The sequence below is a fragment of the Cherax quadricarinatus genome, chromosome 36 (genome assembly GCF_038502225.1).
Source record: "Cherax quadricarinatus isolate ZL_2023a chromosome 36, ASM3850222v1, whole genome shotgun sequence".
Taxonomy (NCBI): Eukaryota; Metazoa; Arthropoda; class Malacostraca; order Decapoda; family Parastacidae; genus Cherax; species Cherax quadricarinatus.
The window spans coordinates 31,440,345-31,555,344 of record NC_091327.1 but is presented as its reverse complement, the minus strand read 5'-3'; the positions used below and the strand labels follow the sequence as shown (position 1 = coordinate 31,555,344).

Genomic DNA, 115,000 nt, shown 5'->3' with positions numbered 1-115,000 from the left:
TCCACCCCCCGCACCACAGTTACAGTATTAGAACAGAAGTTGAAGGTTTGGTACACAAATGCAGATGGATTAACGAATAAACATGAGGAATGGCAAGAAAGAATCAATGAGAAGTCCCCAGACATCATAGCAGTTACAGAAACAAAACTCATGGAGACAATAACAGATGCAATCTTCCCACCAGGATACCAGATCATGAGGAAAGATAGAAGGGGCAGGGGGGGAGGTGGGGTTGCTCTGCTTGTAAAAAACAGATGGAAATTCGAGAAAATGGAAGGAATAGATGAGACGGGAGAAAGAGACTACATAGCAGGTACACTTCAGTCTGGGGAACACAAAGTGGTCATTGCAGTGATGTATAATCCACCACAGAACTGCAGGAGGCCAAGAGAGGAATATGAAGATAGCAACAGAGCAATGGTGGACACACTTGCTGAGGTGGCAAGAAGAGCTCACTCCAGCAGAGCAAAGTTGCTGGTTATGGGGGATTTCAACCACAGGGAGATTGACTGGGAAAACCTGGAGCCACATGGGGGTCCCGAAACATGGAGAGCCAGGATGTTGGACGTGGTGCTGGAAAACCTCATGCACCAACATGTTAAGGACACTACCAGAGTGAGAGGGGAGGATGAACCAGCAAGATTGGACCTTGTGTTCACCCTGGGCAGCACAGATATTGAGGACATCAAGTATGAGAGTCCCCTAGGAGCTAGCGACCACGTGGTTCTGTGCTTTGAATACATAGTAGAGCTGCAAGTGGAGAGAATAACAGGAGTTGAATGGGAAAAGCCTGACTATAAAAGAGGGGACTACATAGGGTTGAAGAACTTCCTGCGAGAGGTCCAGTGGGACAGAGAACTGGCAGGAAAGCCAGTAAATGAAATGATGGAATATGTAACAACAAAATGCAAGGAGGCAGTGGAAAGGTTTATTCCCAAGGGCAACAGTAACAACGGAAAGACCAGAACGAGCCCCTGGTTTACCCGACGGTGTAAGGAGGCAAAAACAAAATGCAATAGAGAATGGAAGAAGTACAGAAGGCAGAGAACACACGAAAATAGGGAGATCAGTCGCAGAGCCAGGAATGAGTATGCACAGGTAAGGAGGGAGGCCCAGCGACAGTATGAAAATGACATAGCATCGAGAATCAAGACTGACCCGAAACTGTTGTATAGCCACATCAGGAGGAAGACAACAGTCAAAGACCAGGTGATCAGATTAAGGACAGAAGGTGGAGAACTCACAAGAAATGATCAGGAGGTATGTGAGGAGCTGAACAGGAGATTTAAGGAAGTTTTTACAGTAGAGACAGGAAGGGCAGTAGGAAGACAGCACAGAAGGGAACATCAAGAGGGAATATACCAACAAGTGTTGGATGACATACGAACAACTGAGGAGGAGGTGAAGAAGCTCTTAAGTGACCTTGACACCTCAAAGGCGATGGGACCGGACAACATCTCCCCATGGGTCCTTAGAGAAGGAGCAGAGATGCTGTGCGTGCCTCTAACCACAATCTTCAACACATCCCTTGAAACTGGGCAACTACCTGAGAAATGGAAGACAGCTAATGTAGTCCCCATATTTAAGAAAGGAAACAGAAACGAGGCACTAAACTACAGACCTGTCTCTCTGACATGTATTGTGTGCAAAGTCATGGAGAAGATTATCAGGAGGAGAGTGGTCGAACACCTGGAAAGGAACAAGATTATAAATGAAAACCAGCATGGGTTCATGGAAGGCAAATCTTGTATCACAAACCTCCTGGAGTTTTATGACAAGGTAACAGAAGTAAGACACGAGAGAGAGGGGTGGGTAGATTGCGTTTTCCTAGACTGCAGGAAGGCCTTTGACACAGTTCCCCACAAGAGATTAGTGCAGAAGCTGGAGGATCAGGCACACGTAAAAGGGAGGGCACTGCAATGGATAAGGGAATACCTGACAGGGAGGCAGCAACGAGTCATGGTACGTGAAGAGGTATCACAGTGGGCGCCTGTTACGAGCGGGGTACCACAGGGGTCAGTTCTAGGACCAGTGCTATTTTTGATATATGTGAACGACATGATGGAAGGAATAGACTCTGAAGTGTCCCTGTTCGCAGATGACGTGAAGTTGATGATAAGAATTAAATCGGACGAGGATGAGGCAGGACTGCAAAGAGACCTGGACAGGCTGGACATGTGGTCCAGCAACTGGCTTCTCGAATTCAATCCAGCCAAATGCAAAGTCATGAAGATTGGGGAGGGGCAAAGAAGACCGCAGACAGAGTATAGGCTAGGTGGACAAAGACTACAGACCTCACTCAGGGAGAAAGACCTTGGGGTGACCATAACACCGAGCACATCACCGGAGGCACACATCAACCAAATAACCGCTGCAGCATACGGGCGCCTGGCAAACCTGAGAATAGCGTTCCGATACCTTAATAAGGAATCGTTCAAGACACTGTACACTGTGTATGTTAGGCCCATACTGGAGTATGCAGCACCAGTCTGGAACCCACACCTGGTCAAGCACGTCAAGAAGTTAAAGTACAAAGGTTTGCAACAAGGCTAGTCCCAGAGCTCAAGGAAATGTCGTACGAGGAAAGGTTAAGGGAAATCGGACTGACGACACTGGAGGACAGAAGGGTCAGGGGAGACATGATAACGACATACAAGATACTGCGGGGAATAGACAAGGTGGACAGAGATAGGATGTTCCAGAGAGGGGACACAGGAACAAGGGGTCACAACTGGAAGCTGAAGACTCAGACGAGTCACAGGGACGTTAGGAAGTATTTCTTCAGTCATAGAGTTGTCAGCAAGTGGAATAGCCTAGCAAGTGAAGTAGTGGAGGCAGGAACCATACATAGTTTTAAGAAGAGGGTATGACAAAGCTCAGGAAGCAGAGAGAGAGAGGATCCAGTAGCGATCAGCGAAGAGGCGGGGCCAGGAGCTGAGTCTCGACCCCTGCAACCACAATTAGGTGAGTACAATTAGGTGAGTACACACTCAACCACAAATAGGTGAGTACACACACAGACACACACACACACACACACACACACACACACACACACACACACACACACAGTTTAGTTTAATATCTTTATTATGCACCCCATACCCATCCTGTGGGCGGTAGTCAAAAGATTACAAAGGTACATAATGGGTCCAGTGACTGGACCCCAAAGTTATGATAGCTGAACTAGTTACAAAGGTAATGAACTCCAGGTACTTCCCGGTAAAAGTAGGTTTTAGACAGGGATGTGTAATGTCACCATGGTTGTTTAATATATTTATAGATGGGGTGTATTGACACAGTTACTTTTTGCTGATGATACTGTGCTTATGGGAGATTCTAAATAAAAATTGCAAAGGTTAGTGGATGAGTTTGAGAGTGTGTGCAAATGTAGAAAGTTGAAAGTGAACATAGAAAAGAGTAAGGTGATGAGGGTATCAAATAATTTAGATAAAGAAAAATTGGATATCAAACTGGGGAGGAGGAGTATGGAAGAAGTGAATGTTTTCAAATACTTGGGAGTTGATGTATCGGCGGATGGATTTATGAAGGATGAGGTTAATCATAGAATTGATGAGGGAAAAAGGTGAGTGGTGCATAGAGGTATATGTGGAGTCAAAAACCGTTATCTATGGAGGCAAAGAAGGGAATGTATGAAAGTATAGTAGTACCAACACTCTTACATGGGTGTGAAGCTTGGGTTGTGAATGCAGCAGCGAGGAGGCGGTTGGAGGCAGTGGAGATGTTCTGTCTAAGGGCAATGTGTGGTGTGAATATTATGCAGAAAATTCGGAATGTGGAAATTAGGAGAAGGTGTGGAGTTAATAAAATTATTAGTCAGAGGGCTGAAGAGGGGTTGTTGAGGTGGTTTGGTCATTTAGAGAGAATAGATCAAAGTAGAATGACATGGAGAGCATTTAAATCTGTAGGCGAAGGCAGGCGGGGTAGGGGTCATCCTCGAAAAGGTTGGATGGAAGGGGTAAGGGAGGTTTTATGGGCGAGGAGCTTGGAGTTCCAGCAGGCGTGCATGTGTGTGTTCGATAGGAGTGAATGGAGACGAATGGTACTTGGGACCTGACGATCTGTTTGAGTGTGAGCAGGGTAATATTTAGTGAAGGGATTCAGGGAAACCGGTTATTTTTATATAGCCGGACTTGAGTCCTGGAAATGGGAAGTACAATGCCAGCACTCTAAAGGAGGGGTTTTGGGATATTAGAAGTTTGGAGGGATATGTTGTGTATCTTTATACGTATATGCTTCTAAACTGTTGTGTTCTGAGCACCTCTGCAAAAACAGTGATTATGTGTGAGTGAGGTGAAAGTGTTGAATGATGATGAAATTATTTTCTTTTGGGGGATTTTCTTTCTTTTTGAGTCACCCTGCCTCGGTGGGAGACGGCCGACTTGTTGAAGAAAAAAAAAAATATATATATATATATATATATATATATATATATATATATATATATATATATATATATATATATATATATATATATATATATATATATATATATATATATATGGTTCGTCAACAATTCCTTGGCTGGTCTGATTCCTGATGAAATTAGACCTTTCTTTTTTGGTGCAACTTAAAAAGAAGGATGGGAGAATTCGGCCAATTGCAGTAGGCAACACGTTACGCCGCCTCGTACCCGAAGTATTCGTGCACAGGCAGCTAGGATGCTTCAACCAAACCAGCTTGGCTTTGGGGTCTCTCAAGGAAGTGAAGCAGCGGTTCATGCAATAAGGGCGTATATCAACAACCTGCGTGAGGACAATGCAGTGGTAAAATTAGATTTCAAGAATGCATTTAATCTCCTGAAAAGAGACGTGGTATTAGCAGCAATACAAGAACATTTCCCTGGTCTCTTCCCTTTTGTTTCAACTGGGTATAGCAAGGAATCAATGCTTCTCTTTGGAGAGCATGAAATCACATCATCGGAGGGTGTCCAACAAGGAGATCCTCTTGCACCATTTCTCTTCTGTATAGCAGTTAGGGAAATCACAATCAGACTTACCAGTGAGCTAAACATCTGGTTCCTAGATAATGGCACACTAACAGGTACAAAGGAGTCCCTCCTAGATGATCTTACACAGGTAATGACACGGGGACAGGAAATGGGGTCTCATCCTGAATCCATCCAAATGTGAAATCATCTCATTCAGTCAACAAGTGATTAATGCAGTGAGATCAAAACTGCCAGGAGCAGTAGTCATTGCCCCTACAAACAGGGTCTTGCTAGGAGTACCTCTGGGAAGCAATGCCATTGACACAATTCTCAAGAAGAAATTGGAAGAGTTAAGGAGAATGGAACAACGAATAGGCAATCTGGACACCCCACGATGCCTTTTACCTTCTCACAAAGTGCTTGAGTCTGCCCAGGTTGACATATTTCCTAAGATGTGCACCTTCTTATGATAACCCTATACTGCACGAATATGACTGTATCCTAAGGCAGATTTTTACGAAAGTACTTAACCTTACTCTAGAAAACGGGCAGTGGAACCAAGCTACACTTCCAGTCAGACTAGGAGGCATTAGTGTCCGCAAGTCATCACAGATTGCGCTACCTGCTTTTCTGTCCTCATGTATTGCATCCAGAGGGCATTTAGCAGCGATTCTCCCTGAACATCTTAGGGACAAAACTGGAGTCCAAGACCAAAAGTTCATTGACGGAGCCATGATCTGGGATAATCTAATGGGCTCTGAAACCAGACCTGCTCCCCCCAACAACTACAAACAATCGTACTGGGATGGCCCAATAGTGGAAAATATAGCCTCAACAATGCTTCAGAGTGTGTCAGGGAAGGATAGAGCCCACCTCCTGGCAGTTAGAGCCCCTCATGCAGGGGACTTTCTGTTGGCTGTTCCCAACTCCAGCCTTGGCACACGCCTCGACCCACAGACCATCCGCATCGGTGTTGCCCTTCGACTTACCGCCCCTATTCTCGCCGAACACAGGTGTATTTGTGGCAGTGAAGCAGCAGACCGATTCGGGTACCATGGTCTTGTGTGCTGTAAATCCGAGGGAAAGATTGCAAGACATGAGGAGGTTAATAACATTATCAAGAGGAGCCTCACAACAGCCGGATGCCCAGCAGTAAGGGAGCCACTCCAGCTATACAGATCTGATGGCAGCCAGAAGCATCCACATGGTATCACACTTCAAGCCTGGACAGACGGGAAGCAGGTGGTGTGGGACTATACATGTGCATCTACCTTGGCTGATACTTATCTCCAATGCACCAGGGAGGAAGGAGGGGCAGCTGCCAGCTTCAGGGAGTCCCAAAAGTCTAGAAAATATGGAGAACTTGCCCATCATTATATGTTTGTTCCCATAGGCTCAGAGACCCTTGGCTCATGGAAAAAAAAATGCATCTAAATTCCTTAAGAAGCTGAGAAAAGACTCATCAGGGTAACTAGGGATCCCAGGGCAGCTAGTTTTCTGTTTCAGCGGCTCAGCGCGGCTGTTCAAAGGGGTAATGCCTGCTGTATTTTAGGCACACGCCCCAGCTCTGAGGAGCTGGATGAGATTTTCGCCTTATAATCGGTGATACACACGTAACAACATGTACCGTATATGCCACTTTTATATCACCAATGTATCTCTTAAATTTTCTGTACCATATTATGTAATAAAATATTCCTATTGGTAAAAAAAAGAATGAAAAGATGGGGTGGTAGGGGAAGTGGAATATTCAAACTGCTTCAGGAAGAAATCCAAATATTCTTCCTTGAAGCCTTTTTATCCACTTCTCCGAGGCTGTGGGTCCCACAGCTGTATAGCCCTTGTGGCTTAGCGCTTCTTTTTGATTATAATAATAATAATATGGGTCCCACAATTTACACCAGAGGTGGACCCCATCCTTATACACGGCTAATAATAATAATAATAATAATAATAATAATAATAATAATAATAATAATAACAATAATAATAATAATAATAATAATAATAATAATAATAATAATAATAATAATAATAATAATAATAATAATAATAATAATAATAACAATAATAATAATAATAATAATAATAATAATAATGAGTTGCATCACCAGGACCAAGACAACACATCCTCCACAAACAAAGTTATAATACTTTCAATGCTTCGATTTTGTTAAATAATAATTGAATTATATTTATTAAGGTTTGGCAATATTTATGTTATTTATATTTGCTAGATAAAATGTAAGTTAGTTATTGTTTTGGTAAATTACAATACACGTCAACTATCAGGTTGGCCAACTTTACATCATTAGAATTATCACAAATTTAAGACATAAATCATGAATTTAATTTGATATTTTCCTTCTAATAGTTATAATTAATCATAATAGTGCTCATGTTGATGCTTAGATTAATGATAAAATATCAATGATTTATTAGCAAAAAAATATTGTGTTCAGATGGCAGTCCTGTCAGAGCCAAGTGTCACCATGGCTGAAGTCGACGAACTTTTTGAAGTTAAAAACTCTTTTTATATTGGCAACTATCAACATTGTATAAATGAGGCGCAAAAACTGCAGGTAACGTAGTTTATGATTGTCTCAGTAAAGGTAGTGATAAATTGGTAGACCTGTCAATTTGGTTTACAGGTATGCCGAGATAGGCCTTGATTTTACCGAATTATAAGTAATAATACTAATAATCTTTATTTCTACAAGTATTTGATACAACTTATACAGACTGTAGTTGACATCAGTGACATACTAATATAGAGAAAGTCCCTGGTTATGCAGAACTTTTCGGGCAAATCAAATTATTTTTGTACCCAGGATGCGACCCACACCAGTCACCTAACACCCAGGTACTTACTTATTGCTAGGTGAACAGGGGCATCAGGTGTAAGGTGACTTATACCTAGGTACCTACTTACCGCTAGGTGAACAGGGGCAACAAATAAAAGGAAACCTACCCAACATTTCCATCCGGGTTGGGATTGAACATATGTACTTCAGATGTTAGATGTTAGACAGATGTTAGTCATGCCCCCTAATTTACACTTCCATTCACCCAAACGACTGTAAACATAAAATTCCTAATATAGCTATTGCCTAATAGATCTTAAGTTAGCCCTAAGTTTGTCTAAGAAACTCTCCAATATAGGAACTTTAATAGAAAGTGTATCGTGTCAAGGCTTACCATTCTCATCACTAAATTTACTAATTGTAATATTGTTAAACGTTTTAAACTTCCTCATTATTATAAATCCACCTAGTATGCAGATAGATATATTAAAATGTACTGCTCCACAACCTGTGTCAATTAAAAGTAAGAATTAGGATTAGTCTGCCCGAAATGCCTAGGCATGCTAGAGGCCATTCTTGTAATTAACATTTAAAAATATATAAACCACACATTGTAAGCCATGCAAGCAAATAAACATTTATTTATTTATTTACCTCTTCTCTTCACTTCCTTACATTTTCCTAGGTTAAATACTATTAAAATTTTTTATATAAAACCATTGAAAACTTTCAAATTATGTTTGAGGCCTAAACAAAAATATACTTAGGAGTTAGTTGACTATTGTAGGTTGCATATCCAGGACCCCAGTGGAAATAAGTCACTGATTTTTTTTTTGGGTTATCCTAGGTAATTTACATATATGTTAATAATGATGTACTTATGTGTACCTGTTCCTAAACAAACTTACTAATCCAAGGGAAAATAATCAAAGAACATTAATAAACAACACAAACAAAACTAATAGACCATAAAAGTTCTAATAAACATTGCACCTAGGAGTAAACAAAGACATTAAAATAAATAAATAAATAAATAAATATATATATATATATATATATATATATATATATATATATATATATATATATATATATATATATATATATATATATATATATATATATATATATATATATATATATATATATATATATATATATATATATATATATATATATATATATATATTTATATATATTTATTTATTTATTTATTTTTATATATTTATTTAATTTTATTTATTTATTTTTATTTACTTATTTTTATCTATTTATTTATTTTTTTTATTTATTTATTTTTATTTATTTATTTATTTTTATTTATTTATTTATTTATTTTTATTTATTTATTTTTAATTATTTATTTATTTTAATGTCTTTGTTTACTCCTAGGTGCAATGTTTATTAGAACTTTTATGGTCTATTAGTTTTGTTTGTGTTGTTTATTAATGTTCTTTGATCATTATAGAGGAATAAGTTTACTGAGTATACCAGGAAAAGTATATGGTAGGGTTATAATTGAAAGAATTAGAGGTAAGACAGAATGTAGAATTGCGGATGAGCAAGGAGGCTACAGAGTGGGTAGGGGATGTGTAGATCAAGTGTTTACATTGAAGCATATATGTGAACAGTATTTAGATAAAGGTAGGGAAGTTTTTATTTCATTTATGGATTTAGAAAAGGCATATGATAGAGTGGATAGAGGAGCAATGTGGCAGATGTTGCAAGTTTATGGAATAGGTGGTAAGTTACTAAATGCTGTAAAGAGCTTTTATGAGGATAGTGAGGCTCAGGTTAGGGTGTGTAGAAGAGAGGGAGAATACTTCCCGGTAAAAGTAGGTCTTAGACAGGGATGTGTAATGTCACCATGGTTGTTTAATATATTTATAGATGGGGTTGTAAAAGAAGTAAATGCTAGGGTGTTCGGGAGAGGGGTGGGATTAAATTATGGGGAATCAAATTCAAAATGGGAATTGACACAGTTACTTTTTGCAGATGATACTGTGCTTATGGGAGATTCTAAAGAAAAATTGCAAAGGTTAGTGGATGAGTTTGAGAATGTGTGTAAAGGTAGAAAGTTGAAAGTGAACATAGAAAAGAGTAAGGTGATGAGGGTATCAAATGATTTAGATAAAGAAAAATTGGATATCAAATTGGGGAGGAGGAGTATGGAAGAAGTGAATGTTTTCAGATACTTGGGAGTTGACGTGTCGGCGGATGGATTTATGAAGGATGAGGTTAATCATAGAATTGATGAGGGAAAAAAGGTGAGTGGTGCGTTGAGGTATATGTGGAGTCAAAAAACGTTATCTATGGAGGCAAAGAAGGGAATGTATGAAAGTATAGTAGTACCAACACTCTTATATGGATGTGAAGCTTGGGTGCAGCAGCGAGGAGACGGTTGGAGGCAGTGGAGATGTCCTGTTTAAGGGCAATGTGTGGTGTAAATATTATGCAGAAAATTCGGAGTGTGGAAATTAGGAGAAGGTGTGGAGTTAATAAAAGCATTAGTCAGAGGGCAGAAGAGGGGTTGTTGAGGTGGTTTGGTCATTTAGAGAGAATGGATCAAAGTAGAATGACATGGAAAGCATATAAATCTATAGGGGAAGGAAAGAGGGGTAGGGTCGTCCTCGAAAGGGCTGGAAAGAGGGGGTAAAGGAGGTTTTGTGGGCGAGGGGCTTGGACTTCCAGCAAGCGTGCATGAGTGTGTTAGATAGGAGTGAATGGAGACGAATGATACTTGGGACCTGACGATCTGTTGGAGTGTGAGCAGGGTAATGTTTAGTGAAGGGATTCAGGGAAACCGGTTATTTTCATATAGTCGGACTTGAGTCCTGGAAATGGGAAGTACAATGCCTGCACTTTAAAGGAGGGGTTTGGGATATTGGCAGTTTGGAGGGATATGTTGTGTATCTTTATACGTATATGCTTCTAAACTGTTGTATTCTGAGCACCTCTGCAAAAGCAGTGATAATGTGTGAGTGTGGTGAAAGTGTTGAATGATGATGAGAGTATTTTCTTTTTGGGGATTTTCTTTCTTTTTTTGGGTCACCCTGCCTCGGTGGGAGACGACTGACTTGTTGAAAAAAAAAAAAAAAAAAATATATAGATACATATATATATATATATATATATATATATATATATATATATATATATATATATATATATATATATATATATATATATATATATATATATATATATATATACACATACATACATACATACATACATACATACATACATACATACATACATACATACATACATACATACATACATACAATAAGATCACAGTAAACAGTTCCTTGATAATGTGAGTAGTCACGAAAGCGCTTGGAATTTCTCTATTCTTTCAGAGTGGTTGTTTTGCATATATATATATATATATATATATATATATATATATATCTATATATATCTATATAAATATATATATATATTTATATATATATATATATATATATATATATAGAATTGCGGACGAGCAAGGAGGCTTCAGAGTGGGTAGGGGATGTGTAGATCAAGTGTTTACATTGAAGCATATATGTGAACAGTATTTGAATAAAGGTAGGGAAGTTTTTATTGCATTTATGGATTTAGAAAAGGCATATGATAGAGTGGATAGAGGAGCAATGTGGCAGATGTTGCAAGTATATGGAATAGGTGGTAAGGTACTAAATGCTGTAAAGAGCTTTTATGAGGATAGTGAGGCTCAGGTTAGGGTGTGTAGAAGAGAGGGAGAATACTTCCCGGTAAAAGTAGGTCTTAGACAGGGATGTGTAATGTCACCATGGTTGTTTAATATATTTATAGATGGGGTTGTAAAAGAAGTAAATGCTAGGGTGTTCGGGAGAGGGGTGGGATTAAATTATGGGGGATCAAATTCAAAATGGGAATTGACAGTTACTTTTTGCTGATGATACTGTGCTTATGGGAGATTCTAAAGAAAAATTGCAAAGGTTAGTGGATGAGTTTGAGAATGTGTGTAAAGGTAGAAAGTTGAAAGTGAACATAGAAAAGAGTAAGGTGATGAGGGTATCAAATGATTTAGATAAAGAAAAATTGGATATCAAATTGGGGAGGAGGAGTATGGAAGAAGTGAATGTTTTCAGATACTTAGGAGTTGACGTGTCGGCGGATGGATTTATGAAGGATGAGGTTAATCATAGAATTGATGAGGGAAAAAAGGTGAGTTGTGCGTTGAGGTATATGTGGAGTCAAGAAACGTTATCTATGGAGGCAAAGAAGGGAATGTATGAAAGTATAGTAGTACCAACACTCTTATATGGATGTGAAGCTTGGGTGGTAAATGCAGCATCGAGGAGACGGTTGGAGGCAGTGGAGATGTCCTGTCTAAGGGCAATGTGTGGTGTAAATATTATGCAGAAAATTCGGAGTGTGGAAATTAGGAGAAGGTGTGGAGTTAATAAAAGCATTAGTCAGAGGGCAGAAGAGGGGTTGTTGAGGTGGTTTGGTCATTTAGAGAGAATGGATCAAAGTAGAATGACATGGAAAGCATATAAATCTATAGGGGAAGGAAAGAGGGGTAGGGGTCGTCCTCGAAAGGGCTGGAAAGAGGGGGTAAAGGAGGTTTTGTGGGCGAGGGGCTTGGACTTCCAGCAAGCGTGCATGAGCGTGTTAGATAGGAGTGAATGGAGACGAATGATACTTGGGACCTGACGATCTGTTGGAGTGTGAGCAGGGTAATGTTTAGTGAAGGGATTCAGGGAAACCGGTTATTTTCATATACAGTGGACCCCCGCATAACGATGGCATCGCATAGCGATTTTTCCGCATAACGATTACTTTTATCGCAAAATTTTTGCCGCGCATACCGATTAAAAACCCGCTTACCGATTTTCGTCCGAGACGCGTCCAATGTGCCCTCACATGTGCCGGCCGTCCCATTGTTTACCAGCCAGCCTCCGCGGTAACATCCAAGCATACACTCGGAATATTTCGTATTATTACAGTGTTTTCGGTGCTGTTTCTGGAAAATAAGTGACCATGGGCCCCAAGAAAGCTTCTAGTGCCAACCCTGTGGTAAAAAGGGTGAGAATTAGTATGGAAATTAAGAAAGATTTTGAAGGGTTTGGGGCTAACCCTGAGAAGCCTATGCCAGTTGTGGAATCCATTGTGCCTACTTCAAAGATTAAGGAAATGTGTGCAGAGTGGGTTGAACTGCAAACCTTTATAGATGAAAATCACCCTGACACAGCTGTTGCAAGCCGTGCTGGTGACTATTTCAATGACAATGTTATGGCCCATTTTAGGAAAGTCTTGAAGGAACGGGAGGTACAGAGCTCTATGGACAGATTTGTTGTGCGACAGAGATCCAGTGACTCTCAAGCTGGTCCTAGTGGCATTAAAAGAAGAAGGGAAGTAACCCCAGAAAAGGACTTGCTACCTCAAGTCCTAATGGAAGGGGATTCCCCTTCTAAACAGTAAGAAGATAATGCTCTCCCCTCCTCCCATCCCATCAATCATCACCAGATCTTCAATAAAAGTAAGTGTCATGTAATTGTGAATGCCTTTTTCAGTTTGTGTGTATTAAAATTAACATTTCATGTGGTAAAAAAAAATTTTTTTCATACTTTTGGGCGTCTTGCACGGATTAATTTTATTTCCATTATTTCTTATGGGGAAAATTCATTCGCATAACGATTATTTCGCATAACGATGAGCCCTCTTGCACGGATTAAAATCGTTAACCGGGGGTCCACTGTAGTCGGACTTGAGTCCTGGAAATGGGAAGTACAATGCCTGCACTTTAAAGGAGGGGTTTGGGATATTGGCAGTTTTAAGGGATATGTTGTGTATCTTTATACGTATATGCTTCTAAACTGTTGTATTCTGAGCACCTCTGCAAAAGCAGTGATAATGTGTGAGTGTGGTGAAAGTGTTGAATGATGATGAGAGTATTTTCTTTTTGGGGATTTTCTTTCTTTTTTTGGGTCACCCTGCCTCGGTGGGAGACGACTGACTTGTTGAAAAAAAAAAAAAAAAATATATATAGATACATATATATATATATATATATATATATATATATATATATATATATATATATATATATATATATATATATATATATATATATATATATATAGATATATATATGCAATAAGATCACAGTAAACAGTTCCTTGATAATGTGAGTAGTCACGAAAGCGCTTGGAATTTCTCTATTCTTTCAGAGTGGTTGTTTTGCAGATATATATATATATATATATATATATATATATATATATATATATATATATATATATATATATATATAATTGCGGACGAGCAATGAGGCTTCAGAGTGGGTAGGGGATGTGTAGATCAAGTGTTTACATTGAAGCATATATGTGAACAGTATTTGAATAAAGGTAGGGAAGTTTTTATTGCATTTATGGATTTAGAAAAGGCATATGATAGAGTGGATAGAGGAGCAATGTGGCAGATGTTGCAAGTATATGGAATAGGTGGTAAGGTACTAAATGCTGTAAAGAGCTTTTATGAGGATAGTGAGGCTCAGGTTAGGGTGTGTAGAAGAGAGGGAGAATACTTCCCGGTAAAAGTAGGTCTTAGACAGGGATGTGTAATGTCACCATGGTTGTTTAATATATTTATAGATGGGGTTGTAAAAGAAGTAAATGCTAGGGTGTTCGGGAGAGGGGTGGGATTAAATTATGGGGGATCAAATTCAAAATGGGAATTGACACAGTTACTTTTTGCTGATGATACTGTGCTTATGGGAGATTCTAAAGAAAAATTGCAAAGGTTAGTGGATGAGTTTGAGAATGTGTGTAAAGGTAGAAAGTTGAAAGTGAACATAGAAAAGAGTAAGGTGATGAGGGTATCAAATGATTTAGATAAAGAAAAATTGGATATCAAATTGGGGAGGAGGAGTATGGAAGAAGTGAATGTTTTCAGATACTTAGGAGTTGACGTGTCGGCGGATGGATTTATGAAGGATGAGGTTAATCATAGAATTGATGAGGGAAAAAAGGTGAGTTGTGCGTTGAGGTATATGTGGAGTCAAGAAACGTTATCTATGGAGGCAAAGAAGGGAATGTATGAAAGTATAGTAGTACCAACACTCTTATATGGATGTGAAGCTTGGGTGGTAAATGCAGCAGCGAGGAGACGGTTGGAGGCAGTGGAGATGTCCTGTCTAAGGGCAATGTGTGGTGTAAATATTATGCAGAAAATTCGGAGTGTGGAAATTAGGAGAAGGTGTGGAGTTAATAAAAGCATTAGTCAGAGGGCAGAAGAGGGGTTGTTGAGGTGGTTTGGTCATTTAGAGAGAATGGATCAAAGTAGAATGACATGGAAAGCATATAAATCTATAGGGGAAGGAAAGAGGTGTAGGGGTCGTCCTCGAAAGGGTTGGAAAGAGGGGGTAAAGGAGGTTTTGTGGGTGAGGGGCTTGGACTTCCAGCAAGCGTGCATGAGCATGTTAGATAGGAGTGAATGGAGACGAATGATACTTGGGACATGACGATCTGTTGGAGTGTGAGCAGGGTAATATTTAGTGAAGGGATTCAGGGAAACCGGTTATTTTCATATGGTCGGACTTGAGTCCTGGAAATGGGAAGTACAATGCCTGCACTTTAAAGGAGGGGTTTGGGATATTGGCAGTTTGGAGGGATATGTTGTGTATCTCTATACGTATATGCTTCTAAACTGTTGTATTCTGAGCACCTCTGCAAAAGCAGTGATAATGTGTGAGTGTGGTGAAAGTGTTGAATGATGATGAAAGTATTTTCTTTTTGGGGATTTTCTTTTTTTTTTTTTGGGTCACCCTGCCTCGGTGGGAGACGGCCGACTTGTTGAAAAAAAAAAAAAAAAAAAAAAAAAATATATATATATATATATATATATATATATATATATATATATATATATATATATATATATATATATATATATATATATATATGCATATGCATATGCAATAAGATCACAGTAAACAGGTGATGTCAGAATATGCAAAACAACCACTCTGAGAGAATAGAGAAATTCCAAGCGAAAGCATAAGACTTGGCAGGCAGTGCAACATCCCCCCAATGAAAAGCAGGGGTACCATGAGTACACTAAGAGAACACAAGTGTCAGGGGCCCAAGACTGTTCAGCTGCCTCTGAGCATACATAAGGGGGATTACCAGTAGACTCTTTGCTGTCTTCAAGAAGGAGCTGGACAGGCATCTAAAGGTAGTACCTGAGTACTAGCTGGACTGTGGTTCGTATGTCGGTTTGCGTGTGGCCAGCAGTAACAGTCTGGTTGATCAGGCCCTGACCTACTGTGAGGTCTGATCATTGACTGGGCCACGGGGACCTTGACTTTTGGAACTGTATTGTAACTGAACATGACTCTTGGAACTCCCTCAAGGTATACTCCAGGTACTTGCACACACCACACCACTCACACTACGTAAGCACACACCACACCACTCACACTACGTAAGCACACACCACACCACTCACACCATGTAAGCACACACCACTCACTCGTTCTGCCTTTTCAGCCAAGCACACCCGAGCTACGTCAAGAACGAGATGTCTTTCTTTACCGAGCCCTTATAGGTCAGCGCAAGTATGGTGTTGTCCAGAGTGAAATTAAACCATCTGCAGCAGCTCCTCTCCAAGCTCTTAAACTCTTAGCATGTTATATGCAGTCTCCAGAAAACAGGTCAGTCTTTAGTGTGTTAACCTCCAATGATGATCTTACATTGCATATTATAAAGAATAGAGGTATACTAAAATTATATAACAATGTTGCATCATTGTTATTATAACAAGCACAAGGAAAATGATGGACTGGATAACTAGAACATCTGCAAAATCAACAATGATAAGCATAAAACTGACCTAATTTGCCCGAAATACTCAGCATAATGAGCGGCTTTCTATATAGTAGTACAGTACATGTATGTCATTGATATCAGCTAGGCCTGTATACCATGTACATGTACTTGTAGTAAATAAAGATACATGTATTATTATTAAACAATACTCCTATTGAAAGGCAGGATGAAGATAAATTCTTGACAACAAATTAAAATTCAGCACTCAAACATACAGAATGTTTCTAAAATAATATTTCAAAACCATGGTCATTGTCTCAGAAATATGCTGTTATGGACCCCAAGCATCCCTGCTTGCTTTGTACTACTCACTAATCTATCCATGCCTCACTTAGGGTATTTGTACATGGGAATTATTATTATAATCATGGGGGAGTGCTAAACCCATAGGATTATACAGCACATGTGGGGGGGGGGGGATGGAAGGTATTCAGGCTCAATTCAGGGAACCAGAGCACAGAACCATTTCTCTAGATTAAGAGCCCCTCACCAGCATCAAGGAACCTCCCTTGAGGGGTATGCATGGGGATCAGCAACAGCTAATCACCTTAAACTCATTGTTACTTAGCAGAAATCAGCTCTTAAAATTATCTCTCATTCAGATTCCAAGCAACGCACCTTCCTTTCATATTCTAAGGTTTAAATTTCCTTAATGTGCATATTTTTATTTATTAACACATTGGCCGATTCCCACCAAGGCAGGGTGGCCCGAAAAAGAAAAACTATCATCATCATTCATTCCATCACTGTCTTGCCAGAGGGGTGCTTTACACTACAGTTATGAAACTGCAACATTAACACCCCTCCTTCAGAGTGCAGACACTGTACTTCCCATCTGCAGGACTCAAGTCCAGCCTGCTGGTTTTCCTGAATCCCTTCATAAATGTTACTTTTTCACACTCCAACAGCATGTCAAATATTAAAAACCATTTGCCTCCATTCACTCCTATCAAATACGCTCATGCATGCTTGCTGTAAGTCCAAACCCCTCGCACACAAAACCTCCTTTACCCCCTCCCTCCAACCTTTCCTAGGCCGACCCTTACCCCACCTTCCCTCTACAACAGATTTATACACTCTAGAGGTCATTCTGTTTTGTTACCTTCTACATGTCCAAACCACCTCAACAACCCCTCCCCAACCCTCTGGATAATGGTTTTGGTAACCCTGCACCTTCTCCTAATTTCCAAGCTACGAATTCTTTGCATTATATTCACACCACACATTGCCCTCAGACATGACATCTCCACTGTCTCCAACCTTCTCCTTGTTGCAACATTCATCACCTATGCTTCACACCCATATAGGAGTGTTGGTATAACTATACTCACATACATTTCCCTCTGCATCCATGGACAAAGTTCTTTGACCCCACAGACTCCTAAGTGCACCACTCACCCTTTTCCCCTCATCAATTCTGTGATTCACCTCATCCTTCATAGACCCATCTGCTGACAAGTCCACTCCTAAATATCTGAATACATTCACCTCCTCCATACTCTATCCCTCCAATCTGATATCCAATCTTTCATCACCTAATCTTTTTGTTATCCTCATCACCTTACTCTTTCCTATATTCACTTTTAATTTTCTTGTTTTACGTACCCCACCAAATTCATCCACCAACCTCTGCAACTTCTCTTTAGAATTTCCCAAAAGCAGTGTCATCAGCAAAGAGCAACTGTGACAACTCCCACTTCGTGTTCGATTCTTTATCTTTTAACTACACACCTCTTGCCAAGACCCTCGCATTCACTTCTCTTACATCCCCATCTATAAATATATTGAACAGCCACGGTGACACCACACATCCTTGTCTAAGGCCTACTTTTACTGGGAAATAATCTCCCTCTCTCCTACATACTCTAACCTGAGCTTCACTATCTTCATAAAAACTCTTCACTGCTTTCAGTAACCTACCTCCTATACCATACACCTGCAACATCTGCCACATTACCCCCCTATCCATCCTGTCATATGCCTTTTCCAAATCCATAAATGCCACAAAAACCTCTTTAGCCTTTTCTAAATACTGTTCACCTATATGTTTCACTGTAAACACTTGGTCTACACACTCCCTACCTTTCCTAAAGTCTTCTTGTTCATCTACTATCCTACTCTCTGTCTTACTCTTAATTCTTTCAATAATAACTCTACCATACACTTTACCTGGTATACTCAACAGACTTTTTTTTTTTTTTTTTTCAACAAGTCGGCCGTCTCCCACTGAGGCAGGGTGACCCAAAAAAGAAAGAAAATCCCCAAAAAGAAAATACTTTCATCATCATTCAACACTTTCACCACACTCACACATTATCACTGTTTTTGCAGCGGTGCTCAGAATACAACAGTTTAGAAGCATATACATATAAAGATGAACAATAAAATGGTATAAAATACCGACAGGTTGTTTAGGTAAGACACACATGCAACAGTTAGGTATCTTTATTTCGAAACGTTTCGCCTACACAGTAGGCTTCTTCAGTCGAGTACAGCAAAATTGATAGAAGTGTCTTACCTAAACAACACACACATAAAGATACGCAACATATCCCTCCAAACTGCCAATATCCCAAACCCCTCCTTTAAAGTGCAGGCATTGTACTTCCCATTTCCAGGACTCAAGACCGACTATATGAAAATAACCTGTTTCCCTGAATCCCTTCACTAAATATTACCCTGCTCACACTCCAACAGATCGTCAGGTCCCAAGTACCATTCGTCTCCATTCACTCCTATCTAACACGCTCATGCACGCTTGCTGGAAGTCCAAGCCCCTCACCCACAAAACCTCCTTTACCCCCTCTCTCCAACCCTTTTGTGGACGACCCCTACCCCGCCTTCCTTCCCCTATAGATTTATATGCTTTCCATATCATTCTTCTTTAAATGACCAAACCACCTCAACAACCCCTCTTCTGCCCTCTGACTAATACTTTTATTAACTCCACACCTTTTCCTTATTTCCACACTCCGAATTTTCTGCATAATATTTACACCACACATTGCCCTTAGACAGGACATCTCCACTGCCTCCAACCGTCTCCTCACTGCTGCATTTACCATCCAAGCTTCACATCCATATTAGAGTGTTGGTACTACTATTCTTTCATACATTCCCTTCTTTGCTTCCATAGATAACGTTTTTTGACTCCACATATACCTCAACGAACCACTCGCCTTTTTTCCCTCATCAATTCTATGATTAACCTCATCCTTCATAAATCCATCCGCCGACACATCAACTCCCAAGTATCTGAAAACATTCACTTCTTCCATACTACTCCTCCCCAATTTGATATCCAATTTTTCTTTATCTAAATCATTTGATACCCTCATCACCTTACTCTTTTCTATGTTCACTTTCAACTTTCTACCTTTACACACATTCCCAAACTCATCCACTAATCTTCGCAATTTTTCTTTAGAATCTCCCATAAGCACAGTATCATCAGCAAAAAGTAACTGTGTCAATTCCCATTTTGAATTTGATTCCCCATAATTTAATCCCACCCCTCTCCCGAACACCCTAACATTTACTTCTTTTACAACCCCATCTATAAATATATTAAACAACCATGGTGACATTACTCATCCCTGCCTAAAACCTACTTTTACCGGGAAGTAGTCTCCCTCTCTTATACACACCCTAACCTGAGCCTCACTATCCTCATAAAAACTCTTTACAGCATTTAGTAACTTACCACCTATTCCATATACTTGCAACATCTACCACATTGCTCCTCTATCCACTCTATCATATGCCTTTTCTAAATCCATAAATGCAATAAAAACTTCCCTACCTTTATCTAAATACTGTTCTCATATATGCTTCAATGTATGCTACATTCTGTCTTACCTCTAAGTCTTTCAATTATAACCCTACCGTACACTTTTCCTGGTATACTCAGTAAACTTATTCCTCTATAATTTTCACAATCTCTTTTGTCCCCTTTTCTTTTATATAAAAGGGACTATACATGCTCTCCACCAATCCCTAGGTATCTTCCCCTCTTTCATACATGTATTAAACAAAAGTACCAACCACTCCAACACTATATTCCCCCCTGCTTTTAACATTTCTGTCATGATCCCATCAGTTCCAGCTGCTTTACCCCCTTTCATTCTACATAATGCTTCACGTACCTCCCCCACAGTTACATTCTGCTCTTCTTCACTCCTAAAAGATGGTATACCTCCCTGACCAGTGCATGAAATTCCCGCCTCCCTTTCTTCCTTAACATTTAAAAGTTCCTCAAAATATTCTCGCCATCTACCTAATACCTCCATCTCCCCATCTACTAACTCCCCTACTCTGTTTTTAACATACTTATTCCCCTATAATTTTTGCACTCTTTTATCCCCTTTGCCTTTATACAAAGAAACTATGCATGCTCTATGCGAATCCCTAGGTACTTTACCTTCTTCCATACATTTATTAAATAATAGCACCAACCACTCCAAAACTATATCCCCACCTGCTTTCAACATTTCTATCTTTATCTCATCAATCCCAGCTGCTTTGCCCCCTTTCATTTTTCCCACTGCCTCACGAACTTCCCCCACACTCACAACTGGCTCTTCCTCACTCCTACAAGATGTTATTCCTCCTTGCCCTATACACGAAATCACAGCTTCCCTATCTTCATCAACACTTAACAGTTCCTAAAAATATTCCCTTCATTTTCCCGATACCTCTAACTCTCCATTTAATAACTCTCCTCTCCTATTTTTAACTGTCAAATCCATTTGTTCCCTAGGCTTCCTCAACTTATTAAGCTCACTCCAAAACTTTTTCTTATTTTCTACAAAATTTGTTGATAACATCTCACCCACTCTCTCATTTGCTCTCTTTTTTCACTGCTTCACCACTCTCGCAACCTCTGTATCTTTTCATTTACTCTTCCCTCCTTGCATTACTTCTACTTTGTGAAAACCTCTCATATGCTAACTTTTTCTCCCTTACTACTCTCTTTACATCATCATTCCACCTATCGCTCTTCTTCCCTCCCGCACCCACTTTCCTGTAACCACAAACTTCTGCTGAACACTCTAACACAACATTCTTAAACCTACCCCATACATCTTCAACCCCATTCCCTATACTCTCACTAGCCCATCTATCCTCCAATAGTTGTTCATATCTTACCCTAACTGCCTCCTTTTTTAGTTTATACACCTTCACCTCTCTCTTACTTGCTGCTTCTATTTTCCTTGTATCCCATCTACCTTTTACTCTCACGGTAGCTACAACTAAAAAGTGATATGATATATCTGTGGCCCCTCTATAAACATGTACATTCTGAAGTCTACTCAACAGTCTTATCTACCAATACATAGTCCAACAAACATAATATTCATAATTATGTGCATAATATTCACAATTTTACTGGTCATGCTACGTATACAGGACATAGGGTACAGAGCTTAAACTCTTTCTTGAGAGCTGCAACAAGGAGCAGGTACAGGTAGGCTATCACTAATCCGGCAGTCAGTTATCCGGTTCCATCAGTAATCCGGCACTAATTTCGGCTAGCACAATTTCAAATTTCATCATAATACTGACTCAGAAATTGTACAGATAATTGTAAATCTACAGCAGCAAGCCAGTGGAGGAGAAAGTGATGAAAATGAGGAAGATGTATCAGAAAGAGTCTTTATTGATAGGTTAATTAAGTGTATTCTAACCTAACCACTCTGTGATCTGGCAAACTCACTAATCCGGCACACTACATGTCCCAGTGATGCCGGTTTAGTGATGGCCGACCTGTATTGTATATAAATTTATTAAACACTAATACCTTTAACAGGACAACGATTGTGAACGACGTTGAATCACAACTGAGTGGAAATGTTGATCTGACCAACATAGCCTTGCTGGTGGTAGCAGCAACAATCTACTCTCATGAGGAAAACTATGAGGCAGCACTCAGAGTTCTTAACCAGTCTGATGCACTTGAATGGTAAATGTGGCACTTAATAAAATGTTCTATTAAGTCAGTAGCAGTTTATGTTTCTTAAACAAAAGATTTCAAGATAAGAAGCATATAATAACCAGTGAAATTACTTGCGTTTAAAAATTTCTGTTTTATTGTTGTTCTACTCCTCAGTCGAGCCCTGATAGTTCAGACATACTTGAAGATGGAACGTGTGGATGCTGCTCGGAAGGAACTGAAGACTTTACAGGAGAAAGATGATGATGCTACACTGACCCAAATGGCACAAGCCTGGACCCACATAGCCACGGTTAGTGTGAAGTGTGTCTCATAGTTTACAGAAGTGACAAGCCTGGACCCATATAACCACTTGTCTCTCTTTCTGTCTCTCTGTTTGTGTCTCTGTCTCAGAGTCACTCATGAGCCAACAGGTATTACACATGTTGCAGAATAGTCACGTCTGACTCCTGAACAAGTGAAAATGCGTGTTACTTGCCAGTCATGCTTATTATGCCTTATATGTACAAGCACAGTATAGCACTTTGTCTGAATTTTTTGGGTTATTCTAGGTAATTTACATTATGTATAATTGTATTTATGTGTACTTGTGAGATACAGACAGAGATAGACAGAGACAGACAGATGGAGATAGAGACAGCCAAAGTCAATCAGCCAGCCTGCTGAACATGTATTACACATTCCAGAATTGTTTCTCTTTACTTAGGGCATAGGTTATAGGACATTAATTTACCTCTTCAAACAGGTGTAGTGTCTGACGTGGTACTCTATCTAAAGTCTTACTAAAATCCAAATAAACAATATCGAATTCTTTATCATGATCAATGGCCTCAAAAGCCTTACTGAAGAAAGTTAATAAATTAGTTAGGCAGGAACGGCCCCTGGTGAATCCATGTTGAGTATCATTAATCAAATTATGCCTATCGAGATGGCTTCTTATATTATCAGCTATAATTGACTGTAGTAATTTGCCTACAATTGAGGTTAGGCTTTTTTTTTTTTTTTTTTTTTTTTTTTTTTTTTTTTTTTTTTTTTTTTTTAACAAGTCGGCCGTCTCCCACCGAGGCAGGGTGACCCAAAAAGAAAGAAAATCCCCAAAAAGAAAATACTTTCATCATCATTCAACACTTTCACCTCACTCACACATAATCACTGTTTTTGCAGAGGTGCTCAGAACACAACAGTTTAGAAGCATATATGTATAAAGATACACAACATATCCCTCCAAACTGCTAATATCCCGAAATCCCTCCTTTAGAGTGCAGGCATTGTACTTCCCATTTCCAGGACTCAAGTTTGGCTATATAAAAATAACCGGTTTCCCTGAATCCCTTCACTAAATATTACCCTGCTCACACTCCAACAGATCGTCAGGTTCCAAATACCATTCATCTCCATTCACTCCTATCGAACACGCTCATGCACGCCTGCTGGAAGTCAAAGCCCCTTGCCCATAAAACCTCCCTTACACCTTCCATCCAACCTTTTCGAGGATGACCCCTACCCCGTCTTCCTTCTCCTACAGATTTAAATGCTCTCCATGTCATTCTACTTTGATCCATTCTCTCTAAATGACCAAACCACCTCAGCAACCCCTCTTCAGCCCTTTGACTAATACTTTTATTAATTCCACACCTTCTCCTAATTTCCACACTCGAATTTTCTGCATAATATTTACACCACACATTGCCCTTAGACAGGACATCTCCACTGCCTCCAACCGTCTCCTCGCTGCTGCATTCACAACCCAAGCTTCACACCCATATAAGAGTGTTGGTACTACTATACTTTCATACATTCCCTTCTTTGCCTCCATAGATAACGTTTTTTGACTCCACATATACCTCAACGCACCACTCACCTTTTTTTCCTCATCAATTCTATGATTAACCTCATCCTTCATAAATCCATCCGCCGACACTTCAACTCCCAAGTATCTGAAAACATTCACTTCTTCCATACTCCTCCTCCCCAATTTGATATCCAGTTTTTCTTTATCTAAATCATTTGATACCCTCATCACCTTACTCTTTTCTATGTTCACTTTCAACTTTCTGTTTTTACACACACTCCCAAACTCATCCACTAACCTTTGCAATTTTTCTTTAGAATCTCCCATAAGCACAGTATCATCAGCAAAAAGTAACTGTGTCAATTCCCATTTTGTATTTGATTCCCCATAATTTAATCCTACCCCTCTCCCAAACACCCTAGCATTTACTTCTTTTACAACCCCATCTATAAATATATTAAACAACCATGGTGACATTACACATCCCTGTCTAAGACCTACTCTTACTGGGTTAACACTCAATGTGTGCAATATTAAAAAAATCTGGGACCACTTAGTACCTTATGGGAGCATGAGTTCAATTGAGCACCAGCTAGAGCAAACCAGGGATTCAATGATGTCATGTCGCATTAACACTCCCATTTTAAGAAGAAAGTGATGTTGACTCTGAGTTTAGTGACTTTGAGATGGATGTGTCCACAATTGGTCAAGAAAATGTCAAAAACCTTGACAATAACCCATATGCAACATCCTCTAGTAATATGCCTACAATTGAGGTTAGGCTTATTGGGCGGTAATTTGACGGTAATGACATGTCCCCTGCTTTAAAAATAGGAATTACATTAGCCGGGGACAAGTCGTTACCGTCAAATTACCGCCCAAGAAGCCTAACCTCAATTGTAGGTATATTACTAGAGGATGTAGCATATGGGTTATTGTCAAGGTTTTTGACATTTTCTTGACCAATTGTGGACACATCCATCTCAAAGTCACTAAACTCAGAGTCAACATCACTTTCTTCTTAAAATGGGAGTGTTAATGCGACATGACATCATTGAATCCCTGGTTTGCTCTAGCTGGTGCTCAATTGAACTCATGCTCCCATAAGGTACTAAGTGGTCCCAGATTTTTTTAATATTGCACACACTGAGTGTTAACCCTTTGACTGTTTTGGTCGTACATATACGTCTTATGAGCCAGTGTTTTGGATGTGTATATACTCAACAATTTTTGCAAAAAAAAAAAAAAAAAAAAAAAAAAAAAAAAATAATAATAAGTTTTTGCAGCTTTAAATCAAGCAGGAGAAAGCTGGTAGGCCCACATGTGAGAGAATGGGTCTGTGTGGTCATTGTGCACCATATAAAAAAATCCTGCAGCACGCAGTGCATAATGAGAAACAAAAACTGACCGTTTTTTTGGGGATTAAAATGCCGACTTTGAGGTGTATTTTCGTATAGTATTTATTGTTGTATTCTCGTTTTCATGGTCTCATGTGATAGAAAGGAAAATATATTACAGAAATAGAGATGATTTTGATTAGTTTCACGATGAAAACGACCTTGAAATTGAGCTCAAATTAACAGAAATGTTCGATTTTTACCAATGTTCAAGAGTAAGCAAATCACACCACATGTCCAATACACATCAACTGGGGAGTCTAATTTTCTTTCACTAGTGCTTTGATATTATTTATACCATTTTTACAATAATGCAGTAGTTTGCATAACAGTAAATCTTCTATTTTTTGTATGAATAAAAAGTCAAAATAGAAAGCAATAGTAATATAAGAGGGGCCTAGGGACATATGACTAATGAACAGAGGATATGTTATTTTAGTGCCAAGAATGTCTACATTGTTTATTCTGGACCCTATTTTGAAATTGGCATCTTTTTTAATTTGCGTGAAATTGGCCAAATTGCCAATTTCTGACCACTTTATTGGGTAGTTCAAATCGGTAAATTGGCAGTTTCTTGTACTCAATTGATAGAAAAAATGGAGTTCTAAAGAAATAGCTATGAGTTTGGTCAACTGGAACAATGGAATTGGCCAAAAATAAAGCTCAAAGTCGGCGAAATTGCCGATGCATATATGTTGCCGAGACCGCTAACTTCGTAGGAGCGTAATTCCGTGAGTTTTCGATCAGATTTCATACTTTTGGTGTCATTACCATCGGGAAAAGATTCTCTATCATTTCACAAGAAAAATTAATTTGTTTTTTTTTCCCAAAATTTTTCGACATAGAATGACAGTTTCAGAAAGGGGCTTGCGACAGTCAAAGGGTTAAGACCCATTCTATGCTGACCAGGCATCTTAGGCCACATGTCAAATTTGGAGGCAGGAAAAATAAAACGTTGATCTACGTTTGGAGCACTAGTGATAACAACTTAGATCTACAGTTGGACAGTTAAAGGGTTAACCCTTTCTGGGTCAGTCTCATGAAATTATAGTTTTGAAGCCAGGGTTGGTCTCATGAAACTGCCAAAATTCTGGCAGCTTCCAATCTTGCAGGAGAACACTGGTAGGCCTACATATGAGAGAGTGGGTCTGCATGGTGAGTGTGCACAGTATAAAAAGAATCCTGCAGCATGCAGTGAAAAATGAGAATAAAAAAATGGCAACCCTGGTTTTGGTGTAAAGCAGCGACTTTGTGTTGTATTTTCATGTGGTTTTTATGGTTGTATTCTCAGTTTCTTGGTCTCATTTGTTAGAATGGAAGATATATTACAGAAATGGAGATGAAATTGAGCTCAAAGTAGCAGAAATGTTTGATTTTTGCCAATGTTCAAGAAAACATTCAACGTAGAATGACTACAGTAATACATAGCGTTAAAAATCTTCTGTATGAAGAAAGATTGAAGACCCTTAAACTACATTCACTTCTAAGGTGAAGAATGAAGAGAGACATGATCGAAGTGTATAAGTGGAAGATGAGTATTAACCCTTTCAGGGTCCAAGGCCCAAATCTGGAGTCACACACCAGTGTCCAAGAATTTTCAAAAAAAAAATTTGTTATTTTTTCTTATGAAATCGTAGAGAATCTTTTTGTGAAGGTAATAAAACAAAAAGTACGAAATTTGGTGGAAAATTGACGAAATTATGCTCTCGCGAATTTTGATGTGTCAGCGATATTTACGAATCGGCGATTTTGCCGACTTTGACTCCCATTTTAGGCCAATTACATTATTCCAATCAACCAAATTCTTAGCTATTTCACTAGTTTTACTTCTATTCTATCGATTGAGCACAAGAAATCGCCAAGTCAACTGTTTCAACTACAAAATAAAGTGATCGGAAATTGTTAATTTGGCCAATTTAACACAAAGTTCAAAATATTCCAATTTCAAAATAGGGTCCAGAATGAACAATGTAGGCATTCCTGGCACTAAACTAACATTTCCTCTGTTCATTAGTTATGTTTTGAGGCTTTACAAATAAATTCCATTTTGATTTTTTATTCACATAATGAATTTTTATTCACACCAAAAAATAGAAGATTTACTGTTATGCAATACTGTAATAATTGTATAAATATCATCACCATATTTGTGAATGTATATTAGACCCACCAGCTGACGTGTATTAGACGTGTGAGGTCGCTTGTTTACTCTTGAATATCGGCAAAAATTTAACATTTCTGCTACTTTGAGCTCAGTTTCAAGCCATTTCCAATGCTAAAACCAATCAAAATCATCTCTATTTCTGTAATATGTCTTCCATTCTATCGAATGAGACCAAGAAATCGCAAATACAACTATAAAAAACATACGAAAAAACACTGCAAAGTTGCTGTTTTAATCGAAAAATCATGATTTCATTTTTTTTCTCTCATTATACACAGTGTGCTGCAGGATCTGTTTTATGTGGTGCACACATACCACATAGATGTATTCTCTCATATCTAGGCCCAAATGTACCACTCACAGTTTATCAGAGTGAGCTGAGCTCATGGCGTAGATCTACGGTTTGGACCCTGAACATAAAGCCGTAGATCTACGAGACGGACCCTGAAAGGGTTAACAAAGGGGATATAAATAAGGTTTTGAGGATATCCCTCCAAGAGAGAACCCACAATAATGGATTCAAATTAGATAAGTTTAGATTTAGGAAGGATATAGGAAAGTACTGGTTTGGTAATAGGATAGTTAATGAGTGAAATGGTCTGCCTAGTAGGGTTATCGAAGCTAAAAACCTTGGGTAGTTTCAAATTTAGGTTGGATAAGTACATGAGTGAGAGGGGTTGGATCTGAGTGGGACTTGCACATGAGTAAATAGAATTGTCGAAGCTTATTGCTTGGGTAGTGTTTATTCCGTTAGTGGGTTGGATTTGTGAAGGACTTGCCCAGTATGGGCCAACAGGCCTGCTGCAGTGTTCCTGCTTTCTTATGTTTTTAAACAAAGCACATTGATCTTTCACTACATGTCAACTGGCCGGTCTGATATGCACTCATGAATGCGCTGGCATTATTTATACAATTACAGTGAACTCCCAGTTATTGTAATTAATCGGTTCCAGAGAGTGTGACCGAAACCAAATTTGATGATATGCAAATTCATTTTCCCCATTAGAAATAATGTAAATCCAATTAATCTGTTCCAGACACCGAAAAGTATTAACAAAAATTATTTTTTATAGATTAAATATAGATTTACATACAGAAAAAATGAGTCATCAAATATACAACAATAATATCACTCATACCTTTATTGAAGACTCTTGTTGGTGTATGGGAGATGGGAGGAGGGGAGAGGGTTAGGGTGATGTTCCTCCACAAATGTTTGCACCTTACTCCACTTTGCACAAATGTCCTTAATCTCTGAAGAAGGCATTTTCTTCCCTCCCTCTCCCTCCTCCTCTGAAGCAATTTCCTCAGCTGGTGTACATAAGAACATAAGAAAGCAGGAACACTGCAGCAGGCCTGTTGGCCCATACAAGGCAGGTCCTTCACAAACCATCCCACTAATAGAATCGTATTTGCCCAACCCAATTTTCAATGCTTCCCAAACAATAAGCTTTGATAAAAACATAAGAATGGAGGAACACTGCGGAAGGCCTACTGGCCCATACAAAGCAGGTCCTTATCAAAACAGCCCCTACCCAAAGCTACCCAAGAATATCCTCCCATGGAAATAAATGGTATACAATACCGACACAATGGAAATATAAACACACATGCAGTATAATGTGATCCTTTATTGACAACGTTTCGCCCACACAGTGGGCTTTTTCAAGTCACAAACAGATCTACCTGGGTGGAAGGTATGCGAGTATTTATAGTCAGGTTAAGAATGCTGGGTCAGGTGGAGAATGATGCATGTGATGATCTACTGAGTGGGGTTAGAGAGTCTAAAATCTTGGGTAGCTTGGAAGAGAGATTGGATAAGTATATGAGTAGACCTTCTGCAGTGTTCCTCCATTCCTATGTTCTTATGTGGGATAGTGATGAAGAAGTTTCTTGGCAAGTGGTTCAGCTATGTTATAGAAGCCATTGTTCTGGTTGAAGTTGTCGGATATAGAGATAAGCGATGATTCCAGGATTCTTCGGTATTGAGTGTTGTCTTCTCTGGTGATAAGTCTTGAGTTTCTCAAGACTTATCACCTATCGACTATAAATACTCACGTACCTTCCACCCAGGTAGATCTGTTTGTAACTTGAGAAAGCCCACTTGTGTCGGTGAAACGTTGTCAATAAAGGATCACATTATACTGCATATGTGTTTATATTTCCAATATCCTCCCGTACCCAGCGACACCAATCAAACCCAGCCCCTCCCACTCATATATTTGTCCAAACTTTTTAAAGCTGCCCAAGGTCCTAGCCTCGATCACCCTACTTGGAAGATTGTTCCACGCATCCACAACTCTGTTCGAAAACCAGTACTTACCTTTGCCTTTTCAAAATCTAAATTTATCCAACTTAAATCCATTATTTCTGGTTCTTATCTGGTTTGACACTCTCAATACTTTATTAATATCACCTTTGTTAATGCCCATCATTCACTTATACACTTCAGTGATATCTCCCCTCATTCTATGTCTCTCCAGAGAGTGGAGATTCAAGGCTCTAAGTCTATCTTCATATGGGAGATTCCTTACACAGTAAATCATTTTAGTCATTCTTTTCTGTATGTTCTCCAATGAGTCTATATCCATCCTGTAGTAAGGAGACCAAAACTGAGTGGCATAATCTAAATGAGGCCTCACTAGTGATGTACAGAGCTGTAAAATAACTTTTGGACTTGTGTTACTTATACTTCTTGAGATAAATCCTAGTACATAATCTGTTAGCCTTGTTGTGCACACTTAGGCATTGCTGTCTTGGCTTTAGATTTCTGCTTACGAAGAATGAATCATACGGCTTATCTTTGTATCATCAGCAAATCTGATCATGTCACTTGTAATTCCTTCATCAAGGTCATTAACCCTTAAACGGTCCAAACGTATATATACGTCCACGCACGTAGCGCCCCAAACGTGTATATACGTTTTCTTTGTCATTCATTCAACATTACCGTATTAAGCCTGAGTCACCTGGACATGAGAGAATGGGTGTGCGCACTCACTGTGTGCCATATTAAAATAATTGGGGATGCCTGGGTACCATATGCTCTTTTTTCCTTTTAAAAGAAAAGATTGTTTTTTCCTCAAAAAAGTTGGGGCGCTACGCGAGTGAACATATATATACGTTTGGACCGTTTAAGGGTTAATGTAAATTATGAACAACAAGTCCCACTCAAATCAAATCATGTGTGTGGGGAAGTACCCTGTCTGGTGTGTGTGGCAGTACTCTGGCTGGTGTGTTTGTTCTTGAAGTCTATCGTGTTTATTGCCTTCTTTACCAAAGGGCTGGCACTGGAGCTTTCTTTTGGTCCATGGTGGTTTATTTAGTGGTTGCAAGCACTAAAACGAATGGAATATTACGAAATGTATCATATGAATGCGTGAGATTGTACTCACTGGCTGATAAACAATGGCACACTGACTGTAAATGGTGTGTCTGGCCACTCGGAGGCCTTTGGGATAAATGACTATTACCGAGCTAAATGACTATCACCGAGCCAATATTCTGATGAAAAACGTTACGATTACTGAATATTACGAAATCCGACAACTACGATGTCTTTGGGTCCACTGTATTACCATTATGCAGTAGCTCGAATAACGGTAAATCTTCTATTTTTTGTGTGAATAAAAGCTCAAAATGAAAAGCAAGCATAATATAAGAGGGGCCTGGAAACATGACTAATGAACAGAGAAAATGTTGTTTTACAACAATAATATTAAGTTTATTTTAGCCTGATGCATGTTTGTACAATGGAGTGTAACAATTTGGTGAACATACCTAAAGCCCCTTTACATGCAGAGCATTTTGGGCAAGCTTAAAACTAACTTAAGATTAATAAGGCAATAACAGTGCTGTAATTTTATATATGGTCGTTAGGCGAGTTACAGTAAATAGAAGAAAATTAAATATTTAACTAGTTCACGCTTATATGGCTTTAGTAAGTTCGGTAGAGATAATTACAGTTTTGATATAGTACAGTGGACCCCCGGATAACGATATTATTTCAATCCAGAAGTATGTTTGGGTGCCGTTATAGACCGAATTTGTTCCCATAAGAGATATTGTGAATTAGATTAGTCCGTTTCAGACCCCCAAAAATACACCTACAAAAGCACTTACAAAAATACACTTACATAATTGGTCGAGTTGGGAGCTGATCGTTATGCGGGGGTCCACTGTACATAAAAAATACAGTATTACAATGTCTACATTATTTATTCTGAACCCTTTTTTGAAATTGGTCTTTCTTGAATTTTATGTGAAATTGGCCAAATTAGTAATTTCTGATCACTTTATTGGGTAGTTGAAATAGGTAAATGAGCAGTTTCTTGTACTCAGTGAATAGAATAAAAGGAGTTCTAGCTAAGCAGCTGAGTTTGGCCGACTGGAACAATGGAATTGGCCCAAAATAGGGCTCAAAGTGGGTGAAATCGCCGATGTGTAAATATCACCGGACCGCTAACTTTGTGAGTGTATTTCTGTAAGTCTTCCATCAAAGTTTGTGCTTTTGGTTTCATTACCTTTGGAAAAAGATTCTCTACTGTTTCAAAAGAAATTTTTTTTTTCTTTAAATTCTTTGACCCTGGGAGCAAGTTCACAAGCGGGGGTCTCGACCCTCAATGGGTTAAGCCAGTACTTAGCTATTTTGCTAGTATGCCCTCCATTCTATCAATTTGGTACAAGAAACTGCCTATTCAACTACCCTATAATTGGCACAGAAGTTGAAGATTGAGACACTTATGCAACATATGGGAATCTTTATTAAGGAAACATTTTGCCACACAGTGGCTTCATCAGTCCAATTCAAAGTAAAAATGGGTTAGGAGAGGAGGAGTTTGAGTTAATCAGTCCTTTAGCCTGGAATCGATGTGTTCAGTCCATCACCCTTGTAGAAAAAGTCCATCTACAAGAGTGATGGACTGAACACATTGATTCCAAGCTGAGGGACTGATTACCTCAAACTCCTCCTCTCCTAACCCATTTTTACTTTGTATTGGACTGATGAAGCCACTGTGTGGCAAAATGTTTCCTTAATAAAGATTCCCATATGTTGCATAAGTGTCTCAATCTTCAACTTGTCGGTTTTCAAAACCATTTGGCACAGAAGTTGCTAATTTAGCCAGATTTGCACAGAATTAAAAAAAAAGTCCACTTTAAAATCAGAGTCCAAAATTAATACTGTAGGCATTTCATCCTTAGACTAAATCAACCTTTCCTCTGTTCATTAACCCCTTTGCAGTCTGTGCTGTAGTACTATGGGTTTGAGGTCATTGTCTATGTCTTAGTACTACACCATGAGCTCAGCTCACTTAGATAAGCTGTGAGTGGTAAATTTGGGCCTAGAAAGACTGGACACACATGAGTTAGGAATGCTGGGATGGTGGGGGGTGGAGTCGGGGAGTGGTAGGGGATGGTGAGGGGTGGTAGGGGAGGGCTCCCTGGCTGCTCTACAACAAGGTGGCAGCTTGAGCAACAGAATTTTTTTTTTCCTTCCCACAAACTGAACCATGTTAAATTAATTATATAACATGTTACATAAAATTGTGCAGCAATTCTTCAATGGCAGTATACTGTATTATTATAATAACAATAGAGCTCAGTTCCCTAAATTAATAATAACAATAATAATCATAATAAAAATAATAATAATAATATAATACCACTACTAATAAATTATTATTATAATGATAGAGCTTCAGTTCCCTAAATTAATAATAATAATAATAATAGAGCTTCGGTTCCTTAATAATAATAATATTATTATTATTATTATTATTATTATTATAATGATAGAGCTTCAGTTCCCTAAATAATAATAAATTATTATAATGATAGAGCTTCAGTTCTCTAAATTAATAATAATTATTATAATAATGATAGAGCTTCGGTTCTCTAAATTAATAATAATAATAATGCATAATACATACGAAATAATAATTCAGATTGCTTCTGTTAGTTGGTACAGCTGATCAGCAGTAAACATGTTTACATCCCTGTGGGGGGCAGTTCTCTCATGCTTGTTTGCATTTTTTTACAGACATTTGGTCCCCTCATGGAAGGTTCCTTGATGTTGGTGAGGGGCTCTTGATTTAGGGAATTGGAACTGTGCTCCAGTTCCCCGAATTAAGCCTGAATGCCTTCCACATCCCCACCCCCCCGGGCGCTGTATAATCCTACGGGTTTAGCGCTTCCCCTTTGATTATAATAATAATAATACAGACATTTGGCCAAACTTCTTTTTTCTAACCATGGGTCCTAGTGATTTACTGCAGTTAGCCTAGAAAATACTCCGGTTTCTCTTACAGTAAGAACATGGGAAGATACTATGGTCAAATTGTGACAAAAATGGCTGACGCTTCTGCCGCTGCTGCCTCTGCCACCATACTATGGCCTATTTTATTCATTCTACAGTATATATCATGTGTGTGCTATTTATATTGTTTATTATGTCATACTAGATGACTTGTGATAGATAAATAAGCCGTACAATTGATAATAGTGTCATATACAAGTATTTTTTTCTTGTCTCTCCAGAGTACAGGAACGAATTAATGGCTTTCAATTAATTTAAATGAGGAAAATTAATTTGATATACGAGTAAATTGAGTTACGAGCTAGCTCCTGGAACGGATTAAACTCATAAGTCAAGGTTCCACTGTATTTGTTTAATTTCGTTTACTCACCTCTCACCCTACATTAAGACTACAAATATTTTAAGGTAAGTAATGAATGTACTGTACAGTGGACCCTCAATTATCGGCTGTAATCTGTTCCAGAAGGTTGGCCTAAAACCAAAATAATATTTCCCATAAGAATTAATGTAAATCCAATTAATCTGTTTCAGACACTCAAATATATTAACAAAAAATACATTTTTTTAAAGATTAACTATTGCTTTACATACACATAACAATGAGAACTAAATAAAATGACTAATGAAATGGATAAATGAACATTTAAATCACTTTTACCTTTATTGAGGAGTCTTGTTGGCGTATGGAAAGTGGCGAGGAGCAGAGAGGGAGGCAAGTTTATTGTTTGGAAACAGGACAAAATGCTTAAATATGATGCTATTATCAACTCCATGGCTTATTTATCTATCACAATTCATCTAATATGACATAATAAACAATATTAATAACATAGAAACATGATATATACAGTAGGGCCCCACTTTACGGCGTTTTGCCTTATGGCGTTTCGCTAATACAGTGATGTCCAATTATGACCAAAATTTGCTATACGGCAAGCTGTCTTTCAAATATGGCATGCCCCACCCAGTTTGTTTACATTCTCCATGACCACATATATTATGTCAGGAAACTTTCCAAAATTTCAAGTGTTTTAAAGTTACTGCGCATTTTATATGTACTCTGATAATTATACAGTACTTGTGTACTTGTACCTAAATATACTTACACACTGTGCTGGTGTGCAGGTACACATTAAAATCGCTAAGTCTCTCTACTCATGATGTCAGTACTACGTAATAATAATCACTCTTGGGCACACTAAATGTCTTATTTTACATTAATACAGTGGATCCCTGAGTTTCGTGATTAATCTGTTCCAGAGAGCCCGCCGAAGGTCGAAATTCACGAAACTCGAAACAATTTTCCCCATAAGAAATAATGTAAATAAAATTAATCTGTTTCAGACACCCAAAAATATTAAAATAAAATATTTTTTTTTCAAATTAAATAAAGATTTACATAATGAAAACAATCAGAAATCAAGTACATGCAGTTAAAAAAATAATAACAACATTACACTTAGGTAGGTAGGTAGGTAGTAGGTTGGTAGACAGCAACCACCCAGGGAGGTACTACCGTCCTGCCAAGTGAGTGTAAAACGAAAGCCTGTAATTGTTTTACATGATGGTAGGATTGCTGGTGTCTTTTGTCTGTCTCATAAATATGCAAGATTACAGGTATGTCTTGCTACTTCTACTTACACTTAGGTCACACTACACATACATGTACACGTTTATTTATACACACTCATCTGAGTTTTCTTCTATTTTCTTTCTAATTCTTGTTCTTGTTTATTTCCTCTTATCTCCATGGGGAAGTGGAACAGAATTCTTCCTCTGTAAGCCATGCGTGTCGTAAGAGGCGACTAAAATGCCAGGAGCAAGGGGCTAGTAACCCCTTCTCCTGTATATATTACTAAATTTAAAAGGAGAAACTTCAGTTTTTTCTTTTGGGCCACCCCACCTCAGTGGGATACGGCTGGTACTTTGAAAGAAGAAAGAAGATCTGAGTTTTCTTTGATTTTATCTTAATAGTTCTTGGTCTTATTACTTTTCCTTTTATATCCATGGGGAAGTGGAATAAGAATCTTTCCTCAGTAAGCCATGCGTGCTGTAAAAGTCAACTAAAATGCCGGGAACAATGGGCTAGTAACCCCTTTTCCTGTAAAGATTACTAAAAAGAATAAGAAGAAGAAAATTGTCAAAGTGGGAAGTCTGAATGTGCGTGGATGTTGTGCAAATGATAAGAAAGAGATGATTGTGGATGTTATGAATGAGAAGAAGCTGGATGTCCTGGCTTTAAGTGAAACAAAGTTGAAGGGGGTGGGAGAGTTTCAGTGGAGAGGAATAAATGGGATTAGGTCAGGGGTTTCAAATAGAGTTAGAGCTAAAGAAGGAGTAGCAATAATGTAGAAGGATAAGCTATGGCAGGAAAAGAGGGACTATAAATGTATTAATTTTTATTTATTTATTTATTTATTTATTTATTTACAATTTGAGCACACATACAGAGGTACAAAAAAATACAGATAAGAGCAGCATGCCAAAGCCACTTATACTATGCATAGCATTACGGGCTGGCTTAAAATTAACTTAAGATTAACTAAGCAATGATGAAATCAGTGATAAAACATTAATGTAAACAGATTACTATAAAGCACAAGTGAGTATTACAAAGACAGGTCATATGGTTGCATGCATTGTTGTACATTCAGTAGAATGGTGTATTCTGTTAGGTAGTGTATTTAAAAAATAATAAAGTTAGATTGGGTTTTAGGTTTAACATTTATGTGATATAATTGTGAGAAACATTTAAGATATACAATTTATAAGGTTCAGTTATTCAGTATTTATTTGGTTTTGGGTGAGTAAGTGATCTTTGAGAAGAGACTTGAATTTATAAACAGGTAGTGTTTCTTTTATATTTACAGGTAATGAATTCCAGATTTTAGGGCCTTTTATGTGCATTGAGTTTTTGCATAGCGTGAGATGGACACGAGGAACATCAAAGAGTGATCTGTGCCTTGTGTTATGGTCATGTGTTCTGTTGAGGTTGGCAAGGAGATGTTTGAGGGGAGGGTTAATATCAGAGTTAAGTGTTCTATGTATGTAATAGGTGCAGTAATAAGTATGGATGTTTTGTATGGTGAGTAGGTTGAGTGTATTGAATATTGGTGGAGTGTGCTGCCTGTAGTGAGAATTTGTTATCATTCTAACTGCAGCCTTTTGTTGGGTAATTAGTGGTCTGAGATGGTTACTTGTTGTTGAGCCCCATGCACAAATTCCATAGGTGAGATAGGGGTAAATAAGAGAGTGATATAGGGCCAGGAGGGCTGACTGTGGAGCATAGTACAGTATCTTCGATAGTATGCCTACAGTCTTGGAAATTTTCTTAGAAATTTGTTGTATATGTGTATGAAATTTGAGTCTATTATCAAGGTGGATTCCTAAGAATTTTCCCTCTGTTAGCTTTGTGATAGGTGATCCGTTTATCATTATGTTAAGAGGGACATCTGGAGCTCTGTTACCAAACTGAATGAAGTAGGTTTTGTCAATGTTTAGTGTAAGTTTGTTAGTCCTCATCCAGGTAGATATTTTCTGTAATTCGGTATTTACAGTATTGGCTAGCGTGACTGGGCTCGGGTGGGAGAAGACGTATGTAGTGTCATCTGCAAATAGTGTGGGTTTGAGTAATTGCGAAGCATTTGGTAGGTCATTTATGTATAGGAGAAAGAGAAGAGGGCCAAGGGCACTTCCCTGTGGGACACCAACTGTAATTGGTTGTGCAGAAGAGTTTGCCCCATTTGCGTACACATATTGGCTTCTGTTGCTGAGGTATGACTTGAGGTAGTTGAGGGAGTGCCCTCTTATACCATAGTGTGACAATTTTACGTGGAGCAAGTCATGGTCAACTGTATCAAAAGCTTTACGTAAGTCAATGAAGATCCCCAGTGGGACTTCTTTTTTCTCTATTGCAGTGTATATATGTTCTAGCATGTGTATAATAGCATCATTAGTATTTTTATTAGGCCTGAATCCAAATTGGCAGGGGTTGAGTATGTTTTGAGAGATAAGGTAGGAGTAGATTCGTTTATGAATTAATTTTTCGAAGATTTTTGAGAGAGGGTGTAAGTTGGATATTGGCCTATAGTTATTCAACTCTGTTTGGTCTCCTCCTTTGTGGATAATGTGGATAATGTGGAGTAAAATAAAGATTGGATGTGAAAAGTGGGTTATAGTAAGCGTGTATGCACCTGGAGAAGAGAGAAGTGTAGAGGAGAGAGAGAGATTTTGGGAAATGTTGAGTGAATGCGTGGGGAGTTTTGAATCAGGTGTGAGAGTAATGGTGGTTGGGGATTTCAATGCTAAAGTGGGTAAAAATGTTATGGAGGGAGTAGTAGGTAATTTTGGGGTGCCAGGGGTAAATGTAAATGGGGAGCCTTTAATTGAGCTATGTGTAGAAAGAGATTTGGTAATAAGTAATACATATTTTATGAAAAAGAGGATAAATAAATATACAAGGTATGATGTAGCACGTAATGAAAGAAGTTTGTTAGATTATGTATTGGTGGATAAAAGGTTGATGGGTAGGCTCCAGGATGTACATGTTTATAGAGGGGCAACTGATATATCGGATCATTATTTAGTTGTAGATACAGTTAGAGTAAGAGGTAGATGGGAAAAGAGGAAGGTGGCAACAACAAGTAAGAGAGAGGTGAAAGTGTATAAACTAAGGGAGGAGGAAGTTCGGGTGAGATATAAGTGACTATTGGCAGAAAGTTGGGCTAGTGCAAAGATGAGTAGTGGGGGGGTTGAAGAGGGTTGGATGAGTTTTAAAAATGCAGTATTAAAATGTGGGGCAGAAGTTTGTGGTTATAGGAGGGTGGGGGCAGGAGGAAAAAGGAGTGATTGGTGGAATGATGAAATAAAGGGTGTAATAAAAGAGAAAAAGTTAGCTTATGAGAGGTTTTTACAAAGCAGAAGTGTTATAAGAAGAGCAGAGTATATAGAGAGTAAAAGAAAGGTGAAGAGAGTGGTGAGAGAGTGCAAAAGGAGAGCAGACAATAGAGTGGGAGAGGCACTGTCAAGAAATTTTAATGAAAATAAGAAAAAATTTTGGAGTGAGTTAAACAAGTTAAGAAATCCTAGGGAAAGTATGGATTTGTCAGTTAAAAATAGAGTAGGGGAGTTAGTAGATTGGGAGAGGGAGGTATTAGGTAGATGGCGAGAATATTTTGAGGAACTTTTAAATGTTGAGGAAGAAACGGAGGCGGTAATTTCATGCACTGGCCAGGGAGGTATACCATCTTTTAGGAGTGAAGAAGAGCAGAATATAAGTGTGGGGGAGGTACGTGAGGCATTACGTAGAATGAAAGGGGGTAAAGCAGCTGGAACTGATGGGATCATGACAGAAATGTTAAAAGCAGGGGGAGATATAGTGTTGGAGTGGTTGGTACTTTTGTTTAATAAATGTATGAAAGAGGGGAAGGTACCTAGGGATTGGCAGAGAGCATGTATAGTCCCTTTATATAAAGGGAAAGGGGACAAAAGAGATTGTAAAAGTTATAGAGGAATAAGTTTACTGAGTAGACCAGGAAAAGTGTACGGTAGGGTTATAATTGAAAGAATTAGAGGTAAAACAGAATGTAGGATTGCGGATGAGCAAGGAGGTTTCAGAGTGGGTAAGAGATGTGTAGATCAAGTGTTTACATTGAAGCATATATGTGAACAGTATTTAGATAAAGGTAGGGAAGTTTTTATTGCATTTATGGAATTAGAAAAGGCATATGATAGAGTGGATAGAGAAGCAATGTGGCAGATGTTGCAAGTATATGGAGTAGGTGGTAAGTTACTAAATGCTGTGAAGAGTTTTTATGAGGATAGTGAGGCTCAGGTTAGGGTGTGTAGAAGAGAGGGAGACTACTTCCCGGTAAAAGTAGGTCTTAGACAGGGATGTGTAATGTCACCATGGTTGTTTAACCCTTTGAGGGTTTCGTACGTACTAGTATGGCTTACGACCCAGGGTTTTTGACGTACTAGTATGCCTAAATTCTAGCGCCCTCAAATCTAGTGGGAGAAAGCTGGTAGGCCTCCACATGAAAGAATGGGTCTATGTGGTCAGTGTGCACGGTATAAAAAAAATCCTGCAGCACACAGTGCATAATGAGAAAAAAAAAAGTTTGACCGTTTTTTTGAATAAAACAGCCGCTTTGCACTGTATTTTTGTATGGTATTTATTGTTGTATTCTAGTTTTCTTGGTTTCATTTTATAGAATGGAAGGCATATCATAGAAATTGAGATGATTTTGACTGGTTTTACAATGAAAAGTACCTTGAAATCGAGCTCAAAGTAGCAGAAATGTTCGATTTTTACCGAAGTTCAAAAGTAAACAAATCATGCCAAGCGTCCAATAGATGTCAACTGGTGAGTCTAATACAGTGAACCCCCGCATAGCGACCTTAATCCGTGCAAGAGGGCTGGTTGTTATGCGAAATGTTCGGTATGCGAATGAATTTTCCCCATAAGAAATAATGGAAATCAAATTAATCCGTGCAAGACACCCAAAAGTATGAAAAAATAATTTTTTTATCACATGAAATGTTAATTTTAATACACACAAACTGAAAAAGGCATGCACAATTACATGACACTTACTTTTATTGAAGATCTGGTGATGATTGATGGGATGGGAGGAGGGGAGAGAGTTAGTGTTAGTGTTTAGAAGGGGAATCCCCTTCCATTAAGACTTGAGGTGTCGAGTCCTTTTCTGGGGTTACTTCCCTTCTTCTTTTAATGCCACTAGGACCAGCTTCAGAGTCACTGGACTTCTTTCACACAACATATCTGTCCATAGTGGCCTGTACCTCTCGTTCCTTTATGACTTCCCTAAAGTGTTTCACAACATTGTCAGTGTACAGGTTGCCAACACGGCTTGCAATAGCTGTGTGAGGGTGATTTTCATCCATGAAGGTTTGCACTTCAAGCCACTTTGCGGAGATTTCCTTAATCTTTGTAGTAGGCAACTTCTTCAATTTCTCTCTCCCCTCCTCTGAACCAGTTTCCTCAGGTCTGGCCTCTTGCTGTTGAAGTTGATCTATCAGCTCATCAGTGGTTAGTTCTTCATTGTCCTCCTCCACCAACTCTTCCACATCATCCCCACTAACCTCCAACCCCAAGGACTTTCCCAATGCCACAATGGATTCCTCAACTGGCATAGGATTCCCAGGGTTAGCCTCAAACCCTTCAAAATCCCTTTGGTCTACACATTCTGGCCACAGTTTCTTCCAAGCAGAGTTCAAGGTCCTCTTAGTCACTCCCTCCCAAGCCTTACCTATAAGGTTTACACAATTGAGGATATTAAAGTGCTCTCTCCAAAACTCTCTTAGAGTCAGTTGAGTTTCTGAGGTCACTACAAAGCACCTTTCAAACAGAGCTTTTGTGTACAGTTTTTTGAAGTTTGCAATAACCTGCTGGTCCATGGGCTGCAGGAGAGGAGTGGTATTAGGAGGCAAAAACTTCACCTTAATGAATTTCATGTCCCCATAAAGTCGCTCTGCCACGTCTGTAGGATGACCAGGGACATTGTCTAACACCAGGAGGCACTTAAGTTCTAATTTCTTTTCAGTTAGGTAATCTTTCACATTGGGGGCAAATGCATGGTGTAACCAGTCATAGAAAAAGTCCCTAGTGACCCATGCCTTACTGTTTGCCCTCCACAGCACACAAATTCTCCTTCAGGACATTCTTTTGCCTGAACGGTCTGGGAGTTTCAGAGTGATACACTAATAAAGGCTTCACTTTGCAATCACCAGTAGCATTGGAACACATCAACAAAGTAAGCCTGTCTTTCATAGGCTTATGTCCTTTAAGTTCTAATTTCTTTTCAGTTAGGTAATCTTTCACATTGGGGGCAAATGCATGGTGTAACCAGTCATAGAAAAAGTCCCTAGTGACCCATGCCTTACTGTTTGCCCTCCACAGCACACACAAATTCTCCTTCAGGACATTCTTTTGCCTGAACGGTCTGGGAGTTTCAGAGTGATACACTAATAAAGGCTTCACTTTGCAATCACCAGTAGCATTGGAACACATCAACAAAGTAAGCCTGTCTTTCATAGGCTTATGTCCTGGGAGTGCCTTTTCCTCCTGAGTAATGTAGGTCCTGCTTGGCATTTTCTTCCAAAACAGGCCTGTTTTATCACAATTAAACACTTGTTCAGGTTTCAGTCCTTCACTTTCTATGTACTCCTTGAATTCCTGCACATATTTTTCAGCTGCTTTGTCGTCCGAACTGGCAGCCTCACCATGCCTTATCACACTATGTATGCCACTACGCTTCTTAAATCTCTCAAACCAACCTTTGCTGGCCTTAAATTCACTCACATCATCACTAGTTGCAGGCATTTTTTTAATTAAATCCTCATGCAACTTCCTAGCCTTTTCGCTTATGATCGCCTGAGAGACGCTATCTCCTGCTAGCTGTTTTTCATTTATCCACACCAATAAGAGTCTCTCAACATCTTCCATCACTTGCGATCTCTGTTTCGAAAACACAGTTAAACCTTTGGCAAGAACAGCTTCCTTGATTGCCTTTCTGTTGCCCACAATAGTAGAGATGGTTGATTTGGGTTTCTTGTACAACCTGACCAGGTCGGCGACACGCACTCCACTTCATACTTATCAATGATCTCTTTCTTCATCTGTATTGGAATTCTCACCCTTATTGCTGTAGGGTTGGCACTAGAAGCTTTCTTGGGGCCCATGGTCACTTATTTTCCAGATAAAGCACCGAAAACACTGTAATAATACGAAATATTCCGATTGTATGCTTGGATGTTACCGCGGAGGCTGGCTGGTAAACAATGCCACCGGCGGAACATGTGAGGCTGGCTGAGGGCGCACATTGGACGCATCTCGGACGGAGAGCGGTGAGCGGGTTTTTGGGCGGTATGCGAGGCAAAATTTTTGCGATCAAAGCGAGCGGTATGCGGATTGTATGGTATGCGATGCGTACGGTATGCGGGGGTCCACTGTATTCTTTTGCAAGTGCGCCAATATGATTCATACCATTTTTTACACTAATGCAGTAGTCTGCATAACAGTGAATCTTCTATTTTTTGTGAGAATAAAAATTCAAAGTGGAAAGCAAAAGAATGTAAGAGGGGCCTTGAGACGTGACTAATGAACGAAGGAAATGTCATTTTAGTGCCAGGAATGTATTTCTTGTTTGTTCTGGACCCTATTCGGAAATTGGCATCTTTTGAAATTTGTGTGAAATTGGCAAAATTGCTAAATTCTGACCACTGTACTGGATAGTTGAAATTAGTAAATGGGTAGTTTCTTGCACTCATTCAATAGAAAAAATGGAGTTCTAGCGAAATATTCATGTTTTTTGTCGACTAGTACAGTGGAACTGGCCAAAAATGGGGCTCAAAGTGGGCAAAATCGCCAATCCATAAACATCGCGGAGACCGCTAACTTCGTGAGAGCATAATTCCATAAGTTTTCCATCAAATTTCATATTTTTGGTGTCATTATGATCGGGAAAAGATTCTCTATCTTTTCATAAGAATTTTTTTTTTTTTTTTTAATTTGGCCAACCCTGAGAACGAGTCTCGGAGAGGGCCTGTCGACCCTCAAAGGGTTAATATATTTATAGATGGGGTTGTAAAAGAAGTAAATACTAGGGTGTTCGGGAGAGGGGTGGGATTAAATTATGGGGAATCAAATTAAAAATGGGAATTGACACAGTTACTTTTTGCTGATGATACTGTGCTTACGGGAGATTCTAAAGAAAAATTGCAAAGGTTAGTGGATGAGTTTGGGAATGTGTGTAAAGGTAGAAAGTTGAAAGTGAACATAGAAAAGAGTAAGGTGATGAGGGTATCAAATGATTTAGATAAAGAAAAATTGGATATCAAATTGGGGAGGAGGAGTATGGAAGAAGTGAATGTTTTCAGATACTTGGGAGTTGACGTGTCGGCAGATGGATTTATGAAGGGTGAGGTTAATCATAGAATTGATGAGGGAAAAAAGGTGAGTGATGCGTTGAGGTATATGTGGAGTCAAAAAATGTTATCTATGGAGGCAAAGAAGGGAATGTATGAAAGTATAGTAGTACCAACACTCTTATATGGATGTGATGCTTGGGTGGTAAATGCAGCAGCGAGGAGACGGTTAGAGGCAGTGGAGATGTCCTGTCTAAGGGCAGTGTGTGGTGTAAATATTATGCAGAAAATTCGGAGTGTGGAAATTAGGAAAGGGTGTGGAGTTAATAAAAGTATTAGTCAGAGGGCAGCAGAGGGGTTGTTGAGGTGGTTTGGTGATTTAGAGAGAATGGATCAAAGTAGAATGACATAGGGGAAGGAAGGCGGGGTAGGGGTCGTCCTCGAAAGGGTTGGATTGAGGGGGTAAAGGAGGTTTTGTGGGCGAGGGGCTTGGACTTCCAGCAAGTGTGCGTGAGCGTGTTAGATAGGAGTGAATAGAGACGAATGGTACACCTACCATCCGACTTATGACCTGCTCGACATACGTCCACTCGACTTACGACCGTGCATCTGGCAGCTGGGCTGGGCCGGCTGATGCACACCACTGTACAATATTTGACAATACTTGTGGGGGCAATGCGTCATGTAGGCAGCATCAGTTTGAGTAACCCTGCCCTATCAGCAGCATCATACTGTATTAACTGTACTAACTGGACAGTAAATTTCACCATGGCCCCTGAGATGAAGTCTGAATGCATTGGAGATTGTGGGAAGAAAGGCTCTTACTCTCGAACTCTCTATTTGTTTTCACTGTTGCACATAAACCTGTCTGTATCTGTCTGCCTGTATATCTGTCTGTATCTCTGTGTGTGTGTTTGTCTGTCTACTAGTGTGTCTTTCTGTCTACCTGTGTGTCTTTCTGTCTACCTGTGTGTCTGTCTACCTGTGTCTGTGTCTATCTGTGTGTGTGTCTTTCTGTCTGTCTACCTGTGTATCTGTCTTTCTGTCTACCTGTGTGTCTGTCTTTCTGTCTACCTGTGTGTGTGTCTACCTGAGTGTCTGTCTTTCTGTCTGCTTGTCTGTCTCAGAGCCACTCATTAAGAGTGTACTTGGTCTTGAAGATGCCATATTAATAATGATAACAATAATAATCACTGAGGCGCATTAAATGTGTATAAAACGTTAATATAGACATTTTGCTTAATCCATCTATGATTTTTTTTCAAAATTATATAATAAACATGCTACATAACATATAAATTAACAAATATGAGATGTTTTTCTGGTCGGCTTGACAGTGAACAGGAACCGTTCGTGTCCGGGCTGGTAACAACAACAACAACAACAACAACAACGTTTGTTTACATAACTCGTGAACATTCTACATTCTCATTCTCTCTCTCCCCTCAGGAAGATTCCTTGATGTTGGTGAGGGGCTCTTGATTTAGGGAATTGGATCTGTGCTCCATTTCCCCGAATTAAGCCTGAATGCCTTCCAAATCCCTCCCCCAGGCGCTGTATAATCCTACGGGTTTAGCGCTTCCCCTTGATTATAATAATAATAACAATAATAATAATCATTCTCTCTCTCATTTATTCATTTAATCTTGTTTACTCACCTCTCACTCTACATTAAAACTACAGATATTTTAAGGTAAGTAATGAGTGGACACGATTATTATATTATAGCTTAATAATAATAATATTAATATTAGTACATATGTATTATTGTAATAATAATTATTATTAATATTATTATTAATTTAGGACACTGGAGCACAGATCCACTGTATAGCACTTTGTCTGGATTATTTGGGTTATCCTAGGTAATTTATAATATGTATGATGACTTATGTGTACCAGTGTGAGAGAGAGAGAGAGAGAGAGAGAGAGAGAGAGAGAGAGAGAGAGAGAGAGAGAGAGAGAGAGAGAGAGAGAGAGAGAGAGAGAGAGAGATACAGAGAGAGAGAGAGAGAGAGAGAGAGAGAGAGATACAGAGAGAGAGAGAGAGAGAGAGAGAGAGATACAGAGAGAGAGAGAGAGAGAGAGAGAGAGAGATACAGAGAGAGAGAGAGAGATACAGAGAGAGAGAGAGAGATACAGAGAGAGAGAGAGAGATACAGAGAGAGAGAGAGATACAGAGAGAGAGAGAGAGAGAGAGAGATAGATACAGAGAGAGAGAGATACAGAGAGAGAGAGAGATACAGAGAGAGAGATACAGAGAGAGAGAGAGATACAGAGAGAGAGATACAGAGAGAGAGAGAGATACAGAGAGAGAGATACAGAGAGAGAGAGAGAGAGAGAGAGAGATACAGAGAGAGAGATACAGAGAGAGAGATACAGAGAGAGAGAGAGAGAGAGAGAGATACAGAGAGAGAGAGAGAGATACAGAGAGAGAGATACAGAGAGATACAGAGAGAGAGAGAGAGATACAGAGAGAGAGATACAGAGAGATACAGAGAGAGAGAGAGAGAGATAGATACAGAGAGAGAGAGAGAGAGAGATACAGAGAGATGCAGAGATACAGTGAGAGAGAGATACAGAGAGAGAGAGATACAAAGAGACAGCCACATTCGGTCAGCCAGTCAGCCAGCTACCCACCCAGCCACCCGGCCACCCACCCACCCGGCCACCCACCCAGCCAGCCGGATACTTATTACACATGTTCCAGAGTTGTTTCTCTTTACTTAGGGTATAGGTTATACAACATTCTGGCAGGATGACACTACCAGTGGTATTCTCCTATTCCACTGTGTCGACAATACATAGATAATAGTAACATATGATACTGTATGTGATGTAAAATTTACAGTACATATCACTACCATGTATACATTATATACAGTACATAAATTATTAAAATACAACAAGAGAAGTAAATTATGGTAAAAAGAATGAAATAATGATTGTACATTACATTACAGTATTATGTAGGTAGTTTATATAGGAAAGTTTTGACATTATGCCCTACCCAATATGTCGGCAATTTGCAAAGGTTCGACTTACGTCCATTTCGACTTATGACCGGTTGGTCGGAACCAAGCTTGGTCGTAAGTCGGATGGTAGGTGTACTTGGGACCTGACGATCTGTTGGAGTGTGAGCAGGGTAATATTTAGTGAAGGGATTCAGGGAAACCGGTTATGTTCATATAGTTGGACTTGAGTCCTGGAAATGGGAAGTACAATGCCTGCACTTTAAAGGAGGGGTTTGGGATATTGGCAGTTTGGAGGGATATGTTATGTATCTTAATATGTATATGCTTCTGAACTGTTGTATTCTGAGCACCTCTGCAAAAACAGTGATAATGTGTGAGTGTGGTGAAAGTGTTGAATGATGAAAGTATTTTTCTTTTTGGGGATTTTCTTTCTTTTTTGGGTCACCCTGCCTCGGTGGGAGACAGCTGACTTGTTGAAAAAAAAAAAAGTTACACTTACCTTTACTGAAGACTTCTGCATGGATGGAAGATGGGAGGAGGGGATAAGAGGAAGGTGTACACTATTTTTTGGAAGGAGAATCTCCTTCCATTAGGACTTCAGGTATGAAGTCCATATCTGGGGTTACTTCCCTTCTTTTAATGCCACTGGGACCAGCTTGAGAGTCACTGGACCCCTGTCGCACAAAATATCTGTCCATAGAGGTCTGTTTCTGGTGTTTCTTTAAGATTTCCCTGAAGTGGGACACAACACTGTCATTGTACATGTTGCCAATACAGCCTGCAACAGCTTTGTTAGGGTGAAGTTCATCCATAAATGTTTGCACTTCAGTCCACTTTGCACAAATGTCCTTAATCTTTGAAGAAGGCACCTTCCTCCATCTCTCTTCCTCCTCCTCTGCAGCAGTTTCCTGAGCTGTGATCTCTTGCTGTTGCAGATGAAGCTCTTGCAGCTCTTCAGTGGTTAGCTCTTCCCTGTGGTCCTCCACCAACTCTTCCACATCCTCACCACTCACCTCCAACCCCAGGGACATCCCCAATGCCACAATAGTTTCCACAACTGGCATAGGTTCCTTAGGGTCAGCCACAAACCCTGCAAAATCCCTCTCTTGTACACAGTCTGGCCACAAATTTCTCCAAGCAGAGTTCAAAGTCCTGGAAGTCACTCCCTCCCAAGAGGTTTATGCAATGGAGGATATTAAAGTGATCTTTCCAGAACTCTCTTAGGGTCACTTCAATGTCTGAGGTCACTTCAAAGCACTTTTGAAACACTGCTTTGGTGTAGAGTTTTTTGAAGTTTGAAATGACCTGCTGGTCCATGGGCTGGAGGAGAGGAGTGGTATTAGGAGGCAAGAACTTCACCGTGATGAAACTAAACTCCTCCACTATTTGCTCTTCCAAGTCTGGAGGATGAGCAGGAGCATTGTCCATTACCAGGAGGCACTTGAGTGACAGTTTATTTTCCAGGAGGTATTTCTTCACACTGGGGCCAAACACTTCATTAAACCAGTCTAGGAAAATTCCCCTTGTGACCTATGCCTTACTGTTAGCCTTCCACATCACACACAAATTACTCTTGGCGACACTGTATTTCTTGAAAACACTGGGATTTTCAGAGTGATACACCAGTAAAGGCTTCACTTTAAAATCCCCACTATCATTACTACAAAACATGAGAGTAAGCCTATCTTTCATAGGCTTGTGTCCTGGGAGTGCCGCTTCCTCCTGCGTGATGTAGGTCCTCTTTGGCATTTTCTTCCAAAAGAGGCCTGTTTTGTCACAATTAAACACTTGTTGGGGTTTGAATTCTCCAGTGTCTATGCACTCCTTAAGCTCCTGTACAAACTTCTCAGCTGCTTTTTTGTCAGAACTGGCAGCCTCACCATGCCTTATCACACTGTGAATGCCACTATGCTTCTTAAATCTCTCAAACCAACCTTTGCTGGCCTTAAAATCACAAGCATCACCACTTGTTGCAGGCATGTTCTTTATGAGATCGTCATGCAACTGCCTTGCCTTTTCACATATTATCGACTGCGTAACACTATCTCCTGTTAACTGTTTTTCGGTAATCCACGCCAATAATAACCTCTCCACTTCTTCGAGGATTTATGATCTCATTTTTGTCAGCATATCCACCCCTTTTGCAACAACAGCACACTTTATTTCCTTTCCTTTCGCCATGATCGAAGTGATGGTTGAATGGGGCTTGCCATACATCCTGGCAAGCTCTGTAACACGCACTCCACTCTCATATTTTTCAATGATTTCCTTCTTGAATTCGATCGTGTTCCTCACTTTCTTTACTAAAGGGCTTGCACTAGCTTTCCTTGGGCCCATGGTGACTTATTTAGCAGTTGTAATCACAAAAAACAATGGATTATTAGGTATGAACCTGCCGGGTGATGGTCACGTGTTTGTAAACAATGGCACACTGAGCATGAATAGCGTGGGAGACTGGCTTTGTGTGCGCGGTGACGGGCGGACGGGTACCGGACAGTCGCCGAAACACGAGTTTTTTCACGAAACTCGAGGCCAAATGTTTTAAAAAAAACTCGCCAAAGGTCGAATTTCACGAAAGTCGAGGCTGCCGAAACCCGGGGGTCCACTGTATAGGCGTTTTCATTAATCCATCTATGATATTTTCCGCAAAATTGTATATGAGACCCATTACATAGCATATAAACATGATACATACACTCAAAGAATAAAAATTGACGTAAATATGAGATTTGTTTACAAAGCAGCTGTGTAGGTAGTGTCAGAAGAATTACGTTTTCTCTAGTCCAACTGGGGGATAACTGTAGAAAAATATTCTTTACGTATGCCTTCACTCTATATATAGCAGTTCATGACCCTTGTGGGTTTAGTGCTTTTATAATAATAATAATAATAATAATAATAATAATAATAATATCTTCATTCACTCCAAAAATGGTGTGTTGCTGTTTGTTTATTCTGTACTAACTTGTACAACTTGTACACAATGTAAAAGTATTTGTATTGTGAGGTAATTATTATTATAATAAAAAAAATATTGAGGTAAATGTTTTACAAACGTTCATGAATGAACTAAAAGATGACACATTAATACACATATCTTTCGCCTACCAAGTGATCACCCACTACCTGTTCAGTTTGTATTCTTACATTGTCTTAACTCCGTATCTTGTTCTCTCTGTCGTTTACTCTTTTGTTAACTAGTTGGCTCTCATTGATGATGGTATCTAAGCTTAGCTGTAATAAAAAGAGGAGTCGTAAGCCTCTTGCTTTAAGTGCCAAGTTAGAGGATGATGGTGTGCCATTCTGATTTTATTCAATAAACACCCTGCCACTTACCTCTCACACATTAATATTAATATTTTAAGGTGAGTAATAAGTGTACTCTGTGTGTATCTTACCTTTTATTGTGTTTTTAATGCCTATTCCTATTGCTAACTTAATATAAGTTAATGTAAACTTGTTGTCTGGCATTTATTGCGTATTTTATATGTGATCTGATAATAATACTTGTGGACCTGTGTGGTAGCCGGGTGGAGGGACATCATTATGTTTTCTCTGCTCAGCCATCAGAGAAAACGTGTATGAATCTGCATTTGGCCCAGCCACTCCCCCACTCTGCTTTTGTTTACAATTTTTGGCATGAATTATTCATTACTTCTCTCTTCGTTTATGATGGCATCTAAAGGTGGTTGTTAGAAACGATTAAATTCAGTGAACAAGGTATGTCAATGCTAATAATATGGCTCTGGGCCACAGTGTAGGTAGCCGGTAGGTGTAGCCCAGGCGGGCTACACCTACCGGCTACCTACACTGACTTCCTGCAAATAAATACTACTTACCTCTCTTCCTATATTAAGACTACACATACTTTAAGGTAAATAGTGAGTGTACTGTATGTGTATTTTAACTCTGGGATGTTTTAAATATCGTATATTAACCCTTTGACTGTTTTCGACGTATAAATACGTCTTACGAGCCAATGTTTCTGACGTATATATACTCAATAATTCTAGCGGCTTCAAATCAAGCGGGAGAAAGCTGGTAGGCCCGCATGTGAGAGAATGGGTCTGTGTGGTCAGTGTGCACCACATAAAAAAAATCCTGCAGCACACATTGCATAATGAGAAAAAAAAACTGATCGTTTTTTTTGGAATAAAACGCCGACTTTGAGGTGTATTTTCGTATAGTATTTATCGTTGTATTCGCGTTTTCATGGTCTTAGGTGATAAGATGGGAAACATACTACAGAAATAGAGATGATTTTCATTACTTCGACGACAAAAACGACCTTGAAACTGAGCTCAAAGTAGCGGAAATGTTCGATTTTTACCAATGCTCAGGAGTAAATAAATCACACCATACGTCCAATACACGTCAACTGGGGAGTCTGATGTTCTTTCACTAGTGCACTGATATTATTTATACCATTTTTGCAATAATGCAGTAGTCTGCATAACAGTAAATTTTGTATTTTTTTTGTATGAATAAAAAATCAAAATAGAAAGCAATAATAATGTAAGAGGGGCCTAGAGATGTGACTAATGAACAGAGCATATGTTATTTTAGTGCCACGAATGTCTACCTTGTTTATTCTGGACCCTATTTTGAAATTGGCATCTTTTTTAGTTTGCGTGAAATTGGCCAAATTGCCAATTTCTGACCATATTGGGTAGTTCAAATTAGTAAATGGGAGGTTTCTTGTACTCAGCTGATAGATAAAATGGAGTTCTAAAGAAATAGCTATGAGTTTGGTCAACTGGAACAATGGAATTGGCTGAAAATAGGGCTCAAAGTCGGCGAAATCGCCGATACGCATATGTCGCCGAGACCGCTAAATTCGCGGGAGCATAATTCCATGAGTTTTTGATCAAATTTCGAACTTTTGGTGTCATTACCATCGGGAAAAGATTCTCTATCATTTCATAAGAAAAAATAATTTTTTTTTTTTTCAAAAATTGAGCGACATAGAATGACAGTTTCAGAGAGGGGCCTGAAATAGTCAAAGGGTTAAGTATGAGATGGGGAGCCAGGGCTACCTACACCTGACTTCCTACAAATAAGTACTACTCGCCTCTCTCCCTACATTAAGATTACAAATACTTCAAGATAAGTAATGAATGTACTGTGAATGTATTTTACCTTGTGTGTTTTTAATGCCTAGTTCTATTACTAACTTAATATAATTTAGTGTAAACTTGTTGTCTGGCATTTACATGCATTTATAAATGGAAAAAATGGCGTTCTGCCTTCCGGCGATGTCTGCTTTCCGGCGACAGCCTAGAACCTAACCCGCCGTATAAGTGGCCCTACTGTACTCTAGAATGAATAACATATATCATTACATATGTGAGGACTAGTAGTGGTGGTGATGGCGTTGGGTTTATATGGGCCACTGACAGCATAAGGTCATATCATGCATCCATCCAATAACAAAATAGACTTATTCTCGATATCTGTGATTCCCCCTAATTTACATTTACATTCATCCAAATGACTGTAAACAAATTTCCGAATATAGCTATTGCCTAATAAATCTTATGCTAGTCATAAGTTTACCCTAGATACTCCAATATATGTAGAAGCTTTAATAGAAACTGTGTATTATGCCAAGACAAAACCATTCTCATTACTAAATTTACAAATTGTAATATTCTTAAATGTTTTGAATTACCTCACTATTGTAAATCTATTTAATCACTACAGTTACCTAACTTTAATATCAGTATGCTCCATAATCTGTGTCAATATAGAGTAAGAATTAGTCTGCCTGAAATGCCTAGGCATGCTAGTGCCTTCTTTGTATTTCATATTTTATAATATGTAAACTACAAATTGTGATCAATATTCTATAATATGTAAACCCCACATTGTAATCTTTACAGAGAAATAAACATTTCAATTTCAATTTTCAGGTATATATTATCATGTATCTCTCTCTCCTCTGCTCCAATGAGTACATTGGAGCCCCACTTATACGGCAGGTTAGGTTCCAGGCTATCTTCACCAGGTGCCAGATCAACAAGGCTGTGATAGATATGTGAGGTAGCAGGCCACCAGCAGCAACAGCCTGGTTGACCAGGCAAGCACCAGATGAGCCTGGCTCATGGCCGGGCTCCGAGAGTAATGAAACTCGAAACTCTTCAAAGGTATATCAAAGGTAAAGGTATAAGGGGGATTACAAATAGACCCCTGGCTGTCTTCAAGAAGGTATTGGACAGGCACCTAAAGTCAGTGCCTGACCAGCCGAGCTGTGGTTTGTACATTAGTTTGCATGCAGCCAACAGTAACAGCCTGGTTGATCAAGCTCTGATCCACCATGAGGTCTTGTCACAGACCGAACTGCAAGGACATTAATCCCTGAAAACCTCTTGAAGTATACTCCAGGTCTCTCACTGAGGTAGGGTGACCCGAAAAAGGAACTTTGACCATCATTCACACCATCACTATCTTGCCAGAGGTGCACCAATATTACAGTTCAGATGCCCCTCCAAACTTCAGTTATCCCCACCCCTTCTTCAGAGTACAGGCACTGTACTTCCCACTGATAGGACTCATGTCCAGCTAACCGGTTTCTCTGAATCCCTTTGCAAATGTTACCTTGCTTATACTCCAGCAGGTCTTCATCCCAAATACCATTTGCCTCTATTCTTATTTAACATGCTGGCTCATACCTGGTGAATGTCCATGCCCCTCACGCACAAAACCTCCTTTACCTTGTCCCTCCAACCTTTCCTAGGGTGACCCCCTACTGTGCCTTCCCTCCACTACAGATTTATACACACTCTAAGTCATCCTATTGTGCTTTATCTTCTTTAAATGTCCAAACCACTACTGATATAAGTAGTCTTTCTTTTTTGTGGCCTGTTATTGCTGTTTTTTTTTTTTAATTTCCATTACTTTGTAATGGGAGCCCTTTGATTGACCTTTGTATAGAAAGGGGTTTAGTTATAAGTAATACGTATTTTAAGAAAAAGAGGATAAATAAGTATACAATATATGATGTAGGGCATAATGACAGTAGTTTGTTGGACTATGTATTGGTAGATAAAAGACTGTTGAGTAGACTTCAGGATGTACATGTTTATAGAGGGGCTACAGATATATCAGATCACTTTCTAGTTGTAGCTACAGTGAGAGTAAAAGGTAGATGGGATACAAGGAAAATAGAAGCAGCAAGTAAGAGAGAGGTGAAGGTGTATAAACTAAAAGAGGAGGCAGTTAGGGTAAGATATAAAGAACTATTGGAGGGTAAATGGGCTAGTGAGAGTACAGTGGACCCCCGCCTTACGATGGCATCGCTTTACGTTAAATCCGCCATACGATACATTTGAATGCAAAAATTTTGCCTCGCCTCACGCTAAAAAACTCGCCTCACATGATTCGTCGGGTCACGTCCCGGACGAATCGCATGTATATTACATGTCCGTGTGTGTGCTTGTGCGCGTGTGTGTGTGTGTGTGTGTGTTAGTGTTACCTGTCCATGTGTATGTGTGTGTCACCTGTCCATGTGTATGTGTGTGTTGCCTGTCTATGTGTGTGCGAGTATGTGTTACCTGTCCATGTGTGTGTGTTGCCTGTTTGTGTGTGTGTGTGTGTTACCTGTCTTTCAGTGTGTGTGTGTGTGTGTATTACCTGTCTTTCTGTGTGTGTGTGCGTGTGTGTTACCTGTTCATGTGTGTGTGTGTTGCTTATGCCAGTTGTGGAATCTATTGTGCCTACTTCAAAGATTAAGGAAGTGTGTGCAAAGTGGGCTGAACTGCAAACCTTTATGGATGAAAAGCATCCTAACACAGCTATGGCAAGCCGTGCTGGTGACTATTACAATGACAATGTTGTGGCCCATTTTAGGCAAATCTTAAAGGAACAGGAGGTACAGAGCTCTATGGACAGATTTGTTGTGCGACAGAGGTCCAGTGACTCTCAAGCTGGTCCTAGTGGCATTAAAAGAAGAAGGGAAGTAACCCCGGAAAAGGACTTGATACCTCAAGTCCTAATGGAAGGGGATTCCCTTTCTAAACAATAACAACTTCCACACTCCCCTCCCATCCCATCAATCATCACCAGATCTTCAATAAATGTAAGTGTCATGTATTCTGTTCTTAGTAGAGTATTAATTGTGCATGTCTTCTTAAGTTTGTGTGTATTAAAATTAATATTTCATGTGGTAAAATTTTTTTTTTCAGACTTTTGGGTGTCTTGCACGAATTAATTTGATTTCCATTATTTCTTATGGGGAAAATTAATTCGCCTTACGATAATTTCGGCTCACGATGAGCTCTCAGGAATGGATTAATATCGTAAGGCGGGGGTCCACTGTATAGGCAATGAGGTCGAAGATATATGGGGTAGGTTTAAGAATGTAGTGTTAGAGTGTTCAGCAGAAGTTTGTGGTTACAGGAAAGTGGGTGCGGGAGGGAAGAAGAGCGATTGGTGGAATGATGATGTAAAGATGGTAGTAAGGGAGAAAAAGTTAGCGTACGAGAGATTTTTACAAAGTAGAAGTGATACAAGGAGGGAAGAATATATGGAGAGAAAAAGAGAGGTTAAGAGAGTGGTGAAGCAATGTAAAAAGAGAGCAAATGAGAGAGTGGGTGAGATGTTATCAACAAATTTTGTTGAAAATAAGAAAAAGTTTTGGAATGAGATTAATAAGTTGAGGAAGCCTAGGGAACAAATGGATTTGACAGTTAAAAATAGGAGAGGGGAGTTATTAAATGAAGAGTTAGAGGTATTGGGAAGATGGAGGGAAGATTTTGAGGAATTGTTAAATGTTGATGAAGGTAGGGAAGCTGTGATTTCGTGTATAGGGCAAGGAGGAATAACATCTTGTAGGAGTGAGGAAGAGCCAGTTGTGAGTGTGGGGGAAGTTTGTGAGGCAGTGAGTAGAATGAAAGGGGGTAAGGCAGCTGGGATTGATGGTATAAAGATAGAAATGTTAAAAGCAGGAGGGGATATAGTTTTGGAGTAGTTGGTGCTATTATTTAAATTCCCACTCCTGCCAGCATACTCCACCAATTTTTAAAAGTCTGAATCTGCTTACCATTAAGAACATCCATACTTATTCATGTGCCTACTACATACACAGAACAATACATGCAAATATAAACCCTCCCACTCAAACTTCTCCTCACCAACCTAAACAGGACACATGACCACAACACAAGACACAGATCTCTTTTTGATATACCTCGTGTACATATCACACTGTGTAAAAACTCTATGCACATAAAGGGCCCCAAAATATGGAATTCATTACCAGAAGATATTAAAGTAACCCAGTCTGAAAATCAATTTAAGACTCTTCTCAAAAGCCACTTAATCACCCTAGTCTAAACGCTAAATACTCGGTACACACTTATTCATCTATGTACTCCACATCATAACTGAAACAATCACATTGAACCTTTTATCCATTGTTGACAGGAATATAATTGAATCATTGTTTTCACAAAAAGCATTTTTGAATATAAATATTTTTTGTATTATACAAATTTTGATTCATTTATAATTAATATTCTTCTGTACAACTAAAAAATAATTACTATCCTACTGTACAACTATGATATACTCCTTAGTGTTAAGTAGACTATAAGCCAATAATGTTAAGTTGGCCCATAATGCCTAGGCATAATAGAGGCTCTCTTTGCATTGCAACCCACTATTGTAAATACAAAATCTCAACGTACTCTTTGCAAAGACATAAAATAAATAAATAAATAAATGTATGGAAGAGGGTAAGGTACCTAGGGATTGGCAGAGAGCATGCATAGTTCCTTTGTATAAAGGCAAGGGGATAAAAGAGTGCAAAAATTATAGGGGAATAAGTCTGTTGAGTATACCTGGTAAAGTGTATGGTAGTTATTATTGAAAGAATTAAGAGAAAGACAGAGAGTAGGATAGCAGATGAACAAGGAGGCTTTAGGAAAGGTAGGGGGTGTGTAGACAAAGTGTTTACAGTGAAACATATAGGTGAACAGTATTTAGATAAGGCTAAAGAGGTTTTTGTGGCATTTTTGGATTTAGAAAAGGCATATGACAGGGTGGATAGGGGTACAATGTGGCAGATGTTGCAGGTGTATGATATAGGAGGTAGGTTACTGAAAGCAGTGAAGAGTTTTTACGAGGATAGGAGAGAGGGAGATTATTTCCTAGTAAAAGTAGGCCTTAGACAAGGATGTGTGATGTCACCGTGGTTGTTCAATATATTTATAGATGGGGTTGTAAGAGAAGTGAATGCTAGGATCTTGGCAAGAGGTGTGGAGCTATAAGATAAAGAATCAAACACAAAGTGGGAGTTGTCAAAGTTGCTCTTTGCTGATGACACGGTGCTTTAGGGAGATTCTGAAGAGAAGTTGCAGAGGTTGGTGGATGAATTTGGTAGGGTATGTAAAAGAAGAAATTAAAAGTGAATATAGGAAAGAGTAAGGTTATGAGGATAACAAAAAGATTAGATGACAAAGACTGGATATCAGATTGGAGGGAGAGAGTATGGAGGAGGTGAATGTATTCAGATATTTAGGAATGGATGTGTCAGCAGATGGGTCTATGAAGGATGAGGTGAATCACAGAATTGATGAGGGGAAAAGGGTGAGTGGTGCAATTAGGAGTCTGTAGAGACAAAGAACTTTATCTGTGGAAGCAAAGAGGGGAATGTATGAGAGTAGAGTTGTACCAACACTTGTATGGGTGTGAAGAATGGGTGATGAATGTTGCAACGAGGAGAAGGCTGGAGGCAGTGGAGATGTCATGTCTGAGGGCAATGTGTGGTGTGAATTTAATGCAGAGAATTCATAGTTCGGAAATTAGGAGAAGGTGTGGGATTACCAAAACTGTTATCCAGAGGGCTGAGGAGGGGTTGTTGAGGTGGTTCGGACATGTAGAGAGAATGGAACAAAACAGAATGACTTCAAGAGTGTATAAATCTGTAGTGGAGGGAAGGCAGGGTAGGGGTTGGCCTAGGAAGGGTTGGAGGGAGGGGGTAAAGGAGGTTTTGTATGTGAGGAGCTTGGACTTACAGCAAGCGTGCATGAGCGTATTTGATAGGAGTGAATGGAGACAAGTGGTTTTTAATACTTGACATGCTGTTGGAGTGTGGGCAAAGTAACATTTATGAAGGGATTCAGGGAAACCGGCAGGCCGGACTTGAGCCCTGAAGATGGGAAGTACAGTGTCTACATTCTGAAGGAGGGGTGTTAATGTTGCAGTTTTATAACTGTAGTGTAAAGCACCCCTCTGGCAAGACAGTGATGGAGTGAACGATGATGAAAATTTTTCCTTTTTGGGCCACCCTGCCTTGGTGGAAATCGGCCAAAGTGTTAATAAAAAAAAAAAAAAAAATTGTAAGTTTTGTTGTCTAAAATTGACTTTCTAGAATCCATCCTTTAAGATGCATAAACTTTAAGGCTCGTGTAAAAAATGTCAATAGAGTTATTTAGATAATCATATTGTTATTATTGAAGAGCAAGTACAGTTATTTACCTGTGTTTTGTATACCTAACATTACATAGTTGTTTGAATTTTGTTGCCACAGGGTGGAGAAAAGCTCCAGGATGCCTACTACATCTTCCAGGAGATGATGGACAAAAATAGTAGCACGGCCATTCTTCTCAATGGCCAGGCAGTGTGTTTCCTTGGGCAGGGTAAATATGAAGAGGCAGAAGGAGCTTTACAGGAAGCCTTAGATAAAGATCCTAATAATCCAGATACCCTTATTAATCTAATGGTTCTTGCTCATCACACTGCTAAGCCTAAAGAGGTGAGTTTTTTATATTATTTTGGCACCTAAATTATAAATTTGACCAGTCAAGTAAGTCCTTAACCCTTTCAGTGGCCATCACCTAGAACTACATCATTGATGCCAAGGTCCCTCATGTAGTTATGTGTCATCAGCTCAGCTCACTCAGATAAGCTATGAGGAGCAATTGTTTTCTTATATAATAGAGAATGGGTCTGTGTGGTGAGTGTGCACAATATAAAAAACATCCTGCCACATGCAGTGCATGATGGGAAAGCAAAATTGACAATGTATATGGTTTAAAATAGTGTTTTCATGTATGGTTTTTATAGCCTTATTGGCTGTTTCTTGGTTTCATTTGATAGAATGGAAGACATACTACTGAAATAAAGATGATTTTGGAAAAATAAACACATGAGCAGTATTATGTGATCCTTTATTGACAATGTTTCCCCCACGCAGTGGGCTTTATCAAGTCAAACAGATCTACCTGGATGAAAAGTAAATGAGTATTTGTAGGATGGAGTCAGGTGAACCTAAAACAACCTATAACAGTTGGAGCTATCTACAGAGTACCTCACACAAATATTTCCACATTTATTGAAAACCTAAGAAACATGATAACTGACTCAGAGATGAATAAACACCACCTGATACTTACAGGTGACTTCAACATTAACCTCATCCATGAACACAACCCACAAGTAACTGAATTCACTATCACTATGAGCAACTGCTTACTCCTACCATCTATAACCTAACCAGCAAGAATCAGAGACATGTGCCTCACTACTTGACCATATCTGGACCAACACTGTATCCCCACTAAGAGCAGGCATTATCACAGATAACTCCACAGACCACTATCCCACCTTTCTCATAACAAACTTGTGTAAACTTCCACAGAGGTTCACGCAAGTTTACACATTGGCAGAGTGAGCTTGCAGCCAGCCTCGTTATTGATGAATGTGTCAAAAATTTTCTACAAAAAACCCAAATTCCTAGGCCTATACCTCGACAACAACATGAACTTCAGCACCCATATCCAACACATAACCAAAAAAGTATCCAAAACGGTTGGGATCCTCTCCAAGATACGATACTACGTGCCGCAAACTGCCCTTCTCACACTATACCATTCACTTATATATCCATACCTCACCTATGCTATATGTGCTTGGGGTTCAACTGCAGCAACACACCTAAAGCCAATAATAACCCAACAAAAAGCCACAGTAAGAACAATCACTAAATCCCATCCCTGGCAACACCCCCCCCTCCCCACTCTTCATAGATCTAAACTTACTCCCTGTTCAGTACATCCACACTTACTACTGTGCAATCTACATCTACAGGACCTTAAATTCCAATATTAACCTTGACCTAAAACGCTTTCTTGATAGTTGCGACAGAACCCACAGGCACAATACCAGACACAAACATCTCTATGATATTCCCCGTGTCCGACTAAACCTTTACAAAAATTCAATGTATGTCAAAGGCCCTAAAATCTGGAACACCCTACCTGAAAATTCTAAAACTGCAGACACATTCATCACCTTCAAAACTACCATCAGAAAACATCTTATCTCCCTGATACACCCTGTCAACTAATTACACGAATACCACCTGGTGGTAAACACTTACACTCACTCACCCATTTGACCATAAACAGAAATATCAATCTCAATCTCAAAATAATGAATCTTAACCAGTCATAAGTTGGCCTGTGATACTCCAATACTGAAACTATGTATAGTGCCAAAACAAAAGCATTCACATTGCTAAACTCACAAACTAGTATTTAGTCACTTAGCCATAATACCAACTTACCTCATAATTTTGTAATATTTTAAACTTAAGATTTAATTTAAGTCTGCCCGAAATGCCTAGCCATGCTAGGTGTTCTAGTGGTACACTCTGTAATTATTATTTTACTACATGTAAACAATACAATAACCAAATTCTGTAAACTCAGCATTGTAATCCTTATAGAGAATAAACTTTGAATGACAGACATTGTCTAATAAAAACAAATTACAGTGGACCCCCGGTTAACGATATTTTTTCATTCCAGAAGTATGTTCAGGTGCCAGTACTGACCGAATTTGTTCCCATAAGGAATATTGTGAAGTAGATTAGTCCATTTCAGACCCCCAAACATACACGTACAAATGCACTTACATAAATACACTTACATAATTGGTCGCATTGGGAGGTGATCGTTAAGCGGGGGTGCACTGTACAGCCAAGAGACTAAACAACCCCTGGCTTACAAATAGCATTCTCAGTTCCATTGACAAAAAACATGTATATGAAAAACAGTACAGAATGGGTCAGATAACCAAGGAACAGACGAAACGTTACTCATCAACACTTACGAATATAATAAGAAGGGGAAAAAACTGTATTACGAAAACAAACTTTATGACATAAAAAGGGATATGAAAAAGACCTGGAAAACCCCCTCTGAAAGTCTAGGATCTAGGAAACTGCCTTGAAACAAAGTGATTAACTTAACAAAACCAAATGAACCTCTCATATAGCTGAGAGATACTGCCTACAAACTAAACGTCTTTTTCTTGACTGTAGGAACAACACTAGCAAGCAAAATCCCAAACCCAAACACACAACCAAAAAACTACCTCACTGGTAACTACTCAAGTCCTCTATTCCTAGCACCAAAAAACCCTACTGAAATCTCACTCATCATCAAAACACTAGAAAACAAGGCAGGAGACCCAAATAGCTTACTATCACGTATGTATAAAAAAGCTTCTCGTTTGTTGTCACCCAGTATTGCAACACTTTTTAACAAGTCCATTGAATCTTCAACCTTCCCATCCTTAACTCAAGACAGCAAGGGTTACTCCAATCCACAAAGGAGGTGTTCTTACTGATTTAAACAACTATAGCATTCACATTGCTAAACTCACAACTAGTATTTAGTCACTTAGCCATAATACCAACTTACCTCATAATTTTGTAATATTTTAAACATAAGATTTAATATAAGTCTGCCCGAAATGCCTAGCCATGCTAGGTGTTCTAGTGGTACACTCTGTAATTATTATTTTACTACATGTAAACCACACAATAACCAAATTCTGTAAACTCAGCATTGTAATCCTTATAGAGAATAAAATTTGAATTTGAATAGACCTACAGTGGAACCTCAAATTTCGAACTTAATCCATTCCAGGAGCTAGTTCTAAATTCGAAAAGTTTGAAAAGCGAAGCAATATTTCCCGTAAGAAATAATGGAAATGCAATTAATCCATTCCAGAAATCCAAAAATATTCACAAAAAAAAAAAAAAAACATTTTATAGAGATTAATTATAGTTTTACATACACACAACAATTTTTTTTTTTTTTCAACAAGTCGGCCGTCTCCCACCGAGGCAGGGTGACCCAAAAAAGAAAGAAAATCCCCAAAAAGAAAATGCTTTCATCATCATTCAACACTTTCACCACACTCACACATAATCACTGTTTTTGCAGAGGTGCTCAGAATACAACAGTTTAGAAGCATATACGTATAAAGATACACAACATATCCCTCCAAACTGCCAATATCCCAAACCCCTCCTTTAAAGTGCAGGCATTGTACTTCCCATTTCCAGGACTCAAGTCCGACTATATGAAAATAACCGGTTTCCCTGAATCCCTTCACTAAATATTACCCTGCTCACACTCCAACAGATCGTCAGGTCCCAAGTACCATTCGTCTCCATTCATTCCTATCTAACACGCTCATGCACGCTTGCTGGAAGTCCAAGCCCCTTGCCCACAAAACCTCCTTTACCCCCTCTCTCCAACCCTTTCGAGGACGACCCCTACCTCGCCTTCCTTCCCCTATAGATTTATGTGCTTTCCATGTCATTCTACTTTGATCCATTCTCTCTAAATGACCAAACCACCTCAACAACCCCTCTTCTGCCCTCTGACTAATACTTTTATTAACTCCACACGTTTTCCTAATTTCCACATCCGAATTTTCTGCATAATATTTACACCACACATTGCCCTTAGACAGGACATCTCCACTGCCTCCAACCGCCTCCTCGCTGCTGCATTTACCACCCAAGCTTCACACCCATATAAGAGTGTTGGTACTACTATACTTTCATACATTCCCTTTTTTTGCCTCCATAGATAACGTTTTTTGACTCCACATATACCTCAATGCACCACTCACCTTTTTTCCCTCATCAATTCTATGATTAACCTCATCCTTCATAAATCCATCCGCCAACACGTCAACTCCCAAGTATCTGAAAACATTCACTTCTTCCATACTCCTCCTCCCCAATTTGATATCCAATTTTTCTTTATCTAAATCATTTGATACCCTCATCACCTTACTCTTTTCTATGTTCACTTTCAACTTTCTACCTTTACACACATTCCCAAACTCATCCACTAACCTTTGCAATTTTTCTTTAGAATCTCCCATAAGCACAGTATCATCAGCAAAAAGTAACTGTGTTAATTCCCATTTTGAATTTGATTCCCCATAATTTAATCCCACCCCTCTCCCGAACACCCTAGCATTTACTTCTTTTACAACCCCATCTCTAAATATATTAAACAACCATGGTGACATTACACATCCCTGTCTAAGACCTACTTTTACCGGGAAGTAGTCTTCCTCTCTTCTACACACCCTGACCTGAGCCTCGCTATCCTCATAAAAACTCTTTACAACATTTAGTAACTTACCACCTATTCCATATACTTGCAACATCTGCCACATTGCTCCCCTATGCACTCTATCATATGCCTTTTCTAAATCCATAAATGCAATAAAAACTTCCCTACCTTTATCTAAATACTGTTCACATATATGCTTCAATGTAAACACTTGATCTACACATCCCCTACCCACTCTGAAACCTCCTTGCTCATCCGCAATCCTACATTCTGTCTTACCTCTAATTCTTTCAATTATAACCCTACCGTACACTTTTCCTGGTATACTCAATAAACTTATTCCTCTATAATTTTTACAATCTCTTTTGTCCCCTTTCCCTTATATAAAGGGACTATACATGCTCTCTGCCAATCCCTAGGTACCTTCCCCTCTTTCATACATTTATTAAACAAAAGTACCAACCACTCCAACACTATATCCCCTCCCTGCTTTTAACATTTCTGTCATGATCCCATCAGTTCCAGCTGCTTTACCCCCTTTCATTCTACGTAATGCCTCGCGTACCTCCCCCACACTTACATTCTGCTCTTCTTCACTCCTAAAAGATGATATACCTCCCTGACCAGTGCATGAAATTACCGCCTCCCTTTCTTCCTCAACATTTAAAAGTTCCTCAAAATATTCTCGCCATCTACCTAATACCTCCCTCTCCCCATCTACTAACTCCCCTACTCTGTTTTTAACTGACAAATCCATACTTTCCCTAGGCTTTCTTAACTTGTTTAACTCACTCCAAAATTTTTTCTTATTTTCATTAAAATTTCTTGACAGTGCCTCTCCCACTCTATCGTCTGCTCTCCTTTTGCACTCTCTCACCACTCTCTTCACCTTTCTTTTACTCTCCATATATTCTGCTCTTCTTATAACACTTCTGCTTTGTAAAAACCTCTCATAAGCTAACTTTTTCTCTTTTATCACACCCTTTACTTCATCATTCCACCAATCACTCCTCTTTCCACCTGCCCCCACCCTCCTATAACCACAAACTTCTGCCCCCACATTCTAATACTGCATTTTTAAAACTATTCCAACCCTCTTCAACCCCCCCACTACTCATCTTTGCACTAGCCCACCTTTCTGCCAACAGTCACTTATATCTTCCCCGAACTTCCTCCTCCCTTAGTTTATACACTTTCACCTCCCTCTTACTTGTTGTTGCCACCTTCCTCTTTTCCCATCTACCTCTTACTCTAACTGTAGCTACAACTAAGTAATGATCCAATATATCAGTTGCCCCTCTATAAACATGTACATCCTGGAGCCTACCCATAAGGACTTTAGGTATCAAAGCCCTCTCTGGGGTTACTTCCCTTCTCTGTCTTTTAATGCCACTAGGACCAGCTTGAGTAACTGGACCCCTGTCTCACAAAATAACTGCCCACAGTCCTCTGTTTCTGGAGCCTCTGTATTGTTTCCTTCTTCACATCTATGGTGTTTCTCCCTTTCTTTACCACAGGGGTACCACCAGCATGTTTCTTTGGGCCCATGGTAGCTTGACTCATGAAATCGTAATGACACGATTGCAAACAAACCATACCCCGGCCGGGATTGAACCCGCGGTCAGAGAGTCTCAAAACTCCAGCCCGTCACGTTAGCCACTAGACCAGGTAGCCACAATAAGATTTGTCCAACTAGGTATATTTCTGCACCATAGGAAGGTTAGCACAGGCACCACTGTGACCACAAATGCAAGTTTTTACAGACGAATCTCCAGCTAGCGTGGCCGTGACGAACTCTAGCTCAAGTCCCTTCACTGCCGTCAACATGACGGGCTGGAGTTTTGAGACTCTCTGACCGCGGGTTCAATCCCGGCCGGGGTATGGTTTGTTTGCAATCATGTCATTACGATTTCGTGAGTCATGTTGACGGCAGTGAAGGGACTTGAGCTAGAGTTCGTCATGGCTACGCTAGCTGGAGATTCGTCTGTAAAAACTTGCATTTGTGGTCACAGTGGTGCCTGTGCTAACCTTCCTATGGTGTAGAAATATACCTAGTTGGATGAATCTTATTGTGGCTAGCTGGTCTAGTGGCTAACACGACGGGCTGGAGTTTTGAGACTCTCTGACCGCGGGTTCAATCCCGGCCGGGGTATGGTTTCCATGGTAGCTTATTTCATAGCCCCACAAGCACTAAACACAATGAATTAATCATAAAATGTTTGAATGAGAGCTCAGGTTAGTGTTCACTTAAGCATCAACAAAGCCAGACTGGCTTATGGCGCCGACGCGAACAGAGCAGGCTGGCAGACAGGTCCGGTACCCGGCGGTTCAAAAATAGGGGCGAGTTCGATAATAGGGGCAAAGTTGGTTCGAAAAAAGCAGTCAATTTTCGAAGAATTCGATAAGCGATACGTTCGAAATTTGAGGTTCCACTGTATATCAAACCTACACTTTCTATCTAAAATCTTCAAAAAAAATAATTCAAAAGCAAGTTTACTCCTACTTAGTATCCCACAACATACTTAACCCCTGCCAGTTTGGATTTAGACCAAGCAAAAGTACCAGTGATGCAATTATACATATGCTTGAATTTCTGTATACAGCACTTGAAAAAAAGGAAATTCCACTGGGTCTCTTCATAGACCTACGGAAAGCATTTAATACAGTCGACCACGATCTTTTGCACCTAAAACTTGAATATTACAGGGTCAAAGGACACTCACTTGATTACCTAAAATCATATCTTAGCAATAGACACCAGTATGTATACATAAATAGCGTTGCCTCCACCACACAACTTGTTCTTGTTGGAGTCCTTGGACCACTACTCTTTCTCATTGACATCAGTGACCTCCCCAGCACTTCTAAACTACTTACACCTGTTCTTTTTGCAGATGACGTTACTTATATCTTCTCTCACCCAAACCAAACTGTGCTTAGAATCACTGTAAATGATGAGCTACTAAAAATATCCACTTGGATGATGACCAACAAACTTGCTCTCAATACTGACAAAACCTACTTCATACTGTCTGGAAACAGAGCTGCAAATATTCAGCTAAACATATTGATAAATGGTTCCCCCATTTCAAGACACACTGATGGCAAATTTCTAGGGCCTCACATTGACTGCTGTCTTAAATTTCAGACCCACATACAGCATATTTCCAACAGTAAGCATCCTTTCTAAGATACGGCACTAGTACCCCAAATGGCACTTCTTGCTCTTTACCACTCTCTCATCTACCCTTACCTCACCTATGGTATTTGTGCATGGGGGTTCAACCACAGCAAATCACCTTAAACCTTTAATAATCCAACAAAAAGCTGCTGTGAGATTGATTACCAACTCCTGCACCAGGTAACACACTCCACTGCTATTTAACCCTTTCAGGGTCCGTCCCGTAGATCAACGGCTTTACGTTGAGTGTCCAAACCGTAGATCTACGCCAAAATTCTAGCGCCGTCAAATTTAGCGCGAAAATGCTCATAGGCCTACATGTGAGAGAACGGGTCTGCGTGGTGGGTGTGCGCCATAAACAAAAAATCTAGGCGCCCGCATAGCATTGTGGGAACGCCGGCTCAGTTACCCTTCTTCACCATGCCTCGTCGCAAGTCAGCTCTCACTCCCCGGAAAATTGGGACTCTCCTCTTCCTGTCTGATAGTTCTGACACTGATGGAAGTGGAAATGAAGACGAATTCTACGGCTTTGATCAGTTAGTGACCGAAAAGAATGACCAGGATATCGATAATAGTGCAGAAAACCCTGACGATCCTCAACCTTCTACCTCTGGTGTGGGCACTCTTGACTCACGGTCGGTTGTTCCTCATCGCAAGAGAAAACTAATATTTTCGCGTGGCCAGGCCTCTGACTTCAGTAATGATGATGATAGTGACGTGGACTGTGATTTTATTGCGCTCGACGATCAATCGAGTAGTGATAGTGAGGAATCATATTCATCAGTGAAGCATCGGTATGTTCGCCGCCGCATGCGCTCGGGTAGTGTACCCTATGCTGTGCCCAGGGGACGGAGTACATCCCGGAGTACATCCCGTGGCCCAACACCAGTTTTAGGTAGTGATAGTGAGGGTGATGTGGCTACACTTGGCATGGATAGACCACAGGCATCAGTGGATGGTGTTAGTGGTGATGGTAGTGGCACCGCCATGCGTGACTCACCAGGCCATGCTGGGACCCACGCTGCTGACTCGTCAGTTCAAGGACAAAGCGGAGCGCCAGCCACCAGCCCACCACAACCACAACCACCCGCACAACCAGCCTATGATGTCCAGTATCCACCAGCAAACCGTATGTGGGATTGGCAGCAAAATCCCAATTTTGTTCCCAAGCCTCACCACTTTGATGATTCTCAAAGTGGAATTCTACCTACTTGTCCCCTTGGAACCACGGCCAATGAACTGGAATTCTTTGAATTATTCTTTGACCAGCCATTGATGGAAATTATTGTCAGGGAAAGTAATAAGTATTTTGAGTACACCATGGCAAATACAATCTTATCACCACAGTCAAGACTACACAGGTGGAAAGAGACGACTGTTGCAGAAATGTATTTGCTTTTTGCAACAATAATGCTTATGCCTCACGTCTATACGCATAATATAAAAGCATACTGGTCCACAGATCGGCTAATTTCTACCCCGGTCTTCAGTGAAATCATACCAGTGAACAGGTTTATCTTACTCTTACGTATGTTGCACTTCTCTGACAAAACCAGGCCTGACAGAAGTGACAGGTTATACAAGATTAGAAATGTTTTCATGTATCTCAAACAAAAGTTCAGCATATACTTTTATCCATTCAAGAATCTTGTAATTGACGAGTCTTTGATTTTGTTCAAAGGTAGACTGTCATTCAAGCAGTATATACCGAGCAAGAGGAAATGCTTTGGTATAAAACTGTTTCTACTCTGTGATTGTGACAGTGGCCTGGTGTTGGATATTGTTGTATACACGGGTAGTAAAACATTGAAAGATACCAAGATGTTATTGGGTATCTCAGGTGACGTAGTGAGAAACATGATGGCACCTTATCTTGGTAAGGGGCATACATTATGTACCGATAACTGGTACACAAGCCCATTACTCAGTGATTTCATGCGAGTGAACAAGACAGATGTGTGTGGCACAGTGCGTTCTAATCGTAAACATATGCCCAGGCTCAACGCAGGTGCTCGTGGTGATGACGTGCAGGTGTTTACTGCCAATGACATCATGGCATTACGGTGGCATGACAAACGAGATGTCACATTGTTGACAACCATTCACCGTAATGAAATGCAAGACAGTGGCAAAGTTGATCGAGTGACTAATGAATGTATTCGAAAACCAGTGTCAGTGATTGATTATACACAAAACATGTGCTTGGTTGATAAGTGTGACATGCAGATTGGTTTTGTTGACTGTGTTCGTAAGAGTTACAAGTGGTACATGAAACTTTTCTTCCATCTCATGGACATTTCAATGCTCAATGCATATAATATGTACCAAATAAAGACTGGCAACAGACCACCGTATGGTGAATTTTGTTTGTCTGTTGTCAGACAACTCATAATGAAGTACCAGGTAACAACACCTGCTATACAACAAGGTCCTCGAATTCCTCAGGATATACCCAAGGGTTTGAGGAGAGAAGGTGATCATTTCATAATACAGCTTCCTTCAACTCAGAAGAAATTTGCTCAAAAGAGATGCATTGTCTGTGCACAAACAAAACGACGGCAACAAAGACGCAAAGACACTCGGTTTATGTGTGAGGAATGTAAGGTGCCTCTGTGCATGGTGCCTTGTTTCAAGGAGTTCCACAAGCTCCAGCAGTTTTAAAACCATGTCCAGTGATTGTAAATATGTAAATATATGATAGAACATTAGTATTATACAATATTTGTGCATGTTTATTGTAATAAACAACAGTGGTAAACAATAATATGATAATAACTTTAGTGCGGTTATTGTGTTCAATACAGTGAGTTTATATATATACATTATATACAGTATTGGTCTCTCAGGCCCCAAATGTTAGTAGGAATAGAAAAAAATTGGAAAAGAAAAGAAAAAACAACTAAAACCACAAAATAATGTAATGCGCGTATGTGGAATTCGTCGATGTTGCCGCCACCACATCATTTTTGACAAACTTCTTGGCGCTGTATCTCGGTAAGTACTGATCAGATTTTTTTTTTGTCTTATTACCTTCACAAAAATATGCTCTTTAATTTTGTAAGAGATAAGAAAAAATAATTTTTTTTTTTTTTTCAAAATTTCTTGGACACTGGAGCACCACTTCAGATTTTGGCCTTGGACCCTGAAAGAGTTAAGAGCTTGAACCTGCTTAACATACAAAACTCTCACTCATATTATTGTGCCTACTACATACACAGAGCATTATTCTCAAACTCCTTCTTGAGAACTACAACAGAATGCACTTGCATAACACAAGACACAAAACACTCTTTGATATCCCTCATGTCCATCTCTCCCTATACAAAAATGCTATGCACATAAAGGGCCCTAAGATCTGGAATTCATTGCCTGAACATACAAAAGGGCCCCTGCCTGCACACCAATTCAAGACTTTGCTTAGAAATCACCTCGTCTCCCAAAATTAACCGCACAACAACTCAAAAATTCCTAAATATTTTTAAGATTATAATGGACCCTCGGTTATCGGCCGTAATCCGTTCCAGAAGGTCGGCTGATAACCGAAATGGCCAAAAACCAAATTAATATTTCCCATAAGAATTAATGGAAGTACAATTTATCCGTTCCAGACAAAAATATTCACAAAAAAATAATTTTTTTAACAATTATGTAAGTTTTACATACCTTTATTGAAGGCTAATGCTGGCTTCTGGAAGATAGGGAAGAGGAAAGAGGGAGGAGTTAGTGTTTGGAAGGGAAATCTCCCTCCATAAAGACTAGGTAGCAAAGCCTTCTCTGGGGTTACTTCCCTTCTTTGTCTTTTAATACTACAATGACCAGCTTGAGAGTCACTGGACCCCTGTCTCACAACAAATCTGTCCATAGAGGTCTGTTTCTGGCATCTCTCTTAACCCTTTGAGGGTCGACAGGCCCTCTCCGAAACTCGTTCTCAGGGTCGGCCAAATTTAAAAAAAAAAAAAATTATTTTCTCTTATGAAAAGATAGAGAATCTTTTCCCGATCATAAAGACACCAAAAGTTTGAAATTTGATAGAAAACTTACGGAATTATGCTCTCGCAAAGTTAGCGGTCTCGGCGATGTTTACGCATCGGCGATTTTGCCCACTTTGAGCCCCATTTTCGGCCAATTTCACTGTACTAGTCGACAAAAAACATGAATATTTCGCTAGAACTCCATTTTTTCTATCGAATGGGTGCAAGAAACCACTCATTTATGAAATTCAACTATCCAGTACAGTGGTCAGAATTTAGCAATTTTGCCAATTTCACACAAATTTCAAAAGATGCCAATTTCCGAATAGGGTCCAGAATAAACAAGAAAGACATTCCTGGCACTAAAATGACATTTCCTCTAGTCATTAGTCACGTCTCAAGGCCCCTCTTATATTCTTTTGCTTTCCACTTTGAATTTTTATTTTCACAAAAAATATAAGATTTACTGTTATGCAGACTACTGCATTAGTGTAAAAAATGGTATAAATATTATTGGTGCACTTGTGAAAGAATATTAGACTCACCAGTTGACGTGACGTACTAGTACGACGAAAACCCTCAAAGGGTTAAGATTTCCCTGAAGTGGGACAGGGTTTTGTCACTGAACATGTTGCAGATATGGCTTCAGTTTGGTCAGGGTGGTGTTTCTCTACAAAAGCTTGCACCCTAGTCCACATTGCACACACCTCTTTAATCTGTCATTTACTGCTACAGTACATTCATTACTAACCTTAAAATACATATTTGTAGTCTTAATGTAGGGCAAGAGGTGAGTAGTATTTATTTGTAGGAAGTCAGTGTAGGTAGCAGTAGATGTAGGTACAGTACACATATGTAGCCCCCCCACCTCCCCGGGTTACACTACACAGCTATATTACAATACACAGCCATAGTATTACCATGTTCACTGAGTTTAATCATTTCTAACAACTACCTTTAGATGCCATCATAAACAAAGGGAGAAGTAATGAATAATTCATGCCAAGAATTGTAAACAAACACATATGAAGGGGAGTTACTGCACCAGTCGCCAGATACACGGTATTCTCTAACGCTGCATCAGAGAAAACGTAATGTTTACTCTCCATCCCACTCTCCACTCGATAACATATAAACATTGCATGTTTATATGCTATTTTTATATGCTACATGATATGTAACGTGTTTCTTGTATAATTTTGAAGAAAATATCATTGATGCATTAATGAAAATGTCTATATTAACATAAAATAAGACGTTTAATTTGCCAAAGAGTGATTATTAAATATACATCGCATATAATAAACATTGCATGTTTATATGCTATGTAACGTGTTTCTTACATAATTTTGAAGAAAATATCATAGATGGATTAATGAAAATGTCTATATTAACGTAAAATAAGACATTTAATGTACTAGTGATAATTATTAAATATGCAGGGGCATTGACCCCCGGAACTCTCTCCAGGTAAACAAACATTGCATGTTTTCATATACTATTATGTAACGTGTTTCTTTGGGCCCATGGTTGCTTATTTTGCAGTTGTACTCAATCAATACCCACAAAAAATAATGGATTATAGCAAAATGTTTGAATGAATGAGCAGAAGCTTCCTCACTCGCCCAGAGACAAAGCCAAACTGACTCGCAAGTGGCCCCAGCCGGCGGATGGACGCCTCCCAAATGGCCGATAACCAAATTAACGGCCGATAACCGGGCGCCGAAAAACTGGCCGATAACCGAGTTGGCCGATAACTGAACCGGCCGATAACCAGGGGTCCACTGTATTTCAAAATTAAAATGGTTTCAATTTCATTATGTAAAATGTGCCAAAATATAATACTGTAACCTGTTAATCAATTCCTCTCAATTATACTAATTTCAATTACAGTAGGGCCCCACTTATATGGCAAGTTAGGTTCCAGGCTACTGCTGGAAAGCAGACATTGCTGGAAAGCAGAACGCCATTTTTTCCTCTTATAAATGTCAGATAATAAGTTTACACTAACTTATATTAAGTTAGCAATAGAACAAGGCGTTAAAAAACAATAAAAAGTAAAATGCACACACATTACACTCATTACTTACCTCAAAATATTTGTAGTCTTAATGTAGGGTGAGAAGTGAGTAGTGTTTATTGTAAGAAGCAAGGTGTGGTTGGTAGGGCAGCCAGCTAGGCCAAGCTACCCAACCCCACCCACACATAATATATTTCGACATTTAAAGATCCCTAGAGCGATAAAATGCATTTAGTGTGCACTCATTACTTACCTTAAAATATTTTTAGTCTTAATGGTTGTAACATAGGGTGCAAGGTGAAGAGTAGGGTAGGTAGGTATTGAAGTGTGGTAGGTATCGTAACCCCATCTGGCCACTCCACCCATATTATATACTAGGCATTTAAAGTGCCATAGAGCGATAAAATGCATATACAGTACACTCATTACTTTAAAATATTTCTAGTCTCAGTGTAGGGTGTGAGGTGAGTAAACAAGGTTAAATGAGAGAGAGAGAGAATGAGAATGAGAGAGAGAGAGAGAGAGAGAGAGAATGAGAGAATGAAAGAGAGAGAGAGAGAATGAGAATGAGAGAGAATGAGAATGAGAGAGAGAGATTGAGAATGAGAATGAGAGATTGAGAATGAGAATGAGAGAGAGAGAATGAGAATGAGAGACAGAATGAGAATGAGAGAGAGAGAATGAGAATGAGAGAGAGAGAGAATGAGAGAGAGAGAGAGAGAGAATGAGAATGAGTACATGAGCGAGTAATAGGTTTGCGAGTTTTGTAAACGAACCAGCCAGACACGTATGGTTTTAGTTATAATAATGATGTAGGTATGTTGTCTGCCTGGGCTACATACCTACACCTACCTACATAGCATGTTTATGTGCTACATAATATAATTTTGAAGAAAATATCATAGATTGATTAATGAAAATGTCTATATTAACGTTTTATACTATATTTAATGCTCCTCAGAGTGATTATTATTGTGTTATTATTATTATTATTATTATTATTATTATTATTATTATTATTATTATTATTATTATCATTATTAAGACACTCTTAGTGATTTTAGCGTGTACCTGCATACCAGCACAGTGTGCAAGTTTACTTAGGTACAGATACATATAAGTACAGTGGACTCTCGGCTAACGACATTAATCCATTCCTGAGCGCTCATTGTTAGACAAAATTATTGTTAGCTGAATTAATTTTCCCCATAAGAAATAATGGAAATCAAATTAATCCGTTCCTGACACCCCAAAGTATGAAAAAAAAAAATTTACCACATGAAAAATACATTTTCCTACACACAAAAAGAAGACATGCACAGTTACTACTGTACTAAATAAAGAATGCATGACACTTACCTTTATTGAAGATCTGGTGATGATTGATGGGATGGGAGGAGAGGAGATGGTGGAAGTTGTTATTGTTTGGAAGGGAAATCCCCTTCCATGAGGACTTGAGGTAGCAAGTCCTTTTCCGGGGTTACTTCCCTTCTTTTAATGCCACTAGGATCAGCTTGAGAGCCACTGGACCTCTGTCGCACAACAAATCTGTCCATAGAGCTCTGTACCTCGCGTTCCTTTAAGATTTTCCTAAAATGGGCCACAACATTGTCATTGTACATGTTGCCAACACGGCTTGCAATAGCTGTGTCAGGGTGATTTTCATCCATAAAGGATGAAAGTAGGCAGCTTCTTCGATTTCTCTCTTCCCTCCTCTGAGCAGTTTCCTCACGTGTGGCCTCTTGCTGTTGCAGATGCTCTTGCAGCTCATCAGTGGTTAGTTCTTCATTGTCCTCCTCCACCAACTCTTCCACATCCTCCTCACTAACCTCCAACTCCAAGGACTTCCCCAATGCCACAATAGATTCCACAACTGGCATAGGCTTCTCAGGGTTAGCTCCAAACCCTTGAAATTCCCTCTCTTGTACACATTGTGGCCCAATTCCTCCAAGCAGAGTTCATGGTCCTCTTAGTCACTCCCTCCCAAGCCTTACCTGTAAGGTTTACACAACTCAGGATACTAAAGTGATCTTTCCAAAACTCTCTTAGGGTCAGTCGAAGTTTGAAATGGCCTGTTGGTCCATGGGCTGCAGGAGAGGAGTGGTATTAGGAGGCAAAAACTTGACTTTGATGAAGCTCATGCCCCAGAAATTCGCTCTGCCAAGTCTGAAGGATGACCAGGAGCATTATCTAATACCAGGAGGCACTTAAGGTCCAATTTATTTTCCAGGAGGTAATTTTTCACAGTGGGGGCAAACACATGGTGAAACCAGTCATAGAAAAAGTCCCTAGTGACCCATGCCTTACTGTTTGCCCTCCACATGACACACGAATTGGCCTTGAGGACATTGTTTTGCCTGAAAACACTGGGCGTTTGACAGTGATACACCAATAAAGGCTTCACTTTGCAGTCACCACTAGCATTACCACACAACAAAAGAGTAAGCTTGTCTTTCATAGGCTTATGTCCTGGGAGTGCCTTTTCCTCCTGAGTAATGTAGGTCCTGTTTGGCATTTTCTTCCAAAACAGGCCTGTTTTGTCACAATTAAACACTTGTTGGGGTTTCAATCCTTCAGCCTCTATGTACTCCTTGAATTCCTGCACATATTTTTCAGCCACTTTTTGGTCCGAACTGGCAGCCTCACCATGCTTTATCACACTATGTATGCCACTGCGATTCTTAAATCTCTCAAACCAACCTTTGCTGGCCTTAAATTCACTCACATAAGATAAGATAAGATAAGATTTCGTTCGGATTTTTAACCCCGGAGGGTTAGCCACCCAGGATAACCCAAGAAAGTCGGTGCGTCATCGAGGACTGTCTAACTTATTTCCATTGGGGTCCTTAATCTTGTCCCCCAGGATGCGACCCACACCAGTCGACTAACACCCAGGTACCTATTTGCTGCTAGGTGAACAGGACAACAGGTGTAAGGAAACGTGTCGAAATGTTTCCACCCGCCGGGAATCGAACCCGGGCCCTCCGTGTGTGAAGCGGGAGCTTTAGCCACCAGGCCACTAGTTGCAGGCATTTTTTTAATTAAATCGTCGTGCAGCTTCCTAGCCTTTTCACATGTGATCGCCTGAGAGATGCTTTCTCCTGATATCTGTTTTTCGTTTATCCACACCAATAACAGTCTCTTAACATCTTTGAGTACTTGCGATCTCTGTTTCAAAAACAAACTTGCAACTTTTGCAAGAACAGCTTCTTTGATTGCCGTTTTGTTGGCCAAGATAGTAGCCATGGTTGATTGGGGTTTGGTATACAATCTGACCAGCTCCGAGACATGCACTCCACTTTCGTACTTTGCAATTATCTCTTTATTCATTTCCATACTAATTCTTACCCTTTTTATCACAGAGTTGGCACTAGAAGCTTTCTTGGGGCCCATGGTGACTTATTTTGCAGTTACAAGCACTAAAAACACTGATAATATGAAATGTACCGAATGTATGCATAGATGCGACCGCACTGGCTGGCTTGTAAACACTGGCACACACAGGGCAGCTGAGGTGTGCTCAGGCCACACGTGGATGTGTACCAGACGAATCATGTTAGGCGAGCTTTTTATCGTTAGCAGGCCAAAATTTTTACGCTCAAACACTTCGTAAGGCGGATTTAATGTTATGCGATGAGTTCGTTAGCCGAGGGTCCACTGTACGTATAACTATAATAATAATATAGGTATGTGGTATGCCTGGGTTACATACCTACTACCTACATAGCATGTTTATATAAACATAGCATGTTTATTTTCTATGTAACATGTTTCTTATATAATTTTGAAGAAAATATCATAGATGGATTAATGAAAATGTCTATATTACCGCAAAATAAGACATATAATGTGCCCAAGAGTGATTGTTAATACAGTGGACCCCCGGTTCACGTCATTAATCCGTTCCTGAGAGCTCATCATAAAGCAAAATTATCGGAAATCGAATCAGTTTTCCCCATAAGAAATAATGGAAATCAAATTAATCCGTGCAAGACACCCAAAAGTATGAAAAAAAAACTTTTACCACATGAAATATTAAGTTTAATGTAATAGAATAATTACAATAGCAATAATAAAAGTAGAATAAACACAATAGAATAATTGACACTTACCTTTAATGAAGATCTGGTGATGATTGATGGGATGGGAGGAGGGGAGAGTGTCGAAGTTTTTAATGTTTAGAAGGGGAATCCCCCTCCATTAGGACTTGAGGTAGCAAGTCCTTTTCCGGGGTTACTTCCCTTCTTCTTTTAATGCCACTAGGACTAGCTTGAGAGTCACTGGACTTCTGTCGCACAACATATCTGTCCATAGAGACCTGTACCTCTCGTTCCTTTATGACTTTCCTAAAGTGGTTCACAACATTGTCAGTGTGCAGGTTGCCAACACGGCTTGCAGTAGCTGTCAGGGTGATTTTCATCAAAAAAGGTTTGCATTTCAAGCCACTTTGCACACATTTCCTTAATCTTTGAAGTAGGCAACTTCCTCACTTTCTCCATCCCCTCCTCCGAAGCAGTTTCCTCAGGTGTGGCCTCTTGCTGTTGAAGATGATCTAGCAGCTCATCAGTGGTTAGTTCGTCATTGTCCTCCTCCACCAACTCTTCCACATCCTCCCCACTAACCTCCAACCCCAAGGACTTTCCCAATGCCACAGTGGATTCCTCAACTGGCATAGGGTTAGCCTCAAACCCTTCAAAATCCCTTTTGTCTACACATTCTGGCCTCAGTTTCTTCCAAGCAGAGTTCAAGGTCCTCTTAGTCACTCCCTCCCAAGCCTTACCTATAAGGTTTACACAATTGAGGATATTAAAGTGATCCTTCCAAAACTCCTTTAGAGTCAATAGAGTTTCTGTGGTCACTTCAAAGCACCTTTCAAACATAGCTTTTGTGTACAGTTTCTTGAAGTTTGCAATTACCTGCTGGTCCATAGGCTGCAGGAGAGGAATGGTATTAGGAGGCAAAAACTTGACCTTAATGAAGCTCATGTCCCAACAAAGTCGCTCTGACAAGTCTGTAGGATGACCAGGGGCACTGTCTAACACCAGGAGGCACTTAAGGTCTAATTTCTTTTCAATTAGGTAATTTTTCACAGTGGGGACAAATGCATGGTGTAACCAGTCATAGAAAAAGTCCCTAGTGACCCATGCCTTAGTGTTTGCCCTCCACAGCACACACAAATTAGCCTTGAGGATATTCTTTTGCCTGAACACTCTGGGAGTTTCTTAGTGATACACCAATAAAGGCTTCACTTTGCAATCACTACTAGCATTGGCACACATGAGAAGAGTAAGCCTGTCTTTCATAGGCTTATGTCCTGGGAGTGCCTTTTCCTCCTGAGTAATGTAGGTCCTGCTTGGCAATTTCTTCCAAAACAGGCCTGTTTCGTCACAATTAAACACTTGTTCAGGTTTCAATCCTTCAGCCTCTATGTACTCCTTGAATTCATGCACATATTTTTCAGCCGCTTTGTGGTCTGAACTGGCAGCCTCACCATGCCTAATCACACTATGTATGCCACTATGATTCTTAAATCTTTCAAACCAACCTTTGCTGGCCTTAAATTCACTCACATCACCACTAGTTGCAGGCATTTTTCTAATTAAATCCTCATGCAACTGCCTAGCCTTTTCACAAATGATAGCTTGAGAGATGCTATCTCCAGCTATCTGTTTTTCATTTATCCACACCAGTAACAGTCTCTCAACATTTTCTAACACTTGCGATCGCTGTTTTGTAATCACAGTTGCACCTTTTGCAAGAACAGCTTCCTTGATTGCCATTTTCCTGCTCACTATAGTAGAGATGGTTGATTGGGATTTACTATACAACTTGGCCAGGTCCGACACACGCACTCCACTTGCATACTTTGCAATTATCTCTTTCTTCATTTCAATAGTCATTAGCACCCTTGGTCTCGAAGGGTTGGCACTAGAAGCTTTCTTGGGGCCCATGGTGACTTATTTTGCAGAAACAAGCACCAGAAACAGTGATAATATGGAATGTACCGAATGTATCCTTAGATGCGCGCACACTGGCTGGCTTGTAAACACTGGCACACACGAGGCAGTTCAGGCCACATGTGGACACGTCTCGTACGAATCGTATTGTGTACCGGGTTTTGTTACGGGAACCGGGGCAAATTTTTTGCGATATAACGCTTCGGATACCGGATTTATCGGTTACCGGTGACTTCGCGAACCTGGGGACCACTGTATTATTACGTAATGTTTTCCCTCCGCCCAGCAATCACACCTCCATAGCATATAAACAACATGTTTTTATGCTATGTTATATGTTTCTTACATACGGTAGACCCCCGGATTTCGTAATTTTCGGAAATAGTCACATTTTTTCGTCAAAAAATTGGCTCAGTAATAGTGAATTCGGTAATAGTCATTCGTCCCGAACATATCCGCGCGGCCCAAGCGGTCCAACATACCATTTACAGGCAGTGTGCCATTGTTTACCAGCCAGTGAGGACAATCCCACGCATTCATATAATACATTTCGTATTATTCCATTCTTTTTAGTGCTTGTAACTGCTAAATAAGTCACCATGGGCCCAAAGATAGCTTCTAGTGCCAGCCTTTGGGTAAAGAAGGTGAGAAACACTATAAAATTCAAGAAAGACATCATTGCAAAATATGAAACTACTCAGACCAACTAGAATGTATCACTAATACTTGCACAAGGGATGAACATGGGGAATATATAATAGCCAAATTCAAATCCAAATACCTACAAAAACCTCTCACATTGATAAACATCTACAGAGTTCCACAGTCAAACATTAGCCAATTTAGTCAAAACCTAGGAAGTATGATAACTGATGCACGCATGAACAAAGATCACTTACTACTCTCAGGTGACTTCAATATAAATCTCCTGCAAGACCAGGACCCACACGTTACTGAATTCACAAACACAATGAGTAACTGTATGTTGCTACCAACAGTAACAAAACCTACAAGAGTTACAGAGACTAGTGTTTCCCTACTTGACCACATCTGGACCAACACCATATCCCCTTTAAAATCAGGCATAATTACAGATAATACCACAGACCACTACCCTACTTTCCTCATAACAACTCTTGGTAAATTACCCCAAGACACTACTAAAGTCACCTTCAGACTTCACAATGAGGCAGCCATTAATAACTTCACAACAGCAGTAGCAAACATTGACTGGCACACTGAGCTAGAAATCTATACAGATATTGACGAATGTATTAATAATTTTCTAAAAAAGACCCAATACCTCTATAACAAGCACTGCCCTAAAAAAACTAAACAGATGACAGCTAAGAGACTGAACAGTCCCTGGCTAACACCCAGCATTCTCAAATCCATAAATACAAAACACCAATATGAAAAACAGTACAGAATGGGTCACATAACCAGAGACCAAACAAAATGTTACTCGTCAATCCTAACCAGCCTGATAAGAAGGGCAAAAAAATTGTATTATGAGAACAGATTATCCAACTTACGAGGTGATATAAAAAAGACCTGGAAAACCCTATCAGAAATTCTAGGAACAAAAAAGATATCACGAAATAGCGAAATAAAATTAGCAAAATCAGATGAACCCCAACTCCCACCAACAGAAACAGCAAACAGACTCAATGATTTCTTCTCCACTATAGGACAAAACCTTGCCAATAAAATCCCAAGCTCAGATACCCCACCAAATGACTACCTCACCGGCAACTACCCGAACACACTGTTCCTAGCTCCGACTAACCCATACGAAGTCTCCCTTATTATCAACACACTAAAAAACAAGGCAGGAGATTTAAATACCCTACCACCCTTTATATACAAAAAAGTGTCACAAGTGCTATCACCAATCATTGCAACACTCTTTAACAAATCCATTGAATCCTCCACCTTCCCTACAGTACTCAAAATAGCAAGGGTCACCCCGATCCACAAAGGAGGAGACCAAACAGAGTTGAATAACTATAGGCCAATATCCAACTTACACCCTCTCTCAAAAATCTTCGAAAAATTAATTCATAAACGAATCTACTCCTACCTTATCTCCCAAAACATACTCAACCCCTGCCAATTTGGATTCAGGCCTAATAAAAATACTAATGATGCTATTATACACATGCTAGAACATATATACACTGCAATAGAGAAAAAAGAAGTCCCACTGGGGATCTTCATTGACTTACGTAAAGCTTTTGATACAGTTGACCATGACTTGCTCCACGTAAAATTGTCACACTATGGTATAAGAGGGCACTCCCTCAACTACCTCAAGTCATACCTCAGCAACAGAAGCCAATATGTGTATGCAAATGGGGCAAACTCTTCTGCACAACCAATTACAGTTGGTGTCCCACAGGGAAGTGTCCTTGGCCCTCTTCTCTTTCTCCTATACATAAATGACCTACCAAATGCTTCGCAATTACTCAAACCCACACTATTTGCAGATGATACTACATACGTCTTCTCCCACCCGAGCCCAGTCACGCTAGCCAATACTGTAAATACCGAATTACAGAAAATATCTACCTGGATGAGGACTAACAAACTTACACTAAACATTGACAAAACCTACTTCATTCAGTTTGGTAACAGAGCTACAGATGTCCCTCTTAACATAATGATAAACGGATCACCTATCACAAAGCTAACAGAGGGAAAATTCTTAGGAATCCACCTTGATAATAGACTCAAATTTCATACACATATACAACAAATTTCTAAGAAAATTTCCAAGACTGTAGGCATACTATCGAAGATATGGTACTATGCTCCACAGTCAGCCCTCCTGGCCCTATATCACTCTCTTATTTACCCCTATCTCACCTATGGAATTTGTGCATGGGGCTCAACAACACGTAACCATCTCAGACCACTAATTACCCAACAAAAGGCTGCAGTTAGAATGATAACAAATTCTCACTATAGGCAGCACACTCCACCAATATTCAATACACTAAACCTACTCGCCATACAAAACATCCATACTTATTACTGCACCTATTACATACATAGAACAGTTAACTCTGATATTAACCCTCCCCTCAAACATCTCCTTGCCAACCTCAACAGAACACATGACCATAACACAAGGCACAGATCACTCTTTGATGTTCCTCGTGTCCATCTCACACTATGCAAAAACTCAATGCACATAAAAGGCCCTAAAATCTGGAATTCATTACCTGTAAATATAAAAGAAACACTACCTGTTTATAAATTCAAGTCTCTTCTCAAAGATCACTTACTCACCCAAAACCAAATAAATACTGAATAACTGAACCTTATAAATTGTATATCTTAAATGTTTCTCACAATTATATCACATAAATGTTAAACCTAAAACCCAATCTAACTTTATTATTTTTTAAATACACTACCTAACAGAATACTCCATTCTACTGAATGTACAACAATGCATACAACCATATGACCTGTCTTTGTAATACTCACTTGTGCTTTATAGTAATCTGTTTACATTAATGTTTTATCACTGATTTCATCATTGCTTAGTTAATCTTAAGTTAATTTTAAGCCAGCCCGTAATGCTATGCATAGTATAAGTGGCTTTGGCATGCTGCTCTTATCTGTATTTTTTGTACCTCTGTATGTGTGCTCAAATTTTTAAATAAATAAATAAATAAAGTGGAGTGAGTGTCGCCAAGCTGGTCAGGTTGTATAACAAACCCCATACAACCATTGCTTCTATCGTGACCAAAAAAAAGGAAATCAAGTAAGCTGTTGTTGCAAAAGGTGCAAATATGCTTACAAAGCAAAGATCGCAATTACTGGAAGATGTGGAGACTTTGTTGTTGGTGTGGATCAACGAGAAACAATTATCAGGAGATAGCGTTATGCAGTCAATAAGTTGTGAAAAGGCAGGGCAGTTACATGATGATCTCGCAAAGAAAATGCCTGGAACTAGTGCTGATACTGGTGAATTTAAGGCCAGCAAAGGCTGGTTTGAGAGATTTAAGAAGTGTAGTGGCATACAAAGTGTGATAAGGCATGGTGAGGCTGCCAGTTCTGACAAAAATGCGGCTGAAAAATATTTTCAGGAATTGAAGGGGTACATAGAGGCTGAACAATTCAAGCCCCCTAACAAGTGTTCAATTGTGACAAAACAGGCCTCTTTTGGAAGAAAATGCCAAAGAGGGCCTACATTACTCAGGAGGAAAAGGTGTTCTCAGGACACAAGGTTGTGAAAGACAGGCTAACTCTCATGTTCTGTAGTAATGCTAGTGGGGATTTCAAAGTGAAGCCTTTACTGGAGTATCACTCTGAAAATCCTAGTATTCAAGAAAAAGTGTTGCCAAGAGTAAATTGTGTGTGATGTGGAAGGCAAACAGTAAGGCATGGGTCATGAGGGACATTTTCCTTGATTGGTTCAATGAAGTGTTTGGCCCCAGTGTGAAGAAATACCCCCTGGAAAATAAATTGGAACTTTAGTGCCTGCTGGTAATGGACAGTGCTCCTGCTCATCCTCCAGACTTGGAAGAGTAAATGGTGCAGGAGTTTTATTTCATCAAAGTGAAGTTCTTGCCCCCTAATACCACTCCTCTCCAGCCCATGGACCAGCAGGTCATTTCAAACTTCAAAAAAAAAACGTACACCAAAGCAGTGTTTCAGAAGCACTTTGAAGTGACCTAAGACACTTAATTGACCCTGAGAGTTTTGGAAAGATCACTTCAGTATCCTCCATTGCATAAACCTTATAGGTAAGGCTTGGGAGGGAGTGACTTCCAGTACTTTGAACTCTACTTGGAGAAAATTGTGGCTACAATGTGTACAAGAGAAGGATTTTGAAAGGTTTGGGGCTGACCCTGAGGAGCCTATGCCAGTTGTGGAAAGTATTGTGGCATTGGGGTATTCCATGGAGTTGGATGTGAGTTTCGAGGATGTGGAAGAGTTGTTGGAGGACCACGATGAAGAGCTAACCACTACAGAGCTGCAAGAGCTTCATCTGCAACAGACCACAGCTCAGGAAATTGCTTCAGAGGAGGAGGAGGAAGAGAGATGGAGGAAGGTGCCTTCTTCGAAGATTATGGAGATTTGTGCAATGTGGACAAAGGTACAAACATTTATGGATGAACTTCACCCTGACAAGGCTGTTGCCGGCCATGTTGGCAACATGTACAATGACATTGTTGTGTCCCATTTTAGGGAAGTTTTAAAGAAATGCTAGATACAGACCTCTCTGGAACACTTTTTTGAGTGACAGGGGTCCAGTGACTCTCAAGCTGATCTAGTGGCATTAAATAACAAAGAAGGGAAGTAACCCCAGAAAAGGACTTGGTACCTGAAGTCCTTATGAAGGGGGATTCCCCTTCCAAGCAGTGGTACACCTCCATCCTCTCCTGTCCTGTCTCATCACTCAATAAGTTTTCAATAAAGGTAAGTGTCATTTTAGTATTGTTTTATTCTGCATGTCTCATTGTTTTCTGTGTAGGGAAATGTATATTTCATATAAAAAAATTATTTTGTTTAATACTTTTGGGTGTCTGGAACAGATTAATTGGATTTACATTATTTCTTGTGGGGAAAATTAATTCGGAAGTCGTCAAATTTGGGTTTAGTCACTCTCTCTGGAACGGATTAATTATGAAAACCGGGGGTGCACTGTAATTTTGAAGAAAATATCATAGATGGATTAATGAAAATGTCTATGTTGACATAAAATAAGACATTTAATGTGCCCAAGAGTGATTATTATTACACAATAGAGAGATTTGCTCATGGAGAATGTAAACAGACCTTGTGGCGAGTGCTGTATTTGAAAGACTGCTCGCCATATAGAAAGTTTTGGTCATAATTTGAAATCGCTGTATTAGCGAAATGCTGTAAGGTGAAATGCTGTAAAGCGGGACCCTTCTGTACTGCTAAACCACTAACTACCTCTTGAAATATAAAAAATGATGTTCAGTTCGAACCAACTATGATATACTGTACAGTGGACCCCCACCTTACGATATTAATCCGTTCCTGAAAGCTCATTGCTTGCTGAAATTATCGTAAGGTGAATTAATTTTCCCCATAAGAAATAATGGAAATCAAATTAATCCGTTCCTGACACCCCAAAGTATGAAAAAAAAAAAAATTTTACCACATGAAATATTAATTTTAATACACACAAACTGACACTTACCTTTATTGAAGATCTGGTGATGATTGATGGGATGGGAGGAGGGGAGAATGTGGAAGTTGTTAATGTTTAGAAGGGGAATCCCCTTCCATTAGGACTTTAGGTAGCACGTCCTTTTCCGGGGTTACTTCCCTTCTTCTTTTAATGCCACTAGGACCAGCTTGAGAGTCATTGGACCTATGTCACACAACATATCTGTCCATAGAGGCCTGTACCTCCCGTTCCTTTATGATTTGTCTAAAGTGGTTCACAACATTGTCATTGTAATAGTCACCAGCATGGCTTGCAATAGCTGTGTGAGGGTGATTTTCATCCATGAAGGTTTGCACTTCAAGCCACTTTGCACACATTTCCTTAATCTTTGAAGTAGGCAACTTCTTCAATTTCTCTCTCCCCTCCTCTGAAGCAGTTTCCTCAGGTCTGGCTTCTTGCTGTTGAAGATGATCTTGCAGCTCATCAGTGGTTAGTTCTTCATTGTCCTCCTCTACCAACTCTTCCACATCCTCCCCACTAACCCCCAACCCCAAGGACTTCCCCAATGCCACAATTGATTCCACAACTGGCATACGCTTCTCAGGGTTAGCCCCTTTTGTCTACACATTCTGGCCACAGTTTCTTCCAAGCCAGAGTTCAAGGTCCTCTTAGTCACTTCCTCCCAAGCCGTACCTATAAGGTTTACAAAACTCAGGATACTAAAGTGATCTTTCCAAAACTCTCTTAGAGTCAATCGAGTGTCTGTGGTCACTACAAAGCACTTTTGAAGCATAGCTTTTGTGTAGAGTTTTTTGAAGTTTGAAATGACCTATTTGGCATTTTCTTCCAAAACAGGCCTGTTTCATCGCAATTAAACACTTGTTCAGGTTTCAGTTCTTCACTGTCTATGTAATCCTTGAATTCCTTCACAAATTTTTCAGCCGCTTTTTGGTCTGAACTGGCAGCCTCACAATGCCTTGTCACACTATGTATGCCACTACGATTCTTAAATCTCTCAAACCAACCTTTGCTGGCCTTAAATTCACTCACATCACCACTAGTTGCAGGCATTTTTCTAATTAAATCGTCATGCAACTTCCTAGCCTTTTCACATATGATCGCTTGAGAGATGCTATCTGTTTTTCGTTTATCCACACCAGTAACAGTCTCTCAACATCTTCGAGTACTTGCGATCTCTTATTCGAAAACAAAGTTGCGCCTTTTGCAAGAACAGCTTCCTTGATTGCCGTTTTCTTGTCCACAATAGTAGCGATGGTTGATTGGGGTTTGGTATACAACCTGGCCAGCTCCTAGACACGCAATCCACTTTCGTACTTAGCAATTAGCTCTTTCTTCATTTCCATAGTAATTTTCACCTTTTTTATCACACAGTTGGCACTAGAAGCTTTCTTGGGGCCCATGGTGATTTATTTTGCAGGTACAATCACTAAAAACGCTGTGATAATATGAAATGTTCCGATTGTATGCGTGGATGCTACCGCACTGGCTGGCTTGTAAACACTGGCACCCATGGGGCAGCTGAGGCATGCTCAGGCCACATGTGGACGCGTCTCGGACGAATCGCATGAGGTGAGGCAAAATTTTTGTGTTAAATGTATCGTATGGTGGATTTAACGTAAGGTGATGCCATCGTTTGGTGGGGGTCCACTGTATATGCCTAATATTAAGTAATCTGTTAGGCATAAGGTTTAGTATGCCCGAAGTGCCCCAGTATGATAGTGGCTTATTTGTATTTAGCAATAAAAATTGTAATTACACATTGTAAGCTATGCAAAGAAATAACATCCTTAATCCTTAACCCTTTCAGGGTTGGCAGGCCCTCTCCTAAACTTGTTCTCAGGGTTGGAAATTTTTTGAAAGAAAAAAAAAAATTATTTTTTCTTACGAAATGATAGATAATCTTTTCCCGATCATAATGACACAAAAAGTAAGAAATTTGATGGAAAACTTACGGAATTATGCTCTAGCGAAGTTAGTGGTCTCGACGATGTTTACGCATTGGTGATTTCACCCACTTTGAGCCCCATTTTCGGCCAATTCCAATGTACCAGTTGACAAAAATCATAACTATTTTGCTAAACTCCATTTTTTCTATCGAATGAGCACAAGAAACCACCCATTTACCGATTTCAATTATCCAATAAAGTGGTCAGAAATTGGCAAATTTGCCAATTTCACACAAATTTCAAAAGATGCCTATACTTTCATTATGTTCTGTATTATATCTTGTTTACTTATCATCTTTTTCATAAAATACACCTACCATCCGACTTATGACCTGCTCGACTTATGACCGTGTTTTTTATGCCAAATTTCTGGGAAATAAACAAGTGTTTGTGTTGTACACAATGTTTATCCTAAACCTTATAGTATAAAATACAGTACTAACAGCATAAAAAGTAAAGTAAAACATGAAATACCAAAATAAAACAATAAAATAAAGTCATTATAAAAATGTTATGTTGATATTCAGTAGTAAAGTTCGACTTACGACCATTTCGACTTACGACCGGTTTCGGAACCAAACTCAGTCGTAAGTCGGATGGTAGGTGTATATATTACTTATTACCAAGCATCTTTCTACACACAGTTCAGTTAAAGGCCCCCCATTTTAATTTACCCTTGGCATCCCAAGCTTACCTACTACTCCCTCCACAACAGATTTACCCATTTTAGAATATAGGTCCCCAACCAAGTACTCTCTTGGTTCAAAACTTCCCATGCACTCACTCAGCATCTCCCAAAATCTCTCTCTCTCCCCTCAACACTTCTCTCTTCTCCAAGTGCATAAACACTATAACCCACTTTTCACATCCAACCTTTGTTTTACTCCACATAATCCTTGAATTTATACATTTATATTCCCTCTTTTCCTGCGATAACTGATCCTTTCAACATTATTGCTACACCTTCCTTAGCTCTAACTCTTAGAAACCCCTGACCTAATCCCATTTATTTTTCCCCATTGAAACTCTCCTACCCCCATTCAGCTTTGTTTCAGCTAGAGCCAAGACATCCAGCTTCTTTTTTATTCATAGCATCCACAATCATATCTTATCATTTGCTCTACATCCACACACATTAAAAATCCCACTCATGGCTTATGGAAGAAAGATTCTTATTCCACTTACCCATGGATATGAAAGGAAAAGAAATAAAAACAAGAAATATAAAGATAGAATAAAAAAAAACTCAGGTGAGTGTGTATACATAAACATGTATATGCATGTGTAGTGTGACCTAAGTGTGAGTAAAAGTATCAAGATATACCTGTTATCTTGTGTGTGTCTATGATACAGATAAAAAAGACACTAGCATTCCTACCATCTTGTAAAACAAATACGGGACTCTGTCTTACACTCATTGGGCAGGACAGTAGTACTTCCCTGGGTGGTTACTGTCTACCAACCTACTACTTATATTATATTATATTATATTAAATATATTCCCTGTATAATTTCAGGTTGCTAGCAGATATTTGGCACAACTTAGAGATGAACACAAATGTCACAAGTTTGTGCAAGACATTGTGGCCAAAGAAGAAGAATTCAACCGTCTGGTTAAACAATATGCTGCTTAACTTACACCAGTCTAAAATTAAATTATGATTCCATTGTGGTATTTAAAAGTTTAGGCTTTTGATTTAAAGGTAGATTTATGTCTTGATTAAATTGTGGGATTTAATTAAATGTTTTAGTTTTCATGTTTAATTCCATAAGGATTATTTAAATTTTGGAAATTTATGAACATTGCCATTTTCATATCAGTAAACTTATTTCTGTAAATTTTGATGTTTTCTAATACCTTGCCAAACATGAAATACTATACAATATAGTGAACTCTCAATTTAAGGATGTGAGATGGAGAAATTGTGCTTTGATGCCAGTGAAGAACTCTTGCTTCAAGGAAGTGTAGATACCCTCTTCAGTCAATTTTCAGGGGCTCCTTACCATAGAAAATAACAAGGAACCTTCTCCATCTCGCTTCCCTCACCTGTCTCACACAACACCCAGCCACTTTCACATGCACAGAGACACTTGTAGTCATAATGCCATATCTCAAGGATAAACTACTAGAAATTGACAGGCCTTCCTTCAAATGCAGGAACATGCCAGGGTCCTCAACCAAATCAAAATGCAGAATACCTCATGTGCTTGACTATAACTATTACCTACCAACAGTATTCCAGCCTATTATCCCTCCCTACTGTTAAAGCTTTACCACCTGCACGTCCACTCAACATGGTACTACTGTTGACATCCACCACCACTTCATATGCAAATTCCTTCCCACTAGTATGTCTCTGCTACTAAAAAAAATGTAAAAACACTACAAAAACACAGTAAAAACCCAAGAACACTGCAGAAACACTAAGAACACTGTAAAACATTACAGTAACACTGCAAAATGGAAAAGCACTACAAGAAACTCCAGAGACATTGAAAAATGCTACGAAAACATGAAAAGCACTAAGAAAACACTAAAAACCTGCAAAAATGCTACAAAAACACTTAAAACATACAAATACACTTTAAAAACACCACAGTGACAAAAAACACTGGAAAAAGCATAGTAAAAACACTGCAAAAACAAAAACTGTAAAAGCACCCCCAAAACAAAGATTACAACAATGTATATACCACATCTAGGAAAATGGTAGGATGGATAATGAGAACTTTCAAAACTAGGGATGCCAAGCTAATGATGATTCTCTTCAAAATGTTTGTTCTCTCTCTAAGCTGGAATATTGCTGTACACTAATGGCCCCTTTCAAGGCAGGCAAAATTGCAGACATGGAGGATATGCAGAGAACCTTTACTGCATGCAGCTATATGACCTTACTGGATTTAGCACTTGATTTTAATTTTGATAATTTACTGCATGCATAAGTACCATTAAAGCACCTAAATTTCTGTGAACAGTTGAAGGCCCTTGACCTGTACTCCTTGGAACACATATGGGAAAGATACATAATAATATAGTACACTTGGAAAATCCTAGAGGAACTAGTCTCAAATCTACACACCAAAATCACTCTCTATGAAGGCAAAAGACTTGGCAGGCAGTGCAACATCCCCCAGTAAAAAACAGGGGTGCCATGTTTACACTAAGAGAACACAATAAGTGTCAGGGGCTCAAGACTGTTCAACTGCCTCCCATCATACATAAGGGGATTACCAATATACCCTTGGCTAACTTCAAGAGGGAGCTGGACAGGCACCTAAAGTCAATACCTGACCAGCTGGGCTGTAGTTCATACATCGGTCTATGTGCGGCCACCAGTAACAACCTGATTGATCAAACCCTGATACACAGGGAGACCTGGTCATGGATCTGGCTACAGGGGTGTTGGCCCTTGAAATCCCCCTTCCCACCAAGTAACACTACAAAAATTACTGCAGAATTACTTTAAAACCACTGTAAAAAACTGCAAAAACTCCACAAAACTGCAAGAATACTTAAAACTAAAAAAAAAAAAAAAAAAAAAAAAAAGTGAAAAAATCATAAAACACCACAAAACTAAAAACTGAAAAAAATACAAAAAATTGTAAAAAAAACTCCAAAAATACTGTAAAAGAAAACTGTGAAAATGCTAAAACCTTAAAACACTAAATAATGCATAAAAAACTAAAAACACTACAGGAAACTACAAGAACACTAAAAACTACAAAACAATGTAAAAACACAGTAAAACTGTGTAAAAACACTATGAAACTGTCACTGTGATTATCATACAGAATAGTGAAGCCAATCTTCCCTCAAAGGAGGTTCCTTGATGTTGGTGACCCTTGTGGGTTTAGCACTTAATTTTGATTGTAATAATTTGATGTTTGTGAGGGGCTCTTGATCTGAGGAATTTTGCCAATGCTCCAATACCTTGAATCAAGCCTGAATTCCTTCCATTTCCTGAGGCACTATGACCCCATTGGGTTTAGTGCTCACCCATGATTTTTTTTCGACAAGTCAGCAGTCTCCCACCGAGGCAGGGTGACCCAAAAACAAAGAAAATCCCCAGAATGAAAATACTTTCACCATCCTTCAACACTTTCACCTCACTCACACGTAATCACTGTCTTTGCAGAGGTGCCCAGATACAACAGTTTAGAAGCATATGTAAGGATATATAACATATCCCTCCAAACTGCCAATATCCTAAACCCCTCCTTTAAAGTGCAGGAATTGTACTTCCCATTTCCAGTACTCAAATCTGGCTATATAAAATTAACCGGTTTCTCTGAATCCCTTCACTGAATATTACCCTGCTCACACTCCAACAGCTCGTCAGGTCCCAAAAACTATTCGTCTCCATTCACTTCTATCTAACACGCTTACACATGCTCACTAGAAGTCCAAGCACCTCGCTCACAAAACCTTTACCCCCTCCCTTCAACCTTTTCTAGGATGACCCCTACCCTGCCTTCCTTCCTTTACAGCTTTATATGCTCTCCAACTCATTCTACTTTGATCCATTGTCTCGAAATGACCAAACCACCTCAACAACCTTTCTTCAGCCCTCTGACTAATACGTACTTTTAGTAACTCCACACCTCCTCCTAATTTCCACACTCTGAATTCTCTGCATAATATTTACACCACAGATTGCCCATAGACAGGACATCTCCACTGCCTCCAGCCACCTCCTTGCTGCAGCATTTGCAACTCAAGCTTCACACCTGTATAAGATTGTTGGTACCATTATACTTTCATACTTTCCCTTCTTTGCCTCCATGTATAACGTTTTTTGTCTCTACAGGTACCTCAACGCACCACTCACCTTTTTTCCTTCATCAGTTCTATTGTTAATCTCATCCTTCATAAACCCATTCACTGACAAGTCAACTCCCAAATAGTATCTGAAAACATTTGCTTCTTCCATATTCCTCCTCTCCAATGTGATATCCATTTTTTCTTTATCTAAATCATTTGATGCTCTCATCACCTTACTCTTATCTATGTTCACTTTCAACTTTCTATCTTTACACACCATCCAAAACTCATCAACTAACCTTGGCAATTTTTTTTTAGAATCTCCCATAAGCACAGTATTATCAGCAAAAAGTAACTGTGCCAACTCCAATTTTGTATTTGATTCCCCATAATTAATCCCACTCCTCTCCCCAACACCCTAGCATTTACTTCTTTTACAACCCCATCTATAAATATATTAAGCATGGTGACATTACACATCCCTGTCCAAGACCTACTTTCACTGGGAAGTAATCTCCCTCTCTCCTACACATCTTAACCTGAGTCTCACTATCCTCATAAAGACTCTACAGCATTTAGTAACTTACTACCTATTCCATATACTTGCAACATCTACCACATTGCTCCCCTATCCACTCTTATCATATGCCTTTTCTAAATCCATAAATGCAATGAAAACTTCCCTACTTTATCTAAATACTGTTCACATATATGCTTCAATGTAAACACTTGATCTACACATCCCCTACCCACTCTAAAGCCTCCTTGCTCATCTGCAATCCTACTCTCTGTCTTACCTCTAATTCTTTCAATAATAACCCTACCATACACTTTTCCTTGTATACTCCGTAAACCTTTTCCCCTATAACTTGTACAATCTCTTTTGTCCCCCTTCCCTTTATATATATCATGTTTCTATGTTATTAATATTGTTTATTATGTCACATTAGATGAATTGTGATATATAAATAAGCCATAGACATGATATTAGCGTCATATTGAAGTATAATAAACTAGCTTTCCTCTTGCCTCATATGCGTCTTCCATACACCAACTAGAGTCAATAAAGTTAAGTGTGATGTTAAATGTTTATTTATCCATTTTATTAGTGCTTTATATTTATTTGTCATTGTTTTCTGCATATATATCTATAATCTTTAAAAAAAATATTTTTTGTTAATACTTTTGGCTGTCTGAAACGGATTAATTGGATTTTCATTATTTCTTATGTGGAAAATTAATTTGGTTAAAAGCAAAATCGGTTAAAGGCTTGCTCTCTGGAATGGATTAATGCCATTACCTGAGGGTCCACTGTATATAAAAACATCATCTGTTGTTTCTCAGGTGCTGTATAATCAGTACGAGTTTAGAGCTTCCCAATGACTCTGAAGGTAAGTCTGTAATGCTGGATTATAAAAGACTGAACAGCTTGCCTTGTGAAACTTATGTATTGAGAGGATAACTTTGTTAATTACTGTAAAAAGTGTAGTAGCATCATAATTTTATACGTGTTTAAAGATTAATAAGTTTGTCATCTCACAAGAATGGAATAATGTGAATTTGTAAAATACTTTTTTCGTTAGATTTTGGACTACAGGTTCTCATTGACTTATAGTGGGGTTATGGTTCCACAAAACCATCAAAAATATTTTAAGTCAAATATGAATGATATGATAAATAAGTCAATAAATAACTACTGTCACTGAATAATAAACAAATAATTACTCTAAATACCAGTATTGAAAAGTCAGTAAATAAATACAAGTTATGGATGTGTTGCCTTCATATTAGGTAATTATCTCAAGTTTCACCTCCAAAGTAATTGTTGCCACACCATCGTATAGTTGAAATATCCTGAGTCGAATCATTGTACGTTGGGGCGCACCTGTAGTGTATAGTATTGTGATAAAAGAATAGCTGTTTATTGCAGGAATACTGCTCTAGTACATGTGTTTGAGGACACTTTCCATTTTATCACAGGAATTTTTTTTTGTATGTATTTCAAAGTTTAAGAGAATGATGTATTTACTGTTTGTGGTTCATGTATACGTATTTGTAAATGCTGTAGGGGTTATACAACACCTGGCTTGGTTATGCAATACCTGGTTTGCTTATGCAATATCTGGCTTGGTTGTGCAACACCTGGCTGAGCTATAAAACACCTGGCTGGGCTATACACCACCTGGCTTGGTTATACTCAGATGATCCCTACAGATTCAGCATTTACCATAAATGTAAGAATTTTCCAGGCTAGGATGTTCATCTCTGGAGTACTGTAGCCACTGTTCCCTTGTCCTCACATCAAACAGGCAAATGTTATTGTCTGCTAGATGGTTTGTATATAAGATCAAATGAATATATCTTCAATTATGCAGCATCCTTGGCTGGGGTTGAACTAGTCAAAAACATGATAGTTACATCATTTTTTTGATGTTCTGGTGTTAGTGTGTTAGCAAAGTAGGATTAATCACGGGAATTCAGAGAACCTGGTTAGTGGGACTTGGAGTCCCGGAGGTGGGAAGTACAGTACCTGCACTTTGAAGGATGGGTGAGGATGTTAGTCCTGGAAGTGGGAAGTACAGTACCTGCACTCTGAAGGATGGGTGATAATGTTACAGTTCTGGAGGTGGGAAGTACAGTACCTGCACTTTAAAGGATGGGTGAGGATGTTACAGTTCTGGAGGTAGGAAGTACAGTACTTGCACTCTGAAGGATGGGTGAGGATGTTACAGTTCTGGAGGTAGGAAGTACAGTACCTGCACTCTGAAGGATGGGTAAGGATGTTACAGACCTGGAGGTGGGAAGTACAGTACCTGCACTTTGAAGGATGGGTGAGGATGTTAGTCCTGGAAGTGGGAAGTACAGTACCTGCACTCTGAAGGATGGGTGATAATGTTACAGTTCTGGAGGTGGGAAGTACAGTACCTGCACTTTAAAGGATGGGTGAGGATGTTACAGTTCTGGAGGTAGGAAGTACAGTACTTGCACTCTGAAGGATGGGTGAGGATGTTACAGTTCTGGAGGTAGGAAGTACAGTACCTGCACTCTGAAGGATGGGTAAGGAGACCTGGAAGTGGGAATACAGTACCTGCACTCTGAAGGATGGGTGAGGATGTTACAGTCCTGGAGGTGAGTACAGTACCTGCACTCTGAAGAATGAGTGAAGATGTTACAGTTCTGGAGATGGGAAGTAGAGTACCTGCACTCTGAAGGATGAGTGAGGATGTCATAGTTCAAAGGGTCACATTAACTGTGATGTTACATTGCTTCTGACAAGACTGCTATTGAATGAATGATGGTGAATGTCTTTATTCTTTTATTTCATTACCCCATCGTGATGAGAGACGACTGATATGTAAAAAAAATATATAGTATATTCTTTTTCTGTATTATTTTAAAGGTGTCTGTATTAAAAAGACTGCCGCACAGTTTTGAATGGCAGATGACAAATTGCTGGATAATCAATCATGTATTTATTTACCCACACAGTTGTGTGCATGATAATGTGTATAAATGTGTAGGATGAGAATCTTCCATATAGTAAGCTTTACAGGGCATCAACATGACACTGTATATCTCTGAATTCATATAGGTAATGAATAACAGCATTTTTTTGCTTTTCTCATAATTCAGGATTATACAACAGCATTGTACAATCAGTGCCATTTTGTGATGTAGTGCTTGTGAGGTCACTAAGGGAGACATAACTCCAGTACGTAAAGTGTCACACACCTTTCCTTGACAATTAGTTGTTAGACACGCCTCTCGGCTTATGTAAGTTCTTCAACCGGTGTCAGGCCGTAACACGTCGTCTACGCCTTATGGGGAAGGGGGGTGCTTTAAGGGACATGTAAGCTCAAGAAAACAGCTAGAGAGAGGTTACTGATAGGTCCGGTGAGTGGGAGCCCTGGACAGCCGTGCTTGTAGTGGACCACGCATTGCGAATCTCGGGTCACCTGGTCGGTGAATTAAGAGTGAGTACAAGTCTGTGTTACTGATATCATCTACCCTTCCCCTGGTAATAAGTCTCATAGGTCAATTGTTATATTATATAATTTTCTGTCAGGATATGTTGTACTCTTGCTCTTTGTTATTAAGTAAACTATAGCCATAGTTCCCATTTTTATTTGTACCCTCTTATTCCATTCTCTATTCTGTTAGGCACTGGGATAATACAGGAGATGGGCTCACTTGCTGGGATACCTCAGGCAGAGTGAGTAAAGGTCTCATAATTTTCAGAAGTTTTTTCAATGTACCAGCCATATCCCACTGAGGCAGGGTGACCTAAAAAGAAAAACAGAAGTATTTTTTTTATATTTAGTGATGTATACAGGAGAAGGGGTTACTAGCCCCTTGCTTCTGGCATTTTAGTAGCCTCTTATGACATGCATGACTTTCAAAGGAAAAATTCTTTTCTTATGCTTAGATGTTGATGGTGTAGCAGTGTGGTATGGTTGTCTTATGCATGGAACAATGATGCATAAAGCCAGGATTACCTATACATTTATCATTTACAAGTTACAGTAATGGTACAGACATGTACAATATAGTACAGTACAGTGGTACCTTGGGATACGAAATTAAGTTTGTTCCAGAAGGCTGTTCGAGTGCCAATACTGAACGAATTTGTTCCCATAAGGAATAACGTAAATTAGATTAATCCATATCAGACCCCCAAAAATACACTTACAAAAGCACTTACATAAATACACTTGCATAATTGTTCGAGTTTTGAGCTCCGTATCCCGAGTTACCACTGTACTTTGGTTAGTGTGGATTTAGTGGGCCCAGAGATTTTAATATCAATATTATATAATATTAATTATGAGGTTTGTATATAACAGTGATGTTGATATGTCAGGAAGATTGCAACACCCAAAACATTTATTATAAAACTGCAATAATCATCATTGCAAACTGCAGAGAGAATCCCATGACAAACTTCCATACATCCAAAGGACAAAGTAGAGCAATACTGAAAAATAGACACAAATAAAGTATAAAGTGATCCTTTATTGACTATGTTTCACACACTGGCTTCATCAAGATGTGTTTGTGACACTGTGGATTTATCAAGATGTGTTTGTGACACTGTGGATTTATCAAGATGTGTTTGTGACACTGTGGATTTATCAAGATGTGTTTGTGACACTGTGGATTTATCAAGATGTGTTTGTGACACTGTGGATTTATCAAGATGTGTTTGTGACACTGTGGATTTATCAAGATGTGTTTGTGACACTGTGGATTTATCAAGATGTGTTTGTGACACACTGGCTTTATCATGATGTGTTTGTGACACTGTGGCTTTATCAAGATGTTTTCTACGTTCATGTAGCGTCTCACTTTTCCCTGCCCCCCCACCGGGAAGTTCTAGCTGTTTGAGTCTGTTCTTTCTCACTCCCTTGAGCAAAAGCCCAACTACCTATGGTAGCTTCCTGGTCTCTTTCTTGACCACTTCCGCTCTCATTCTCATGCCATCGCAGTGTACACAGATGGCTCTAAGTCTTATGACGGCATCAGATTCACAGCAGTGTTTCCGGACAGTGTCGTGCAAGGGCATTTACTATCCTCAGCTAGCATTTTTACTGCTAAATTGTATGCCATTCTTGCAGCACTTATCCGTATTGCATCTATGCCTGTGTTATCATTTGTGGTTGTTTCAGACTCCCTTAGTGCTTTACAGGCCATATGAAAATTTGATGCACCTCGCCCCCTAGTTCTCCATATCCAACCTTGGTTACGCCATATCTCTACTAAGAATAAAGATATTTTTTGTTGGGTCCCTGGTCATGTTGACGTACAGGGCAATGAACAGGCAGACACTGCTTCACGGTCAGCAGTACATGACCTACCAGTTTCATATAGAGGTGTTCCATTTACGGACTAATTTGCTGTAATAGCTACCCGCCTTCACACCCGTTGGCAACAACGTTGGTCTGACCTGCTCAATAACAAACTTCACTCTATTAAACTCAGTCTAGGTTACTGGCTGTCTACTTGTCATCAGTGTTGTGGTTGGGAGACTACTCGCTCTCATCTTCGCATTGGCCACACTCGTCTTATGGGTATCTCATGGAGAGGTGCCCTGCTCTCTGTGAGAATTGTCAGGCTCCAGTATCGGTTAGCCACATTCTGTTAGTCTGCCCACTCTATCAATGAGCACTCAGAACTTACCTCCGTCATCTCTGCTCTGTTGGTCTCTCTACCTTCCCTCCTTGCTGATGGATCCTCCTTTAATCCAGACTCTCTTACCGACTTCTTGACAACTGATTTACTCCACAAACTCTAATGATACCTTTAGCAGTCCCCTCAGCCCTTTCTGCCTCTATCTCTTGCTACCCTCTACCCCTGCACTATCCACTGCCCCGCTGTTCTCCGTAACCTACTAATCATTCCTCTCCCTCTTGCCACCTGATACCCTTGCTTCCTTTCCTGCCCTGCAGTGCTGTATAGTCCTTGTGGTTTAGTGCTTCTTTTTGATTATAATAATACCCCAGCTCCCCTTCAGGTGCTGTACAATCCCTACAGGTTTAGTGCTCCCCCATAATTTTTTATTAACACATTGGCTGTCTCCCACCAAGGCAGGGCGGCCCAAAAAAGAAAAACTTTCATCATTCACTCCATCACTGTCTTGCCAGAGGCGTCCTTACACTACAGTTATAAAACCAACATTAACACCCCTCCTTCAGAGTGCACTGTACTTCCCATCTCCAGGAATCAAGTCCAGCTTGCCAGTTTCCCTGAATCCCTTTATGTTACCTTGCTTACACTCCAACAGCACATCGTCCTAAAAATCATGTCTCCATTTGCTCCTAACACACTCACGCATGCTTGCTGGACATCCAAGCCCCTCGCATACAAAACCTCCTTTACCCCCTCCAACCTTTCCTAATCTCCCTCCTACATACTCTAACCTGAGCCTCGCTATCCTCATAAAAACTCTTCACTGCACAATACAAATACATAATATAAATATTGAAGCAGATTCACTACCAGGAACTACCATTACCACCATTATCTACTATCACTACCTAGCTCCTTAGGCGCAGCATAACCTCCCCAGGCCCCGTATATCATCCCCAGGCTCCTAACAACGTCCCCAGGCATCTAATAACATCCCCAGGCCCCTAATAACCTCCCCACGCCACGCATAACCTCCCATGGCCCCTAACAACCTCCCCAGGCACCTAATAACCTCCCCAGGCATCTGATAATTTCAACATGCCCTGTATAAGCTCCCCAGGCCCCGCATAACCTCCACAGGCCCCGTATATTGTCCCCAGGCCCCTAATAACCTCCCAAGGCCCTATATAACCTCCCAAGGCCCCAAATAACCTCCCCAGGCCCCTAATAACTTCCCCAGGTCTCGTTAACCTCTCCAGGCCCATAATAACCTCCCCAGGTCCTGAATAATCTCCCGAGGCCACTAATAACCTCCCAAGGCCCCTAATAACCTTTGCAGGCCCCTAAAAACCTCCCCAGGTTCCTAATAACGTCCGCACCCTCCTAATAACCTCCCCAGGTAGCGTATAACCTCCCCAGGCCCCTAATAACCTCCCCATGCCCCTAATAACTTCCCCAGGCTGTGAATAACCTCCCCAGGCCCCTAATAACCTCCCCAGACATCGAATGACCTCCCCAGGCCCATGATAATCTCAACATGCGCTGTATAAGCTTCCCAAGCCCCGCATAACCTCTCCAGGCCCCATATATCGTCCCCAGGCTCCTAACAACCTCCCCAGGCCACTAATATCCTCCCCAGGCCACTAATAACCTCCCAATGCAATGCATAACCTCCCCAGGCCCCTAATAACCTCCCCATTCCCCTAATAACTTCCCAAGGCTGCGCATAACCTCACCAGGCCCCTAATAAACTCCCCAGGCACCTAATAACCTCCCCAGGCCCCTTATAGTCTCAACAGGCCCTATATAAGCTCCCCAGGCCCCGCATAACCTCCCAATGGCCCGTATATCGTCCCCAGGCTCCTAATAACCTCCCTAGGCCCATAATAACCTCTTCAGGCCCCTAATAAACTCACCTGGCCCCGTATAACCTCCCCAGGCCCCTAATAACCTTCCCAGACCCCTAATAACCTCCCGAGGCTCCTAATAACCTCCCCATGCACCTAATAACCTTCCCAGGTTGCACATAACCTCCCCAGGCCCATACCTCCCCAAGCTCTGTATAAGCTCCCAAGGAACCTAATAACCTCCCCAGGCCCCTAATAACCTCCCCAGACTGCACAGAACCTCCTCAGGCCCGTAATACCCTCCCAAGGCGCCTAATAACCTTCCCAGGCCCTTGATAATCTCCCCAGGCAATGCACAAGCTCACCAGGATGTGCATAACCTCCACAGGCCTCGTATTTCGTCCCCAGGCTCCTAATAACCTCCCCAGGCCTCTACTAACCTCCCCAGGCCTCTAAAAACTTCCCCAGGCTGCGCATAACCTCCCAAGGCCCCAAATAACCTCCTTAGGCACCTAATAACCTCCCCAGGCCCCTAATAACCTCCCCAGACTGCACAGAACCTCCTCAGGCCCGTAATACCCTCCCAAGGCGCCTAATAACCTTCCCAGGCCCTTGATAATCTCCCCAGGCAATGCACAAGCTCACCAGGATGTGCATAACCTCCACAGGCCTCGTATTTCGTCCCCAGGCTCCTAATAACCTCCCCAGGCCTCTACTAACCTCCCCAGGCCTCTAAAAACTTCCCCAGGCTGCGCATAACCTCCCAAGGCCCCAAATAACCTCCTTAGGCACCTAATAACCTCCCCAGGCCCATGATAATCTCTCCAGGCCCTGTATAAGCTCCCAGGCCCGCATAACCTCCCCAGGCCCCGTATATCCTTCACAGGCTTCTAATAACCTCCCTAGGCCCCTAATAACCTCCCCAAACCCCTAATAACCTCAAAAGACCCTAATAACCTCCCCAGGCCCCTAATAACCTTCCCAGGCCACGCATAACCTCCGCAGGCCCCAAATAACTTCCACCCTAATAACTTTCTTAGGCCCTGTATAGCCTCCTCAGGCCCCTAATAACCTCCCCATGCCCTGCATAACGTCCCCAGGCTCCTAATAACCTCCCCAGGCCCGTAATAAATTCCCCAGGCCATGCATAACCTCCCCAGGCCCCTAATAACATCCCTAGGCCCTGTATAAGCTCCCCAGGCCCCACATAACCTCCCCAGGCTCCGTATATCGTCCCAAGGCTCCTAATAACCTTCTCAGGCCCCTAACAACATACCCAAGGGGGGGGGTGAAATTGTGTCAAAAGTTTCAGCTTTCACAGGTATATAACTCTGGTATAACTGGGTGTATACAGTTTCTCTCCAACATGCAGTCGACCGTGTTTCCAATTGGGCCACCACACGTGGGTTTAAATTTTCCAGCACTAAAACCCACCAAATCACTTTCACTAGACGCTCTGTCATCTCCGATCATCCTTTGTATCTCTATGGCTCCCGTATCCCTGAACGTGATACAGTCAAGTTTCTGGGCCTCCTCTTTGATCGTAGGTTATCCTGGAAACCTCACATTACCTCTCTGAAGGCAACTTGTCACAGCCGGCTGAACCTTCTTAAAACCCTTGCTCATCTTTCATGGGGAGCTGATCGTCGAACCCTCCTTCGCCTACATTCCACCCTTATTTTATCGAAACTTGATTATGGTGACCTGATCTATTCAGCGGCATCTCCTGCTACTCTCTCTAGCCTTAACCCCATTCATCACCAAGGATTACGTTTATGCCTTGGTGCTTTTCGCTCTTCCCCTGTCGAGAGCCTCTATGCAGAAGCGAACGTTCCATCCTTATCCGATTGCCGTGATGCCCATTGCCTGCGCTACTATGTACGCTCTCATGATCTCCGCAATCCTTCCATTTATAGAATGGTCACTGATATTAGTAGACATTCTTTATTTGTTCGCCGCCCCTGTTTACTCCGTCCCTTCTCTCTTCGCCTTCATTCGCTCTTGTCTTCTCTTCAACTACCACCTTTCTATGTACATGTAGCATCTCACTTTTCCCTACCCCCTGGGAAGTTCCAGCTGTTCGAGTCTGTCCCTTCTCCCTCCCTTGCTCGAAAGCCCAACTGTCTACGGTCGCTTCCCGCTCTCTTTTTCTTGACCACTTTCACTCTCATTCTCATGCCATTGCTGTGTACACAGATGGCTCTAAGTCTTCTGACGGCGTAGGATTCGCAGCAGTGTTTCCGGACAGCGTCGTACAAGGGCATTTACTGTCTTCGGCTAGTATTTTTACTGCTGAATTATATGCCATCCTTACAGCACTTATCCGTATTGCATCTATGCCTGTGTCATCATTTGTGGTTGTCTCAGACTCCCTTAGTGCTTTACAGGCTATACAAAAATTTGATACACCTCACCCCTTAGTCCTCCGTATCCAACTTTGGCTACGCCGCATCTTTACCAAGCATAAAGATATTGTTTTTTGTTGGGTCCCTGGTCATGTTGACGTACAGGGCAATGAACAGGCAGACACTGCTGCGCGGTCAGCAGTACATGACCTACCAGTTTCTTATAGAGGTATTCCATTTACGGACTATTTTGCTGCAATATCTTCCCACCTTCACACCCGTTGGCAACAACGTTGGTCTACTATGCTCGGCAACAAACTTCAATCTATTAAACCGAGTATAGGTTACTGGCCGTCTTCTTATCACCAGTGTCGAGGTTGGGAGACTACTCTCTCCCGTCTTCGCATTGGCCATACTCGTCTTACTCATGGATATCTCATGGAGAGGCGTCTTGCTCCTCTCTGTGAGAATTGCCAAGCTCCATTATCAGTCAGCCACATTCTGTTGGACTGCCCACTTTATCAACGAGCACGCAGAATTTACCTCTGTCGTCGACTTCGCTCCGCTGCTCTCTCTTTACCTTCCCTTCTCGCTGATGGACCCACCTTTCATCCGGACTCTCTCATTGACTTTTTGACAACAACTGACTTTACAAATTCTGATACCTTCAGCCCTTTCTACTTCAATCTCTTGCTACCCTCTACCCCCGTACTATCCCCTGCCCCGCTGTTTTCTGTAACCTGCTGATCATCCCCCCTCCCTTCTGCCATCCAATTCCCTTGCTTCCTTCCCTACCCTGCAGCGCTGTATAGCCCTTGTGGCTTAGCGCTTCTTTTTGATTATAATAATAACTGGGTGTATATGGTGTGTGGTATTAGTGTGTCAGAACACTTTTGTCTGTTGTAATCATTTTTGTAAGGCTGAATTGGGAATTTGTGATTTAACTCATTTTGTGTACCTTTTAATATAATTTCCACCTTGTATTGTAATGTTTTAAATAAAATAAAAAAAAAAAAAAAAAAACATACCCAGACCCCTAATAACCTCCCCAGTCCCCACATAATCTCCTTAGACCCTGCATAACCTCCCCAGGCTCCTAATAACCTTCCCAGGCCACTAATATCCTCCCAAGGCCACTAATAACCTCCTCAGTCCCCTAATAACCTCACCATGCCCCTAATAAGTTCCCCAGGCTGCGCATAACCTCACGAGGCCCATAATAAACTCCCCAGGCACCTAATAACCTCCCCAGGCCCCTTATAATCTCAACAGGCCCTACATAAGCTCCCAAGGCCCCGCATAACCTCCCCAGGCCCCGTATATCGTCCCCAGGCTCCTAATTTCCTCCCTAGGCCTGTAATAACCTCTAGGCCCCTAATAAACTCCCCTGGCCCTGTATAACCTCCCCAGGCCTTTAATAACCTCCCCAGGCCCCTAATAACCTTCCCCGGCCCCTAATAACCTCCTGAGGCTCTGAATAACCTCCCCACGCCCCTGATAACCTTCCCAGGTTGTGCATAACCTCCACAGGCCCATAATAACCTCCTCAAGCTCTGTATAAGCTCCCAAGGAATGTAATAACCTCCCCAGACTGCACAGAACCCCCCCCCCCCCCAGGCCCCTAATAACGTCCCCAGGCGCCTAATAACCTTCCCAGGCCCTTGATAATCTCCCCAGGCAATGTATAAGCTCCCCAGGAAGTGCATAACCCCCCAGGCTCCTTATAACCTCCCCAGGCCCTTAACCTCCCCAGGCCCTTAATAACCTCCCCAGGCCCTTAACCTCCCCAGGCCGTGCACAACCTCCCCAGGCCCGTAATAACCTCCCCAGGCCCCTAAAAACTTCCCCAGGCTGCACATAACCTCCAAAGGCCCCTAATAACGTCCTTAGGCACCTAATAACCTCACCAGGCCCCTGATAATATCCCCAGGTCCGGCATAAGCTCCGCTGGCCCTGCATAACCTCCCCAGGCCACGTATATCCTCCGCAGGCTTCTAATATCCTCCCCAGGCCCCTAATAACCTCCAAAGACCCCTAATAACCTCACTAGGTCCTTAATAACCTCCGCAGGCCCCTAATAACCTCCCCAGGTACTTAATAACCTACCCAGGCTGTGCATAACCTCCCCAGGCCCGTAATAACCTCCCCAGGCCCCTAAAAACTTCCCCAGGCTGCACATAACCTCCAAAGGCCCCTAATAACGTCCTTAGGCACCTAATAACCTCACCAGGCCCCTGATAATATCCCCAGGCCCGGCATAAGCTCCCCTGGCCCTGCATAACCTCCCCAGGCCACGTATATCCTCCGTAGGCTTCTAATAACCTCCCCCGGCCCCCAATAACTTCCTTATACCACTAATAACCTCCCAGGCCCCTAATAACCTCCAAAGGCCCCTAATAACCTCACTAGGCCCCTAATAATCTCCGCAGGCCCCTAATAACCTTCCCAGGCCACGCATAACCTCCACAGGCCGCAAATAACCTCCACAGGCCCCTAATAACTTCACTAGGCTTTGTATATCCTCCTCAGGCCTTTAATAACCTCCCCATGCGCTGCATATCGTCTTCAGGTTTCTAATAACCTCCCCAGGCCCCTAATAACTTCCCCAGGCCATGCATAACCTCCCCCGGACCCTAATACCTTCCCTAGGCCCTGTATAAGCTCCCCAGGCCCCATATAACCTCCCCAGTCCCCGTATATCGTCCCCAGGCTGCTCCTAATAACCTCCCTAGGCCCATAATAACATCTTCAGGCCCCTAATAAACTCCCCTTGCCTCGTATAATCTCCGCATGCCCATAACCTCCCAAGGCCCATAACAACCTCCCCAAACTCTGTGTAAGCTCCCAAGGCCCCTATTAACCTGTCCAGGCCCGTAATAACCTCCCCAGACTGCACAGAACCTCCCAAGGCCCCTAATAATCTCCCCAGGCGCCTAATAACCTCCCCAGGCGCCTAATAACCTCCCCAGGCCCTTGATAATCTCCCCAGGCAATGTATGAGCTCCCCAGGCAGTGCATAACCTCCCCAGGCCTCGTATATAGTCCCCAGGCTCCCAATAACCTCCCCAGGTCGCTAATATCCTCTCCAGACCCTTAACCTCCCCAGGCCGCACACAATCTCCACAGGCCCTTAAAAACCTCCCCAGGCCGTGCATAACCTCCCAAGGCCTCTAATAACCTCCTTAGGCACCTAACAACCTCACCAGGCCCCTTATAATCTCAAAAGGCCCTGTATAATCTCCCCAGATCCCGCATAACTTCCACAGGCCCTGTATAGCCTCCCGAGGCTCCTAATAACCTCCCAAGGCCCCTAATAACCTCCCCAGACCCATAATAACCTACCTAGACCACACGTACCCTCCCCAGGCTCCTAATAGCCTCCCCACGCCACTAATACCTCCCCAGACCCTTGATAATCTCCCCAGGCCCTGTATAAGCTGCCCAGGCCATGCATAACCACCCCAGGCACCGTATATCGTCCCCAGGCCCCTAATAACTTCCCTATGTCAATAACCTCCCCAGACCCTAATAGCCTCCCTAGACCCCTAATAACCTCCCCAGGCTCCTAATAACCTTCCAAGGCCATGCATAACTTCCCTAGGCCCCAAATAACCAACACAGGGCCCTAATAACTTCCCTAGGCCCTGTATAACCTCCCCAGGCCCCTAATAACCTCCTGTTGCCCTGTATAACGTCCACATGCTCCTAATAACCTCCCCAGGCCATTAATAACTTCTTCAGGCCATGCATAACCTCCCCAGGCCCCTAATAACCTTTCCAGGCCCCTAATAACCTCCCCAGGACCCTAATCTCCCCAGGCCTTTAATAACCTCCCCAGACCCCTAATACCCTCCCCAGGCCTCTAATAACCTCCCCAGGACGCTAATAACCTCCCCAGGCCTTTAATAACCACAGCCTCCTTATAATCTCCCCATGCCCTGTATAAGCTTCCCAGGCCCTGCATAACCTCCCCAGGCCCCGTATCTCCTCCACAGGCTCCTAATAACCTCCCCAGGCCCCTTATAACTTCACCAGGCCATGCATAACCACCCCAGACCCCTAATAACCTCCCCAGGCACCTAATAGCCTACCCAGGCCCTTGATAACCTCATCAGACCCTGCATAAGCTCCTCAGGCCCTGCATAACTTCCACAGGCCCCGTATATCGTCCCCCGGCTCCTAATAACGTCCCCAGGCCCATAATAACCTCTTCAGGCTCCTAATAACCTATCCAGGCCACATAAAAGGAAGCCCAGGCCATCATAGAAGCAGTTCGCCACTGGAGGCATTATTTAACTGGTAGACATTTCACCATAAGGACTGACCAACGGTCCGTGATGTATATGTTCGACAAAAAGCACAAAAGTAGGATAAAGAATGACAAGATATTACGCTGGAGGATGGAACTATCGTGTTATGACTTTGATATTCTGTACCGACCGGGTCAAGAGAACATCTCACCTGATGCATTCTCTAGGTCCCACTGTGGAGCAGCATGTCATGATTTGCAATCACTTTCAGTGCTCCACAAGGCTTTGTGTCACCCAGGAGTTACACGCCTGTACCATTTTGTCAAATCAAAGAACATACCCTACTCAGTGGAAGATGTGCGACAAGTGATCAGGGCATGCAGAGTATGTGCAGAGTGCAAGCCAAACTTTCATCAGCCAGAGAAGACTCATCTCATAAAATCCACCCAGCCTTTCGAAAGATTGAATATAGATTTCAAGGGACCTCTACCAAGCACAAATCAGAATAGGTATTTCCTTAACATAGTAGATGAATATTCAAGGTTTATCTTTGTATTCCCCTGTGCAAATATGGCTGCTTCAACTGTTATTAGTTGTCTTTCACAGTTGTTCTCTATTTTTGGTATGCCAGCTTATATCCATTCAGACAGGGGATCCTCGTTCATGAGTAACGAACTTCAGGAGTTTTTGGCTAGCAAAGGTATTGCCTGCAGCAGAACAACAAGCTACAACCCTCAAGGCAATGGTCAAGTGGAGCGGTTCAATGGTACTATATGGAAGGCAGTTACAATGACATTGAAGTCGTGCAATCTACCTGTTCAACACTGGCAAACTGTCCTACCTGATGCTCTTCACTCTATTAGATCATTGCTGTGCACAGCTACTAATGCAACCCCTCATGAAAGACTCCTCAACTATTCACGTCGTTCCTCTACGGGAGCCTCCGTGCCCACTTGGTTATGTCATCCTGGACCCGTTCTCCTGAAGAGTCACCGTAGGATGAACAAGACGGATCCTTTAGTGGAAGAGGTAGAGCTCCTGCAAGCTAATCCACATTATGCCCACATTCGCTACCAAAATGATGAAGAGACTACAGTATCTACAAGACATTTAGCCCCAGTGGAAATCCCCATTAGTGTGGAATCTCAAGATACACCAATAGATGTGAAAGATGCTTCGTTTTCTCCTGGAAAGCCCCTTGAGACTACCCCTACGGAAATAGAGGATTCTGCTCCAGCAGTTATTCAAACCCCGCTGGAAAATATTGAACCTGGTGAAGAGGCTCAAGGGCTACGAAGGTCGGGACGTGTACGTCGCCCACCTAACAGTTTGGGAGATTACTGTCTCTGATATTTTAGAAGGGGGAGATTGTAGTGATACTGGTCCTGTGGGGAGCAGCAGCAGGATAATACTGCACCACCTCTTGGGGCCCTTAACAACAACAACAGTTTGGTGTGTGTCATGGGCGCCAACACATGGTGTGTGATTCTTTTCTCCTCTATCTATATATTAGTGATGCAGATTACATGGCGAGTTAAAATATGTGGCCTGTAGTTATAACTTTTCTCTTGACATATGCAAAACATCACCATCCCTGTAGAAGCCATTATTAGATGTACTAGTCATTATATTTTGTTGTTGCAGAAGTACTATGAAGATTCTATGTTCAATAAAGCCTAGAGATAAGGTCTGTGTTTCTATCACAACAATCACACAATAGCAAGGCTGACCATAGCAAAGCAACTGACACACAAAATTTGTAAAGCGTTGGTAAAGCTACTGCAATGCCAGACAGCAAGCTGCACAATGTTCCTGTTACCAGCTTCACCCTAGGCTCAACTCTTTCTCTAAGTCCAGCTCCAGCTCCCGGACAGGCCCCCATATTACAACCCAGAGTCCAAATGGCCTGTTATCCTGGGTGTAAAGGAAGCAAAATAAACACAGCAGAAAAGTTTTGACTTGTATTATCCTTCACCAATTTAGAACAACAGTATGTACACTATATACACTATGTACAGTGATAGGTATTAGTGTACTCCACGGTAAGCAAGGCAGAATAGAAGCCACTAGAGAGCAGACCATGCTTCAACCAGCTCTAGAATGGGAATGACAAGGGCACACAGAAGAGTGGTACCCACATTACCTCTGCAATTGCCAAAACCATCTTCTTATTGGCTGGAACCTGGTTACTGGTTGAACGACGGGGCCCCATCGTCAACCCTCAGTTACCTGGTTCGCTGGTTGGGGGAGATAGCCTGTAAATGAGGGTGTGTACATGCGCCGAATAAAGGTTACGTACTCTTTGCATGCCACAGGAGGTTATTAGGGGCCTGAGGAGGTTATGCATGGCCTGTGGAGGTTATGCATTGCCTGGGGAGGTTATTCCCCTCAAGGAAGGTTCCTTGATGTTGGCGAGGGGCTCTTGATTTAGGGAATTGGATCTGTGCTCCAGTTCCCAGAATTAAGCCTGAATGCCTTCCACATCCCATCCCCCAGGCGCTGTATAATCCTCCGGGTTTAGCGCTTCCCTGTTGATTATAATAATAATAATAATGGGGAGGTTATTAGGAGCCTGGGGATGATATAAGGGGCCTGGGGAAGTTATGCAGGGCCTAACGAGCTCATACAGGGGCTTGGGAGATTATCAAGGGCGTGGGGAGGGTATTAGAGGTCTGAAGAGGTTATTAAGGGCCTGGGGAGGTTCTGTGCGGTCTGGGGAGGTCATTACGGGCCTAGGGAGGTTATTAGGGTCCTGGGAAGCTTATACAGGAGTTGGGGAGGTTGTTAGTGGCCTTGGGAGGTTATGCACAACCTGGGAAGGTTATTAGGGGTGTGATGAGGTTATTAGGAGCCTGGGGAGGTTATTAGGGGTCTGGGGAGGATATTAGTGGCCTCGGGAGGTCAGGGTCTGGAGAGGTTATTGGCCTGGAAAGATTAAATGGAACCTGGTGAAGTTATTAGGGGTGTGTGGAGGTTATTAGGAGCCTGAGGAGGTTTTATGTGGCCTGGATAGGTTATTAGGGGCCTGAAGAGGTTATGGGCCTGGGGACGTTATTAGGAGCCGGGGGACGATATACGGGGCCTGTGGAGGTTATGCAGGGCCTGAGGAGCTTATGCAGGGTCTGATGAGGTTATCAAGGGCCTGGGTAGGCTATTAGGTGCCTGGGGAGGTTATTAGGGGTCTGGGGTGGTTATGCATAGCCTGGTGAAGTTATAAGGGGCCTGGGGAGGTTATTAGGAGCCTGGGAAGCTTATACAGGGCATGGGGAGATTATAAGGAGGCTGGGGAGGTTATTAAAGGCCTGAGGAGGTTATTAGAGGCCTGGGGAGGGTATTAGGGGTCTGGGGAGGTTATTAAAGGCCTGGGGAGATTATCAGGGTCCTGGGGAGGTTATTAGGGCCTGGAAAGGTTATTAGGGGCCTGGGGAGGTTATGCATGGCCTGAAGAAGTTATTAATGGCCTGGGGAGGTTATTAGGAGCATGTGGACGTTATACAGGGCAAGGGGAGGTTATTAGGGGCCTGGGGAGGTTATACAGGGCCTAGGGAAGTTATTAGGGCCCTTTGTTGGTTATTTGGGGCCTGGGGAAGTTATGCATGGCCTTGGGAGGTTATTAGGAGCCTGGGGAGGTTATTAGGGGTCTAGGGAGGGTATTAGGGGCTGAGGAGGTTATTATTGACATAGGGAAGTTATTAGGGGCCTGGGGACGATATACGGTGCCTGGGGTGGTTATGCATGGCCTGGGCAGCTTATACAGGGCCTGGGGAGATTATCAAGGGTCTGGGGAGGTATTAGTGGCGTGGGGAGGTTATTGGAGCCTGGGGAGGGTACGTGTGGTCTAGGTAGGTTATTATGGGTCTGGGGAGGTTATTAGGGACCTTGGGAGGTTATTAGGAGCCTCGGGAGGCTATACAGGGCCTGTGGAAGTTATGCGGGATCTGGGGAGATTATACAGGGCCTTTTGAGATTATAAGGGGCCTGGTGAGGTTTTTAGGTGCCTAAGGAGGTTATTAGAGGCCTTGGGAGGTTATGCACGGCCTGGGGAGGTTTTTAAGGGCCTGTGGAGATTGTGCGCGGCCTGGGGAGGTTATTAAGGGTCTGGGGAGGATATTAGCGACCTGGGGAGGTTATTGGGAGCCTGGGGACTATATACGATGCCTGGGGAGGTTATGCACTGCCTGAGGAGCTCATACATTGCCTGGGGAGATTATCAAGGGCCTGGGGAGGTTATTAGGCGCCTGGGGAGGTTATTAGGCGCCTGGGGAGATTATTAGGGGCCTTGGGAGGTTCTGTGCAGTCTGGGGAGGTTATTACGGGCCTGGGCAGGTTAATAGGGGCCTTGGGAGCTTACACAGAGCTTGGGGAGGTTGTTATGGGCCTTGGGAGGTTATGCGCAACCTGGGAAGGTTATTAGGGGCTTGGGGAGGTTATTAGGAGCCTCGGGAGGTTATTATGGGCATGCGGAGGTTATACGAGGCAAGGGGAGTTTATTAGGGGCCTGAAGATGTTGTTATGGGCCTAGGGAGGTTATTAGGAGCAGCCTGGGGACGATATACGGGGACTGGGGAGGTTATATGGGGCCTGGGGAGCTTATACAGGGCCTAGGGAAGGTATTAGGGTCCGGGGAAGGTTATGCATGGCCTGGGGAAGTTATTAGGGGCCTGGGGAGGTTATTAGAAACCTGAAGACGTTATGCAGCGCATGGGGAGGTTATTAAAGGCCTGAGGAGGATATACAAAGCCTAGTGAAGTTATTAGGGGCCTGTGGAGGTTATTTGCGGCCTGTGGAGGTTATGCGTGGCCTGGGGAGGTTATTAGGGGCCTGCGGAGGTTATTAGGGGCCTAGTGAGGTTAGGGGCCTTTGGAGGTTATTAGGGGCCTGGGAGGTTATTAGTGGTATAAGGAAGTTATTAGGGGCCGGGGGAGGTTATTAGAAGCCTGCGGAGGATATACGTGGCCTGGGGAGGTTATGCAGGGCCAGGGGAGCTTATGCCGGGCCTGGGGATATTATCAGGGGCCTGGTGAGGTTATTAGGTGCCTAAGGACGTTATTAGGGGCCTTTGGAGGTTATGTGCAGCCTGGGGAAGTTTTTAGGGGCCTGGGGAGGTTATTACGGGCCTGGGGAGGTTATGCACGGCCTGGGTAGGTTATTAAGTACCTGGGGAGGTTATTAGGGGCCTGCGGAGGTTATTAAGGGCCTAGTGAGGTTATTAGGGGTTTTTGGAGGTTATTAGGGGCCTGGGGAGGATATTAGAAGTCTGCGGAGGATATACGTGGCCTGGGGAGGTTATGCAGGGCCAGGGGAGCTTATGCTGGGCCTGGGGATATTATCAGGGGCCTGGTGAGGTTATTAGGTGCCTAAGGACGTTATTAGGGGCCTTTGGAGGTTATGTGCAGCCTGGGGAAGTTTTTAGGGGCCTGGGGAGGTTATTACGGGCCTGGGGAGGTTATGCACAGCCTGGGGAGGTTAAGGGCCTGGGGAGGTTAAGGGCCTGGGGAGGTTATCAAGGGCCTGCGGAGGTTATTAAGGGCCTGGGGAGGTTATAAGGAGCCTGGGGACAATATACGAGGCTTGGGGAGGTTATTCAATTCAATTCAAATTCAATTCAAAGTTTATTCTCTATAAGGATTACAATGCTGAGTTTACAGAAATTTGGTTATTGTGTGGTTTACATGTAGTAAAATTGTGATTACAGAGTGTACCACTAGAACGCTTAGCATGGCTAGGCATTTCGGGCAGACTTAGTTTTATTCTTAATTGTAAAATATTACAAATTATGAGGTAAGTTGGTATTATGGCTAAGTGATTAAATACTAGTTTGTGAGTTTAGCAGTGTGAATGCTTTTGTTTTGGCACAGTACATAGTTTCAGTATTGGAGTACCACAGGATTCATTATTTTAAGATTGAGGTTAATATTTCTGTTTATGGTCAAATGAGTGAGTGAGTGTAAGTGTGAACCACCAGGTGGTATTCGTGTAGTTAGTTGACGGGGGAGCTTATGCATTTCCTGGGGAGATTATCAAGGGCCTGGGAAGGTTATTAGGCGCCTGGGGAGGTTATTAGGGGCCTGGGGAGGTTCTGTGCAGTCTGGGGAGGTCATTACATTCCTTGGGAGCTTATACAGAGCTTGAGGAGGTTATTATGGGCCTGTGGAGGTTATGCACAACCTGGGAAGGTTATCAGGGGCGTGGGGAGGTTATTCAGAGCCTCAGGAGGTTATTAGGGGCCGGGGAAGGTTATTAGGGGCCTGGGGAGGTTATTAAAGGCCTGGGGAGGTTATACAGGGCCAGGGGAGTTTATTAGGGGCCTAGAGGTTATTACAGGCCTAGGGAGGAAATTAGGAGCCTGGGGACGATATACGGGGCCTGGGGAGGTTATGCGGGGCCTTGGGAGCTTATGTAGGGCCTGTTGAGATTATAAGGGGCCTGGGGAGGTTATTAGGTGCCTGGGGAGTTTATTATGGGCCTCGTGAGGTTATGCGCAGCCTGGGGAACTTATTAGGGGCATGGTGAGGTTATTAGGGGACTGAGGAGGTTATTAGTGGCCTTGGGAGGATATTAGTGGCCTGGGAAGGTTATTAGGAGCCTTGGGACGATATACGGAGCCTGGGGAGGTTATGTGGGGCCTGGGGAGCTTATACAGGGCCTAGGGATGTTATTAGGGTCCTGGGGAGGTTATGCATGGCCTGGGGAATTTATTACGGGCCTGGGGAGGTTATTAGGAGCCTGGGGACGTTATGCAGGGCATGGGGAGGTTATTAGGGGCCTGAGGAGGTTATACAGGGCCTAAGAAAGTTATTAGGGTGGAAGTTATTTGGGGCCTGCGGAGGTTATGCGTGGCCTGGGGAGGTTATTAGGGGCCTGGGGAGGTTATTAGGGTCTTTTGAGGTTATTAGGGGGCTGGGGAGGTTATTAGGGGCTTGTGAGGTTATTAAGGGCCTGAATAGGATATACGGGGCCTGGGGAGGTTATACACGGCCTGGGAGGTTATACAGGGCCTGGGGAGGTTATTAGGGGCCTTGGGAGGTTTTACCTGGCCTGGGGAGGTTATTAGGGGCCTTGGGAGGTTATGCGCAGCCTGGGGAAGTTTTTAGAGGCCTGGGGAGGTTAGTAGAGGCCTGGGGAGGTTAGTAGGGGCCTGGGGAGGTTATTAGGAGCCTGGGGACGAAATACGAGGCCTGTAGAGGTTATGCACATCCTGGTGAGCTTATGCATTGCCTGGGGAGATTATCAAGGGCCTGGGAAGGTTATTAGGCGCCTTGGGAGGGTATTACGGGCCTGAGGAGGTTCTGTGCAGTCTGGGGAGGTTATTATGGGCCTGGGGAGGTTATTAGGTTCCTTGGGAGCTTATAATCAGCAATCTGGCTTAGTAGAGTTGTTATGCACTCTGCTGCTTCACAGTGGCTTCACCCAGTGGCTTCACACAGATCACAGTATCTTAGCGGAGCTTTCAAACTGCCCTTGCTGCTGCCAGAGAGCGTATGACAGAGCTGCGGCAAACAGACTGGGAACAATTTGTCAATGGTCTCAATGCTCACACCCCACTTAGCCGGGCATGGAGGGACATAAATAGAATTAAGGGTAACAGAACTGGGCAGATCGCGCACCCTCATCCCTTGCATAGGGCGAATGAGTTAGTCAGTGCTTGGGCTGCTACATCTAGCTATGACAGTCTTCCCAGTACCACACAGGCGAAATTAATGGACAAATATGATGCAAGGGAGAGACTTGTTTGCTTTATGCTCAGCAAGGCAGATGACTGCAGCATTCCTTTCGCTAATTATGAACTTGATGCAGCACTAACTAAGGGCAACTCCACGTCGCCTGGTGAGGATGGTATTACTTACAACATACTCAGATTGCTGTGTCGAGTACCAGGTAATCCTTTACTTGAATTATATAACATGAGTTATGTAACTGGGGAGCTCCCTAAATCATGGACCAATAGCCTCATTATTCTCATTCCAAAGCCCAATCAACAAAACTCATTTCGCCCAATATCCCTTACTAGCTGCTTGTGTAAAACATTTGAAAGGATGATTCTTAATCGTCTTATGCACAGAATTAAGGAATTCTTGTCACCCCGGTTGCATGGCTTCATGCATGGAAGGAGTGTGCATCATTGCATTACCACCTTTCTCACTCTGCACACTGACAGCTCATACACTACGTTCCTTGACCTTAAATCCGCTTTTGATGTAGCCAACAGACATGTAATCATTAGTGAACTTGCCAGAATGGATGTTGGAGGATGGCTTCTCCGCTGGATTAAAGGTTACCTGTCCAACAGAAAGTCGTCTGTGTTGTTCCAGGGACATAGAAGTGTAACTAAAGATTTTGAATTAGGAACCCCACAGGGAGGTGTGCTTAGTCCCACCCTTTTCAACATTTTGATTAATGCCTTACTTAATGCCATGCCTAGCCAGCCCCATCATTATATGGTTAGTTTTGCTGATGACATAATGATTCACACTACCGGATTCTCCAACACCCAAAACATTCTTAATCATGTACTAGCCTCGTGTCAGGACCTGGGGTTAATAATCTCAGGGGATAAAGCAAAGATACTCAACAGGCGTCCTCCTCGGCAGAGAGGCACAGTTCGTCAGATCCAGTTGCATGATGGGTCTCTTCTAGAATATGTAAGCAGATACAGGTATCTAGGCTTTGAGGTTCCACTACTTGGACCTGTTGTAACGAGACTTTGTCGCCAATACAAAGAAAGGCTGAGAGCACTTAGAGTTGTGGCAGGTTTTCATCCCAGGTATGGTGCTAATGTTAAAATTGTGAAAATGATGTATCTTGCTTATATTAGATCATTGGTTGATTATGCAGCGCCACTACTTGCACTCGTGTCTGACTGGAAGCTTGGAGGGCTGGAAAAACTGCAAAACGAAGCAATGAGGATCATCCTAGGATGCCCTCGTA

At 41.0% G+C, this 115,000-nt stretch overlaps 1 protein-coding gene across 1 annotated transcript; it reads left to right on the top strand.

Moving 5' to 3' along the window:
• Positions 1 to 7,220: 7,220 nt before the first annotated feature.
• On the top strand, positions 7,221 to 95,617 carry epsilonCOP (coatomer subunit epsilon). The gene is made up of 7 exons (XM_070091632.1): positions 7,221 to 7,243; positions 7,414 to 7,533; positions 16,278 to 16,441; positions 22,426 to 22,578; positions 22,726 to 22,861; positions 58,632 to 58,856; positions 88,260 to 95,617. Exons 2-7 carry the CDS (start codon positions 7,414 to 7,416, stop codon positions 88,374 to 88,376), a joined length of 915 nt encoding a protein of 304 aa, XP_069947733.1. The 5' UTR covers positions 7,221 to 7,243; the 3' UTR covers positions 88,377 to 95,617.
• The last annotated feature ends 19,383 nt before the right edge of the window (positions 95,618 to 115,000 follow it).

Bases quoted from the DNA above. Each gene is read 5' to 3' on its own strand.
- epsilonCOP (XM_070091632.1), top strand. From the start codon at position 7,414: ATGGCAGTCCTGTCAGAGCCAAGTGTCACCATGGCTGAAGTCGACGAA. The intron at 7,534-16,277 runs GTAACGTAGTTT...CTGCCTTTTCAG, and splicing joins ATGAGGCGCAAAAACTGCAG to CCAAGCACACCCGAGCTACG. The intron at 22,862-58,631 runs GTTAGTGTGAAG...TTGTTGCCACAG, and splicing joins CCTGGACCCACATAGCCACG to GGTGGAGAAAAGCTCCAGGA.